The sequence below is a fragment of the Delphinapterus leucas genome, unplaced genomic scaffold, assembly GCF_059928025.1.
Source record: "Delphinapterus leucas isolate spDelLeu-1000000601 "Yukka" unplaced genomic scaffold, BTC_Dleu_Yukka2 spDelLeu_asBTCV2_sq25, whole genome shotgun sequence".
Classification (NCBI taxonomy): Eukaryota; Metazoa; Chordata; class Mammalia; order Artiodactyla; family Monodontidae; genus Delphinapterus; species Delphinapterus leucas.
In genome coordinates, this window is record NW_028322234.1 from 805445 (window position 1) to 923661 (window position 118217).

At 49.3% G+C, this 118217-nt stretch overlaps 4 protein-coding genes, 2 non-coding genes and 2 pseudogenes across 26 annotated transcripts; 7 read left to right on the plus strand and 1 right to left on the minus strand.

Moving 5' to 3' along the window:
* Window positions 1-8442: 8442 nt before the first annotated feature.
* Window positions 8443-8514, plus strand: TRNAK-UUU (transfer RNA lysine (anticodon UUU)). The gene has a single exon. It is a non-coding gene; the product is annotated as a tRNA-Lys (tRNA).
* Window positions 8515-9798: 1284 nt separating this feature from the next.
* Window positions 9799-11280, plus strand: LOC149743999 (leucine-rich repeat-containing protein 75B pseudogene; annotated as a pseudogene).
* Window positions 11281-21988: 10708 nt separating this feature from the next.
* On the minus strand, window positions 21989-34938 carry LOC111169856 (small ribosomal subunit protein eS8 pseudogene; annotated as a pseudogene).
* A 10785-nt stretch (window positions 34939-45723) lies between these two features.
* LOC149744000 (protein FAM193B) lies at window positions 45724-77231 on the plus strand. 18 transcript variants are annotated; one of them, XM_089905076.1, is made up of 12 exons: window positions 46999-47112; window positions 47456-47573; window positions 52194-53718; window positions 59694-59799; window positions 60755-60986; window positions 62209-62596; window positions 65212-65413; window positions 66325-66564; window positions 72841-73864; window positions 74014-74089; window positions 74935-75032; window positions 76855-77231. In XM_089905076.1, exons 3-11 carry the CDS (start codon window positions 53705-53707, stop codon window positions 75029-75031), a joined length of 2379 nt encoding a protein of 792 aa, XP_089761202.1. In that variant the 5' UTR covers window positions 46999-47112; window positions 47456-47573; window positions 52194-53704; the 3' UTR covers window position 75032; window positions 76855-77231. The 18 variants fall into 18 exon arrangements, with proteins under 18 accessions (XP_089761215.1, XP_089761201.1, XP_089761196.1 ...); XM_089905081.1 differs by having other exon boundaries at window positions 52194-52254; window positions 59694-59936; XM_089905078.1 differs by having other exon boundaries at window positions 52199-53718.
* Window positions 77232-78122: 891 nt separating this feature from the next.
* On the plus strand, window positions 78123-85071 carry LOC149744001 (putative ATP-dependent RNA helicase DDX41). The gene is made up of 17 exons (XM_089905090.1): window positions 78123-79801; window positions 79889-79999; window positions 80276-80435; window positions 80516-80590; window positions 80719-80779; window positions 80905-81041; window positions 81473-81545; window positions 81648-81801; window positions 81879-82015; window positions 82855-83017; window positions 83179-83310; window positions 83588-83659; window positions 83764-83860; window positions 84000-84149; window positions 84234-84305; window positions 84422-84532; window positions 84712-85071. Exons 1-17 carry the CDS (start codon window positions 79775-79777, stop codon window positions 84846-84848), a joined length of 1869 nt encoding a protein of 622 aa, XP_089761216.1. The 5' UTR covers window positions 78123-79774; the 3' UTR covers window positions 84849-85071.
* A 1263-nt stretch (window positions 85072-86334) lies between these two features.
* On the plus strand, window positions 86335-91464 carry LOC111169851 (docking protein 3). The gene is made up of 5 exons (XM_022564411.3): window positions 86335-87151; window positions 88089-88394; window positions 90073-90172; window positions 90283-90455; window positions 90554-91464. The coding sequence occupies exons 1-5, from the start codon at window positions 87080-87082 to the stop codon at window positions 91250-91252; spliced, it is 1350 nt and encodes a 449-aa protein (XP_022420119.1). The 5' UTR covers window positions 86335-87079; the 3' UTR covers window positions 91253-91464.
* A 4909-nt stretch (window positions 91465-96373) lies between these two features.
* LOC111169836 (PDZ and LIM domain protein 7) lies at window positions 96374-112124 on the plus strand. 4 transcript variants are annotated; one of them, XM_022564364.3, is made up of 13 exons: window positions 96374-96437; window positions 97393-97498; window positions 101242-101393; window positions 101474-101504; window positions 101960-102078; window positions 102761-102897; window positions 103058-103094; window positions 104081-104142; window positions 104289-104526; window positions 105525-105705; window positions 111294-111414; window positions 111512-111627; window positions 111783-112124. In XM_022564364.3, the coding sequence occupies exons 2-13, from the start codon at window positions 97403-97405 to the stop codon at window positions 111867-111869; spliced, it is 1377 nt and encodes a 458-aa protein (XP_022420072.2). In that variant the 5' UTR covers window positions 96374-96437; window positions 97393-97402; the 3' UTR covers window positions 111870-112124. The 4 variants fall into 4 exon arrangements, with proteins under 4 accessions (XP_022420072.2, XP_022420073.1, XP_089761224.1 ...); XM_022564365.3 differs by lacking the exon at window positions 101960-102078 and adding an exon at window positions 102482-102498; XM_089905098.1 differs by lacking the exons at window positions 104081-104142; window positions 105525-105705.
* A 3941-nt stretch (window positions 112125-116065) lies between these two features.
* Window positions 116066-116189, plus strand: LOC115802282 (small nucleolar RNA SNORD97). Its single transcript, XR_004022711.1, has one exon. It is a non-coding gene; the product is annotated as a small nucleolar RNA SNORD97 (small nucleolar RNA).
* Window positions 116190-118217: the final 2028 nt, after the last annotated feature.

The following is a 118217-nucleotide window of genomic DNA, read 5'->3' on the forward strand; positions in this document are numbered from 1 at the left end:
AAATAGTGTGCGAATTATATCTCAATTTTTTTAAATTTAAGTTTATTTATTTTTTGGCTGTGTTGGGTCTTCGTTGCTGTCCATGGGCTTTCTCTAGTTGCCATGAGCGGGGGTTACTCTTTGTTGAGGTGTGTGGGTTTCTCATTGCGGTGGCTTCTCTTGTTGCGGAGCACGGGCTCCAGGTGCGCAGGCTTCAGTAGTTGTGGCATGTGGGTTCAGTAGTTGTGCCTTGTGGAATCTAGAGCACAGGCTCAGTAGTTGTGGTACACGGGCTTAGTTGCTCTGTGGCACGTGGGATCTTCCCGGACCAGGGCTCGAACTCGTGTCCCCTGCACTGGCAGGCGGATTCTTAACCACTGTGCCACCAGGGAAGTCCTATATCTCAATTTTTTAAAAAATGATTTAGATGAAAATAAAACAAAAAGATTCAAGTAACTCTTGCAAAACAGAAGAAACTTTGAGTCCACGGATTTAAAAGAGCATCACACCACATCCCAGAAAAGAGCTCTCACCCATCAGTCAGCACTGAGACATCACCTGCAAAGACACTGAATTTCAAAGATAAAGCAAAGCAACAATCTTGTGGCTTCCAGGCCAAAAAGAAACAAGCACACAAAAATCAAGCCACCTGCAAGGGGTAGATCAAGCTACCTTCAGAATCTCCAAAAAACTTTCAACATCAGCAGATAGCGCAGCAATGTCTGCAAAGTCACTGAGGAAAAAAATGTGACCCAAAAATGTCATGCCCAAATTTCACACAAGTATCAAGGCATCAGAGAGATGTTTTCAAAGTTTCAGAACTCATGAAGAGCCTGTTAGAATCTTGCCACTTGCAGTGTGATCTGCAGCATCAGCCTCACCTGGGAGATGTCAGTCAGACACTCAGACTTTCAGACCCCGTCCCAGACCTACTGAACCAGAGTCTTAAGATCTCCAGGTGAATCTTAAGAACATAAAAGTTGGAAAATCACTGTCCTAGAAGACAATTTTCAGCCAAAATGAACAGAAAAACTAGCAACAAAGTCAGTAGTGAGCACTGAATACATTCACATGTACAACTGAGCCAAAAATGACTGCAGCGACTTTGGTTCCAGGAAATAGACTTAGAAATAATCAAAGAAACTGTCTTCAGTAAAGTCAGTAAAGGAGAGGCAGAAATGGTGGAAGATAGTATAAATATGTTGATTTTCTCATCTTTCCCAGCAGAATAGTAACTAGATACTGTCATTAGCTAATAAGTAATAAAAATATATTTAAAGGTATAAGACAGGATGGAAATACCAAAAACATACTAAATGCTGAATGCAAGAGTCTGGAGGGCTCCTCACTGGGGAATCTGACCCCAAACAATTGGCCCACGTCATTACCCACTGTGAAGCTCCCAGTTGACAAGGCCCACCATGTTTTCAAAAAGTCCCCAGTTAGTATCTTAGGCCCCATTCTTAATCATGAGCAGGGAGCCAGGAATTGTTAGACATCTGAGAAAAATGTCGAACACATTTAAACAAAAGAGAAAAGAAGCAACCTGGAGGAAATAGACACTATGCAGGGAGAATATTTTATACATGGGTTAAAACTCTTCAAATTATACACCAAAAATAGTGAATACTACTGTATGTAAATTTTTAATTAAGATTTTTAAAAAACTATCATTGAAATCTTTAAAAAATTAAATATTCTTGGGACTTCCCTGGTGGCGCAGTGGTTAAGAATCCCCCTACCAATGCAGGGGACGTGGGTTCAAGCCCTCGTCCGGGAGGATCCCACATGCCAGGGGGCAACTGAGCCCGTGCACCGCAATTACTGAGCCTGCACTCTAGAGCCCGCGAGCCACAACTATTGAAACCCACACGTCTAGAGCCCGTGCTCCGCAACAAGAGAAGCCACCGCAATGAGAAGCCCTCGCACTGCAACGAAGAGTGGCCCCTTCTCACCGCAACTAGAGAAAGCCCGTGCACAGCAACGAAGACCCAATACAGCCAAAAATAACTAACTAAATAAAAATTTTTAAATGTCATGCTTAAAAAAATATATATCCTTAAAACAATAACAATGCTATTTTTTTTCTTGTTTTTGGCTGTACGCGGGCCTCTCACTGTTGTGACCTCTCCCGTTGCGGAGCACAGGCTTCGGACGCGCAGGCTCAGCGGCCATGGCTCACGGGCCCAGCCGCTCCGTGGCATGTGGGATCTTCCCGGACCAGGGCACGAACCCGTGTCCCATGCATCGGCAGGCAGACTCTCAACCACTGCGCCACCAGGGAAGACCAACAATGCTATTTTTTAAAAAAGAAAGGAGGATAGAAGGAAAAGAGGGAGAGAGGGATGGAGGGGAAAAGGAAGGAAGGAATGAAGATTCAGAAAAAGAAAAAAAGGTCTTGGAAATTCAAAATCTGAAAGCATAAATGGAAAATATGCAATGTAAAAGTTGGAAAATAATTTGAGGAACTCTCTCAATAAGGAGGGCAAAAAAAAAAAGGGCTGGGAAAGATGAGAAAAATGAGAGAAACTCCCCAGGAGCTCAACCATCTAAATGAGAAAATGGAGGGGAGAAGATAATCAATAACCACAAAAAAAAATAATAATTTTAGAAATATTGCCAGAACTGAAGATCTTGACTTGAAGGTTGGAAGAAAGCTTCAAAAACCTACAGACCCACACCAAGAAAAGTTACTGTGAAATTCCAGAACACTGGGGACAAATAGAAGATTCCAAAAACTTGAAAAGAGGAAAAAACCAAGTCACACACAAAAACATCAAGAATCACAATGGCTTTAGATTTAACAACAACAACTCTGGAGGGAAGAAGACAAAGGAGTAATCATTTCAAAATATTGAAAGAAAATTATTCCCATCCTAGAATTTCATATCCAAGGGGGAAGGTTGAATAAGGATATTTTCAGGCATGGAAAGTCTAAAAATTGACCTCCCAAGCATCTTTTCTTGAAAGGTTACTGCGATGTTCTCCACAAAAACAAAAGAGATAAACAAGAAAGGGGAAGAGATGGGTTAGAAGAACCAGAAGACCCAACATGGAAAGAAGTGATGAAAATCCCCAGGAGAACGTTGAAGGAGAATCGCTTGGTGCTGACTTTCATTGCACCATCTTTATAACCAGAAGACACACGGCCTACTGAGCCTGGTCCTGATTTTCATCTGTACCTGGTTATACAAGAAAAGTTCCTGCTCTGTTCCATGCCCTGCTGCCTGCATCAGCTGAGAACGCTCAGCCCACCACATAGAAATAGCCCCTTCCTCCTATCATAATGCTGCCAGATGTGCAGCACCTGGAAACTCCGGAACCCTGTGGGATTTCCCAACTGTGATGAGACCCTCCAAGACTCACTCACGATCTTGCCCACCACCTTCCCTGAGAGGGAAGTTCTGAGGTATGCCTCAGAACCTCTGTTCAGTGTATCCTCTGGAGCTTCATCTAACAGTGGCCATACTGCCCTTTCCTTACACAGATGGGTTTACTACTCGGGTTTTCAAAGCTATACAGTGCATTCTTTAGGAGTACATACATAGAAGTAAAACCACAAAGAAAAGCAAAGAAGACATACATAAGTGAGGCTAGTGGTTATCTGGGGGAGTTTAGGGACATTGAGTGGTTTGTGGGGGAGGGACAAATAGAAGATTAGTTATGGTTCTGGTAACAGTCTGTTTCCCAACCTGAGAGATGAGTATGCAGCTATTCACTTTATTATTTCGTCTTTCAACTGTAAATATACATTTTCTCTATGGATGTTATATTTCAGAATAAAGATTGTTTGATTTTTTACATACACGTATGCAGATATTCCATGCATATTTTTTTGTCCCAAAATTCTAACTGAAAAAAAAGTCACCTGGGTTTCCCTGGTGGCGCAGTGGTTGAGAATCTGCCTGCTAATGCAGGGGACACGGGTTCGAGCCCTGGTCTGGGAGGATCCCACGTGCTGCGGAGCAACTAGGCCTGTGAGCCACAACTACTGAGCCTGCACGTCTGGAGCCTGTGCTCCGCAACGAGAGGCCACGATAGTAAGGGGCCCGCGCAACACAATGAAGACTGGCCCCCACTTGCCACAACTAGAGAAAGCCCTCGCACAGAAACAAAGACCCAACACAGCAAAAATAAATAAATAAATTACTAAACTCCTACCCCCAACATCTTTAAAAAAAAAAAAGTCACCTGGCAGATGGTAGTTACTGTTTCTTTGCAAAATGTTATGCAAGTAAGCAAACAGACATCACTGTTAACTTTCAAATATAAGTGCCTGTCACAGTTGATGGGGAGATTGGAGCTCAAAAAGAATAAGAGCCCAAGCCTCTGGACGTTGAGTTTGCATTCCCTGGTGAAATGGCAGCAAGAAACTGGGCCAGGATCAATTCTACCACAACACCTCCCAATACAGATTGAGCCCTGTACTCTCATTCTACCTGCCAGCTAGACTCACAGCCCTCAGCTGCTCACCATAAACAATAGAAGAAAGTACACACCTCTCATTCAAAGCCACTCTCATCTCCACACTCAAACCTCATGGGGTTTCTCACTGTATTATTCAAAGAACATCAAATACACTTTCACACTTTGAACTTTTCACTGGTGATTCCCTCTGACTGCAGAGTTATCCCGCCACGCGCCCCCCCCCACCGCCCCCAGCATAACAAAGTCCTACACACCCTTGAAGGCTCACCTCAAAGTTCTCTCCCTTATAAAACCTTCCCAGAGCCTCTGGGCTCCCACACCACCGTGCGTCCCTAATGTCAGCCCCTATCACATTGCACTCAATGGCCTTGTCACTCTGTGCTCCCTTTTCTAGATCAGGAGCTCCTCAGCCAAGAACAGTAACTTTTTCTTCTAAATGTTTACCCATCACCAAGCTAAGCTGTGACATGGAGGGAGTGGTAACAAAGGCCTACTGAATGAATAAATGGCATTCTTTTGCAATGGGACAAACTGGAAACACACAGACACTCTATCATCTGAATGATCTTTTTAAATCAAAGAAAATCAAGTGGGAGCTAGAAGTAACTTCATGGGAGACCTAAGATCCCTGGTGAAGCCAGTTCTATAGATGAGCCAGGCCCAGGAAGTGTCAAACACTCCTTATGTGATGGTTCTAGGGCTATGGCTTCCTAAAGGGCAATATTATGTTGCCAGGAAGAATATTCTTTCCTCCAGGGAGACAGTTTTGTCATCTGCAAGAAAATTAACGCTTCCTTGGCAAGGCGAGCTTCCTTATCAGGTACATTACTAAAGAAAATAAGGTTTTCTTCACTGGTAGGGGAACAAACACCACACACACACACACACACACACACACACACACACACACAGTCCCATCTTAGAAAGCAATACATTTGAAGGCAGAAAAGAGGAACAGTACCACACCTGGGGTTTTAACCTCATCAGGTCATATTGTCAACAAAAAAATTAATCAATCAGTCAATCTAAGAAAAAAATGGAAAATTTAATTCAAGCTAAATTGACGATTATAATCCAGGAAAAACATATCAGAAAGCTCTGAGAACTATTCCTCCTGTTAGAAGTCAAGGCAGAATTATATAAGTTTTTTGAGACAGAGGGCTGTACATTAAATGACAGTTTACACAGTCCAGATCAAAGCATCATCGTGGCCCCTTACAAGATCAGGAAGGAATGTCATCTTTAAGGAGTTGTCTTGTTGATGCTAGGAGAATATTGTTCTTCACTGTTGAGCAGGTATTGCTGCCAATGGGGAAGCTTTGGTTGATGTATAATGCAGATACACAATGCACAGAGTAGGCCGAAGGGCAGATAAAATTTTTATGTTTAAATTTTTCTTGTCTTGCCATAAAATATGAATTTTATTTCACAATATCAAGTGTACCCTGAAAACCCATCCTGAGATCAAGCCAGCCCAAGTCCATGGAAGAAACCCACACTACTATGCAAAAGGTGCCAGAGAAAATTTGCAGCCACCAATCCCTGTGCTGTAGAGCTGATCCATTTTACTTGGACTGAAGTTGTAACATCTTAGGCATGGCAGTGTCACTGAGTGGACATCAGCAATTGGACACATGAGCTGTCTTAACATAGCATGACACACAGTTCACTCTGAAAACAAGTGGGATCAATCTGAAGAAGGGAACTTTCATTTGCTTAATTGGGTGTCCTCCCTTGCTAGGGGCCAAGTTGATGTGAAGGCAAGCAAGGGTCCCAGGAAGGTGAACACTTTGATGTAAATGCTGTAGGAGGAAGGAAGAATGATATTGTTCCCCATCCTGGGAGCAGAACTGAAGTATGGGAGAGGGGACTGGCTTTGGGCCAGGCCTTGTTTTGAGTCTCCTTCCTGAGATGGAGGACCTGATGCCAAGCTCCAAAAGGAGTTGATGTCTTGAGATCCAAAATGTCCCTTGTGGTCTGACAAGTCCTGAAGGAGGAATTCCTTCCGTGAGCCCTGCATAGCTGTGGCCTCCTGCTATTCCAGTAAGCTCCAAATGGCTGACTGGTAGACAGGCTGTCCCATTCTATCGGAAACTGAGAATCCTACATGTGTACGATGTGCAGGCTGACAGTGGGATAGGAAAAATCAAGGTGATCCACCAAAGAGATCTGACAGGTAAAGCCACCTCCAGCACATTCCAAGAAGACAGTTCGCCAAACAGAATCTGACTCCTCAAAGATCAGGGGAAGAGTGTGGAGGACCAACCAATAATGGAATAATGGAGCTGTTTGACACCTCACTCTGAAAGGTCTGTCAGGCCATATCCTTAGGTTGCAACCACTGTGCAATCCACCCAGGGAGATTCATGAAGTCATTCTTTTAACAAACATTTATGGGGCATATATCATGTGCCAGACACTTCTGGGCACTTGGGAAGGATCATGGAACCAAACAAAAATCCCTGTCCTCATGGGTTTACCTTCCAGTAGTACAAATAGACAATGAGCATAAAAAATAAATACATTACATGAGAGCTTGGAAGTGATAAGAAAGATTGAAAAATAAAAAGTAGACCAGAGTAAGGGCAACAAGAGTGCTAGAGGGTTGGCAGGGGTATGAGAAAGCAATTTTAAAAAAATTAAGTCTTGGATCCTTTAAACTGTTTCCTGGAATATTTTATTAACATTCTTCACTTTTATATAAACCATGAATATTATCTAAATTTGTGAGAAAGCAATTTCTAAATAGGGTGTGCCTCAGAACGAGGAAATGACTTTTGAACACATATTTGAAGGCAGTTGAAGGAGATCTCATTCCTTCAGTGAGGAACCTAGCATATTTCACACCTGGAATAGATAATATTTTAACACCCCTCTCCTCCATAAGAAAAATATTTTCAAGAACAATCATGATGAATAATTATGGTAGTTAGAAAAGAAATGCAGAAAGTGAAAACTTTCTTCTATTGAACTTTATATATATAATAAAGTTAATAAACAAATGTCACAGTACCCAAAAAGGGTGGAAAACCATGGTTTTTATATCTACCTAAAAAGTGATTTAACTGGAAGACAGTTTGCAGTATCTTACAGACACTAAATGTATTCTTACCATTTCATTCAGCAATGACGCTCCTTGGTGTTTACTGAAATAAGTTGAAAACTTATGTCCACACAGAAATTTACACATAGATGTTTATAGCAGCTTTATTCATAATAGCCCCAAATTTGGAAGAACATAAGATGTACTTTAATAGGCAAATGGGTAAATGAACTGTGATACTGTCATATAATGAAATATTATTCAGTAATAAAAAGAAATGAAAATGGGGACATTGCTATTGATAATCAACAAAAGAATTATGAGAATGCTATGAATAGTTGTACCAACAACTAGATAACCTAGATGAAATCTTAGAAACCAAAGATCTACCAAGACAGAATTACAAAGAAATAGAAAATCTGAATAGACTCATAACTAATAAAGAGATTGAATCAGTAATCAAAAATCTCCTGACAAATAAAGATGATAGGCCAGATGGCTTCACTGAAAACTTCTACTGAAAAATTCTACCAAACATTTAAAGAAGAACTAACACCAAAAAGTGAAGAAGAGGGATTACTTCCTAATGCGTAGAATGACAATATAAAGCCAAGACTGCCTTTATATCAAAGCCAGGCACAGATACTACAAGAAAAGAAAACTACAGACCAATATCCCTTATGAACATTAATGCAAAAGTTCTCAACATATACAGGCAGAACCAGAGATAAAGCAAGTTTGGTTCCAGACCACCACAATAAAGCAAATGTCACAATAAATGGAGTCACACAAATTTTTTGGTGTCTTGGTACATATAAAAGTTATGTTTATACTATCCTGTAGTCTATTAAGTATGCAATAGCATTATGTCTAAAAAAACATTGTACACAACTTAATTTTAAAATATGTCATTGCTAAACAATGCTAATCATCATCCAAGCCTTCAGCTGGTTGTAGTAGTAAAACATCAAAGATCACTCATCATCGGGAATTCCCTGGCGGTCCAGTGGTTAGGACTCAGGACTTTTACTTCTGGGGCCCAGGTTCAATCCCTGGTTGGGGAACTAAGATCCCACAAGCTGCGCAGAGCAGCCAGAAAAAAAAAACCAAAACCACTCCTATAGATCACCATAACAAATATAATAATAATGAAATTTTTGAAATATTGTGAGAATTACCAAAATGTGACACAGAGACATGAAGTGAGCAAATGCTGTTGGAAAAATGGGGCCAACAGACTTGCTTGATGTAGGGTTGCCACAAACCTTCTATTTGTAAAAAGCACAATATCTGCGAAGCACAATAAAACGAAGCACAGTAAAACGAGGTATGCCTATACTAGCAAACTGAATTCAGCTGCATATTAAAAGATTACACACGATGGCCAAGTGGGATTTATTCCTGGAATAAAGGATAGCTCAACATATGAAAATCAATCAATGTAGAACACATATTAATAAAATGAAGGGGAAAAACACATGATCATCTCAATTGTTGCAGAAAAAGCATTTGACAAAATTCAACACCCTCTCATGATAAAAACACTATAGAAACTAGGAATAGAAAGAAACTCTCTCAACATAATAAAAGTCATATATGAAAAACCCACAGCTAACATCCTATTCAGTGGTGAGAGACTTTTCCTCTAAGATGAGGAATAAGACAAGGATACCTGGTTTTGCCACTTCTATTCAACATATAATTGGAAGTTCTAACCAGAGCAGTCAATCAAGAAAAAGAAATAAAAGGCATCCCAATTGGGAAAGAGAAAGTAAAATTATCTCCATTCACAGATGACATTATACTATATGTAGAAAACTCCACACACACACCAAAGCGGGGAGTGGGGGGGACCTCTTAGAACTAATAAATGAAATCAGCAAAATTGCAAGGTATAAAATCAACACTAAAAAATTAGTTGCATCTCTATACACTAACAATGACCAACCGCAAAAGGAAATTAATAAACAATTCCATTTACAATAACATCAAAAAGAATAAAATACCTAGGAATTAGCTTATTCAAGGGGGTAAAAGATTTCCACACTGAAAACTACAAAACATTGCTGAAATAAATGAAAGAAAACATAGATAAATGGAGAGACAACCCGTGTTCATAGATTAGAAAACAGTATTAAGATTTCCACAATACTCAGTGATCTACATTTTTAACCCAATCTCCATCAAAATCCCAATGGCATTTTATGCACGGTAGAAAAATCCATCCTAAAGTTCATATGGAAGTTCAAGGGAACTTCCAAAAAGACAAAACAATTTTGAAAAAGAAGAACAAGTTGGAGGACTCACTCTTTCTGGTTTCAAAACTTACTACAGGCCGGCTCGGCGCCCGCCGCGCGGCGGCCATGGGGGCGCGGCTGGGCCGGCGGCCCGGGCCCGAAGCGGGCTCGGAGGCTGGGGCGGAGGCGGGGTGCGGGCCGGCGCCCTATGAGCGCCGGGTGCGCTGGCTCCGCGAGATCCAGTCGACGCTCCGCGAGCGGCGGCCGAAGCACCCCCGGCAGCTGCTGCGCCTCCTGCGCCAGGACCTGGGCCTCGAAGGGACCCTCCTCACAGACATCCTCTACAGGAATGTGGCCTTCCTCAATCTGGTGGACCCCATCTCCCACGACCTGCTTGTGAACCTGGCCCGGGACCTGCAGTGCCCCAAGTCGCGCTGCCCCCGCAGGACTGTGAGCTCTGGAAGTCCTCAGACAAGACCTGCCGGCAGCTCATCTACCACCTCACCCCTCACTCCAAGCGGCGGCAGGGGTCCAGCCTGCCCCGAAGGAAGACCCAGAGCTGCCTCAAGAGCAACCTCCAGAAGACTCTGCCGGCGGGGTAGACCGTGAACCTATCGGGGATACCACTGTCGGTGCGGGACGTGCAGCATATCATGCGCTACCTGGGCAGCCAGGGCGCCAGGCTGGCAGTGCTGGACCTGAGCTTCACGGGGCTGAGTGATGAGCTGCTGCACCGGCTGCTGCCCAGCCTCTGGACGCTGCCCCGCCTCACCCAGCTTCTGCTCAACAGCAACCGGCTGCCGCCCGTGAGCTCACTGAGGCGATCAAGGACACCACCAAGTTCCCGGTGCTGGCCCGGGTGGGCCTGGGCAACAACGTGGATGTGGCCTCCCTGTCCCAGCCCCTGCTGGTTGGCCTTAGCCGTAGGCTAAGCCAGCGCACCTCGCTGCCCACCATCTACGAGAGCCTGGACCCAGAGCCTGAGGGTGGCATGGCCGGGGCCACAGCCCTTGCCTCCACCTGGGGCTCTGCAGCTGCCGGGCCAGGGCCCGAGCCCCAGGCCTGCTGCACCAGGTGACCCGCCACCCGCCCTGGCTCCTGCTTCCTGACTGGCAACGCACCCGAGCACGTGGGAGGGGGTGATGGAGGCGGAGTTACCCCACAGGACCCAGATCCCGTGCGCAGAGGAGGATGGGCTCATTGGAGACTGGATGGTCGGTCCAGGCTGGAGTCTCAGCCTTCCCTCAGCAGGAGGGGCCCGGCACCTACTGTGAAGACCCCACAATAAAGGCTGATGCCACCTCCAAAAAGCAAAACAAAACAAAACAAAAAACACCTTACTACAAAGCTAAACAATGTGGTACTGGCATAAACACAGACATATAGACCAATGGAATAGAATAGAGAGCTCAGAAATAAACTCTTGCACATATGGTTAAATGAATTTCAGCTAGGGTGTCAAGACTATTCACTGGAGGAAAGATAGTCTTTAACAAATGGTGCTGGGAAAATTGGATATCCACATGCAAAAGAATAAAGTTGGACCCTTACCTTACACCATATACAAAAATTAACTCAAAATGGATCAAATCAAAGGCCCAAATATACAATCTAATACTGTAAAACTCCTAGAGGCATACATTGGGGAAAATCTTCATGACTTTGAATTTGGCAATGATTTCTTGGATGTGACAAGACAATAAAAGAAAAAATAGATAAATGAGACTATATGAAAATCAAAACTTCTGTACATCAAAAGACACAATCCACAGAGTGAAAAAGAAACTTATGGAATGGGATAAAATATTTACAAATCTATATAAAATATATAGAATATATATACTCCTACAATTTAACAACAAAAACCCAAATAATCCAATTTTTTAATAGGCAAAGGACTTGAACAGACATTTTTTCAGAGATGATATACAAATGGTGCACAAGCACATGAATAGATGCTCAACACACTAATAATTAGGAAAATGAAAATGAAAATCACAGTGATTCCAGTCTGGCATGTAGGGAGCTTAGAAATCAACACTCCATTCTAAGAATAAGAAAGAAAGAAAAAAACACTGGAATATCAGCAACTTTTCTTAGATCTGTCAAAGAAGCAAGGTCACAGGGCAAACCACAGCCCCCAAAATTGGAGAGACAGAAAAGTGGATACAAATAATCACAACTTACTGTAGCAGAAACCCACAAGCAGAAACCTCCTCAGGAACCAGTACCAGGGTAGGAAAGTCTGAACTGTAATTTACAAATTGCTAGTTGCTCAGTGTGGATAAGTCCGAAAATTAAAAACTCCAGAGGGGGCCCTCACTTCTGTGAATTTAATCCACAGGAGCTCAACCAGGTTAAGTGTCTATGAATCCCCCTGAATATCAGGGAAAATCTCCTTGGGCTCCCATCAGGGGGAGTGGAAAAGTAACCATTTTGACATATGCCAAAGCATTCTTTTCTTCTTAACAAGGCCTGCCCTCAAGAAAAACTATTTTACCAGAGCCTAACCTACTGAGATTTTATCAGTGTTTAACACTGGGAGAAGGAAAATACCTAACTTCAGTCATTGGGGGGGTGGGGGTGGGTGGGTACTAAGAGGCATTTGTAAACTTCACAGCCCAGGAGCACAGGCTCATTGAAAGACTGAGACCAAATCATAGGACTACAGAATGCTTCTCCTACTCTGACACCTTACCACCACATTCCTAAAAGACTATTCACCAGAGTTACTTTCACCCAGTACATTATGTCTGGTTTTCAACAACAAAAAAATTACAATGCATATTACAAGACAAAAAAATGCAATTTGAAGAGACAAAGCAAGCATCAGAACCAGAGTCAGATATGGCAGGGATGCTGGAATTATCAAATCATGAATTTAAAATAACTATGACTAATATGCTAAGAACTCTAACGGAAAAAGTAGATGACATAAGAGAACACATGCGTAAGGTAAGCAGACAGGTGGAAATTCTAAGAAAGAGTCAAAAGGAAATACTAGAGATCCAAAACGCTGTAGCAGAATGAAGAATCCCTTTGATGGGTCATTAGTAGACTGGACACAGCTGAGGAAAGAATCTCTGAGCTTGAGGATATGTCAATAGAAGCTTCCAAAACTGGAAAGAGAAGAGAGAAAAGACTGAAAAAAATGAAATAGACTATCCAAGAACTGTGGGATAACAACCAAAAGTATAATATAGGTGTAACAGGAATACCAGAAGGAAAAGAAAGACAGAAAAGAACAGAAGTAATATTTCAAACATTAATGAATGAGAATTTCCCCCAAATTAATGTCAGACACCAAACCACAGATCCAGGAAGTTCAGAGAACAGCAAGCAGAATAAATGCTGAAAACAAAAACAAAAGAAACAAAAACTATACTTTGTTATATCATAATCAAACTGCAGAATATCAAAGATAAAGAAAAATCTTGAAAAAACTGGGGGAAGGGGGACTTCTTACCTATAGAGAAGCAAAGATAAGAATTATACCCAACTACTCCTCAGAAACTATGTAAGTGAGAAGAGAGTGAAGTGAAATATTTAACGTATTGAGAGAAAATAAACACCAACCTAGAATTCTATATTATATTTTCATAATTCTGTGAAACTATCCTTCAAAAATGAAGGATAAATAGAGACTTCCTCAAACAAACAAAACTTGAAGGAATTTGTGGACAGTAGACCTGCCTTGCAAGAAATGTTAATTGGAACTTCCCTGGCGGTCCAGTAGTTAAGACTACGTGTTTCCATTGTAGGGGACATGGGTTCCATCCCTGGTCAGGGAACTAAGATCTCACACAGCCAAAAACAAACAAAAAAGAGTTAATAGAAGTTCTTCAGAAAGAGGGAAAGCAACATAGGTCAGAAACTTGGATCTACATAAAGAGATCTCCATTAGAGAAGAAATAAGTGAAGGTAAAATGAAAACCTTAAATTTTTTGTTCTTAATTGATTTAATAGATAACAGTTCATTCAAGATAATAAAGCAACAAGATACTCAATGATTATAGCTTAGAGATAAGTTAACTGAATGATAGCAGTGATACAGGGATAGGAAAGAGGAATTAGAAATATTTTGTTGTTATAAGATACTTGCACTACCCATGAAGTGATATGGTATTGTTTCTTTGTTTTTTGTTTTTTTTAGTCATCAACATTAAGTATGATACTTTTATTGTGCCTAGGTTTAATATAAGCTAAATAAAATCTTGTTATATCTGTTACAAATTTGGCAGCAAGGAATATAACTCAATGTGAAGAAACTTTATTTTAATTTTTAAATTTTATTTTATTTATTATTTTATACAGCAGGTTCTTATTAGTCATCAGTTTTGTTTTGTTTTGTTTTGTTTTTGCGGTACGCGGGCCTCTCACTGTTGTGGCCTCTCCCGTTGCGGAGCACAGGCTCGAGACGTGCAGGCTCAGCAGCCATGGCTCACGGGCCCAGCCGCTCCGCGGCACGTGGGATCTTCCCGGACCAGGGCACGAACCGATGTCCCCTGCATCAGCAGGCGGACTCTTCAACCACTGCGCCACCAGGGAAGCCCTAGTCATCAGTTTTATACACATCAGTGTATACACGTCAATCCCAATCGCACAATTGATCACACCACCACCCCAAACCGCCCCCCCCGCCGCTTTCCCCCCTTGGTGTCCATACGTTTGTTCTCTACATCTGTGTCTCAGTTTCTGCCCTGCAAACTGGTTCATCTGTACCATTTTTCTAGTTTCCACATATACACGTTAATATACGATATTTGTTTTTCTCTTTCTGACTTACTTCACTCTGTATGACAGTCTCTAGATCCATCCACGTCTCAACAAATGACCCAGTTTCGTTCCTTTTTATGGCTAATATTCTATTGTATATATGTACCATGTCTTCTTTATCCATTCGTCTGTCAATGGGCATTTAGGCTGCTTCCATGACCTGGCTATTGTAAATAGTGCTGCAATGAACATTAGGGTGCATGTGTCTTTTTGAATTATGGTTTTCTCTGGGTATATGCCCAGTAGTGGGATTGCTGGATCATATGGTAATTCTATTTTTAGTTTTTTAAGGAACCTCCATACTGTTCTCCATAGTGGCTGTATCAATTTACATTCCCACCAACAGTACAAAAGGGTTTCCTTTTCTCCACACCCTCTTCAGCATTTGTTGTTTGTAGACTTTCTGATGATGCCCATTCTAACTGGTGTGAGGTGATACCTCACTCTAGTTTTGATTTGCATTTCTCTAATAATTAGTGATGTTGAGCAGCTTCTCATGTGCTTCTTGGCCGTCTGTATGTTTTCTTTGGAGAAATGTCTATTTAGGTCTTCTGCCCATTTTTGGATTCAGTTGTTTGTTTTTTTAATATTGAGCTGCATTGGGGCTTCCCTGGTGGCGCAGTGGTTGAGAGTCTGCCTGCTGATGCAGGGGACACGGGTTTGTGCCCTGGTCCAGGAAGATCCCACATGCCACGGAGCGGCTGGGCCCGTGAGCCATGGACGCTGAGCCGGCGTGTCCGGAGCCTGTGCTCCGCAATGGGAGAGGCCACAACAGTGAGAGGCCCACGTACCATAAAAAACAAACAAATAAACAAACAAAAAATATTGAGCTGCATGAGCTCTTCAAATATTTTGGAGATTAATCCTTTGTCCACTGATTCATTTGCAAATATTTTCTCCCATTCTGAGGGTTGTCTTTTCGTCTTGTTTATGGTTTCCTTTGCTGTGCAAAAGCTTTGAAGTTTCATTAGGTCCCAGTTGTTTATTTTTGTTTTTATTTCCATTATTCTAGGAGGTGGATCAAAAAAGATCTTGCTGTGATTTATGTCAAAGAGTGTTCTTCCTATGTTTTCCTCTAAGAGTTTTATAGTGTCCGGTCTTACATTTCGGTCTCTAATCCATTTTGAGTTTATTTTTGTATATGGTGTTAGGGAGTGTTATAATTTCATTCTTTTACATGTAGCTGTCCAGTTTTCCCAGCACCACTTATTGAAGAGACTGTCTTTTCTCCATTGTGTATCCTTGCCTCCTTTGTCATAGATTAGTTGACCATAGGTGCGTGGGTTTATCTCTGGGCTTTCTATCTTGTTCCATTAATCTGTGTTTCTGTTTTTGTGCCAGTACCATATTGTCTTGATTACTGTAGCTTTGTAGTATAGTCTGAAGTCAGGGAGGCTGATTCCTCCAGCTCCGTTTTTTTCCCTCAAGACTGCTTTGGCTATTCGGGGTCTTTTTTATCTCCATACAAATTTTAAGCTTTTTTGTTCTAGTCCCATAAAAAATGCCATTGGTAATTTGATAGGGATTGCATTGAATCTGTAGATTGCTTTGGGTAGTATAGTCATTTTCACAATATTGATTCTTCCAATCCAAGAATATGGTATATCTCTCCATCTGTTGATATCATTTTTAATTTCTTTCATCAGTGTCTTATAGTTTTCTGCATACAGGCCTTTTTTTTCCCTAGGTAGGTTTATTCCTAGGTATTTTATTCTTTTTGTTGCAATGGTAAATGGAAGTGTTTCCTTAATTTCTCTTTCAGATTTTTCATCATTAGTGTATAGAAATGCAAGAGATTTCTGTGCATTAATTTTCTATCCTGCAACTTTACCAATTTCATTGATTAGCTCTAGTCATTTTCTGGTGGCATCTTTAGGCTTCTCTATGTATAGTATCATGTCATCTGCAAACAGTGACAGTTTTACTTCTTCTTTTCCAATTTGTATTCCTTTTATTTATTTTTCTTCTCTGATTGCCACGGCTAGGACTTCCAAAACTATGTTGAATAAGAGTGGTGTGAGGGGACATCCATGTCTTGTTCCTGATCTTAGAGGAAGTGCTTTCAGTTTTTCACCATTGAGAATGTTTGCTGTGGGTTGTCATATATGGTCTTTATTATGTTGAGGTAGGTTCCCTCTATGCACAGTTTCTGGAGAGTTTTTATCATAAATGGGTGTTGAGTTTTTTCAAAAGCTTTTTCTGGGCTTCCCTGGTAGCGCAGTGGTTGAGAGTCTGCCTGCCAATGCAGGGGACACGGGTTCGTGCCCTGGTCCAGGAAGATCCCACATGCTGCAGAGAGGCTGGGCCCGTGAGCCATGGCCGCTGAGCCTGCGCGTCCGGACCCTGTGCTCCGCAATGAGAGAGGCCACAACAGTGAGAGGCCCGCATAACGCAAAAAAAAAAAAAAAAAAAAAAAAAAAAAAAGCTTTTTCTGCATCTATTGAGATGATCATATGGTTTTTCTTCTTCAATTTGTTAATATGGTGTATCACATTGATTGATTTGTGTATATTGAAGAATCCTTGCATCCCTGGGATAAATCCCACTTATTCATGGTGTGTGATTCTTTTAATGTGTTGTTGGATTCTGTTTGCTAGTATTTTGTTGAGGATTTTTGCATCTATATTCATCAGTGATATCGGTCTGTAATTTTCTTTTTTTGTAGTATCTTTATCTGCTTTAGGTATCAGGGTGATGGTGGCCTCATAGAATGAGTTTCGGAGTGTTTCTTCCTCTGCAATTTTTTGGAAGAGTGTGAGAAGGATGGGTGTTAGCTCTTCTCTAAATGCTTGATAGAATTCACCTGTGAAGCCATCTGGTCCTGGACTTCTGTTTGTTGGAAGATTTTTAATCACAGTTTCAATTTCATTACTTGTGATTTGTCTGCTCATATTTTCTATTTCTTCCTGGTTCAGTCTTGGAAGGTTATATCTTTCTAAGAATTTGTCCATTTCTTCCAGGTTGTCTATTTTATTGGCATAGAGTTGAATGTAGTAGTCTCTTAGGATGCTTTGTATTTCTGTGGTGTCTGTTGTAACTTGCCCTTTTTCATTTCTAATTTTATTGATTTAAGTCCTTTCCCTCTTTTTCTTGATGCGTCTGGCTAATGGTTTATTAATTTTGTTTATCTTCTCAAAGAACCAGCTTTTAGTTTTATTCATCTTTGCTATTGTTTTCTTTGTTTCTATTTCATTTATTTCTGCTCTGATCTTTATGATTTCTTTCCTTCTGCTAACTTTGGGTTTTGATTGTTCTTCTTTCTCTAGTTCCTTTAGGTGTAAGGTTAGATTGTTTATTTGAGATTTTTCTTGTTTCTTGAGGTAGGCTTGTATAGCTATAAACTTCCCTCTTAGAACTGCTTTTGCTGCATCCCATAGGTTTTGGATCGTCGTGTTTTCATTGTCATTTGTCTCTAGGTATTTTTTTATTTCCTCTTTGATTTCTTCAGTGATCTCTTGGTTATTTACTAACATATTGTTTAGCCTCCATGTGTTTGTGTTTTTTACATTTTTTTCCCTTTAATTCATTTCTAATCTCATAGCATTGTGGTCAGAAAAGATGCTTGATATGATTTCAATTTTCTTAAATTTACTGAGGCTTGATTTGTGACCGAAGATGTGATCTATCCTGGAGAATGTTCCGTGCACACTTGAGAAGAAAGTGTAATCTGCTATTTTGGGATGGAATATCTTATAAATATCAATTAAATCTATCTGGTGTTTTGTGTCATTTAAAGCTTCTGTTTCCTTATTTATTTTCATTTTGGATGATCTGTCCATTGGTGTAAGTGAGCTGTTAAAGTCCCCCAGTATTATTGTGTTACTGTCAATTTCCTGTTTTATAGCTGTTAGCAGTTGCCTTATGTATTGAGGTGCTCCTATGTTGGGTGCATATATATTTATAATTGTTATATCTTCTTCTTAGATTGATCCCTTGATCATTATGTAGTGCCCTTCCTTGTCTCTCTCTTTTTTTTTAAAGAGTATACCTTGGCTTCAGTAGGTGATTGTGATTATGTGCTACAATATAACTATGTTTATTCTTTTTTTAATGATATTTAATTAATTTATTTATTTTAGGCTGTGTTGGGTCTTTGTTGCTGCGTGTGGGCTTTCTCTAGTTGCAGCGAGCGAGGGCCACTTCCCGTTGCAGTGCGCGGGCCTCTCATTGCCGTGGGCTCTCCTGTTGCAGAGCATGGGCTCTAGGCGTGCAGACTTCAGTAGTCGTGGCATGTGGGCTCAGTATTTGTGGCTCGCGGGCTCCAGAGCGCAGGCTCACCAGTTGTGACGCAGGAGCCTAGTTGCTCTGCAGTATGTGGGATCTTCCCAGACCAGGGCTCGAAACCGTGTCCGCTGCATTGGCAGGCAGATTCCCAACCACTGCGCCACCAAGGAAGCCCCTTCCTTGTCTCTTGTAACAGTCTTTATTTTAATGTCTATTTTATCTGATATGAGTATTGCCACTCCAGCTTTCTTTTGATTTCCATTTGCATGGAATATCTTTTTCCATCCCCTCACTTTCAGTCTGTATGTGTCCCTAGGCCTGAAGTGGGTCTCTTGTAGACAGCATATATATGGGTCTTGTTTTTGTATCCATTCAGCAAGCCTGTGTCTTTTGGTTGGAGCATATAATCCATTCACGTTTAAGGTAATTATCGATACGTATGTTCCTATGACCATTTTCTTAATTGTTTGGGGTTTGTTTTTGTAGGTCTTTTTCTTCTCTTGTGTTTCCCACTTAGAGAAGTTCCTTTAGCATTTGTTGTAGAGCTGGTTTGGTGGTGCTGAATTCTCTTAGTTTTTGCTTGTCTGTAAAGCTTTTGATTTCTCCATCAAATCTGAAGGAGATCCTTGCCGGGTAGAGTAATCTTGGTTGTAGGTTCTTCCCTTTCATCACTTTAAGTATATCATGACACTCCCTTCTGGCTTGTAGGGTTTCTGCTGAGAAATAACCTGTTAACCTTACGGTAGTTCCCTTGTAAGTTATTTGTTGTTTTTCCCTTGCTGCTTTCAATAATTTTTCTTTGTCTTTAATTTTTGCCAATTTGATTACTATGTGTATTGGTGTGTTTCTCCTTGGGTTTATCCTGTATGGGACTCTCTGCACTCCCTGGACTTTGGTGGCTATTTCCTTTCCCATGTTAGGGAAGTTTTCGACTATAATCTCTTCAAATATTTTCTTGGGTCCTTGCTCTCTCTCTTCTCCTTCTGGGACCCCTGTAATGCAAATGCTTTTGTGTTTAATGTGTTTAAGACCCAGAGGTCTCTTAGGCTGTCTTCATTTCTTTTCATTCTTTTTTCTTTATTCTGTTCCGCTGCAGTGAATTCCACCATTCTGTCTTCCAGGCCACTTATCCGTTCTTCTGCCTCAGTTATTCTGCTATTGATGCCTTCTAGTGTAGTTTTCACTTCAGTTATTGTATTGTTCATCTCTGTTTGTTCTTTAATTCTTCTAGGTCTTTGTTAAACATTTCTTGTGTCTTCTCCATCTTTGCCTCCATTCTTTTTCCGAGGTCCTGGATCATCTTCACTATCATTATTCTGAATTCTTTTTCTGGAAGGTTGCCTATCTCCATTTCATTTAGTTGTTTTTCTGGGGTTTTATCTTGTTCCTTCATCTGGTACGTAGCCTTTTCATCTTGCCTATCTTTCTGTGAATGTGGTTTTTGTTCCACAGGCTGCAGGATTGTAGTTCTTCTTGCTTCTGCTGTCTGCCCTCTCTTGTTGATGAGGCTATGTACGAGGCTTGTGCAAGTTTCCTGATGGGAGGGACTGGTGGTGGGTAGAGCTGACTATTGCTCTGGTGGGCAGAGCTCAGTAAAACTTTAATTCACTTGACTGCTGATGGGTGGAGCTGGGTTCCCTCCCTGTTGGTTGTTTTGCCTGAGGCAACCCAACACTGGAGACTACCTGGGCTCTTTGGTGGGGCTAATTGAGGACTCTGGGAGGGCTCACGCCAAGGAGTTCTTCCCAGAACTTCTGCTGCCAGTGTCCTTGTCCCCATGGTGAGCCACAGCCACCCCCCACCTCAGCAGGAGGCCCTCCAACACTAGCAGGTAGGTCTGGTTCAGTCTCCCCTGGGGTCACTGCTCCTTCCGCTGGGTCCCGATGCACACACTACTTTGTGTGTGACCTCTAAGAATGGAATCTCTGTTTCCCCCAGTCCTTTCAAAGTCCTGTAATCAAATCCCACTAACCTTCAAAGTCTGATTCTCTAGGAATTCCTCCTCCCATTGCCAGACCCCCAGGTTTGGAAGCCTGGCGTGGGGCTCAGAGCGTTCACCCCACTGGGTGGACTTCTGTGGTATAAGTGTTCTCCAGTCTGTGAGTCACCCACCCAGCAGTTATGGGATTTGATTTCACTGTGATTGTGCCCCTCCTACCATCTCACTGTGGCTTCTCCTTTGTCTTTGGATGTCGGGTATCTTTTTTGGTGAGTTCCAGTGTCTTCCTGTCGATGATTGTCCAGCAGCTAGTTGTGATTCTGGTGTTCTCACAAGAGGGAGTGACAGCACGTCCTTCTACTCCATCATCTTGGTTCAGGGCCAGGGAAATGGAGAAACCAGCTCTTCTCACCACTTTTCAGCCATTTTCACTCACTGCATGTGTAGAAAATGAAATAGTTTTCAGCACCCTGTGGTAAATGGATGAGGATGCTTGCTGCTGAAGACCAGTGGCCCAGGGGTTCTGGCTGCCTCAGGCTCGACTTCGCCATGGGTGAGAGCTAAGGAGATCAGGATCTCATTAGTCCATAAGCCCTTTGTGGCTGACTGCTGGAGAAACTCAATGTGAGGAAACTTTTAAGGAAAGAAAATGCAAATGAGATAAGAGCTTTGGGTGAACTTTTTAGGAATAATTATGTTTTAGGAATGTCCATCTAAAAATAATCTCTCCAGGGATTTCCCTGGTGGTCCAGTGGTTAAGACTCCACACTTCCACTGCAGTGGTCACAGGCTCGATCCCTGGGTCTGGGAACTAAGATCCTTCATGCCGCATGGGGTTGAAGCTTAAAAAAAAAAAAATCTCTCCAGATATTCAACAACATGAAAATTTAGAGTTGTGCTAAATTAAGTTAAATGATGGAAGTTTATTAAATAACTAGGTCGTTTCCAAATAAAATAAGATACTGAAACATTAATTACTGAACACTGGCTTCCTTTTACAGAGAAACAAAAGGTTTAGAACTATTAATAAATGTTTGATGGGCTTCCCTGGTGACCCAGTGGTTAAGAATCTGCTTGCCAATGAAGGGGACATGGGTACGAGCCCTGGTCCGGGAAGATCCCACATGCCGTAGAGCAACTAAGCCTGTGCACCACAACTACAGAGCCCACGTGCCTAGAGCCCATGCTCTGCAACAAGAGAAGCCACCACAATGAGAAGCCCTGCATTGCAATGAAGAGTAGCCCCCACTCATTGCAACTAGAGAAAGCTCACGCACAGCAACAAAGACCCAGCGCAGCCAAAAATAAATAAGTAAATTTATTTTTTAAAAAACTCTCAGCAAACTAGAATAGAGAGGAAATTTCTCATCTTGATAAAGACGATCTACAAAAAAACCTACAGCTAACATCATACCTAGTGGTGAGAAACTCGAGGATTTCCCGCTAAGATCAGAAATGAGGCAAGGATGTCCCCTCTCACCGCTGTTTTTCAACATCATACTGAAAGCCTAGCTAATATGATAAGACAAGAAAAGGAAATAAAAATATTCAGATTGAGAAGGAAGAAATAAAACTTTCTGTGATCAAACAGTTTGGGGTTTTTTTTTAGAACAATAAACACCTTTATTACATGAGCTAAGATAGGAGGGAAGAGAATTTATTTGCCTTTCCGGGCCTTGATTTTCCTCAATAGAACTCCAGCTCCTTTCCCTCTAGAACATAACCATCTGCTCTGCCACACTGTCCTGGTCTTGAAGCAATGCATGCAAGAAACTTGCCCTGCTGGAAATGCTCCTCTAGAAGACTGCTGATTTGGGCATTCTTTTTCCTTTCATCATATTTCTTCTGAATTTCTTTTTTGAACGTTTTTTGTTTAAAATCACTTCCTCTTCAAGAGTCAGCCTGGCCCCCTTCTTGTGGCCCAGTGTATAGTGAGACTCGTACCACTGTTGGTACGTGTGCTGTCAATGAGCACGACGCAGTTCTTCACCAGGGTCTTAGTATGGACCAGTTCATTGTTGGATGCATTATAGACAACATCAATGATCCTTGTCTTGCGTGTACAACACTCTGAGCCCCAGGAGAAGTTCCCAACATCCAGCCTCAAGGCCCAGTACTTCTTTTCACCTCCTCACACACAGACTGTGTGTATGCGGCGGGGGGCCACTCCTGGTGTTGGCAACGGGGTGTCCCAGCTCATACTTCCACTTCTTGTGGTAGGGCTTTCTCTTGCCCCCAGTCTTGCAGCGCTTGTGCCAGTTGTCCTGAGAAATGCCTCCGTGTGGAAGTGGGGTCAGGAGCCTGAGCCAGGGAGCCCGGGGCCAGCCCACCAGCCCAGCACCCTGCCTCACGCTCAGCTCTCCAAGGTTGGCTCCCCCATGATCAAACAAACTTTGATCATCTATGTAGAAAATCTGAAAGAATCAACATTAAAAAAAAAAAAAAAAAAACTCCTGGAACTAATAAGTGATCCTGGTTGCAAGATACAAGTTTGCAGGACACAAGATGGATATTCAAAAGTCAACTGTTTTCTTACAATGAAAAAGTGGAATTTGAAATTAAAAATATAATATCATAGTGGAATCTAAAATATGGCACAAATAAACTTATCTATGAAACAGAAACAGATTCACAGACATAGAGAATAGACTTGTGGTTGCCAAGGGGAGAGGGGTGTGGGGGAGGGAGGGAGTGGAAGTTCCAGGTTAGCAGCTACAAACTAGTATTTATAGAATGGATAAACAACAAAGTCTTACTTTATAGCACAGAGCACTATATTCAATATCCTGTGATAAACCATAATGAAAAAGAATATAAAAAAGAATGTATTTATATGTATAACTGAATCACTTTGCCGTACAGCAGAAATTAACACGACATTGTAAATCAACTATAGTTCGATGAAAAGAAAAGAAAAAATCTAGTATCATTTACATTAGCACCCCCAAAAATGAAATAGGTATGAATCTAACAAAATATGTACGAGATTTATATGAGAAAAATCTACAAAACTCTGATGAAAGAAATCAAAGAAGAACTAAATAAATGGAAAGATATTCCATATTCATGGGTAGGAAGACACAATACTGTCACAATGTCAGTTCTTCCAAACTGGATTGTGATTCAACACAATCCCAATAAAAATCCCAACAAATTAATTTATGGACTTTAATAAACTGATTCTAAAGTTTCTATGGAAGGGTAAAAGACCCTGTTTGCACCTTGATTTGTCTGCTGAAAATGTGAACTAGTAAAAATGAAGTAACTGGAAAAAAAATAGCCAACACAATATTGAAGGAAGAGAATAAAGTTAGAGGATTAACACTACCCAACTTCAAGATTTACTACAAAGCTACAGTCATCAAGACAGTGTGGTATTGGTGGAAGAATAGACAAATAGAGTAACAGAAGAGAGTAGAAAGCCTAGAAATAGACCCACATAACTGTAGTCAACTGATCTTTGACAAAGGAGCAAAGACAATACAATGGAGAAAAGAGTCTTTTCAACAAATGGTGCTGGAACAGCTGGACATCATATGCAAAATAAATGAATCTAGGGACTTCCTTGGTGGTGCAGTGGTTAAGAATCCACCTGCCAGTGCAGGGGACACAGGTTCGATACCTGGTCCAGGAAGATCCCACATGCTGCGGAGCAACTAAGCCCGTGCGCCACAACTACTGAGTCTGTGCTCTAGACCCCGTGAGCCACAACTACTGAGCCCATGCGCCACAACAACTGAAGCCCATGCACCTAGGGCCCATGCTCCACATCAAGAGAAGCCACCACAATGAGAAGCCCACGCACTGCAACGAAGAGTAACCCCCGCTTGCTGCAACTAGAGAAAGTCTGCACACAGGAACGAAGACCCAACGCAACCAAAAGTAAAATTAGATTTTAAAAAAATGAATCTAGACACAGACTTTACACCCTCCACAAAAATTTACTCAAAATGGGGGGGCTTCCCTGGTGGCGCAGTGGTTGAAGTGTCCGCCTGCCGATGCAGGGGACACGGGTTCGTGCCCTGGTCCGGGAAGATCCCACATGCCGTGGAGCGGCTGGGCCCATGAGCTATGGCCGCTGAGCCTGAGCGTCCGGAGCCTGTGCTCCGCAACGGGAGAGGCCACAACAGTGAGAGGCCCGCGTACTGCAAAAAAAAAAAAAAATTTACTCAAAATGGATCGCAGACCTAAATGTAAAACAACAAAGCTATAAAACTCCTAGAGGGTAACACAGGAGACAAACTAGATGACCTTGGATATGGCAATGACTTATAAGAGACAACACTAAAGTCATGATCCATGAAATAAATAATAGATAATAATTTCATTTTAATTAATATTAAAAACCTCTGCTCTGCAAAAGACACTGTCAGAATGGAAAGACAGGCCACAGACAGGGAGAGAATATTTGCAAAAGACATATTGATAAAGGATTGTTATCCAAAATATACAAAGAATTCTTAAAAGTCAACAACAGAAAACTAACAATCCAACTTAAAAATGGGCCAAAGACCTGAATAGACAATTTGCCAAAGAAGATATACAGATGGTAAACACACATATGAAAAGATGTTCCACATCATGTCATAGGGAAATGCAAATTAAAGCAACAATGAGATACCACTACACACCTATTAGATTGGCCAAAATCCAGAACACTGACAACACCAAATGCTGGTGAGGATGTAGAGCAACAGGAGTTCTCATTCATTGGTGAAAATTCAAAATGATGCAGTCACTTTGGAAGACTGGCAGCTTCTTACGAAACTAAACATACTCTTAGCATATAATTCAGCAATCATGCTCTTTAGTATTTACACAAATGAGTTGAAAACTTATGTCCACACAAAAACATGCACATGAATGTTTATAGCAGACTTATTCATAATTACCAAAACTTGGAAGCAATCAAGATGTCCTTCAGTAGGTGAATGAATAAAAAAAACTGCGGTATATCTAAACTATGGAATATTATTCAGCACTAAAAAAAAGAACTATCAAGCCGTGAAAAGACATGGAGGATCCTTAAAAGTATATTACTAAGAGACTTCCCTGGTGGTCCAGTGGGTAAGACTCCGCGCTCCCAACGCAGAGGGCCTGGGTTCAATCCATGGTTGGGGAACTAGATCCCATGTGCATGCCGCAACCATGATCCCGCATGCCGCAACTAAGACCCAGAGCAACCAAAATAAATAAATAAAATTTTTTTTCTAAAAGTGTATTACTAAGTGAAAGAAGCCAATCTTAAAAGGCTGCATACTGTATTATTCTTTAGGGGAGGAAAACTTTTCCTTTCTTCCCTTCTAGGTTTCGTGGCTGGTTTAATAATTAGACGTAAGACATTAACAGGAGAAAAATTTAATTTGTACATGTGAGTGCTTGAAGGAATGTGAGACTCAGAGAAGTTACCAAAGCAGGCTGCTTCTTAACCTTTTAGACAAAGAAACAATTACTTGTGAAGATTTGACAAAACAAGGGGGTTTGGACTTGGGGTAGCAAATTAATGAAAAGAAACAAAATTTGTTTATAGAGCCTTCTCAGCCTTGAATTCCCTATCCCTGACAATAAGGATGATTTCTTGGGGTGGCCTAATCTGCTCTCCAATTCCAACTATATGACATTCTAAAAAAGGCAAAACTATGGAAACAGTAAAAAGATTAGTGGCTACAGGGGTTAAGAGGGGAGGGTAGGAGGGATGAATAGGCTGAGCATAGAGGATATTCAGGGCAGTGAAATTATTCTGTATGATAATATAATGATGGATACATGTCATTCTACATTTATCAAAACCCATACAATGTACAACACCAAGAATGAACACTAATGAAACTATAGACTTTGGGTGATAATTATGTAAGATTCATCGATTGTCACAAATGTACCACTTTGGTGCAGAATGTTGAAAGTGGATGAGGCTGCTCTGTGTGGGGACACAGGGTTTACAGGAACTCGGTGCATTTTCTGCTCAATTTTGGTGTGAACCTAAAACTCCTCTAAAAAATAAAGTCTGTTTAAAAGGAAAAAAACCCATAATGAGACATCATCTCACACCCACTAGAATGGCTACTATCAAAACAAAACAAAACAGAAAACAAGTGTTGACAAGGATGTGGAGAAATTAGAACTCTTGTGCATTGTTGGTGGGAATGTAAAACAGCACAACACTATGGAAAATGGTATGGCAGCTCCTCAAAAACTAAAAATAGAATTACCGTATTGATTTGGCAATCCTACTGCTGTATATCAAAAATAATTGAAAGCAGAATCTCAAAGAGATATTTGCATACCCATGTTCAAAATAGCAGCATTATTCACTATAGCCAAGGGGTGGAAGTAACACAAGTGTTCATTGAATGGATGGATAAATAAAATACAATGTATACATACCATGGAATATTATTCAGCCTTAAAAAAGGAAGGAAATCATATCACATGCTACAACATGGGTGAAGCTTAAAGACATTGTGCTAAGTGAAATAAGCCAGTCGCAAAAAGACAAATACTGTGTGATGCCACTTGTGTGAGATATCTAGAGTAGTCAAATTCATAGGCGCAGAAAGTAGAATGGTAGTTGCCAGGGGCTGGTGGGGAGGAGAAAATGGGGAGTTACTGTTTAATGGGTATAGCGCTTCAGTTTTGCAAGGTGAAAAATTCTAGAGATCAGTTGCACAGCAATGTGAATATACTGTACTTCACACTACTAAACAGTACACTTAAAAATCATCAAGAGGGACTTCCCTGGTGGTCCAGTGGTAAAGAATCTGCCTTACAATGCAGGGGACGCAGCTTCGATCCCTGGTCAGGGAACTAAGATCCCACATGCCGCTGGGCAGCGAAGCCCACGTGCCACGACCACTGAGCTTGTGCGCCTCAACTAGAAAGCCTGCGGGCCGCAAACTACAGAGTCCACACACCCTGGAGCCTGCGTGCCACAACTAGGGAAGAGAAAACCCACACGCCACAACTAAAGAGAAGCCCGCGCACCAAAACGAAATGCCCATGTGCTGCAACTAAGTCCTGACGCAGCCAAAAATAATAAATTAAATAAATAAATCTTTTTTAAAAAAATCATTAAGATGGGGAATTCCCTGGCAGTCCTATGGTTAGGACTCCACGCTTTCACTGCTGAAGGCGTGGGTTCAATTCCTGGTGGGGGAACTAAGATCTCACAGCTGCACGGCATGGCCAAAAAAAATAAAAAATAAAATAAAATGATATATTTTAAAAAATCATTAAGATGGTAAATTTTATGTTTTTTTATCATGACTAAAAACTAAATAAAGTAAAATTTTAATAACGTAAATTAAAGAAGCTAATTATTTTTTAGTGGATCAAAGACCTAAATATAAGAGCTAAAAACATAAAACTCTTAGAACAAAACATTGGGGAAAAGCTTCACAACTTTGGATTTGGCAATGATTTCTTGATGTGACACCAAAAGCACAGTCAGCAAAGGAAAAACTATATAAATAGAACTACTTGAAAATTAAAAAATTTTTTTTCATCAATAGACAAAATCAACAGAGTAAAGAGGCAAGTCATGGAATGGGAGAAAATATTTTAAAATTATATATATCTGATAATGGATTAACATCCAGAATATATAAGGAACTCCTACAAATCAATGACAAAAAAACAAACAACCTGATTTTTAAATATACAAAGAACTTGAATATACATTTCTCCAAAGAAGATATACAAATGGCCAATAAGCGGAGAAATTGGAACTATTGTGCTTTGCTGGTGGGAATGTATGCAACTGCTGTGGAAAATGGTATGGCAGTTCTTCAAAAAATTAAATGTAGAATTACCGTTATGACCCAACAATTCTGCTTCTGGGTATATACACAAAAGAAATGAAAGCAGGGACTTGAGCAGATATTTGTACACCAATGTTCATAGCAGCATTACTCACAATAGCCAAAAGGTGGAAAAAACCCAAATGTCCATCAGTGGATGAATGAATATACAAACTGTAGCATATACATACAATGGAATATTATTCGGCCTCAAAAACAAGAAAATTCTGACATTCACTGCAACATGGATGAACCTTGACGACATTATGCTCAGTGAAATAAACCAGACACAAAAGGACAAATATTGTATAATTCCACTTACATGAGGTACCTAGAATAGCCAAATTCATAGAGACAGAAGGAGGACAATGATTCCCAGGGGCTGGGGGAAGGGGAGAATGATGAGTTAGTGTTTAATGGGTACAGAGTTTCAGTTTGGGATGAAGAAAAGTTCTGGAGATGGATGGTGGTGATGATTGCACAACAATGTGAATGTACTAAGTACCACGAAACTGTACACTTAAAAATGGTTACGGTGGTAAAATTTTATGTTATATATATTTTACCACAATAAAAAAAGACATCCAACATTATAATTTCATTTAGTGACATAAAACTATATACAGGTTATGGAAACAGTGGTAACTTACGTACCTCATAAAATGAATCCGGAAATTTAGAAAGTTTAAATCATGAGAAATTTAACCCTGGTCATGTACAAACCAGAATATTGTGTTGACATTATTTTTATATGGTAAACTACTTTTCCAAGACTCTCAACCATGCCCAAAGCTCTTTTATCTTGGAATTAAAGCTTCTTCTTATCTTTTAGCAAAGGCTATTATGCACATAGACTTTCGAGTGTCTACACACATAAAAAACACAGTTGAATAACTTTGTTTTAGACAACTTTTACATTTATTTGGACTAGATAGTTCTAGAGTGTGCACATAACAATCGAATGTCTTGTTTTGTTTTCCGTTTTAATGGTAATCTTTAAGTTTACTGAGAGCATAAGAGAGAGGAACAGAAAAAGTGAGAAGCAGCTGGCTTTAGACCAATCTGAAATCGTTATTTTAAAAGATTACTTATGTTTCCTCTGCAAGGGAAGGGAAGAACTTTAGAAACAGAAAAACAGAAGAAACCACATTACAGCTGGTTTAGAGAGTAACTTGGGCCTTTGACTAATTTCTCAAGCCTTACAATTAGAAAGCCCACATTTACTAATCCCCGAGGTATGGAAATGGAGGCATGGAGTTCATCCTACATTAAATAAAATGATCTCTCTTTTCAACAAACAAGACAATCTCTTCATGAGAGTTTGTTTTTTGCTTGAAGGTGTCTCTTAAATGAACAATCTTTTCAATGTCAAAAGCCCCCCAAAGTGGGCTTCCCTGGTGGCGCAGTGGTTGAGAGTCGGCCTGCCGATGCAGGCGGCACGGGTTCGTGCCCCGGTCCGGGAAGATCCCACATGCCGCGGAGCGGCTGGGCCCGTGAGCCATGGCAGCTGAGCCTGCGCGTCCTGAGCCTGTGCTCCGCAACGGGAGAGGCCACAACAGTGAGAGGCCCGCGTACCACAAAAAATAAATAAATAAATAAAATAAAATTAAAAATTTTTAAAAAGCCCCCCAAAGTGGCTACTGCAATTCCAAATTGTCACTGGTGAAATTGGAGCAGTCAGAAAACTAAGTACAAGTTGGTGGTGTTGTGGTTAGAAAGCATGCAGCAGGTAAGTGTTTGACCAGGAAGAAGCCCTTTTTTAAAAGAGCCCATGGAACCGAATGGTCCATAAAGGATGGTTCATGTGTAACTTTATTTCTCTGAAGCTTGGCCAAAGGCCAATCAATCAGCACCCATCAGAGCCAGATACAACCTCCTAATTCTAGGCAAACTAAGCTAAACAAAATAGTTCTCAGGGATACAAGGACAAGATCAAGGAGGAAATCTTTACAAGGTTTTGAAATGATGACCCAAGACAAAGAATGTCCAACTAGAGAATGAACTTATCAGGGTTATGCCCATCTCTCCCATAGAATATTCATTCTCAAGAAGCAGCAAATGCTGGAGAGGATGTGGAGAAAAGGAAACCCTTGTGCATTGTTGGTGGGAATGTAAGTTGGTTCACCCACTACAGAAAACATCATGGAGGTTCCTCAGAAAATTAAAAATAGAACTACCATATGATCCAGCAATCCCACTTCTAGGTATTCATCCGAAGCAAACAAGATCACTATCTTAAAAAGATATCTGCACCCCCATGTTTATTGCAGCATTATTTACAGTAAATCCAGGACATGGTAACAAACAAACACACACACACACACACACACACACACACACACACACACACACACACACACAGAGGAGCATTTTTCAGCCATAAAAAAGAAGGAGATCCTGCCAATAGTGACAACATGGGTGGACCTAGGGGACATTATGCTAAGTGAAATAAGTCAGACAGAGAAGACAAATACCATATTATCTCATTTACATGTGGATTCTAAAAAAGCAAACAAACTCATAAATACAGAGAACAGATTCGTGGCTGCCAGAGGCGGCAGGATAGGAGTGGCAAAATGAGTGAAGGTGGTAAAAGGGCATAAACTTCCTGTTACAAGATAAATAAGCTCTGGGGATGTAATGTACAACAATGAGGACTATAGTTAATAATACTGTATTGTATATTTGAAAGTTGCTAAAAGAGTAGATCTTAAAGTTCTCTTCACAAGAAAAACATTATGTAACTATATGTGGTGATGGATGTTTATTAAATTTATCCTGGTGTGTGATGATCATTTCTCAATATATACATATTTCAAATCATTATGTTGTACACCTAAAACTAATACAATGTTGGGACTTCCCTGGTGGCACAGTGGATAAGACTCCACGCTCCCAGTGCAGGGAGCCCGGGTTCAATCTCTGGTCAGGGAACTAGATCCCACATGCATGCCGCAACTAAGAGTTCACATGCCACAACTAAGGAGCCCACATGCTAAAACTAAGGAGCCAGCAAGCCACAACTAAGGAGCCCGCCTGCCGCAACTAAGACCTGGTGCAACCAAATAAATAAATATTAAAAAAAAAAACTAATATGATGTTATATGTCAATTACATCTCAATTAAAAAAACACAGTTTTCATCTTATAAAAAAACGCTCAAGACACTGGGCAGGCAGATAGACCATAGAACAAGTGTTAGAAGGCTAGAAACAAGTAACCAAAACAACCTCAAGAGGCCTTATTCCTGGAAAAAAAAAACAAAAAAACTCAGTGCTGAGGGATTTCAACAAAACATCAGATCTCAGTTCAGCATGAGCTTGTCTCCTGACCATGGACACCTCAAATAGGTAGAGACTGGGAGGAGTATCAGATGCACACAGTATTACTGATTCAAGGGTCCTGGTCCAAGGTTGGGAGGGCTTCTGCTGAATCTTGGTGAACCTCCAATTCTGTCAACATCCCCCAGCCAAAGACCAGCAAGAGCTCACCCGCAACTGAACAAGTGGGGTTTGTTTTTCATTTCAGCAAAGTTGGATGCACATCACAGGGGAAACCTGAGGCAACTCAGCAAGAGGGTGTTGGAAAGAATTTGTTATGGGATTAGGGCTCCTGTAGGCATTTTGGAGGAGGGTTCAAGGCAGTGGGTTTTCCTCTGGATTGGATGCTGTCAAGAAGTGGGGGTAATTTTACGACCAGAGGATGAATAATAAATCCTATCTGTAAGGCAAGAGGAATGAATGAAGGCTAAAGGTGTGATTGGTAAAGAAGCAGCCCTCGTACGTGCCAGGACCAGAGGATGCCTGGTCATTCTGGGAGGTTGGGACAATGGTCAAGTTTTTGTCTGTGGTCAGACCTGATTATTGAGTGGAATCCTTTTCCTTGATCCATCACAGTCACATAGTGACCTCATCTAATGTTGAGGTCCTATGAAATTGGTCATGTTCAACGGAACACCAAGGCCTACTTGTGAGTGCCAGGCCAGCCCTAGATGTCAGGGGCGGTCTTCCTCTTTCTTGTAGTCTGATGTAGTAATATCATATGTAAATAAATGTCTAGTTATTACTATGACTAGTTAGTAAATTAACTGATAAATGAACTTGAATAAACCCAAAATCTCTGTTGTACGATTCCACTTATAGCAGTCAAATTCATAGAGACAGAAAGTAGAATGGTGGTTCCCAATGGCTAGGGGGAGAGGGAAGGGGGAGGTTATTGTTTAGTGAGTACAGAGTTTCAGTTTTGCAAGATGAACAGAGTTCTGGAGATGGATAATGGTGATGGTTGCACAACACTATGAACGTACTTTATGCCACTGAACTGTACACTTTAAAATGGTCTAAATGGTAAATTGTGTTATTTATATTTTGCCACAATTTTAAATATAAAATAAATAAAAACATCTACAAAAGGTTTGAGGCAACTACTAAATCGTACCACTGATGAAATATTTTATCTTCTTGATTCATTTTTTAGTAAAAAAAATTAACAATTTAAAACAACTATCAGTTGTAATGATATGGGTCAAACTTAATAAAATACTTCATATATGAATGAAAATCTAACAAGGTTATTACACCTCACAGTTTGCATTTTTTCCTCTCTCACTGTTTTACATGTTAAACAGAAATAAATGTGGTCACATGTAGAATGACAGAAATGAAGTAACTCAAATTCTATTTCTCTGTCTTTAAAATCATTAGGCTATCGGGACTTTCCTGGTGGCGCAGTGATTAAGAATCCGCCTGCCAATGCAGGGGACACGGGTTGGAGCTGTGGGCTGGGAAGATCCCACATGCCGTGGAGCAGCTAAGCCTGTGCGCTACAACTACTGAGCCTGCGCCCTACAGCCCGCGAGGCACAACTACTGATCCCATGCACAAGCTCTGTGAAGGGTTATTTTGTATGCGGAAATCTTCAGCCCTGGAGGACCAGGCTAGAAGTACAAGACATCTCTACCACAAGGTGACCTCCAAGAAAGGACTTTTGGAGGGAGGTCATCACCCATGTAACTAACTGCGAAGGTTTACCTGCAGAGGAGAAAATAGCCAGGTTAGTTTCCTCCCATCTCCCCAAGTGATGTCCCTCTTCTGGGATAGGAAATGAGGGTAGGCTTTGGAATAGAGGAAAGGAAGTGTCCTCCCAAATTTAAGGCTACCAGTGTGGTCCAGCCCAACATCAGAGAGTCTCTGGAGGCTCTAAAGCAGCAGAACTGCTTCTTTCTTTGAGAAGATGGCCAGGGTGAGCCAGAACCTGAACCTTCCATCACTTTCTCTCTCCTGGAGCCACTGATGGTGGCAGAAGTGGTAACTGGCAGACCGATGGGAGCAGAGCCCCAGCTTCCTAAGGACACTCCAGCTGCACCACAACAGGGTACCCCACCCCTGCTGGACCTCTGGCTACACAGTGGGGCTTGGCAGCAACAGTAGCCAGAGAAAATGGGGTGCTTCTGGAGATGCCCCAAGCTTTCTGGGGTCCTATCCAATAAACATCTGCACCCCAAACTAGCCAGGGCAACTGAGTTGCAGACCTACCACAGGAAGAGGACATCCTTGGGAATGTGAGTAGGGCCCCAAGCCAACTAATAGGAATATTAAAAGACATGTAACTTTTGTTTTTTGATGAGGGGGAATCCAAGCTGTTCCTGTCAGCATGATATCATCCATGCAGTAGACCAACATGATGTCCTGTAGGTCAAGGTTGCTGTGCACTGACTTGCCTAGAGCCAGAGAACCCCAACCCCTAAGGTTTATTCACTCATCATTGGCCGCAGGCCTTCAAGGCTCACTCACTGCAGTGTTCTTCTTTCTCCTAGCTCTGAAAATGCCCCTTCCTTCTTTTCTAGCTGAACAATGTATCTAAATTTTGTGTAATATTTTATGCTGAGAGTGGGGGGACCTCTCCTCCTCCCGCATGTCTTGGCAACACAAGTATGTCTGAGACAGCATCCCTGTGGTAGTCAGCATCCCAGACAGTCCCTAATGATTTTTCTTTACAGGTATCCATGGTCCTATGTGGTCCCCTCTCACACTGAATGGTGTTGACCTATGTAACCAATAGGATGCTGCAGAAATGACAACATGTGGCTTCTAAGGCTGAGTCATAAAGGCATTATGCTTCCACCTTGCTCTCTTGATTCTCTCACTTGAGGGAAGCCAGCCACCAGTGCACGAGGACACTCCAGTCCCCCTGTGGAGAGGCCCTTGTGGTGAGGGACTGAGGCCTCCTGCCAATAGCCATGTGAGTGAACCACCTTGGGAAGAGATCCTCCAGTCCCACCAAGCCTTCAGATGATGCAGCCTTGAGTAACATCTTGACTTTGTGAGAGACCCTGAGCCAGAACCACCCACCTAAGCTGCTCCCAAATTCCTGACCCACAGAAACTAAGGAATATATGTCTATTTTTGTTTTAAGCTACTAAGTTTTGGTATAATTTGTTGCTAAAACAGTCCCCCTCCCCAGTTTACTACTCTTCAAGAAGCCACCTCCTCACCTTCGTCCAGAACGCCCCCATCCCCATAATGGCATTCTGGACGTGAGCAGTGCAAGATCCCCACTGCCCACAGACTTGGGTCCCTGGGTGTGGGCTCCAAGCCCATTGGAGTTCACGTCCTTTGCAGACTACTAGAGCTTTCATCTCCTGGCCCCACTTAAAACCAAGAGATATCAGTGGGACTGGGAAGTGGGGGAGTGGGGTGTCACCAGCAGACTCCCCATCCATACTCTGCCATGACTATATATTCTCAGGGTATACGTGAGACCCTTCCTAATTTCCAGTGATACAGAAGAATTTTTCCTATTACTTCTGTTTGACTATTTTGGGGAAAACTGGAAAAGGAAAGCACAGATCTGGAATGCTATTTTGGAATGGGAAATTACTAAAACCCTGGGTTACAACATTATAATACTTACTAGAAAAGTCACTCTAAGGTGGCAGGGGGCCCAAGGGGACAAAACTGGAGTCAGAGTGCCCTGTGATGGAGCTAATATTGGCCAATGAGCAGTGATGATCTCATTGTTATGATGCCCTCATAGTTATTGTCATGATAAATCATTGTATTAGGTGAATTCTGACAGCATGGGCTCCATTAGATATCAGAGTGACCTGAGATGCTCTGGCCTTTAACTCTCTCTTGGCCAGGGCCTTGTTTGGGAGCTCTTGTTTATGAACACCCTACTGTATGTGCCAGGCACTGTGCTGAAAAGTGGCAGAATATGCCATCCCAAATATGCCACTTTGGCATAAGAATTATTGAGCTAAAGGCTCTTGAAGAAATAGCAGTTACGTGAAGGGTACTCTGACCTCCGCTTTTCTTCCTGAAGACAGGAGACAAAATTTGTGAAAGATGCTCTCTCTGTACCAGGAGGAAAGATTCTTATCATCAGAGATGGGAAGTCGAGACCAAGAGAAATCTGCACAAACAGACCGTATTAAAATAACTCATCTTTAGTCTCCCCATTTTTTCTTTTTTGGCCACGCCACACGGCATGCAGGATCTTAGTTTCCCAACCAGGGATCAAACCCTTGCCCCCTGCAGTGGAAGTGTGGGGTCTTAACCACTTGACTGTGAGGGAAGTCCCTCCCCATGTATTTTAGTTACTTTTCCACAATTGTCTCTCTTTGTCCAGCCTACTATATAAACACTTAGGCCTGGCCACTTCTCTGGATCTTTGTTTTTCCTGTGGGGGCTCCCATGTAAAGATCTATATGCTTTTCTTCTTTTAAACTGTCCCATGTCAATTTAATTCTTGGAACCAGCCAGAGATTCTAAGAGGACAGAGGTTAAGTTTTGCCTCCCTACTGTGCCAAGGTCTCCATTTATGTCTCACAGTCCCGTGAGATACTGCTTTCATCCCCATTCTCTAGATGGTGAGACTGAGACCCAAAGCAATCGAGGACATTCCTAAGGTCACATAGCCATAAAGTGGTAGAGCTTAGATGGACATCTGAGTCTATCTGAATCCCCAGCTTTTCTACCACAATGTACAGAGGAATGAGTCACAGATGGCTTCCAAGAAGAAGAGACACTGGCCTGGCCCCAGCCCTTGAATAATCAGAACAAGTTTATTAAACCCTGGAGGGGTAAGGGAGAGAATGCAGTGTTGAGCGCATCAAGGTTGTATGATAGGGCTGAAACCCAGGGTTCAAGGGAGAGAGTGGTGGGGAGTGAGGCTGCTGCACACAAAGGCCAGCTCTTGAAGGGCCCTAAGTACCAAGCCTTAACCTGGAACTTATCCTGTGTGTCTGGGGGGCCTCCTGGTTGTCCAAAGTGGGGGGTGACATGGTCAGATTTGGTGTTTGAAGACTATCTGGGGACAGCATGGAGGCTAGATTGGGACAGCAGTTCTCAACATCAGTGTGCATCAGAATCATTCTGGGCTCCCTGTAAAAAACATCTGGAACCACACTCAAAAGTCTGATTCAGGGACTTCCCTCATGGCACAGTGGTTGAGAATCCGCCTGCCAATGCAGGGGACACGGGCTCGATCCCTGCTCCAGGAAGATGCCACATGCTGCGGAGCAACTAAGCTCGTGCGCCACAACTACTGACCTGTGCTCTAGAGCCCGTGAGCCACAACTACAGAGCCCGCGTGGCACAACTACTGAAGCCCACCCGCCTAGAGCCCATGCTCTGCAACAAGAGAAGCCACCGCAATGAGAAGCCGGCACACCACAAGGAAGAGTAGCCCCTGCTCGCTGCAACTAGAGAAAGCCTGTGCGCAGCAATGAAGACCCGACACAGCCAAAAATAAATAAATAAATAAATAAATAAATAAATCTGATTCAGCAGGGCTGGAGAGGGGCCCAGGGTCTGCATTTTAACAAGTTTTCCGAGGGATTCTGATGCAGGTGGTCACATGAAGAAACACTAGTAATCCAGAGGGAGAAAAGCAAGGAAACTAAGAAAAAGGTTGTTGCCAGAGACAAATGATAAGTCCTTGAGCCTCAACTGTGGCAAGGAAAATGGAAACAGCCTAACTACTATGGCAGGATAGTATCTTTATAATGTTACCACTTTTTTTCCCCTAGTAATTCACTCCGACCCTGTTTCAAATAGCTAGTCCATTCTGTGCTCATTGCTCCTCATGGGTGGAATGTGACAGGGCAGAAAATAAGAGTCTTTTCGGTGTGATACGTTGGACTTGTTTCAAATAACACAGGAGTTGGAATGGGGGGGAGAAGGTAAAATTTATAGATAAATCAAGATTGGCCATGAGTTGATTATTGTGGAAGCTGGGTGATGACTGCAAGGGGACTCATTATAGAATTCTGTCTACATTTGTCTATGTTTTAAATTTTTATTTTAAAAAGATTTTTCTCTTTTTTTGTGCGGTACGCGGGCCTCTCACTGTTGTGGCCTCTCCCGTTGCGGAGCACAGGCTCCGGATGCGCAGGCTCAGCGGCCATGGCTCATGGGCCCAGCCGCTCCGCGGCATGTGGGATCCTCCCGGACCGGGGCACGAACCCGTGTCCCCTACATCGGCAGGCGGACTGTCAACCACTGCACCACCAGGGAAGCCCTAAAAAGATTTTTTTAAGTATTTCTGGATTTGGTTTCAACAAGGACTCAGGGCAAAGGAGAGAAGTGTCAGCCACAGCTGAAAAGTTTTTTTTTTTAATTAATTTATTTATATTTGACTGCATTGGGTCTTCGTTTCTGTGCGCAGGCTTTTCTCTAGTTGCGGTGAGCGGGAAATACTCTTTGTTGTGGTGCGTGGGTTTCTCATGGTGGTGGCTTCTCTTGTTGCGGAGCATGGGCTCTAGGCACACGGGCTCAGTAGTTGTGGCTCGCAGGCTCTAGAGCTCAGGCTCAGTAGTTGTGGCGCATGGGCTTAGTTGCTCCGCAGCATGTGGAATCTTCCCGGACCAGGGATCGAACCCATGTCCCCTGCATTGGCAGGAGGATTCTTAACCACTGCACCACCAGGGAAGTCCCTGAAAAGTTTTAAGAAACTTCATGAGGGGGAGGGGAGGGGAGGGGAGGGGAGGGGAGGGGAGGGGAGGGGAGGGGAGGGGGGGAGGGGAGGGGAGGGGGGGAGGGGAGGGGGGGAGGGGAGGGGGGAGGGGGAGGGGAGGGGAGGGGAGGGGAGGGGAGGGGAGGGGAGGAAGAATTGGCCCAGGGTGAAGAGGTTCCACTGACAGGAAACTTCTGCTCTTGGGAGAGAGAACTCATCTGATTAGTGTACTTGTGTACTTGGGAAGAACATGGTACATGCTCTGCTCAGTTCTGCCCTTCTTCCTCTTAGGATATGCCACATCCACCACCCCTCCAGGGGCTCTGGAAGGGAGGTCCACCCATTCTAGCACTGCCATGACTGGGGGCTGGGGGTTCAGTTGCCCACATTGAGCAAATGCTCTGCCCTGGTCTTTGTCAGTAATATGGTAATATTCAGCCTCCACCTGCCTCTCCTTTGCTTCATTTTCCAGTATGTAGAGAACTCTAGTCAAGAAGACAGTGCCATTGGGACTTCCCTGGTGGTGCAGTGGTTAAGACTCCACACTCCCAATGCAGAGGGCCCGGGTTCGACCCCTGGTCAGAGAACTAGATCCCACATGCATGCCACAACTAAGGAGCCTGTCTGCTGCAATTAAGGAGCCCATGTGCCACAACTAAGAGGCCTGCAAGTCGCAACTAAGGAGCCCGCCTGCCACAACTAAGACCCGGTGCAACCAAATAAATAAATAAATACATATTTTTTAAAAAAGAAGTAGACAGTGTTATCTACTGGGGCTTCCTCCAGATACTCCAAAAGGAGGACTTCAGGGGTCTGGAGAAATGGAAGTGTTACCGAGTCCAAGCTCACTCTGCTCGCCACATGACAGAAGACAGGCCAATAAATCAGGAGACAAGGTGTTGAGGCAAGGAGTACAACTTTATTCGGAAAGCCGGCAGACTGAGAAGGTGGCCAACTAAATTCTCCAAAAAACCATCTTATCGGGGTTTGGATGCCCATTTCTTTTACAGAACGAGGTAGGGGTGCGGGGGTGGGGTGGGGCTGGGGGAGGAGATGAGGAAGTAAAGTAAAAACGCTATACGTTTTGTAAATATCCCCTGGAATGGCCAGCCTCAGGGAGGGGATGTGTTAATTTCTTCTTACTTGCAGCCATCCACAGGTGGACAGGGTGAGGATGCTTCCCTGAACAAAGGCACTTTAGTTTAGCATTCAGGTAGAGGGGCAGGGTTCCCCGAGGCATTATTAGGCCATTATGTATAGACAGTATCCTTTTAGTGAACAAAAGCAGTGGAAAGCAAAGATTAAAGTAAAAGAAACAGATCCAACATGTAGTCAGATTTGGCTCTCCCCTGTCACAGAAGTAAAGAAGAGGAGGATGGAGGGAAGCGATGAGAGCACAGAGAGAGGCCAGAGGAAAAGCAAAGAATCCAAGAATAGAGGGGAAGGTTGCCTGGGGAAACAGCAAAACCGGGCATGGAGATGGCTCTGGGGCACATCTAGGCAAAAAGAACCTTAGGTAACCTCACCAAGATTCTCATGAGGCAGGAAGAGAGCTGGGGTCTCTAGTAGACATGTGAGTGAGAACTGCCAGTTCTCAGCAGCAGCCACTGGGGACAAATGACATCTCCATGAATGCCTGTGTGGATGGATGACCTTGAGAACTAGATACACCTGCACACACACACACTCACTCTCACTCTCTCTCTCACACACACATACACACACACTCACAGTTGAGTACTAGATAAGACTCCAGGGCCTTAAACACAACCCCAGGGAAAGGGTAAAACCCTCAGTTAGCTGTATGAGGCCCATGGTGCCCAACCTCACCTGTGCAGATGGGACACTATGCTGATCTGGTAATCTGGTTTGCATCACCCTTATAGTTTCCCCTTCCCTCCTCACCACTCAAGCAGTTAGTTCTGTAACTGTTGCCTTGCAGTAGGAGTAAGGTAGATCACAGAGTGGAAGGCAGGAGAACTTGCAAACCATCCTGGATGCTGTGTTTCAAAAGCCCAAGCTCTTACAGACTTGACAGTCAAGGCCAGTGGCCTTCAAACTTTTGCTTCATGCCCCCAAAAAACAGTTTTAAAAACTACACACCCTCTCATTCAGGACCAGCTACATAAACTGGAGTGCCTGGTACAAAATGAGAATGTGAGCCCCTTGTTCAAGCATTATTAAGAATTACAAAGGACTTCCCTGGCGGTCCAGTGGTTAAGACTCTGCGCTTCCACTGCAGGGGGCACAGGGTCGATCCTCCATGCTGCACAGCATGGCCAAAAAAAAGAGAGAGAGAGAGAATTTCAAGAAGGTGATGGCAGAAAGTTAAGCCAAGCTCAGAGCCCTTCTGAATAAGGGACCCTGAGTGGCTGTGCAGGTTGTACATCCATGAAGCTGGCCCTGCTCTCACACATTTTAAGGTTAGCATATTAAAAAAATATATAAATGTAAGCAGTGGCAAAAGATGTGATTTTAGTACCTTGCATACATGCTTTAAAAATATTTTCTTCCAGTTCTCAGAGCAGTATAATAAGTTAATTAAATGTATGAGAAAGGTCTGTCATGACTATTCGTCAATATTGAATGGATAAACAAACTGTGGTACTTCCATACAATGGAATACCACTCGGTACTAAGAAGGAATGAGCTATGGATACACACTACAAAATGGATAAATTGCAAAGTAATTATGCTGAGGGAAAGAAGTCAGGCAAAACAGAGTGCATACTGTATGAAAATATAGAACATTCATAGAGACAGAAAGCTGATCAGTGTTTGCCTGGGGAGAGGGGAAGGAGTGGGAAGGAAAGATTACAGTCAGGTGGAGCCATGTGGCTGAAATCTCCCCAACAGAATGTGAGTGAAAGTGATGTATAGTCATTACTAGGTATTGCTCATAAAAACAGCCCAGGCAACCCTCGCTCTATCTTTACCATCCTCTCGTTGAATGGAGAGAACCTGGATGAGGGCGGAGCCACAAGACAGAGAGGGAGTGGACCCCTGAATGACTGCATGAAGCAAAGTCCCCTTCATCCAGCATTGAATTGTGACATGAACAAGAACTAAACTATTATGGTATTAACCCCCTGACATGTCGGGGTCAGTTGTTACAGCAGTTAGCCAACCCTGACTAATACAGAGCCCAATGTAATCTCCCTGCCACGAGATAGCTGGCTGTTTCCCTCAAAGTAAGGCTCCACCTGGGGGCTCAGGCTGGTTCCCTGAGGCTTGCAAATTGGGTTCAGCACAAAGAGTAGGCCAGCCGTGGGAGGGAGCAGTCCGTAATACTGGGCCAGTTTTCTCATAAACCCACGGAGCAAGTCCTGAGATGGCTAGGGAAGGAGACTGCCTGATAGCCACAGAAGGAGCCAAACTGCCCACCAGGCTCTTAAGAAGTTCTTCTGTAGTGAGACCCTTCGGTGAATGTTCATCTGGCACACTAATAACCCTATGCTCTGAAGCCATTCTGGGCAGTCTATCCACATTTATCTCCCTCAAAACTTCTTGTCACTAAGCCTTCAGTCTGGTTCCTTCCAAGTCCCTGACCAACAGACTAAACCATTATCCAACGGCTAGGAATCAGTGCATCTTTACTTTGGGGCCTCTGGGCACACTTCCCTTTTCCAGGTCCCTCAGGCCTTCTCGGAGGAAGACTGGAAGACCCCAACAATCCATTTCCGGCTGGAGCCAACATCATGTGCAAAGCCGTTTATAAACAGGGCTTTAGATTATTCTTCCTTAGTCAACCCATCACAAACAACTCTCCAGGAGACCATGAACATCAGTAGGAGAGGAATGTAAACAACTTGCTCAGGCAACCTACTTGTGCTTTTAGGGCCTGCTGGACTGAGGCCATATATGTCACTTCTTCTTCATGATGGAGTACTGCTGGCCACCCCTAATTCTATGACTAGGTAGATCAGATAACATGGTAGCTCAGGTCACGTGGTCACCTGCTATGCCATGGTCAGGCATCCAATTTCCACACACCCGGGAAGCAAGCCAGGAGATGTTTCTCAGAAGGAAAACAACTGCTGAACAAGGTCATAACTTTGTTCCAAAAGCCAATGCCTGAATATAAGGGCCAAAGGCAGAACTACCTACTTTGCAGCCTGATCCAGTAAGAAAACCTTCTCTCCTTGTATGGTCCCCCTTCAAGTTGATAGCTTTCAAGTGACCCAGTAATAGGTAAAAATAATATACCTAAATATGGTATATTTTATAACCAAGTAAAGAAGCCCACCAAGTACAGTACTGCTTTCTTAGTGGTCAGGAGTGTGATGTTCAGCAGCTTGTCATTTATTTGGTGCAGAATATCAAAACACACCCCAGAACCCTAGATAGTTCACTGAGTAGATAGGCCACTATATATTCGTGGGATTTATTATCTGCTCTCTGGCACACACATCATGCTTACCAAATCATCTAGGGTATCTGCTACTTCCTGTTCTCAAGGTCCTTCAGGATATTGTCATCAGCATCACAGTAGATTAGCCTGATATCCACTGAAATGGTGATTTGGTCAAAAATTCCGATAAACTGAGTATGTCCAGAGAGTGACATACCCCTGAAGCAAGACAGTAAAGGTCTACTGTTGCCCCTGCCAGAGGAACACAAACTTTTCCTGAGGTTTGGTATAGAATAAATAGCATTGACTAGGGTCTTCCCTGGTGGTCCAGTGGTTAAGACTCCATGCTCCCAATGCAGGGTGCCCAGGTTCAATCCCTGGTCAGGGAACTAGATCCCACATGCTGCAACAAAGATCCCACGTGCCGCAGCTAAGACCTGGCATAGCCAAATAAACAAATAAATATATTTTTTACAAAAAGCATTGATCAGGGCTTCCCTGGTGGAGCAGTGGTTGAGAGTCCGCCTGCTGATGCAGGGGACACGGGTTCGTGCCCCGGTCCGGGAAGATGCCACATGCCGCGGAGCAGCTGGGCCTGTGAGCCATGGCCGCTGAGCCTGCGCGTCCGGAGCCTGTGCTCCGCAACGGGAGAGGCCACAACAGTGAGAGGCCCGCGTACCGTAAAAAAAAAAAAAAAAAAAGCATTGATCAGACCTATAATTGTGGGCCAACAATTGCACTGGCGTATCAGAATGAGTTTATCATAATGCTCGGTGATGATTTAAGACCATTTATCTTCTCTGGTTTTGTTTTTTTGGGTTTTTTTACTATTGCTTTTATAAATTTATTTATTTTATTTATTTATTTTTGGCTGCATTGGGTCTTCGTTGCAGCACGCAAGCTTTCTCTAGTTGCGGCTAGCAGGGGCTACTCTTTGTTGCGGTGCACAGGCTTCTCATTGCAGTGTCTTCTCTTGCTGCGGAGCACGGGCTCTAGGCTCAAGGGCTTCAGTAGTTGTTGCACGCGGGCACAGTAGTTGTGGCTTGTGGGCTCTAGAGCACAGGCTCAGTAGTTGTGGTGCATGGGCTTAGTTGCTCCACAGCATGTGGGATCTTCCCGGACCAGGGCTCAAACCTGTGTCCCCTGCATTGGCAGGTGGATTCTTAACCACTGTGCCACCAGGGAAGACCTATCTTCTCTGTTGATGTATGAATGGATAAAGGAAATGTGATATAGACAGATAGATAGATGGATAGATAGATAGATAGATAGATCTTCTCTGTTGATGTATGAATGGATAAAGAAAATGTGATATAGATGGATATCTGTATATGTGTATATGTATATAAAAGAATATATAAATATCTACAATATATATAGGAATATATATGAGGAATATACAAAAAGTATATATATATAAAATATAAATGAATATTATTCAGCCTTAAAAAAGAAGGAAATCCTGCCATTTGCAACAACATGGATGAAACTAGAGGACATTTTAAGTGAAACAAGCCAGTCGCAAAAAGATAAATATTGCATGATCTCACTTATATGTGGAATATTAAAAAAAAAAAAAGGTAAACTCATAATAACAGAGAGTAGAATAGTGGCTACCAGAGGCTGGGGTGTAGGGAAAAGGGGGAGGTTTTCTTAAGTAGAATGGTGGTTGCAAAGGGCTGAAGGGACAGGAGAATGGGGAGTTATTATTTAATGAGTACAGAGTTTCAGTTTTACAAGAAGAAAAGTGTTCTGGAGATAGATGGTGGTGATGGTTGCACAACAATATGAATGTACTTAATACCAATGAACTGTACACTTAGAAATGGTTAAGACAATAAGTTTTATGTTACTCAAATTTTACCACCAAGAAAATAAATGAATGGGAAAAAATACCATCTATCCTCTATTCTGGACAAACTGAAGAGGTAATGTTGATATAGTGGGAATCACCCTGAATCTTTCAAATCTTTGATGGTGGTGTTAATCCCTGTAATGAGATGAAGTATTATTTTTTCATTTGGCAGTTAGGGAGAGCTCCAGGGCCTTCCATTTAGCCCTTCCTCTCAAAATAGTCCTTGCTCCCTTGGGTTGGGCCAATGTCAGAATTCTGCCCTTGTCGATGGATCAACAGCAACTCTACATATAACCACCGTATGGTTTCAGGACACCACTGGCCCTGGCATGAGACAAGTTGCACTCAAAACTATTTTTAAAAATTTGTACTATACGCATGTCATATATTCAAAAAAGAAAGGGAGGGAAAATATCCCAGTTTTAACAATTAAATACATAATCATTACATTTTTAAAATGTTCCTTTGTGTACCACTCAAAATCCTCTCGCACACATACCACTTTTTTGGAAACACTGACCTAGTACATGCCCCAGTCATCTCATCTTTATCACACTTGTAATTGTGTATTTAAGGGTCCACTCTCCCCACCAGACTGAGACGGTGAGTCTCGCTGTCCCAAGCACCAAACGCTGGACTCCCCGTGGACCATACACTGAAAATACGAATCTAGACAATCCCTTTGTCCCTTTCAGCTCAGGCTGTCCACGAGCCCATGAGTTCTGGCTGGCTGATGTTGAGCAACCATTTCGCCTTTTGCAGCCTCGGTTTTCTCCGCTGCAAAATGGGAACTACTGTATCTGCCACTCAGTGTAGGTACAAGGAGTCAGGTCATGGCTGTGAGAGTAGCGTAGCACTACAGAAATTACGAATTCACTCATCCATTTAACAGTTATTAAGCGCCCAGGGCCGTGCAGCACGATTACTACAGAGCACACCCACCCCTCGCGCAGGTCTCATCCCTTGGATCCTGGGATGGGGAGGGCGTTTCCTCACCAGGTTCACTCTTCCGCGGAACTCCGGGTGGTGACCTTACTCAAAATGGCGCAGGCAGCCTCGGGGGCTAGTGCGGCGGCGCGGACTCCGCGTGCCCTCTGACCTGCTGGCAGCGACAGAGGGGGAGCCGGGCGCCGCCATATTGGCTGTTGTCCTGCGAGGGGAGCGGTGGCTGCGGCGGCGGAGGTGGAGGCGGCGGCGCGAGTGAAGCGAGGGAGCGGCGCGAGCAGCAGCATGACTCGGAGGCGGAGCAGGCCGAGTGGCGGCGCGGGCCGGCGCGAGCGGGCGCGGGCCGCGGGGCCGCAGAAGCCGCAGGCGCCGGAGCCCCCGCCGCCGCCGAGCCTGGAAGCAGGAGCGGGTGCAGGGACCCCGGAGGCGCCGGCGGAGCTCTACCGCGACGGCCCCAGGGAGGAGGACGACCCCCATCTGGCTCCCGGTCCCCAGGTAGGAGCGAGCGAGGCAAGTCTGGCTGCCCGGGCTCTTTTACCTCCCCGGAGCGGGGCCGGGACGGGTTTGGGGATGGACCATTCTCCCCCGGCTGGGGCCAGAGCCTTACCCCCTGGGCCAGGGCTGAGGCTTTCTCCCCCAAGGCGGGAGTGGAGTCTGGATCCTTTGGTCCAAAGCCGAGGCACGGCACGTCCGGTTCTCCTGAGACCAGGCTTCCTGCCCTCTCCCGCCGCCTCCGGGAAACGTTCTGGTCGCACACCCACACTGGGACCGCGCACCAATCTTGAGGCTGCTACAGCTTAGGTCTGTGCCCTTTACCTCCCCTGGGCCCACCTGCTTCCCCACCCACCCACAGGCCACCTCGGGGCGCTGGGGCCTGGAAGGCTGCAGCCTCTTCTCTTTCCCCCCCGGGAGCGGCTCCACCCCTTCCCCTCGCTGCCCCCTCAGCAGCTGTGCCCCCAGCATATGTCTCCCGGGGCCTCCCTCCTCTCCTTGCCCAGCGGAGCAGTTGCAGCAGACAGCCAGGCTGCCCAGAAGACTATTTGGTGGGTCTCCTGCACCGAGGTGGAAACCCAGAAAAGCCTGCTCTTTCTCCCTTGTATACCCCCGACCTACAAGGCGGCCCACCCAGACCCTCAAATCCCTGGGTTTGGCGAATCTTGCTGAGAGTGAGCAGTAGAAGGACTCTCCAAAGCTTCCAGTTTGCCACCTGGGAGAAGGTCACTTTCATTTGAGCAAAGGAGATAATAGGAGGTACCCTGCCGGTGTTCACTGCGAAGCTGGGGTGGCATGAGCCACAGTTGCTCTGGGAGGGTTATGGCACCTGGGGCTGGGTGGCTCGCCCTAAGCTTGCTCTGACAAAAGAGTTTTGAGTTGGTTTTTTGGATGAGCCTGCCAAGGAAGGCAGGCTCCTGCAGGAGTCTTGGAGGGTCGGATGCAGCGCCGGATGAGGATGAGGCGTGGCAGAAGATGCGTTTGGCTCTGCAGACACTGCATCGGGCAGCAGGGGACTCTGGGAGGCTGGTGCAGCCAGAAGGCATGGCTCTTGACAGCTTTCTAGTAGAATCTCTGGAATTGTGCATGTGAGTGGGGATGCTGTTTGGGGTACCATTCCCAGAAAGCCTTCCCTAACCTCCCCAGTTGCGTGAGGTGCCCCCTCTGTCCCACAGCCCCCTGTGCTCCCCTCTGGTAGCACTCCCCATTCTACAATGAGATAGTCTGTTGATGTGTCTGTGCCCTCCCCCCCCCCGAACTTTGAACTCTACCAGGGCACAGATCATGCCATCTATCCCTGGTCCTCCACACCTAGCCCTGGGCCTTGCTGACACAGAGTAGGAATAACTAGGTGAATGAGAGAGATTGAATCCGTTGAGAACCTGTACTTATTGTAACCCAGTTTTGATACTGGTCTCCTTTGTGTCTCAGATCACAATCAGATTTTTAATTAATGAAGATGTCACCACTTACTGAGTGTCAGAAGCCCCACCTTCATCCCCACCCTTACTCTGGGCTGAGACTGGTTCCAAAGGATTTGACTCCTCAGGTTGGACCCCACCCTTGCCTGGTCTGACGTCCCACCCTGAAGCTGCTTTCCCCTCTAGCCTTCTCTTTCCCTTCTCTGGGCCCCCTGGGAGTGCTGTTCTCCAGAAGGGGATAGTGGGGGAGGAGAGAACCAGGGAGCTGTTGTCTTCTCTCTTTCCCATTCAGGGTCCCCTGCCACTTAACCAGTCTATAGTATTCATGGCCAGAAAGTTTGGTTGATGGCTTAACCATTTAGTTTTTATATAGGACACAACTTTAACATGTAGGTTCCTACCTACTGCACTGCTTGACCTGCCAATTCATTCATTTATTCATACTAGGCACTTTACATACCTTCCCACCACCCGTGTTCTCTCAGCATTTAGCACAAATGTGATGAGTTAGCTATTGGTGTAATTATTGGTCTGCTTTTGCTATGTAGACTCTGAGAGTGCAGGAACCAAGTCAGTCACCATTGTACCCCTATGCCTGGTGGTTAACAAATTTTAATGAATGAACTGAAGGATATAAATACTATTAACCCCGTTTTTCAGATGAAGAAACAGAAACTCAGAGAAACTAAATATTTGCCCAAATAACTCCTACTATAGGTGCCCCCACTACCACCAAAAACAGGACACTCTGTGTACTGTGGGGTATTTAACAAGACATTTTTTTACTCTAGCCACAATAGGTGAAACAAACTGACAAACTCTCCTCTGATTGTGCCCCATTTTTGTTGGGGAAGGGGGTTCTGTGTGCCAGAAGCAGGCCTTTGTGCCTTGGTGAAAAGCACCTGCTGAAAGAATTGGGATCAGTCATTGCTCTACCCACAGGCATACCTTTGGTGAGGATCACTGGCTCCCACCACCACTTAGAACCCTATCTTAAATACTTAGAGTGGGTAAGTAAGGTGAAATTCAGTGTCATATGCCAAACCGAAGCCAAAGATGGCAAATGAGATCACTTTCAGTCCACATACAGGTTTAAATGCCTCAAGTCACATGTAGTTTTGTTTCTGTTTTTGTTTTGATTTGAGCCAGTATTTTTAAAAATCAAAGGTTTCCCACAAAACTGGATTTGTGCCATCTCTTAAAATCTGGTGCTCCTGGGCCCACATTTCCAGGAGGCAGTAATCTGCAGTCTCTGAGAAGTGTCTGCCCTCTTTATCATATGAAGGACACCTGATCTGTGCCAGGCCCTGGACCAGCTGGAAATGCAGAAGTGAATCAGCCGTGGTCCCTCCTCACAAGGGGCTCATTTGGTCTAGAGACCAAATGAGTTTGGTTTATAGTATGCGGTAAGGCTAGAAGATCATTACTTCCTCTGAGTTAAGGCTCATAGGCCACTGGTTGCATCCAGTTTCCTTTGCTCATTTTCATAACCTGTACACATTTAAATGCAGGACTTTGAGCTTAATTGGAATCCCAAAAGTCCTTACTTCTAATTGATTAGGCCACTAAACTACATTGATACATTCACTAAAAACCCAAATCCTCATTTATTTCACAAGAAGACTAAAACAGTTACAGCCTTCTTAGCAAAGAAAAAAAAAACCCAACTTACAAAGCAGTTGGAGGAGGCAGTGAGACATAGTATTTAATGTTGCAGACTTGGGGTGAGCTTCCTGCTCATTCTCTTAGCTTTGTTGCTGTGGGCATGTTTCTTGCCTTCTTTAAGCCTTTTCCAGAGCTTCACCAGAGAATGTGGAGCAACCCACATAGCACCTAGTGCTTCTCACGCCAGAGCTAGAATTGGACGTGACGTGTGGCAGGGAGCCATTTGGCCATCCAAAGCCTGAGTGTTCTCACCTGCCAGCTCTGCTGGCTGTCTCTAGTTCTCTTGGACCACTCAGCTTGTAGTCCAGGTGCACACTCAGTAAACCCCCAGGAGACTTGCTAGACTGTAAACTGGCATTTGGTGGGGGTTGAGCTCATCCTGCCCTTCCCATTTCTCATCTCTACAGCATCACCTGGGACTTTGCCCAGCCTAGTTTAAAGGAACTCTAGAGACCTGGCTCCCCCACTGCTCAGAGTTAAACCTGCTCCCTCATGGGACTGGAGCAGATGATCAGCCAGTATCTTTATTAAAATCATCTCATTATGTTTAATCCACTCAGCAAGTATTAACGATCTCTGTGCCAAGGCCTTTATTCGGGGCACACAGATGAATGAGATAATCCCTATACCCTGAGACTTCCCCCTTAAAATCACTGCCCACCCAGCCATTTTCATTGCAGATAGGAAGAAATGGTACTGAGGAGAGATCCTTGTCTCCTCTGGTTCTTGTAAGCCAGTAGAGATTCACTATGTAGAAATGCCAAAAGTCTTTTGAAGATGAAGACTTACCTACTAAGATTTTAAAATTTTAAATTTCCGGACTTCCCTGGTTGGTCCAGCGGTTAAGATTCCGAGCTTCCAATGCAGGGAGCATGGGTTCAATTCCTGGTCAGGGAACTAAGATCCCACATGCCATGTGGTACAGCGCAAAAAAAAATAATGATTAAAATTTTAAATTTCCTTAAAATGTCCCAGAGCTATAAGCTTAATAAATGATATCAGATGTACTATTAAGGTCCTAACACCTTTACTTACTAAACCTAGAATTTTTGAGAGCATGGGTTATGTTTTAATTCATTTCTGGTGTATTTATTACGCATGGTCCTTATGTGTTCAATGAATGGCTGTTAAACTAAATTATAATAAAAGAGATGTTAGGTTTCTAGCACTTTTTTCTTATCTGCCCCCACTGCTAGGCCAGGCTGGCAGTCATTCATTCAGGCACATTGCACACACACCATGCCCAGCCTTCCTCTCACCTGACCTGGCGTTCATTTATTCTACCAACACTAATGGACACCTGATCTGTGCCAGGCCCTGGGCTAGCTGGGAATGCAGAAGTGAATCAGACATGATCCCTGCCCACAGGGGCTCATGGTCTAAAGAACATACATATAACAATTGCAGTTAGGCTAGAAGAGCATCGCTTCCTCTGAGTTGAGTCAAATCCTAGATCCTAGTACATGCCTTTAGAAGTATTTCAGCCTTTTAGTTTTTTTTTCATGTATAAAATGACAGTGATGCTGGGCTCACACTAGGGTTCAGCAAGTACTGCATGTCAAGCACTGAGCACAAGTGGTAGCTGTGATTATTATAGATGCTTTGTTCTGAGGATGCACAGACGTGATAGCCTAGAAAAAGCTTCTCAGAGCTGAGGCTTCAAGGTCAAGTAGAAGGTCCTCCAGAGAAGGTGAGAGAAAGTGTCTAACCAAAGCAAACAGCATAGACAAAGACCCAGAGGCCAGAACTGCCCCGCTTATGGAGAGTGGTGAGAGGTCTGGCTGGAGAGTTTAGCAGGTTCTTGAAAACCAAGAGGTTTGGGCTTTATCCTGTAGGCAATGAGGAATCAATGAAAGGTTTTAAGTAGGAAAGTGAATGTGATGTGCTTCATTAAATTCTCTCTGATAGCATGGAAGTAATTCTCAGTGGGAGAGGCAGCTGTGATTGCTTGATTCTACCTCTACCTCTCCCTCACCCCAGCCTAACTAATAATCAGATCCCTTGTGCTTTGCTGGACCATATCCCAGACCTAGAGTCTTTAGGTCTGAAGCCCAGCATCTATTGTTATTAAATTGCCCCAGGTGATTCTGATGTGTGGCTGGGTCTGGGAATTGCTGAACTGAGGGTGCCATGAGGATCTTTGCGGAGGCCTAGGCTATTCTTTAAAGAATGGGGCTTCCTGGGGGAGGAGAGGGCTTTTCCATAAGCAGGAGAAGAAACAGCCTTAGTTTTTTTTTAAAAAAACAAACTTTTCCTAGTTCTCCAGTTGTTGCCCATATTCTCCAACTGCTAATCTTTCTTTGTGTATGGAAACACGTGCTGCCACCTCTACTGAATGATTGGGATGCACTGATTCATGAGACACAGGCCCTGCCCTTGAAAAGCTGTCTTCTTTGGAGAAGACAGATTTTAATAATCATGATACACGTGATAAACTCTCTACAAGAGACATGTAAAAAAGTGTTAGGGCATCCCAGAGCAAAGCACAGTTTATTTTGCCTGTGGACTTAGGAGAATGTAACACCCAAATTGAGCCTAAAAAGGAAGAGGCAGAGGGAACAGTGTGAGTGAAGATGTGAGTGCTTATGTATTGGAGAAAGGGAATGGATATTGTGGGAAGGAGTGGTTAATGGTTCTTCGTGGCAGAATATGCAGAGCAGAGAAGGACTGAGGAGAGGCATGCTTGTGTCCCGGGAAAGGCCCAGTGTTTGCACCCTTCAGTTCTGTGCCCATGTTCTCACCCTCATCCTTCAGACGCTAGGTGGATGAACATGGTGCAGTCCTATAGGCCACCTGTCCTTTATTTCCTACCCAAGGCTCTTAGCTATCCAGATCCCTTTGTGGTTTCCCCCTCCATTCTGAAGTGAATAGATATAGGGAAACTAAGGCAGAAAGAAGGGCCCGGAAATATTGGAGGTTCTTATTAGGAAGTTGCAGCCAGAGAATGTGGGCTGGGTGGGAGGGGGGGGCGGGGGTCAAAGAGACCTTGAAGGTCACCTGTCTAGTCTTCTGTCCTGTGCTTCAAGTAATAACTTTGGATTGGGCAAGTCTCACTTAGTAAGTTTCCCTGTCATTTCTTCCAGGACAGAAGAGGAAAGAAACTAACGGGTATTGAGCACCTACTGTGTGCCAGGCCCAGGCCAGGTACTTTATATAATTTATTTCCTTCTGTCCTCACCACTCTGTGAAGTATGGTTTTATTCTCATTTCATAAATGAGGAAATTGAGGCTCAAAGAAATTCAGTAATAATCCAAGATCATACTGAAAATGGCAGAACTGGGATTTGAACTCACAACAGTCTGTCTCCAAAGTTCATACTCTTCCACCCATGAGAACTCTGTGTTGCCATTACAGAGTAGTCGGTAATAAGGTTTGCCTAGGGTTCCAGGTAAATAAGCAGCAGCTTAGGCCTTCCTGTGGCTGATTACACCCAGGAGGCAGGTTTGACAGATGAACTAGCCTTGGCGGGTAGAGGGCCCCTGGGGTCAGAAAGACTCACTGCCCTATCCTTGACTCAGCTTGTACAACCGAAGAGAATTCTCCACAAAATGGCTTTATGTTGTGAAACTATTGTCCTACCTCTTGGAAGGACCTGAGCCAACAGCCTGAGTGGGAGTTCGGGTGAAAGCTCCAGGGCACTGAGGTTGTATCAGCTCCCTAAGAATTAACTACACCTCTGATGGCCAGCAGTAGAATGGTCTGAGATTCTTACCCATTAGTGGCCTGGAGTGACGCAGCCATGCCTTTTCAACATGGTATGTCGGGAAAGGGGCTGGTTTGGCTGTGTTTTAGTTTCTATCCTTTGTGTAGAGCAGCTGAGACATGAGCCAGATGGGCTTTAAGGATTCGTTCATTTATTCAATGAATGCCTACTATGTGCCAGACCCAAGCCAAGCCTAGTTCCTGGACACACTTAAATGGCCGCAGTCTACTCCCTGCCCCCAAAGAGCTCCCATTCTACCAGGATTTGGAGTAGGCAGAAGATATGTCTATGGCACAATGTGATAGGTGCTATACTGAAATAATTCTACTCAGCCTGGTCCAGCAAAAGCTTCAGCGACCTTTGACCAAGATTTTAGGGGATAAGTAGGAATTTCCTGAGGAGTAAAGCTGAGGTGCTGGGGTTTGAAGGGACAAGGTGTATATGAGGAACAGTATGAATAGAACCTATGGTTCTCAGGTGTTAAGCGTGGAAATGGAGTATGGAGAGGTCAGCTGGGGCCAAGTTATAAATGCCAGAGGCCAAAGGGTGCCCTGGTAGCGAGCTCCACCAGAAAGGAGCCTAGAGCTCAAAGAGAGACCAAGGTAGGAAAGAGGAGGTAAAGGAAAGAGATCCTCAAACTGGATAGGTATGTGAGAAGGCACATAATAAGCTTATATTAAGTAGAGAAGCCCAATGTCCTAATCAGTTTTTAACTTATGTATTATTTTGTTTATTATAATTGTTATTTTAATGTGTTCCTGCCTGATTCTCCAAAATGAATATGAGGCATCCTGGGAGTTTGGGAGCATTGACAACCCCGTGCATGAACCTGCCTGGTTTACGCATGTGTTCTTAAGGCAGGAACTCTATGGTTCACAGCACCTAGCACAATGGTTGGCACCAGGTAGGGGCCCTGAGAATGTTTGTTGAATGAGGGAATGAATGGGTGAACGGAAGAGTGAGTGGTAATGACTGGGCTGATAAGTTTTTCTAGGCTGGGGATTAATCATTTTCTCTGCTTTTGGAAGGGAATTTTAACTGTTGTCCTCTGCCTGCCTCAGTGACAAGGAGGCTTTTGGAGTTGGGTGACTTGAGAGTAGAGTGCTCTGCTGGGCCACTTCAGAATAGAATTTGGAAACTGTTGCAGGGCTGCTGGTTAGATACAGCATGTGTCTTGGGGGAATCCTCTCAAACATACACAAACTCTTGGGAGTAAAAAGAATCCATGAAAGGAATGAGAGCAGGTTTGGTTCTGGAAATTAGATCCAGCTTTCAAGAGCAGTCCTTGACAGCCATCTGGCCTAGTGACACATAATTCCCAGGTTGTGGCCAGAAAGTCTGAAGTGCAAAATTTACTCATGCCCCCAAAGAGCTATCCAGATACGCCATGAACTGCTATATGGTTGTTAATAATCACTGTTGCTTATAGTGCACTCACTGGGTGACAGGCACTGTTAGATGCTTTACATCAGCAGTTCTCAAAGGGTTTGGTCTTGGGACCCTTTTACATTACTAAAAAATTTTGAGGACCCGAAAGAGCTTTTGTTGGTTAAACTATTGATATTTACCAATTAAGTATTAAAACTGAGAAAGTTTAAAAATATTTAGTTACTAATTCATTGCAGAATAACAATATTAAACCTATCACATTAACATAAATAACAACTTCTAAATTAAAAATAATAATTTTCCAAACAAATTAGAAAAGTGGTCTTGTTTTCACTTTTGCAAATTTATGTCTGCCTTAATAGAAAGAAGTTAGATTCTCATATATGCCTCTGTATTCAGTCTGTTGCAATACATTATTTTGATTGAAGTATGTTAAAAAAAAAATTCAACCTCACACAGATACATAGTTGGAAAGAGAAAAGTATTTTGATAGCCTGTGCAGACGATTGTTGGTATTCTTCTTTGCAATATGGAATCTGAGACCATATCAATAAAGTCTTTATACTCATTTACATTAAAATCTGTTGGTTCAAAAAAAAAAAAAATCTGTTGGTTCACCTAACACTTTGAGTGGACTTTATACCAGTGCATGATTCTGTAACATTATGCTTTGATCATTTGGAAAGTAGGTTCACTGAGTTATGTAGATCTTCCAAATGTTTTCCTGTTTCATTTTATAATATCAAAAGATAACATTTGTTAATATCACCATCAGTTTCATCATAAAGTCTTTAAGTATTGGGAAGCTGTCAAGCTCATTGTTGTGGATACAACTTTTCCAAAATTCTAATTTTCTCCTGAAACTTGAATTTTATCATTGACCATAAATACAGAGTTGTTTTCCTTGAAGTGACAGGCTCGTTTTGGTCATTTTTTGAGAAAATGTCTGCCAATAACCCAGGTTTGAATAACCATACTTTGTCAGTCATTCTTTGAAGTAAAAATGGTGTTCCATGAAACAACTGTCTTCCCCTTTCTTTGATTTTATCTCTTTTTTCACAGGAAAACTAGAATGTCTTAGCATAATGCTTCTCAGACAAAGAAGAAAAGTCTTGGGTCTGGTCAGGTGAGGGAGCAGGCACTGGTTTTAATGGCTGCACATGCCAGCCTCCTGGGCTGAGAGTGGCCACAGTCTAGGCTTCCCCTGGCTCATTGACTGCTCTGGGGTTGTGCGTGCTACAACACTGATACCCTGTGTGAGTAACCCCACACTGTCCAGAGATTTGGGGTTTGCTCAGAGAATGAAGCAGAATTATCTTGGAGCTTTTTTGAGCAGATCCCAAATCTAGAGAACCACTAGAACCTTTCCTTTTTCTCCTCCGTGTTTTACCTAAGGCTAGACTAGAATCTGGAGAGGCTCTGAATTTAAACTGAGGTAAGAAGTAATAGTTAGCTGTTGCCCAGGGTTTCTGGATTTAAGAATCAGTTCCATCAGCCTTTGTGATGAAGAAACATGGTTGGAATTTTCATTCATTCGATAAACATTTATTGATTATGTTATTCATGTGGGAATACTGTGCCAGGTGCTAAAAAGTACAGCTTGAGAACAGCTAGTTGAAAGCCTGAATTGACTACAGAGGATAAGAAGTCATGATTGCCAGGAATTTGGAAAATGGCAGGAGATTGCAGTCAAAGGGAACTGTGAACCAAGAGCTTTTCTCTGCCAAAGCAAAAATTTGAAAAATCTGGTAGTATTAACTGTGTATGATATCTCCAGGGATTGGAATTCAAACAACCCTCTGGCAATTAAAGTAGAGATGAAAATGTCAGAGGGAAAAGTCCCCAGGCTCCACTGGGAGTTTTACCCAGGGGCAGGCACCAAAGATTAGAGTTAAGACAGCTCTGAGGGTGGCCCCCAGAACTACCTGGGCCTAGAAAGAAAGAATCTAGTATACCAAACTCAAGACAGTGGATAAGCTAGTTTCCAGTGTAGACTTATTAAGAACAGACCAGCCAAGGGGCATAGATAATAGATTGAATACCTCCTGTATGGATCCCTTGAGCTAAGTGCTTTGCATCTCTAATGTCACTTAATCCTCTGGGCAACCTTATGCAATGTAGGTGGTATATCCCTGCTTCAGATTGTACTTAATTAGCTTTCCAGGCCCTGTGTTTCTTCCTTTAACCAGAAAGACAGCCTGCCCTGTAAATTCACTTCCATTGATGGCTATTCTTATTTATCATGTGTACCATTTTGGCTCTAGGGAAAGTCATGTTATTTCCATGAATGTGGAATCTCATTGTAATCCCCAAGGAATGCAATCTTCCACTCTTCCACACTTGAGATTGTAACCATTTGGGTGGAGGTCCAGGGTGGGGAGATGGCCTTTTTCTGTGGGAAACAGTAATTTCAAGCAATGTCTCACCAAACTGCCTGCCAGCTGTATTGCCATGGGGACACTTAACAAATCTGATTTAGCCACTATGTGCCGAGCTGAGCCTGTGCCCTGTGCTGTACTGTGAGGGATCCAGACAAGAATCAGATCTGGTACTTGCCTTCTAAGAGCACAATCCAGTAGAAGGGACAGATAAATAAGTTAAGTGGAAGGCACAGATGTTGTAACAAAGGCACAATGTGCTGTGGGGATATGGGAAGGAGAGGTGAATTATAAGAGGGAATCTCTAGGAAAGCTTGGGTGAGATTGGATCTAAGCTGGGCCTTATTTAAGCCTTGCCCTTCTACTTAGTGGTAAATGTGGGGAGGAAGGGGGTTTTAGGCAGAGGATCCTCTTTAGCAAAGGCATGACATAAGAGTACAGGGAGTATTTGGGGAAGTTAAGGAATGACTTCATGGAGTGAGGACAGATTAAGATGCCTAAAAATCACCTTCAGTTCATCGCATGTGAGAGACTCTTGCATTCTCTTAAAATACAGTGATTGTATATTCTATATTTTCAATCGTAATCCTGATTTTAAATAGTTTCCCATTGCCCCCATCATGTTCATAATTAGTGCCATATGTTGAACAACATATATGCCTGGCACTAGGTGCTTTATCACAATGCTCACAGCCAACTCTGCAAGTCAGGACTTAATCCCATTTTATAGATGGAGAGACGTAGAATAAGTAGAACTTGCCCAGCATTATACAGCTGGTAAGTGATGGAGGCCCAGGATTAATGCCAAAGTGAGTGTTGTTTCTACTACACCCCAGCACGTCCCACAAATACTTTGGCACTAAGTACAGTCACATTGATTACATATTTAATTTATAAGAATTCTGTTTTCACTTTTAAAAGAAAACAGAAAAAATCACTTATTACACCTTGTCATTTACATTATACATTTGAATTCTTGGTTGTACTTACAAAACCATATATACTGTACCTTACAGGCCATATAAAAAATTTCGAGAATAATTTTACTCATACAAGATTTTCATCTTATGTAATAACTATAGAACCTAACACTGAAATGAAATGAAACTCCATTGTAGTAAAATTACACGTCCTGGTGTTTGCCTTAAAAATATGGTTACTTTTCTATTTCTCACAGGGAAAGGGACTTGGGCCTTGACCTCATCTCCTCCTCCTGGAGTTACTGTGGCATTTTGTAGCTATGGAAAGGCTTCCCTTGCCATAACTTATCTGAACACCATCCTTCTCCATCAGCCTTCCACTCTTTCCATGAGATACTCATCACCAATGGGTTCTAGAAGCCTATATTCTTTTGCAATTGCCATTAAGCAGCCGACTTGCTCACTGAAATGTCCCCTTGGCACAGACTGTTTAGGCAGCATCTCACATGAGTTCCATATGTAAGATTCCTTCCTTTCTCTCTCTCTCTGGTACTCTTTTCCAAGGTCCTTGTACTTCCGTAAATGTTTCAGTATGCTCCTGGTACTACTGTTTGATTCCTTTCTTTTTCTAGAAACCAGGGACCCAAGTCAGTGTAATTGTAACATTACAGATTTAAGGATACCCTGATGCCAACTTATTGTGAGAAGGTGATTTTATTCGAAAAAGATGATGCCATTTATTTTATTGGTAGGATGAAAATAATACTCTTATTAATTCCTTTGCTTAGGCCTCTGCAAATACCTGTTACCTAGTGGTGGGTAAGTTTGGAAGGTATATCAGCTAACTACTGTGTGTAACAAACCACCCCAAAGCTTAGTGGCTTAAAACAATACTATTTATTATTTGTCATGAGTCTCTGGGTTGACTGGGTGTTTCTGCTGATCGCGGCCTACTTGGCTGATCTCAGCTGTGCTCACTCGTGTATCTGATCTGCTGGCCAATCAGCTGGGAAGACTCAGTTTTCCCCACATGTCTCTCACATCCCTCCAGCAGCTAGCCTGGTCATGCTTACATGGCATGACGGGTGCGAGAGCGAGCAAGCCCAGCCATGCAAGGAGGCAAGTAGAAATGCATACACACTTTTCAAGCTTATGCTGGCAGCATATTTGCTAACATCCCGTTGGCTGAAGAAAGTGACATGACTGTCAGAGTGAGAACGGACTATAGTACAAAGTTGCAGAATATAGGAAAGCCATTAATTGGGGTCATTAGACACAATCAGTCTCCCAGTCAGTACCCCTCAATGTGACAGAAAACCTATAGACTTATATTTCTAGGTGAAGTTTGTCCTAGAAGGGAAAAACAAAATCCAAATAATAATTACCGTGTACTGGGACCATGCTATCGGCACGCACAGGGCTAGGCACTTTCCCTATCTAGGCACGAACCCTCACAACAACTCTGCAAGGTAGGTAGGAAATCAGAGCTCAGGAAGTTCAATAACTTGCTCAAGGTCACCCAGCTAATTTGTGGTCAGGGAAGGATTAGAATGTGTGTCAGTCTGACCCCCGAAGCCCAGGGTTTTTTCACCATACCTCACTGCCTCTCAGAAGCACCAGGGTTTGCCCTACCCTCCAACTCAGTTTTCAACTGAGTTGATAACTCTTTGGTTCCTCCAAAATGCTGCTGTGATCCTAATGGAATTGTGCAGCTCTTCAGGAACCCTACATGTTCCCCCAAACTGCATTAACTGAAACATTTTTTCTTTCAGGTGGGGATTGGTCTATAGACTTCACAGACACCCAAGGTTTGTGGCGTCTCCCAGACATGCCAGAGAAGGAAGGGCCATCTTCTCATTAACCTTCAAGATTTGGGGACATTGGGGCATTAGGGCATTTGAGCATGAGCTTTGGAGTCAGCCTCACTAGGGTTCAAATCCTAGTTCAACCACTCACTAACTCTATAACCTTGGGCAACTTATTTAACTTCTTGAAGTTTGTTTCTTCTTTTAAAAAAAAGAGAAGAATGATAACACCTAGTTTGCAGAGCTGTTACAAGGACTAAAATTTGGTAAATAAAGTGCCTAACCCAGTGCCTGGCACGTAATAAGTGATGTCATTAGTATTGTTAATATTATTTCTAAGCAGAGCCCTTCCCCTTCTGGGAAACCCTGTTTCTGTCTGTTGGACAGGTTCCCCCCACCTCCAGCCAGTCTGTGCAGACTTGCTGCCTGCTGTGTCACCGGGAACGCAAAGGCTGGGAAGAAGGCCCTTCCCAAAATGGACTGGTGTTGCAGGGTGAGAAGCTGCCCCCTGACTTCATGCCAAAGCTCGTCAAGAATCTCCTAGGCGAGATGCCTCTATGGGTCTGCCAGAGTTGCCGAAAGAGCATGGAGGAAGATGAAAGGCAGACAGGTCGAGAACATGCAGTGGCGGTAGGTAACCGCTGAGAAGGGGTCCCTGAATGCAGGAGCGCTGCCTGCCCAAAGAAGTCAGGCTGCTGAGCCGTTGCTGCCTTGTCCTCTCAGGTGGCTCTCCTCAGGCAGCACCTATGCCCAAGTGCCAAGAGGCTGCTGGGCTGCATCCACACAGCATTAGCAGCTTGGGTTCACATTTGGGGGAAGAAAAGAGAGGTTTCAGGCAGCCCACCAGCCCCTGAGGACAGTGCACAGTGTGAGGGCCGGCTCAGATGTACTGGTAGATTGAGATCCTGACCCTTCCCTGTGACTGTGCTGCCTTCAGCTCTCTGGCAGCTCAAAAGCCAACCAATATGATATGGAGGGCAAAGGTCAGTTTGAGGGTCTGCAGTATGCCTCCATTAGAAGGCTTCCAAGATGCCTAGAAGCTGTCCAAGTGCTATCTCCTGAATCACAGAGGTCCGACTCCTCGTTTCTTATTCCCCCCAGCCCCTCTGTTTTACCCAGAATCAGTTCAGCTTCAGGACTCCTAATTTAAAGACTGTTCCTCTCCTTGCCAGCTCTCAGGACTCCCTAAAGGCCCACAGTTAACAGGCAGTCTCTGCCATTACCAGAATCTCTCTCATCATATCCACATACGTCACTGGGAGCACCACAGCCCCTCTTGGCAAAGGCCTGGCCCGCATTTGCCCTTGAACCTTTAGTTGTGGGAACTGTGCTTTGGCCATGGCATGGGGGTCTGGAGGAGGAGGTGTCCCTGGGGAAGCTGAGGCAGCAGAGGGTTAGCTCTGATGTTTCCTCTTTTACCATGAGCCTTTTTCTTCCCCCTTCCCCAGATCTCCTTGTCACACACATCCTGCGAATCTCAGTCTTGTGGGGGTGACTCTCATTCCTCTTCGTCCTCCTCTTCATCGTCCTCATCCTCGTCGTCCTCCTGCCATGGGAACTCAGGGGACTGGGATCCCAGCTCGTTCCTGTCAGCACATAAGCTCTCGGGCCTCTGGAACTCCCCGCACTCCAGTGGGGCCATGCCAGGCAGCTCGCTCGGGAGTCCTCCTTCCATCCCTGGTGAGTCTCCAAGCTCGGAAGACAGCCAGGCCCCATAAGTGGAGAGAGCTCTGTTTTCCTAACTGCTTGTTCAAACAGATCAGTAAGATCGGTTATTAAACAAATATTAAATAAAATATTGAGCTGGCCGAAAAGTTCGTTTGGGTTTTTCCATAACATCTTATGGAAAAACCTGAACAAACTCTTTTGGCCAACCCAATAAGTAAAAGTGGAGCTGTTCTGGTGGAAGCCAAGCAGGGAATCTAGCCCTTGACTGTCTTGGTGGGAATCCTTTCCCCAGGACTGGCTCTGATAGCTGTTCCCATTGGATCCAAGAGGGGACCTGGTAAGCACTGGCTGAACAGAAAGTGAAGTCTGAAAGGGCCTTTAGGGAATTAGGAATCAGATCACCTGACTCCTGCAGCAGCCCAGAGGGCCTGGGTGCCTCCTTTTCTCCATCTAGGGGATGGGTGCTTTTATAAAAGCACTGCACTTCCATCCACAAGAGATAGGCAGTGTGAGCTGCCTTGATTATTAGCCAGTTTTGCAGCTGTGTAAGCCTTTTCTAGACCCTGAGATAACACTTAGTGACCCAAAGAAAAAATCTTGGGTTTTTGATGTACTGTGTAAATATGAATTACTGTCTGCTTCTAAATGGAGGACCTGAATTCTTCAAAGGGGTGCTGCCCCCAGAATTGTGAGTTGAGTAATGCATAATTCCAGTTATTTTGGTGCATAAGCCAGAGAGAGTCATCAAAGCCTTTTCCCACTTGTCCTCTGAAATCTGGGGCCACCCGGGAGTCTGGCATACCCTGGCTGCCTCAGTCCACATGGCCCAGAGGCAGAGCCTCAACCTGCTGCTCCACTGGCTTCTGTAGATCCTGCCCTGGGCCTGAGGAATGCCTGTTGACAGGCAGGTCCTAAAGAGGCACTGAGAGACAGAACATGTATCCCCTGTTTATGCCAGCAGAGGTGTTGTGGCCTTGCATGGGGCTGGCATTCCTGGTGCCTTCTCTCTCAGGCCTGGACTTCAGACTGTCCAGCTGCTGCCTAAAGAGAAATCTCTCCAGCCCAAGCTACTGCTGGGCTTTTCCGAAAGCTCACAAGTCCACCATGCTGAAAGGCTGTTCCCAGGCATGTTCCCTATGGTCACAGTAAGCAGGATGCTGCAGCAACGAGTCATTGGGCTTCCTTCCCAAGATCTGGGCTCCCACTGACACCTCTCTCCCCCATCCGCCCACAGGTGAGGTTTTCCCCATCTCGGAGCACCACCGGCACTCAGACCTCACTGCTCCACCTAACAGCCCCACCGGCCACCACCCCCAGCCAGCGCTGCTGATCCCATCTCACCCCGGATCTTTTGGCTCACCACCCCACCCGCACCTGCTGCCTACCACCCCGGCAGCACCTTTCCCTGCCCAGGTTTCAGAATGCCCTATTGCCATGGCTGCTGCCCCCCACACCCCAGGGCCATGTCAGAGCCCCCACCTTCCCTCCACTAGCATGCCGCTCCTGAAGATGCCTCCACCATTCTCGGGTTGCAGCCACCCCTGTAGTGGGCATTGCAGCGGGCACTGCAGCGGGCCCCTCCTCCCACCGCCCAGCTCTCAGCAGCTCACTAGCACTCACAGGTGAGTGGCGCAAAGAGCAAACTCCCTGACAGCTTGAACTTAAAGAGTTTTGGGAAACTTTGCAAAGGGTACCTTTGGGATAGAAATTAAAGGGTAGACTGTGTTTATGTTTTTTCCATAGTTCAATTATAAAAGAAATATGTGTTTATTATTTAAAAACTTGGAAAAATTTAGAAATGTATAAAATTCCTGGCAACCTAAACTTTAACACTGCAGTACATTTTTTCTTGATGTTCTTTTTTTTTTTTTATATTTATTTATGTATTTGGCTTCGCTGAGTCTTAGTTGCAGCATGCGAGATCTTTAGTTGTGGCATGCAGGGTCTTTAATTGCAGCATGCGAACTCTTAGTTGTGGCATGTGGGATCTAGTTCCCTGACCAGGATTCGAACCCAGGCCCCCTGCATTGGGAGTGCGGAGTCTTAGCTACTGGACCACTAGGGAAGTCCCGTGACGTTTCTATATATAAATAATATATATAAATAACAAAACGAGGTCCACATTCTATATATTTTTGTGTGTTTACTTTTTAACATTATACCATGATCATTTCCCCAGTTAAAATTCTTCAGAAAACTTTTCAGTGGCCATATAATGTCTAATTGTACAGCTCTAGCATAGTTTATCATTCCCCTATTCCTGGATATTTAGGCATTTCTAGTTTTTAACTGTTATAGACTAGGCTGTAATAAGCATCCTTGCACACAAATATGTTTGAGTCAGGAGTTCTGTCCTTAAGATAGATTCCTAGAAGTAACTCTTAAGTACTGAGAAAGTTTATATTAATATATATATGAAAGATACAATTTTTTGGAGAAGATAGATTTATCTTTTTATATTGTAAATCACATGTGTGTGATTTTTGGCCATGCCTGGTGGCATGTGGGATCTTAATTCCCTGACTAGGGATTGAACCCATGCCCCCTGTAGTGGAAGCTCGGGTCTTAAGCACAGGACTGCCAGGAAAGTCCTCTAAGCACCTTGATAATGATTCCTTCCCCGTGGAACCTCCCTCACCTTCTCCCATCTCAGAAGGTGAGAAAGGCACCAGAATATGGGGGTTGTCAGTTTTTATAGGGGTGGGTAATTTCATAGGCTAATGAGTGGGAGGAGTGTTCCAGCTCTTTTGGGAAGGGGCGGGGATTTCCAGGAATTGGGCCAGAGCCCACTTTTTGATCCTTTTGGTCCATCTTGGAACTGTTATGGTGCCTGTGGGTGTGTCATTTAGCTTGCTAAATGACAGTAAGCATATACAGAGGCTCAAGGTCTAGTGGAAGTTAACTTGTGTGCCATCTTGGACCCATTTGATTCTAATCAGTTTACGTCATGTCCTTGGGCTATGTCATTCTTTCAAAGGCTGTGCCCTGCCCCTTTCCCTCCTGTTTCATCCCCCCCCCACAAAGATTTTACTCCCACATTCTTATGGGAAGCAGAAGGGCGATGGTTGGTCCGTCTTCTGTAACTGCTTCAAGGCTGAGTAGGACTGTTGACCCACCCCTGCTCCTTGCCCCACCCTTCCTCCTGCCTCCTTTGGCCCTAGCCCTGGGGCACTCCTACTGCTGATGGCCAACCCAGGGCTCTGACTCTTCAGGCTCCAATTCTGGGACCTTGCAGGCCTGTCTCTTCCTTACCCTGGGAAAACAGTCTGTATTACAGGGTGCTTCCAGAAATCCTCAGGCAGAGCAGTGCAGTGAGAGAGCGTGAGCTGTGTACACAGACTGAGTCCTAGCTGATCCTTGGGCAAAGCAGTGAAGCACTCTGAGCCTCGGCCTCCTCCACTGCAATGTGGGGATGGCAGCACCTATTTTGCAGGATTTGGGGGATTGTTAGAAATAATATGCTGTATACAGTATCTGGCGCAAATAGTAGCTCTTAGAGTCTGTGGCCCACAAGGCACATTTGCTTTCTTAACTTCAAGGCCCCATGGCTAAGGCAGCTCTGTCCAGTGATTCAGACTCAATCATAAGGACCTTAGAGGGAATTCCCTGGTGGTCCAGTGGTTAGGACTCGGCACTTCCACTGCCAGGGTCCCAGGTTCAGCCCCTGGTCAGGGAACTAAGATCCCACAAGCCGCGTGGCATGGCCAAAAACAAACAAAATGGGGAAAAAGGGGCCTTAGTAAAAGGACATTGACCTCCTTTGGATGTTCCAGGGAGCCATCAGTCCACTAATCTGTTCAGACACATACTTACTGAGCACCTACTGTGTACAAGGTTGTTATGCTACACACTGGGGCCCAAAAATAGAAGCGGCATAGTCCCTATTCTTGAGGAATACACAATCTGATCTGAAAGAAAGATGGGTAAACAGACCATTGCTATAAAGCGTGATAGTAGGATAGAGGTATACCTGGCGTCCTCAGAGTCCAGGAGGCTCACATGGTAGGCGTGGGCAGGAGGCACAGGGAACCTTTCCAGAATAGCGCCATTGAGCTGGGCCCTGAGGGACAGAGAGAGTGTTTGCCCTGTTTTTGTGAGGTTCTGATTTGGCCTGACTGCCTTGGCTTTTGTGGGATGAAGCAGTTGAAGGTGATGGTGGGGATGCTTCCTGGGCTCCTTGTGGCCTGCTCCTGCCCTTCCCTTCCTCACCTTTGGGCCTGTCTTTCTTCCCCGTCAGCAGGGACCCTGGGTGCAAGGGGCACAAGTTTACCCATAGTGGCCTGACCTGCCAGCTACCCCAGCCCTGCGAGGCAGACGAGGGGCTGGGCGAGGAAGAGGACAGCAGCTCAGAGCGTAGCTCCTGCACCTCATCCTCCACCCACCAGAGAGATGGGAAGTTCTGTGACTGCTGCTACTGTGAGTTCTTCGGCCACAATGCGGTGAGTGAGCCCCGCCCAGGCCAGAGCGGGCTTGTGGCCAGCCGAGGGGAGCCAGAGGAGCACCCTGCTCTCCCCAAGGCCCCCTTGCTCATGGGGCTAATAATTGTGCTTGGACCCTGTGAGTCCTCCCACCAGCGTCCACTCGCTCGATCCTCACAGCACACTGGTGAGGTAGAGATTTCTCAACATTTTGCTGCCTTTGCTCTTCTCATGGTTTCTCTTAAGATTCGCTTTTGTTCCTTAGGCAAAAAGAAAGGAGGTGGCAGAGGAAAGCTATGATTCTGATGAGTATGTATACGTGTGTAATCACAGAGAAGTGAAGGCTTGTGCATGATGAAGGCAGAGTGGAAGCAAAGGCTCTCAGTCCCCAGTGTGAGAGCCAGCCGAGGGACAGGTAGTGAACACAGATGGTGCCAGGAAGGAGGCTCAGAGCAGAGTACATGCTGTCTCTGGGCGGGGAGAAAGCAGTTCAGAAGTCTCATAAGGTGAAGAGGGAAGGGCTGCTGGCTAAGGGAGAGCAGTTGAGGACAGAAGAAATGAAAGTAATTACATTGCTGGTCACCTTTGAGCTAGCGGTTGTTATCCTCATTTTAGAGATGACAAAATTGAGGCTCACAAAGGCTCAGTGAACCTGCCCAAGGTCATACAGCTTCTGAGTGACAAAGCCTGGGCTCAAACCTGCTTTCCTGGCTCCCAAGTTACTGTGCTCCCAACACTGCTGCGTACCGCTCACTCCTTCCACCCACCACTGCCTTGGCTCCGGGCCTGGCTGAGGGTGAAGCCATTTGGCCTTAGTGGCTGTGGTAGAAAGAACAGTTGTCTCGCTTCTCACCACGTTTGGTGCCGGCGGGTGGGAGTGCTACGGGCTTCACAGGCCCAGGGTGTAACGTCAGCACCTCCCCCTCCCCCAGCCACCCGCTGCCCCGACGAGTCGGAATTATACCGAGATCCGAGAGAAGCTCCGCTCAAGGCTGACCAGGCGGAAAGAGGAGCTGCCCATGAAGGGGGGCGCCCTGGGCGGGATCCCTGGGGAGCCCGCCGTGGACCACCGAGATGTGGATGAGCTGCTGGAATTCATCAACAGCACGGAGCCCAAAGTCCCCAACAGCGCCAGGGCCGCCAAGCGGGCCCGGCACAAACTGAAAAAGAAGGTGGGTGTGGCGGGAGCCCAGCTCTACCACCTCTTCTCCCCGAGGAATCCCTCGCCCCAACCCCCAGGACTTTTGGGGCATGAATGGTGCTGGCGGCTCTCTGCTCTGGGAAGGTCTGAATAAGTTTGGGAGGCATCAGGATGAGGGAGCCTGGGGGCCAGTGATTGGAGGAAAAACAAGTCATAGCGTCAGAAGCCGCTTGCTGGATTCCTCAAAGCCCAGGACTTGCTTCAGTCAGGTATTCATTCAGCAAACACTTCTGCAAATACTGGGAGCTAAAATATGATGCAGTTAAGTTCTCACCCTGGAGAAACTCAGTCCAGTGGAGAGACTGACACAAAACTGGACAAGCACGTTAGTGTGTGACAAGTGCTGGGATGAGGGAAACCCCCCGTCCTGCCTGGGCGTGCTGGAAATGGCTGTACAACGAGGCTGCCTTGGGAGCTGAGTTGTAGGGGGTGAGTACAGATTCATCAGGAGGGCCCTCCTGGCAGCAGGAATAGCACGTCCACAGCACCTTTGTGAAGCCAGAGCTCAAACCCAAGAGAGGTAGGAGAGATAGTGGAGGTGAAGGAAGGGCCTCTTGGGCTTTGACTTGATCCTACAGCTGCAGGGGGGTGGGGTGGTCGCTGGAGGGCTTTAATCACAGAATGCACTCGCCAGATCTGCATCCCAAGATTACGGTGTGACAGTATGGAAGGTAGCCTGGAGGGGTAATACTCCAGGCTGCAGAACCAAGAACCAGGGGAGGAATGATTGATAATGGGCCTGGAGCAAGAGAGATGGGTTTTTCAGAGGAGGCAGGTGATCTGATTGCAGGACAAGGAGATGATGGAGTTTGGGATTATCTCCCAGGTGTTTGCTAGGGTGACTGTCAGGATGGCGTACCTTTAATGAGCAAGGGTGGAATTGGCAGAAGACTGGGAATTCAGTTGGGACACAATTCAGTTGGTGACTCGGAGATTCTCATGAGACGTCCAAGTGGAGATGGAGGTGTGGGTCTGGGAGTTGCTGGCATGGGGATGTAATTGAAGCCATGGGAATGACCCAGCCTGAGGGCTGAGTGAGCTCCTCCCAGAAGGCTGAGGATAGAACCAGGGGAGCTATTCCTGGGCAACCCTCCTGCCAGGGAAGCACCACAGTTTGATGGCTCAACCCCTGCCACCTCATTACCTCTTGGCCTGCCTGCCCTCAGCTTTGTCTGCACAGTGCCACACTCAGGAGCTCAGCCGAAGAGAATGGGTTTGACAACTAGCTAGCTCCAGGTCCTGGGTGGTCAAACAGCCCTGGTGCTCTGGAAAGCAGCAATGATTCTCCATCTTTTTCCAAACCAAAGGACAAACCAGGACCCCATCTCTGCAGCCTGAAGTAGTAAGCCAAAGGGTCCCACCACTGCCTTCAGAAAATGGTCAGCATTTTCTGTCTCCTGGCCAGCATTGCCTGGCCAGAAGTGTGCAGTGGGCAGCAGTGGTCTCTTTGGCCTTTCCTGGCCTCCCAAGGCAGTGGTTCCTAGTCAGGTCCCAGCAAGTACGCTTCACAGTTCCCAGGCCTGGTGTGCTTTTCATAAATCGCTATGCCTGGATATCCTTTCTCCTTCATGTCTGCCCCCTCATTTTCCTTCTGAAAACCTCCTCCCAAGCCCAATTCACATGTTTCCTTCTTTGCAGTCTTCCCCAGGTAATATCTTCCGCTGTGCTACGGCTGCACCTCGCACGTCTCTCTAGTCTGCCTTTTATCATTCTCTACTCGTTCAGAAACTTCCTGCACAGCTACTGTCTGCCCTGCCCAGTCTAGAGGCCAAGATACAACACAGAAGCGGGTAGTTCTGATATCCTATAACTAGCGATCATGGTCATTATCTGTTTATACATCAACCTCCTCCCCGGTACCCCTCCTCCACCTCCCAGACTTAACTACAGTCCATCAAAAACACAGCTTCCACCAAGAACCATCCACCCACTACCCACCTGGGGAGACAGGTAAAGCTGGGTATTCTTTTGCTCCCTCATACAATTTCTGGACCATGACTCACTCTCTCTCTCTCTCATGTCCTAACCCTTGCTCCTTTGAAACCAACCCCTTGGCTGTGTCATCTGCAACCTCCCACCACCACTCCTCTTCATCCACTGAAGACTGTCTCCTGTCCTTCTTCCCTTACCTTGACCATCATTCATTCACTCTCCTACCAGTCCCCTTAGTTCCTTGCGCCGTTGCCCTTCCTTTACACCCGCTCAGAAAAACCAGCCCTGGGTTCGACCCCAGCCTGCCTCTCCCCTTCTACACCTTGAGGAAGGCACTGGATTGAATCTATCTGTGGCACCCAGGCCGAGTGGTCTCCCAAGTGCCTGAGCCCCCACTTTGCTGCTCTCTAGTCTTCTGGCTCCTCGTCACTTCCATTCTCCCCAGTCCCTTTGTCAGACCTCCATTCTGCTCCAACTGCCAGGCTCTCCCCACCCCCACCTTATTTTTTGGCAGATAACCTTACTTACTGTTTCAACAAGGATTAAAAGCCAAGTGGACAGGCACTCTTTCAGTGTCTTACCACCCCACCTGCAGACTTCCTTGTCTTGAGGGAAGAGTTAGCCCTTTTCCTACCTAAGGCCTGTGCAGTCCTTCCTGCCTCCTCAGTCTAACACCAGCTTCCTGCTGTGTGGCTCCAGCCTCTCTGGGCTGTTTCCCGTCAGCAGTTCACTGTGCCCAGTACTCTCTTTTTTGAAGGAAGACTGTCCTTTGAGCATACAACCTCACACTACCCCAGTCTCTTTCCTCTTCACAGAAAAACGTCATCTGCATTTACTCTGCAATTGTCAGCTCACTGCAAATTGTCTTCCACCTCCACTGCTCCACAGAGCCACCAATGAGTTCTTTGTTGCCAAATCATTCTCTCCTGTTCCATCTTCTTTTCCACTAGGCAACATCTCACACTTTGTTCTCCTTTTCAAACACTTTTCTTTGGCTCCTCTAACTTCAGCCAAGTGGGGGTGGGGAAAGGGCAATGGGGAGGCCACATTCTCCACATTTCTCACTTCTCTGCCCTCTGTCCTGTCTCCTTTGTGAGCGCCTCTTCCTCTGCCTGGCCCTCCCCCTTGAGGACAGGTCCCTGGGAAAGAGCCATCTAGATAGTGTTGCCTCCCAGGTCATTATGTCCACCTATTTCCTCCCTGCGCTTCATGGTGACATCTCCTGCTGCTGGGCACCTCCTCACACATGTCCTCCTGCAGGTACCCAAACTCAGCACATACCAAACTGAGCGTGTCATCTTTGTCCAAAGAGCCCGCTTTTCCTTCTCCGTTGTCTGTCTAGTTAACGGCACTACCATCCACCCAGTTGCCTGAACCAGAACCCCAGGTGCCATCTGGGAGGACTACATCATGGTGATGGAGAGCAGCGGGCCTTGGAATTGGACCCCAGTTTGAAACCTGGCTCTGCCATATTTGCTGTATGACCTTGGGCAAATCACTTAACTTCTAAGCCTCAGTTTCTTCCTCCATAAAATGAGAATAACCGTAGAACCTAATTCAAGGCTTTTGCAAGAATAAAATGGAGTGATGCACAGAAAGGTTGGGCAGAGTGAACGCTTGGTCAGTGTAGCTGCTGCAGCAGCAGTAGTGGTTGTTGATATTGATTTCATGACTCATTTCATTCTCTCTCCCCACCCGTAACCAAAAGTCCTGGCTGTGCTACCTCCCAAGTAGCTCACACCCTACTGCCACTGCTTAAAAAGCCTTCCGTGGCTGAACATTGCCATTAGGGTCAAATCCAGGCTCAAGCATGGCCTGCAGGGCTCTTGAGGATCCAGCCCCTGCTTAGCTTTCCAGCTTCATCTCTCAGTCTGCCCCTATCGCCTTCCTGCCCACTCCCCCCCACCAGAAGAAATCTGTGCTCCAGCTGTCCCTCTGAATGTTTGCATTCCCTAAATATTTCGCCTGTTCCCGTTTCCCAGCCTTTCTGTTTCCTTTTGTCTAGAAAGTGCTTGTCTCACACTTCCCAGGATAATCCTGTTCACCCTTCAGTGCTCAGTGAGATACTGCCTTCTCTGGCAACCACCTCCTGATGGCCCAGTCTGGGTTCCCAGAGCACTCTGTGCTTTTTTCCCTGTACCTCTTGTCACTGGCACTCAGAATTAAACAGCCTGTTTGCATGTCCGTCTCCCCTGGCAGATTCAAGTCAGTGAGCAGAGACTGTCTCACACATGACTGAATTCCCAGTGCCTCATAGAATCACAAGTCAAAAAATGATTGTCAAAGGATATTGAAAAACATAAGAACTTCTGAAGATCACCCCTGGGTGAGCTTTCCCAACTCTGTCTCTTAATTAGCATGTAATCTAGGGCCAGTTCCTTATTCTTTCCAAAGATGAGTTTCCTCATCTGTAAATTGAGGATAACGACACAGCAAGGGCAGTTGTGAGGATTAAGTGAGACAGCATGGGGAAGTACCAGGCTCATGGTACATAGCAGAAAATGCGTGGTTCTGTGCTTTCTCCTTCTCTCACTACCAAATTATATATGATTCCACGTCACTCCCTCTATACCAGTAGTTTTCAGTCTTTTGTAGAGCAGCAAAACTCTTTTCTGCAATTGAAATCTTCCATGGAACCTCAATTCCTAACAAATAAAAGCAAAGCTGTTCTGGTGCAGAGGAGGAGCAGAGTGAAGGGCCTTCCAGTTCTTTGTCCATCCCAATGGCCTCAGAGCTGTGTAGCATTGAACTCCACGGCACACAGCTGCTCTAGACTGTTTCTCTTCCTCACCTGAGTGCCACATTGCCAAGGTACAGCCTTATTAGTGCCCAGGGAAAGGGGCACACACCCACTCAGGTGTCCTCATAATGACCCTCTGATGTATATAGGTTGGCAGTTTTTCTCCCAAATTTGCAAATGGAGATTTTAAGGTTCAGGGAGAATAAGTGATTTGTCCAAGGTCCCACAGTTGTGGTCCTAGTCAGCTGTGGAGCTAGTATTTTAAGAGAATAAATGACCCTGGGGCACAGGGTCACCTGTTAAGTTGACATTGAGGTGGCCGCAAGACCTCTTTTCTCGCTTTACTCATCCTGTTTCTCCCTCTCCATTCCCAAATCAGCCTGAAATAGGTGAAATCATCTGGCTCCTAGCACACGACTACCACTTTGTTCCCGTTGGCTTTTTTTTTTTTTTTGCGGCCTTTTGCGGCCTCTCACTGTTGTGGCCTCTCCCGTTGCGGAGCACAGGCTCCGGACGCGCAGGCTCAGCGGCCATGGCTCACGGGCCCAGCCGCTCCGCGACAAGTGGGATCTTCCCGGACCAGGACACGAACCCGTGTCCCCTGCATCGGCAGGCGGACTCTCAACCACTGCGCCACCAGGGAAGCCCCCCGTTGGCTTTTGACAACTGTCTCCCATCTCCCTCTAAAGGCCTCCTTAGCCTGCTGGTGCCTTGAGGTTAGGCAGAGGGGTGAGCTGACTCAGCCCACAGACATGTTTTCGCTCTCCAGATCTGACTCTGTCAATGCTGAATGGCAGGGTCCAGCCTTCCTCAGCCTCCTGGTCCTCACCTGGGCAAAGGGGCTGCTTTTACATCTTGCTGTGGGGGCCCCATGTAGCTGTCTGTTGTATGCCACTGGGCATGCTTTAGGCATGGCCTTGATTGCCCGAGGCCAACTAAGCACTGAGTGGCCTTCCTGTGGGAACTTGGCCCTCTCCAATAGCCTCCCTTATGTGACATCAGGAGGGCACACACATTCCCGGCCACCCAGAGCAGTCTGCTCTACCATGGTAGTCTCACAACCCCACATCTTCCTTCTTGAAAGACCTACCTGATGTCATGGCTTCTTTTCCCCTACCACCTGCAGAATTGGAGAGAATGCCTCTGTAGCAGCCATCTTCCTTAATGCATCCCCACGTTGGTCTTCACTCCAGAATTACTGTCCCCATTTTGCAGATGAGTCCACTGAGGCTCAGCAAGTGAGTGAGTTGTTTAAGCTTATGCCTGGGAGGCAGATCCTATCCCTTTTGAGTCCTAGCCGCCTTCGCTTTTTTAGGCCCTAGAACTGCTCCTGGGGCCCTGGATGAACAAGATGTAAAAACCCTATCCTCTGTGGGTATAACTGCCTCCATCCCCAGGATATGTACCTATCTGATTGCATTTCATCCTCATTACTGCAGGGTGAGCAGGCCAGGATTGCCAGGCCCTGCCTCTAGCCAGTTAGTGGCAAAGCTGGGCCAGAGGCAGACATGTCAGGTGTCGCATTGTGCCTGGCAGCTGCCAAGGCCCTGCGGAAACTGCCTCTTGTATTGGCAGGAAAAGGAGAAGGCCCAGTTGGCAGCAGAAGCTCTAAAGCAGGCAAATCGTAGTGTTTCTGGAAGCCGGGAGCTGAGGCCTACCAGGGAGAGGCTCTTGGAGTGGCCCAATCAGGAGCTGGATCGGGTCAACAGCTTTCTGAGCAGCCGTCTACAGGAGATCAAGAACACTGTCAAGGACTCCATCTGCGCCAGCTTCAGTGTGTGTGAGCTCAGCATGAACAGCAGTGTCTTCACTAAAGAGGGGGCTGCTGAGCCAGAGCCTCAGAGTCTAGCCCCCTCAAACCTCAATGGCTCCTCAGAGCAACGGCCTGACATTAACCTTGACCTGTCCCCTTTGACTTTGGGCTCCCCTCAGAACCATATGTTACATGCTCCAGGCGAGCCAGCCCCACCATGGGCAGAAATGAGAAGTCTCCACCCACCATGGACAGAGGTGAGGGGCCCCCCTCCTGGTATCATCCCAGAGAATGGGCTAGTGAGGAGACTCAACACCGTGCCCAACCTGTCCCGGGTGATCTGGGTCAAGACACCCAAGCCAGGTAACCCTAGCTCTGAGGAGCTAAGTGTAAAGGAGGTCCCTTGTTGCAAGCAGGAGCTGCCTGAGCCTGTGGCCTCAGGTGGCAAGCCACGGAAGGGCAAGAGACAGGGTAGTCAGGCCAAGAAGAGCAAGGTGAGCCCAGCTCCCCAGTCCCCAGCCTGCCTTGAGACTCCCAGTGCCAAGAGCCAGACCCCCAGCCCCAAGCAGCCAAGCAAGGCCCCAGAGCCTCCCAGAGTGGACAGCTGTGCCGAGGCTGGAAAAGGGAGCCAGGGGACCCGACCAGGACCAGGCTGGGCTAGCAGCCCCAAAGCTGACAAGGAGAAGGGCAGCTCCTGGCAAAATTGGCCAGGTGAAGCCAAGGCACAGCCTCTGGAGCAGGAGTCTGTGCAGCCCCCAGGCCCAGCAAGGCCACAGAGCTTGCCACAGGGCAAGGCCCGCAGCCGCCGGAGCCGCAACAAGCAGGAGAAGTCAGCCTCCTCCTTGGGTGAGTGCACCAGGAACTGAGTGGCTGACCCCCGACCCAGCCAGGCCATGGGGTGGAGGGCAGTCCTCACATGTGAGCAGCATTGCCCCAAAAGCATGACCCAGACGCCTGGCTGTGAGCACTGAGCCCTCCTGGCTGTGTCTTCCTAGACGATGTGTTCCTGCCCAAGGACATGGATGGGGTGGAGATGGATGAGACTGACCGGGAGGTGGAGTATTTCAAGAGGTAGGTATGAGGCTGCCTGCTCTCCCGCTCACGGTGGACTCCAGGGCCCCCCCTGACACACACACACACTCAAGCCTCAGAAAGGCCTCACCCTCAGCCATGTGCCCTTGGAGGGAGAGCTTGTCCAGCCCCTCCTGGCTCTCTCCCACCAGCCTATCTGCTGGGACACAGGTAGCCAGGATGATTTGGCAGGACAGGTCATCTGGGAAGGTGCAAGGGACAGGGAGCAGGAGGCATGTCAGACCCCAAGAACAAGGGCTTTCTCCAGTTTTATTCACCTGCACTTCCTCTGCTCTGCCTGGGATGAGTTTGGGGGGCAGAGGCAAATCAAACACAGTCCGTCTAGGTGGGGAGAGAGAGCCATAAACATACAATCCAGTGATAAGTGCTGTCCGAGGAGTAAGGGCATGGGGCTAGGGCCTAGGAATGGCCAAGCTGAGAGGTGGGGTGGCCAGGGCAGCCCTCCCAAAAGTGGTAACCAGGCTGAAACGTGAGGAATAGGAATGAGTGGGCCAAGTAAAATGAAAACAGTTTGAGGGCAGAAGAAACACATTATCCTTGAAGGAACAGAAGGCATCTCAGTATAGCTAGAGTAAAATACAGGGTGAGGAGGGAGGCTGTATCCTAAGGCATTGTCACTCTCTTTACACATTGTCCCCTGGGCCTGTGGGCATCTCATCCAGGAAGCCCCATACTGCTAGACCCCAACACCTGGGAGCCAGAGGGGTTGTGCAGAGCTGACCTGGTTTCTTTAGTGACCATGATACACACGTCTAGAAGAGGGTCCAATGGAGAGAGGAGGGAACCTCTGATTGTGCTTCTCTGGCATCTCCCGAACCTAACAGGTTCTGTTTGGATTCTGCAAAGCAAACGCGTCAGAAAGTTGCCGTGAACTGGACCAACTTCAGCCTCAAGAAAACCACTCCCAGCACAGCTCAGTGAGGTATAGAGACCCCCTTCAAGTGTTGCATGCACCCCCTCTTCCCATGCTGTGCCACCTTTTGTGCCCCTGCCAGGCCATTTCATGCTCTGGGGCATAGAGAGTTGGACTAGGTGCTCGGCTGGCCACATCTCTTCTCCTGAGAGCCCTCCTGCTTGTGTTCCTGAAGGGCCCTTCCAGCCCTGCTATCTCCTGGGGTATCACTGCCAGGCTTCTACTTCCCTCACCAGCTGCCTCCCAAAGTGTCCAGGAGGCCATGGGCCTCAGAGGGCTGCCCCCATGCCCGACATTATCAGCCTGAGGGTTGAATCTCGTTTGCCTGGCCTGGCTTCTACACGCAGGCTACCAAGGTGCTTCCGAGTTGAAGCCATGCGAAAAGGACACAGCCCCAGGGGAACAGTGACAGGGCAGCCATGCTAGACCAAGGCCTTGGAAGTCATTTAGGCATAGAGGAATAGGTGGACCCTCTTCCCCAAACAGGACAGATTGCATGAGGAAATTGGTAGTGAAACCGCCTCCTGGAAGAAGAGCTTGGCCCCCACCTGGGCTCTGGCCTCCTCTCCCAGTCACCTGCAAGGGTCCTTTTGTCTGAAATATTGACATATCAGATGATGTTCCAGGCTGAAAACTGAGAAGGCAGTGGTGGGCAGGGAACCAAGGGCAAAAGAGATGGCTGTCTGGCAGGCCTTGGTCCTGGGCTTGGGGCTTAATGGCTGTGCAGTGCCATAGTTCACCCTAAGATGCATCCCTGGGGTCAGGCCTTTTCTGGCTGGCAACCACACAGCTGCCTTCAAGGCAACAGGAAGCTGGGGCAAGTGGGCTGAGCTCAGGGACCCCCCAGGAGGATGTCCTCACCTGTCCTCTTCCTCCTCTTTCCAGTGCCAGGGAAACAGACTTCTGGACCCTGGGCTGAGTCCCCGAGTCCTGTTTTGGGTGAGGATCCCCCCACCCTTGACACTGACCTCAGCTTCCCAGGGGCAGCCTTCGGGGCTGGGCTCCCTATGGCACCTTTGTACTACCCCAGAGTCAGGACTGTCCTCAAACTCACCTCATCCCCTCTGCTCTGTGGGCCTGGGCTTCCTGATCCTTTGCCAGACTGATACATCCATGCCTCCAGGAGCTTCTGCTAGGGCTGGGTTGCCCTCCTGCCTTTCTTCACTTCTACAAGAACCAGGAGCTACAAGGACCCCAGGCACCTTCATCTGTTGCCCTTCATGAGAGAAAACGGGTCACACCTCCCACAGCTCAATGCCCCTGTCATCTAAGAAACCTCATCCAGCCATAATCTTCTCCCACTTCCTCTTGGCTGATCTCTTTCTCAAGACAGGGGATGCTCCCCTCCAGTGAATGCTCTCCTCTGACCTTCTCCACCCTCCTCATAGCGTGATTGTGAGCCCCAAGTGCGTTAAGAAAGCAGTGCTGGCACAGACTCGGGACCCAGCCCGGGCCATGTACCTGGAGCCTGAGGCAGGAGTCTTGAGTGCATAGGTGGCCTCTTCACTGTCAACAGGAGCGCAATGCCAGAGGCTGGCCTCTTATTCCACCCTGGCCTACAGCAGAGCGTTGTGGGCTCCTCGAGTGTTGTCCACTTTCCTTGAGATTTAGGATGATGTTCACTGGGGTGGGGGCTCTGTCCCCCAACTGTGACTTAATTTTCATCCCCTGCTGGAGGTGATCGTCTGTTCAGTGTTTTCAGCCCAGGGGACAAAAATAGTAGGCAGCTGTTCCTGCCTCCATGGGCATCTGTGGAGACTCAGAGCCAGCATGGGGAGGCTAGGGTGGGAGCCATTGCTCACCATGTGGCCATGCTCTTCTGTTTTCTCAGCCCCTGCCAGATCAAGCTTCTTCAGGGTGTCCTGAGACCTTGACTGCCAGCTGAAGGTCTATACCTTTTCCTTCACATCGCCACCCACCTGCCCAAGACCCTCCTTGCCATCCCAGACCAACCAAAAGCTGAATAGATGCCGTGTGTGCTGGGGCCCCTCAGGACCTCTGCAGAACTGCTTCCTGGTGCTACGCAGCCTCCACATTCAGAGCCCGGGGGCTGGGCTGGCCTTTGAGTTTGGGGGCTGATGGTACTGCTGGCCCAACACTGCTTTCTTTGTGTTTGGTATTTTGTTTTTGTTTTACTTGTTTTTTCAATTCTTTTTGATACTGTGAAGATCTTTCCTGCCGAAAGATAAAGCAACATTTGGACACAGAGTTGGTATGTTGGTGGTTCGCTTGTCTGGGTGGGGAGTGAGGGTGAAGGATGTACTCAGAAGCATTGGAGTCCTTCTTAGTCATTAACCTTCTTGAGCATATGCTACCTGTCAACAGGTTGGCATCGTTTCTGCTTAATTCTCGAAGCAATGCTAAGTGGGACTGTTATTCCATTTTACAGATGTGGAAATTAAAGCTCAGACAAGAAGGTGACTCTACTGAGTTCAGTTTGACCAACTATGATTAGAGCATAGGCCTGTATGCCAGCAGCATCTGTGCCATTTCACCCATTGGGAGGACTCTGGTATGGAAACCCTGAGCAACCCCTTCCCCACACTGTCTTAGTTTCCCTCCCTCCAAGATGGGTGAGTTGGAGGGGTGCAACTTCATCTCTGTGCAGCTGATTTGAGAAGGTATCAGGGGAAGGCTTGAGGACTTTGTGAACTGTGCATCTATAGCCTGGACGACTGGAGTTGTCAGGGGAAGTTGATGGTAAATGGAGTTTTTATAAATTGGATTTGACTTTACAATGGGAATGGACGTGCAGCCTAAGTAGTTGAGAGGAGAGTAATGAACTATCTCATCCCCCCCTCCCCACCGTGGATCTGGTTTGTGAATTCAGATTTTAATAGTTTGCTAGAAATGCCTCACACACACTTTTGTTCCGAATCCTTGCCATTTTCCTACTGTAACCAACTCTTAGCCTGAGCTCAGTGTGTGGAGCGACAGTGGTAGTGGCGACGCAGTCACTAAGAGCCCTTTGTGGAGTGTTGGGAGCAGAATCGGAAACCAGTCTCTCCTTCCTCCCAGGTTGAACACATATATTCTCTCTCTCTCTCTCTGTCTCTGTCTCTCTCTCTGTCTCCCTCTCTGTCTCTCCCCCCCCCCCCCCCCAGTACAAGCGCTTCCTCTTCCAAAGAGGTAAAACAGCATTAACCATGGGCTCACAGTTCCTGGTCCCTTGGCCAATCCCCAAGGAAGTGTGGACGCTTCTGTGAAACTTTTCTCTGTGTATTTATTACCTGTGCTCCTCTCTCCCTTCAGCTCTTACACTAGGCTCCTGCCTTGCAGTTGAATTCTCACAACTATCTAAAATTCTGCTTCATCATTTCAAAGTTGCAGGTCTGATCAAGCAGCCACTTTACATACAGAGAAAGAAGACTTTTGAGAATGGCACTGAGGGCCCTCTGAGCCCGGCCCCTGCCTCTGGCACACTCTCTCCACACCTGATGACCTCAGTCTCCAGCTAGGCCTGGCACCCTCAGGGCTTCTGACTTTCGCTCACTTGTTTCCCTCTTCCCAGTTAACACTTTGTTCATGAATTCCACCATAACTTTCACATCCCTTTCTTTCAACTGAGAAGCCACTTTTACTGTGAGAATCAAGTTTGCCCTGCGTTTATGCTAATTCCAAAAGTGGTACCTTTTGTGTCTTAGAGATTTCTTAATCTCAAGACCAGTTATCTATGTTTGTCTCCTCACCTAATCTGTAAGGTCCTCACAAGCCAGGTTTGTGTCTTGTTCATCTTTTATCTGCTTCGACACTACGCACAATGCCCAGCACATACTCATGTTTAATATGTGAAGGAAAAAAACAGCACTGACCCATCACTCCTCTTTAAAAGTTCCCAGTGAAGTTGAAATCACCCTGACAGTCTCGGCCCTGCATGCTCTGGGTCTACCTCAAAGCCTTAGCTCTGACTACCCAACCCCACATGGGCCACGTGATCACTTTGTTCCCTGGGAACTTGCACATGGCCAGAACTTCACTCCTGCTAGACCCTCTATCAGGAAGCCTCTCCCTCTCTTGCATTCCCAGCTCTGAGATTCCACACTTCCTTGTAACTTCAGATGCAGGTCTCCTCGAAGCCTTCTCTGGTTCCCCAGTCACTCTCTGAGCTGTGTTACAGCATTTACATTAAATAATCTTTTACATACATATACAGGCCCTCAGTTAAAACCCACCGTCATCATTTTGTTTAGCCCTCACCACTCTGAACATAGGTGTCTCACACAGATGAGAACACCAGTCTGAGCGGCAGCGTGTGTTGAGTCACTTTCTCTTCAAGCCCCGCCCTGCCCTCCTTGGCCCGCTCCGGTTAATGGGGGCGGGATCCCAGCTGGCTGGGTCCCACCGCTCCCCGGCCAGGAGAGGGCGCAGTGTCCGCCGGCGGGGGCGTGCCGGGTGACGTCACGCCCCGGGCGAGGCTGGGGACCCAGCGCATCGCCGTCTTCGGGATCAGCAGTCCCCACGACTCAACCCGACTCGGTTTGCGCCTTCAGCGCGTGCTCCAAGTCCTCCAGCGTCCCACAACGCCTTGCCTGACGCTTTCGCCCTCAGACCTGGCAACAGCTGCGTAGCCGCCCACAAGGGGCGGAGACGCCACACCGCAAGACAGGGGCTCAGGAGAAAGTTTGTCCCTCTGCGCGATCCGGCACTTAGAGGTCGTTGCTAGGCGCCGACGTCCGCTTCTTCACATCTGATTGGATCTCATCATAGGCGAGGCGGGGGTTTTACCGCGGTGCGCATGCGTGCAGCAGAGGATGGAGGAATCGGAACCCGAGCGGAAGGTGGGAGCCAGGCGGGGGTCCGCGCGGGTGGCGAGCGATCGTGAAGTGGGGGGTGGGGGTCCGGGGCTGACTCGTGTGTATCTGCAGCGGGCTCGCACCGACGAGGCGACTGCCACAGGAAGCCGCTCCGAGGCAGACGATGAGGACGACGAGGACTACGTGCCGTACGTGCCGTTGCGACAGCGCCGGCAACTGCTGGTGAGGGCCCCGGCTCGAGGGTGGAACGAGGGTAGGAGATGGGGGTTTGGTGGTGGGATGGGGGGTGGTCCCCGGTCTGCGGAGTGAGGTGTCAGTACACGGGAGCGTGGTCCCCAGGCAAACGAGGAACTGGCGACCTGATCTGAGGAGTGGGGCAGCTGTGCGCCTCGGGGCACAGAACCCTGTCCCAAAAGCCAGGATCCTGACTCAGGCCCCTGGGCCCAATGCCCCACTGTGCGTTGGGCTCGGCTCTGAGGGGCGCTGGTGGAACCTCAGCTCCAGAAGCTGCTGCAGCGAAGACGCAAGGGAGCTGCGGAAGAGGAGCAGCAGGACAGCGGCAGCGAGGCGCGGGGAGATGAGGACGACATCCCATTGGGCCCTCAGTCCAACGTCAGCCTCCTGGATCAGCACCAGCACCTCAAAGAGAAGGCTGAAGGTGGACTGGGCAGCAGGCGGGAGGCTCAGCTTTGTGCACTGCTTTGGTGTCTCTCTGACACCTTCTGCTTGTTTGGTCAGCCCGCAAGGAGTCTGCCAAAGAGAAGCAACTGAAGGAAGAGGAGAAGATCCTGGAGAGTGTGGCTGAGGGTCGAGGTATGGCTGTAGCTAGGGCAGAGAGGAGGTGGACTGAGCCTCCTCCCCCAGTCCTAGGCATGTTATATTTCAAAGGGCCTGGCCTCTGGGAAGTAGGAACCAGCCCTGAGCCACATCTCTTTCCTCAGCCTTGATGTCAGTGAAGGAGATGGCTAAGGGAATCACGTATGACGATCCAATCAAAACTAGGTATGTCTTTTCAGTCTGGAAAGTCAGTCACTCTTACTTCAGACAGTATGTGGCGGAGACTGGCGGGAACACCCCAAAGCCAGTTGTGCCCAGGGGCTCTCTTGACTCTTGCCACCCACCCACAGTTGGACACCACCCCGTTACGTCCTGAGCATGTCTGAAGAGCGGCATGAGCGTGTACGGAAGAAGTACCACATCTTGGTGGAAGGAGATGGTATCCCACCACCCATCAAGAGCTTCAAGGAAATGAAATTTCCTGCAGGTGCCTGGGAGCTGGGAGCAACACCACAATTTGATAGGGAAATATCTGCAAGGTTGCAGCCTAGCCCTCACCAAGCCCAGCAACTGCAGCATTGGGTCTAGTCAGTGGGGATGAGGGATTTGAGAAGGAGAGATTTGTCTTTATTCTCCTTTTTCAGTTGTTGCAACTGTTCATATTTACCAATTTCTGTCATTAGGGAGCTTTGGTGGGCAAGTGATGACGGCCTTAAACAGACCTGGGTGTGAATCCTGCCTCTGCTTAACCTAGAGGCCTTGGACAAGTCTGTGTGTTTGTTTTTCTTTCTTTTTTTTTTTTCTGGGTCTTAGTTTCATCATTTGTAACGTGAAGGACGTAGTGCCAACTTTTTGGCTTTGGGGGCTTGTTGAAGTACCTATGAGACACAAGGATGATGCCAGTGTTGTTTTCTGTAGCCATCCTGAGAGGCCTGAAGAAGAAGGGCATCCACCACCCAACACCCATTCAGATCCAGGGAATTCCCACCATGTGAGTGTGAACCTGGTGGCCCTGGGGAGGAGTGGTTGCTAGATGAGAAGCAGTCCCTGTATTCCACTGAACCTGACCCTCAGGCCTCTCTTCTCTCACCAGTCTGTCTGGCCGTGACATGATAGGCATAGCCTTCACGGGTTCAGGCAAGACACTGGTGTTCACTTTGCCGGTCATCATGTTCTGCCTGGAGCAAGAGAAGAGGTTACCTTTCTCTAAGCGTGAAGGGCCCTATGGACTCATTATCTGCCCCTCGGTAAGATAGCCTGGCCTGGAGGGCAGGGTGCAGATGGGGCCACCTTCTGGTGCCAGCCACTGCCCCTGTACCTGCAGCGGGAGCTGGCCCGGCAAACCCACGGCATCCTGGAGTATTACTGCCGCCTGCTGCAGGAGGACAGCTCTCCACTCCTGCGCTGTGCTCTCTGCATCGGGGGCATGTCCGTCAAAGAGCAGATGGAGACCATCCGACAGTGAGTATAGGCACCCCCGCCCCAAGGGCTTCCCCAAAGTCCCTACCTAGACAAGCTAAAGGACCCTTTGCTTTAGCCACTCGACAGATCCTTGCGGAGGCCTCTCATGGGCTCAGCCCTCAATGAGCCCCTGTCTAATGGGGAGGTTGGTTGGGGTGGGACAGAGGGATGTGGTGAGGTACTGTGGGAACACAGCAGATGGAATGGGGGCATCTGGGAGGTCAAAGAGTCGGAGCATTCCAGGCAGAAGGCAAAGAGGTGGGGGCCCCGGGGTGTCCAGGAAGGTCAGGGTTGTTCAGTGTGACCCACTGAGGAGGCTGAGGCTCTGGGGCATGGCTGGACCTGTGCCCTTTCTACACAGTGCAGTTCCCAACAGACATCACTAGATGTCCAGGGTTACAGACAGACCAAACCCAGTTCCTGTTTCATAGGCATTGCTAGTCAGGGAGGTTGCAGACATGGAAAAGATGAGTTCATTGTACTACGAAAGTGAGCCTTTGAGGTCTACAAAGGGAGCTGTGGGAGCACAGGCTGAGCCCTATCTGAAGATTTAGGACCGTCCTCCTGGGGGCAAGAGGAGTGACCTGGGGGAAGGGTGTGTGGGGCCGAGGTGACCACATGGCTTGGGTAGAGCAGTGGAACAGAGTGGTGGTCGAGAAGGTTGCAGCGCTCTCCAGGAGAGCCTTGTGCCGTCCATAGAGCAAGGTGGTGGCAGTGACAAGGAGCGTCAGGTGAGGAGAGATAGGAAAGAGGCTGGAGGGCAGAACAAGGTGGAGTGCCAGCCTCTAGGTAGGGCTTAGCAGGTGGCCCTGCTGTCAGTGTCCCTCCTTGGTCCCCAGTGGTGTGCACATGATGGTGGCCACCCCTGGGCGCCTCATGGATCTGCTACAGAAGAAGATGGTCAGCCTGGATATCTGTCGCTACCTGGCCCTGGACGAGGCTGACCGCATGATCGACATGGGTTTCGAGGGTGACATCCGTACCATCTTCTCCTACTTCAAGGTGCCCTTCCCCACCTGACCGGGACGATCCTGCCACCTTCCCCCTACACACCACATTCAACTCTGGAGGGCCCTAAGGCCCTGTGCTGCCCATCCACTGTCCCAGCCCCTCAGGCTCCCCAGGCCCCACGTGCCCTCAGCCCCAGCCTTTTTCTTTCTCAGGGCCAGCGACAGACTCTACTCTTTAGTGCCACCATGCCTAAGAAGATTCAGAACTTTGCCAAGAGCGCCCTGGTAAAGCCTGTCACGATCAATGTGGGGCGTGCCGGGGCTGCCAGCCTGGATGTCATCCAGGTGGGCAAGCACTCCTGATGGGCAGTCTCACCTGTGAGGGCTGGATCTGGCGAGGCTCCCTTAGTTGATCGGAGCCGGGTGGGGGGCCACCTTGTGGGCACTAGGGGTTTCATTCACAGCCACAGCCCTTAGCAGGAAGCCTTTTCATGGTACCCAGCCCTTGGCAAGAGGCTCTCTGGTCACCTCCTAGCCGGGACTGGGGGCCCATCCTCTGTGGCAGGGCCATGGCTGGTGAGCCTGTTCTCAGGACCACCTAACCTGATCCTGGTGGTGGCAGGAAGTGGAATATGTGAAGGAGGAAGCCAAGATGGTGTACCTGCTTGAGTGCCTGCAGAAGACACCGCCGCCCGTGAGTGCTGCCAGCCAGGCTAGCCCAGGGGCAGCATGCTGGCGGAAGGTTGCGGGGGCGCCCAGGAGTCAGCCCCTGTGACTGGAGTTAGCTTTCCTGGACAGGTGCTCATCTTTGCGGAGAAGAAAGCAGATGTGGACGCCATCCATGAGTACCTGCTCCTCAAGGGGGTCGAGGCTGTGGCCATCCATGGGGGCAAAGGTTAGCGTGGCACGTGCATAGGCATGGACCCCGCTGCCATAGCAGCCCCTCATCTTATCCCTTCCCCTACCTGGCCGGCTTGCCGCTACTCCCCAGACTCTTGCTGTCGCTCTAATAGCTCCTGCCTGACCCTTCCCAGACCAAGAGGAACGGACCAAGGCCATCGAGGCATTCCGGGAGGGCAAGAAGGATGTCCTAGTGGCCACAGACGTAGCCTCCAAGGGCTTGGACTTCCCTGCCATCCAGCACGTCATCAATTATGACATGCCTGAGGAGATCGAGAACTATGGTGGGCTGTTCGGGGGGCTGGGGTTGTGGCCTAGGCCCCAGCCCCTGGGCAGTGGGCCAGATGCTCTGTTCCCTCTCTCTGCAGTGCACCGTATCGGCCGCACTGGGCGCTCAGGAAACACAGGCATTGCCACCACCTTCATCAACAAGGCCTGTGGTGAGTCTGCCACCAGGGCCACCTTTGGCTGTCCCCCGGGTCCTCCACCTATGACCAGCCAGGTCCTGGGTACAGGGCCCAGGGCTGGACCTGATGGTTCCCCGCCACCCCCACAGATGAGTCGGTGCTGATGGATCTCAAAGCCCTGCTGCTGGAGGCCAAGCAGAAGGTTCCACCCGTGCTGCAAGTACTGCACTGCGGGGACGAGTCCATGCTGGACATTGGAGGTGACACGGGGTGGGAGACACTAGTCCAATGGGGGCGTGACGGGAACACCACGGAACAAGTCCATTCTGCCCCTCAGTGGTCTGGGGGTCTGATGGGGGCCCAGGGTCTGGGGCACAGAGCCTGGCCCCATCACCATGCTGACCCTCCTCCCCCACCCACCGCTACCCCATTCCCCCAGGAGAGCGTGGCTGTGCCTTCTGTGGGGGCCTGGGCCATCGGATCACCGACTGCCCCAAACTCGAGGCTATGCAGACGAAGCAGGTTAGCAACATCGGCCGCAAGGACTACCTGGCCCACAGCTCCATGGACTTCTGAGCTGGCTGTCATCCCTCTTTCTCTCCAAGGGGCCTCCGTCCCTGGGGCTCCAGCCACTTCCCACACACCCCTGCCCCGTGGGCAAGAAGCCAGCATCCTCGGCCCAGCTGGCCTGGGTTGGGCCAGGCTGGACCTGGCTGCCTGTTCCCTGTGCCCCCCAGAATTACTATTTTTGCTCCTCTTTACCCCAGCTGCCATTAAAACACCAGACTTTTTGGTCTCAGTCTCTGTGTTTTGCCTTCTCTGCCCTGTGCTTCCTGGGCAGGCCTCACCCTCTGACCTCCAGAGCCCCTCTCAGGTAGGGCCTTGGCATCTCCCACCACTACTGCCACACCTGCTGGTACTCAGTTGTGGAAGGAGCTGCCTACCCAGGTTCCCCTCTGGGGGCTTAGGGTATTTCCTCTAGTCTACCTGGATTTATGACTCAGAGAAGAACCACATTGATGGACCAAGGGGAAATGGTTGGTTGGGTCTACTGGTCTTTCTGGTTGGCTGTTATAATCTCCAGCCCTGCCCCAGCCTCCCTCTTCCTGTCACTGTGTAAAGGTCCTGGGGCTTCTCCTTAGGCCCTTTAGGAGGAGACTTCCTGCCTCAGGCCCCTTGCCCACACAGGCTCCCAGTAGGGAACCCTGTGCTCTGTTTGCCAAGGGGGCAGCAGATGCCACAGGACTGCCACTCAGGCCACAAGCACCCACTGACCCAGCTCTGTGCCCAGGTATCTGCTGGGCTCAGGACACAAATGAGCCAGGCAGATGCCCTCTGAGGAGTTCACAGGTGAGTGGGACAGACAGATCAGCCATGAATAAATGTGGGCAGTGGTCACGGGACTGCTGGCAAATGGGCCAGGATTTCAGCATCTTGCAAGGGGTAGACAGAAAAAGCATTGGTGATAGCTCCTCTGTCCAGGCACTTCATGTGCAAAGCCACATGCTTATCCCAGCAGGACAGCAGTTGCTCAAGCCATGTTTGTCACTTGGTGTGTGGCCTAGGGCAAGTTACTTAATGTTTCTGAGCCTTGATTTCCTCATCGCTGAAATGGCAATGAGAATGCAAAGGACATGGTGTCTGAGGCTGCCAGAGCTCAGGGCTGCTTGGGCCACAGTGGGCACAAAGCCAGGTGAATGAGGCCCTTGGAAAAGATTTCCTGCCCGAGAAGCTACACACCCCACATGTGACCCCCAAACAGTATTCAGCCTGTTTACACATTCCTTCCCAGAGGTGGCACTGAATAAATGAAATGAGGCTGTCCTCAGGATTCAGATTCATATGCAGAGCTCCCATACTGGCCTCCAGGAAGACAAGACTGAAACAGGACTCTAGCAAGAAGCAGAGCTTAAAAAGCCTGTGAGCTCTCCAGGGAACCCGCTGGGGGCGTGCCACCCACGCTCACGTGGCTGGGGCCGTGCCATGAGGGTGGGGCCTTTGTGCTTTCAGACAGCGTGGGGTGGTCTGGGGAGGCCTCCCAGAGGAAGAAGTCCCAGAGCCCTGAGCAGCACGGTGAGAGGTGCCCTGAAGGGGCCAGGCTGGGGGAGGTGGAGGCCAGAATACCCAGCACCCTGAATGCTGGGCCAAGGAGTCCAAGCTAAACCTCAGGGCACTGGGAGCCAGGAAGCATTTAGGGAGGGGAGAGACAGGTTGGTTTGGGGTTAGAGAGGGCCCGGTGGGCCCAGGTGGGGATGTGGTTCAAAGGGGAGATGCCAAAGCTGGCAATGGATAGGGACTGTGAAGATGGAGAGGAGCAAGTGAACATTAGAACTATTTCCAGAATAAAGACAAGCAGACCAACCAGGACTCCAAGGGGGAAAACAAGGAATTTGCCAGTCTGGCTAGAGAAAGGTCCTGGGGTAGGGACCAGGCTGTGGGAATGGCAGGCCCCAGGGTACACAACAGCCCCAGGATGGGGGAGGGGTAGGAGCTCCTGATTCAGGAGCCAGCCTGCGGTCAGAGGCTCACACCCAGCTGACCCAGGCAGGCACGGGTCATCTGCCCTCAGGTGGTCCAAGGCCCCTGCCTGGCACTAGTGGGTACCTTGGGCCAGCTGGAACCCCAAGGAAGAAATATGTGATACCCTTCACCCCCATCCTAGCTCCTTTTCCGAAGACAGGGCTCCCCTCCCCCAACCCTGCAGCTGCCTCTCTGGACAGAGGGAGGGGGAAGTGGCCAGAAGGGGAAGTGTGAGGAGTTCCCCTCCGGCCCGTCACCAGTCTCCTCAGGCCCTCGGAGCAGCGGCCATGGCCATGGAGCCTCTGGAGACACCCATCAAGGACGGCATCCTCTACCAGCAGCACATCAAGTTTGGCAAGGTGGGGACCCTGGCTGCCAGGCAGCTGCCTAGGACAGATGGTGGGCCTCTGCCCCAGCCTTGGACAGCCCACCAGAACCTGGGAGAATGGGGGTAGGAGTCCAGGTGGGGAATCCAACCCAGGTGCGGGGAAGTGGAACAGAGCCCCATTCTCAGCCTGAGCAGGTCGAGACCCTGCCTCATTTACAGATGGGAAGCCAAGAGCAGGGAGCCAAGAATGGAACCCTTGGGGCAGGGCAGAGCTGTGAGGCTGGTTAATCCAACTGCCTTCCATCCCATCTACTAGTGGCACTGTGGCCCCTCGAGAGGGCTAGAGGCTGAGCTGGAGGAGCCCCCAAAAGTGGAGCTCCATCCTGCAGAAGAGGGCTCAGCTCCTCCCAGCCCTGTCCTGGGGTAGCAGGCCCTGCACACCCACAGCTCAGCTGCAGCTGCTGCCCAGGCAGATAAACTGTCTGTTTCCTTTGCTCGACGCTATTTGCATGTTTCCTTCCTTGCCATCATGAGACTGAGGCCTCCCTCCCGCCCCAGCCCTTGTTCCGTGGCCCAATTGACCTTTTCTTTACAGGGGGTGGGTGCACCAACAAAGCAGTAGCGTCAGGTGGTCTGCTCTGGCCACTAGATACTTTACAGACATTGCCCAGTAGAAGCCCCAGCCCCGTGTTCTCATAATCTTTTGAGAGACGAGGATCCTAGTGCTTATGGGGGGGTCACAGTTAGGAAAGCGTGGGGTGGATTTGAAGCTAGGGCTGACCGACTCCAAGCACAGACGCTTCCTGCTGCCGGGCTGGCTCTGGCAAGGCATCCTCTGTGGCCTGAAGAGCTGCGAGGCAGAGGCCAGCCTAGGTGGCCAGGAGTGTTTGCTAAGTGGCTTGTGCTAGGCTGAGCTGCAGGGAGAACTGCCACCCGAGGGTCATCTCCCCCATCTTCATCTCCTGCAGAAGTCCTGGAGGAAGGTATGGGGTCTACTGTATGCAGGAGGCCCATCAGGCGTGGCACGGCTAGAGAGCTGGGAGGTCCGGGATGGTGGCCTGGGGCCAACAGGTGACAGGTCTGTGGGGCCTGGCCGGCGAGGAGAGCGGCGGGTCATCCGCCTGGCTGACTGCGTATCCGTGCTGCCGGCTGACGGTGAGAGCTGCCCGCGGGACACTGGTGCCTTCCTGCTCACCACCACGGAGCGAAGCCACCTGCTGGCCGCACAGCACCGCCAGTCTTGGATGGCCCCCATTTGCCAGCTGGCCTTCCCGGTGAGCACAGAGTGGGCGGGTAAGGCATCCAGGGGCCAGCCGGGGAGACCAGTTCACTCACACCTTGTTCATCTCCATGCTCATTCACATCTCATCACTCAGCAAGCACCTGCCAAGCACCTAGAAGCCTGGGAAACAGCCCAGAAGCCCACAGAACAAATCTCAGATGGCTATGCATGCTATGGAGAAAATGAGAGGCTGGGTGGGAGCAGGAGTGAGTAGGGGGATGTTAGGATGGTCCAGGAAGGCTTCTCAGGAGAGGAGAGTGCGCCTGAATCCTTGAGGAAAAATAACCCACCAGGCAAAGATCTGAGGAAAGAGTGTCCTAAACACAGGTCTGAGGAGTCCCCTGAACTAAAGGAGCAGCATGGGCAAGGGCCCAGGGAAAAGCTTGATGTTCAAGCAGCAGAAAGGCCAGTGTGGCTGGAAGGTAAGGAGTGAGAGGGGGCCCAGGAAGAGGCAACAGTGGAGAGTCCGGTGGGAGCCAGCTGAAACTGCCTTGGGCCACATGTGGAGTTTGGGATTTTATTCTGAGTGTGAGGAGAAGCCTTTGGGGGAGTTGGACACAGAAGCTGAGAGTTTTAAAGCTTTACAGGATCCGTGATGGACCAAAAGGAAATGAGTGGCGGTTCCTCAAAAACTAAACATAGAGTTAACATATGACCCAGCAATTCTCCTAGGTGTATACCCAAGAGAACTGAAACAGGTGTTAAAACAAAACTTGTACGAGAATCTTTAGAGCAGCATTGTTCACAATAGCCCAAAGATGCAAACAACGCGAATGTCCATCAACTGATGAATGGATAAACCAAATGCAGTCTATCCATACAACAGAACATTACTTGGCCATAAAAAGGAATGAAGCACTGATACATGCTACAACATGGATGGACCTTGAAAACACGCTAAGTCAGAGAAGCTAGACACTAAGGGCCACACATTGTATGATTCCATTAATGTGAAATACAGAAGAGACAAATCCATAGTGACAGAAAGCAGCTTAGGGGTTGCCAGGGAATGGGGAGAGGGGGGAATGGGAAGTGACAGTTAATGGGTACGGGGCTTCCATTTGGAATGATGATAAAATTCTGAATCATACACTTTAAAATGGTTAAAATGGTAAATTTTATGTTGTATATTTTACCACAATTCTTATAATTAAAAAAAAAAAAAGGAAATAAACAGGAGCAAGGAGACCAGTGGAAAGCCATTGCATTTGACCCTGGCCATGGTACCATGGGCCAAGGTGGTCATGATGGAGAGCTCAGGGTCAGAGCCCAAAGGACATGGTGGGAGATGGGGAAAGAGGCCAGAGATGGGAGGAACAAGTGGCCATTCACCCGTGGGTCCCACCCTTGAAGCTCCCACCCCTTTACTGCTCCAAGCTGTCAGGGACACACACAGGCCGGCCCAGTCGCTGGCCAACCTCAAGGGCAATGGACAGCCTCATTTGTGCCCTCTGCTGTATAGCACTCAGCACCCTCAAGGGGGAGCCGGTGGGGATTGCAGGTGGGGAAATAGGCTCAGAAGGGTGTCCAGGGTCTTGCAGTGTGTCAGGGGCAGAACTGGGACTGGCACTCAAGTCTCTGGGTGCCCTTGCTTGTCATGAACCCCAGAGAAAGGATGTGGGAAGAGGAGTGGATGGGACACTAACCTCTGACCTTGTCCCATTCCCCAGGGCACAGGGGAGAGCTCCCAAGGATCAGGGGAAGCAGAGGCTCCCAAGAAGGGCCTGGTCCAGATGGAGGAGAACTCCATCTACTCCTCCTGGCAGGAAGGTGAGTCGGGGAGGTACAGGGGCAGCCTCAGCCCTAGCACAAACAGGGCTGGGATCTTTCCGGGACGCCCGGGGGCTGTGCTTGTGGCCCTCACGGTGCCGTGCCTGCAGTGGGCGAGTTTCCAGTGGTGGTACAGAGGACGGAGGCAGCCGCCCGCTGCCAGCTGAAGGGGCCCTACCTCCTGCTGCTGGGCCAGGACTCCATCCAGCTGAACGAGCCCGCTAGCCCCCAGGCGCTCTACACCTGGCCCTACCGATTCCTGCGCAAGTTCGGCTCCGACAAGGTGAGGTGCTGGGCGGCCGCCCCACTGGTCCCGCAGGGAAGGGTAGCGGTTGGCGGGCGGCCCCTCAGCCGCTGACTCCCCGTGCCGCCCGTGCCCAGGGCGTGTTCTCCTTTGAAGCCGGCCGCCGCTGCGACTCGGGCGAGGGCCTCTTCGCCTTCATCAGCCCCCGCTCCCGCGACCTATGCGGGGCCGTAGCCGCCGCCATCGCCCGCCAGCGGGAGCGGCTCCCGGAGACGGCGGGGCCCCAGCCCTGCCCCCTGCCGCGGGCCACCTCCCTGCCCTCGCTGGAGCCTCCGGGGGAGCTGCGGGAGGTGCCCCCGGGGCCCGAGGCGCCCGGCTCCTGGAGGGCGCGCGCGGCCGAGGCCGGGCCCCAGAGCCTGCCCCCTCTGCTGGGCCCCGCAGCCCCGGACGAGCCGGCGCCCGCGCTCTACGCGTCGGTGTGCAAGCGGGCCAGCCGGCTTCCGGACGCCGCCGAGCACCTGTACGAGAACCTGTGCGTGCTGGACGCCGGCCCAGCGCCCGACGTCGGCTGTCCGGAGCAGGAGGGCCCGGGCGGCCGCAGCCCCCTGGCCAGCCGCATCTACCACAATAGCCAGGACCTGGGCTGGCCCGGCGCGGCCCATGACAGCCGCCTGGAGGCCCAGTACCGGCGGCTGCTGGAGCTGGAGCTGGCCGACAACGGCGACGAGGCCGGGGCCTCCGCCCGCGCCGGCGCCCACTTGGGCTTCAAGGCCAAGCTGGTGACGCTGCTGAGCCGCGAGCGCAGGAAGGGACCGGCTCCCTGCGACAGGCCCTGACCGAGTATCGTGGCGGCCGGAGGAGAGGAAGGCTCTCTCCCTGGGACAAGAGGGCGGGGGAACAATGGACATCTGCAGACACACCCCCACACTCACTGTAGCCTGGAGGGACAAGGCAGACAGCCTGGGGAGGACCCCTCAGGCGCCCTGCCGGCCCCCAGTGTATAGTGTACAGATTTGCTGGTAATAAAGCCTTTTAGTTCTCCTCTCCATCCCACCTTGCGGCCCACAGTCCATACCTCCTCCCTACGGCTCCTTGCAGTGGCTTGCCCGGGTCCACACACACCCTCAAACACAGGCATTGCAGCAAACGCCAGTGCCCTGTGCTGGGTTCCAGGGACACACATGACCTGGGCCCGACCTCTGCCACCAGTAGGCTCAAGTCTTCTGGAGCAGGAGGGTGAGATGCAGGTAATTACGGCTCCACGTGGTCCTGTTCAGCAGAAATAACTCCGACAGTAGGGCAGAGGGAGAAATAAGGCTTGCTGATGGGAGAGGTGCCCCCTGAATTGAGTGTGAAGGGCAGGCAGGGCTTCACCAGGCTGGCAGTGAGCCCTGGAGCTTTCCAGGATGAAGGTGGGCATGGTGGGTGCAGAGAGCAAGGGAAGACCATGGACCCGGAGGGCTCCAAGGGGCTGAGGGAGAGTTGGTCGCACATGAGAGACCTCACCATCCTACAATGAGCTTGGTCTTATCCTCAGTAGAGGGACATAGTCAGCCAGGCAAGCAGTGTGGAGGCTGATTTTGAGGGACCAGAAAGCCTGGGCTGGGGAGGAGTTGGGGGCCGGGGGGAGACGGGCAGGTGGAAGGGAGTTCAAATGTGCGCACACCCAAAACACTCCCCACTGAGACTCAAAAATGCACAGACACTTCTGTGGAGCCCCTGGCCTCAGTCTTCCTCACCTGTCAAGGATAAAGATCAAATTGCATACCAAGCATACATTCATTCGAGTTTGATCAGGTGCCTACTCTGTGCCAGGCACTGAGGTCACGGCCATGTTCATTACAGCCACAGTCCTGTTCTCAAGGAGTCCTCACTCCAGAGGGAAATAAGGAGTCTCTTGAAGACTTTAGTGCCTGCCTTACTGTCCTCCCCTTGTTGCTGTTCCTGTCACCAACGCTGGGCCACCATGCACTCAAGGATCGTGCCCCCAAAGATCCAGCCTCCTGGCCCCTTGACCTCAACTCCACCTCAGCTGCTCACACCCTTGGTACATCCCAAGCCTCATCTTTATGACAGTGACACTCCATTGTCACTTCACAATGATACAGTCTTTTTTTTTTTTTAATACATTTATTTATTTTATTTTTGGCTGCGTTGGGTCTTCATTGCTGCACACGCAGGCTTTCTCTAGTTGCAGCGAGCAGGGGCTACTCATTGTGGTGACTTCTCTTGTAGCGGAGCATGAGCTCTAGGCGCGTAGGCTCCAGTAGTTGTGGCACATGGCTCAGTAGTTGTAGCTCTAGGGCTCTAGAGCACAGGCTCAGTAGTTGTGGTACACGGGCTTAGTTGCTCCGCAGCATGTGGGATCTTCCCAGACCAGGGCTCAAACCTGTGTCCCCTGCATTGGCAGGCAGATTCTTAACCACTCTGCCACCAGGGAAGCCCATTTATATTCATTTTTATTTATTTATTTTTTTGCGGTACGCGGGCCTCTCACTGTTGTCACCTCTCCCGTTGCGGAGCACAGGCTCCAGATGTGCAGGCCCAGCGGCCATGGCTCACGGGTCCAACCACTCCGCGGCATGTGGGATCCTCCCAGACTGGGGCACGAACCCGTGTCCCCTGCATCGGCAGGCGGACTCTCAACCACTGCGCCACCAGGGAAGCCCTATATTCATTTTTAAATTGAAGTATAGTTGACTTACAATGTTTCAAATGTACAGCAAAGTGATTCAGTTACATATATACATTCTTTTTCAAATTATTTTCTATTATAGGTTATTACAAGATATTGAATATAGTTTCCTGTTTTATACAGTAGATTCTTTTTGTTTTGGCATACTTTTTAATTACAAATCTAAACCTTTTTGTTTCATGGCTATTTTTGTGAGGTTCCAACCAGACTGTGGAAGAGAAAGTCTTTGGAAACATCTAGGGAACTGGCCCTGGAGCTGCAGGTGTCCTGACCACCAGGGGGCACTGTGTCCTAGCCCAAGGCCTGTTTCTACCCAGGGGCTGTCTGTGCAGGGAGCTCTTAGTGGCACCATCTAGGTCTGAGCCCTGCAGGGACCCAAGGAATGGGATCCCAGGGCCCTCTCTGTTGGAGGACTGCCCGGGGCCCCAGGCTGCCACTTCTTCCTTTGCTCATTTGCTGTTTCACTTTCTCAGTCCTTCCTTCATCTGTTCATTCATATCCACTGTGTGCAGGCACTGGGGAGATGCTGAACAAGACAGACAAGCCCGTGCTCTCATAGGAATGACTTTCTAATGGGGACAAAGGGCAATGAAGAAACAAACACTTAATATAATGTCAAATGGTGGTAAGTGCTATAGGGAAAAATAAAGCAGGATAAGGGACTAGTGCATTATGCAGGTGAGGTGTCAGGGGGCTGCTGTTTTAGATAGGACAATCAAGGAAGGAGGAGGCAACATCTGAGCAGAGACCTGAACACAATGAGACAGGCTGTTGTTTAGATATCTGGGAGAAGGTGTTTCAAGCAGGAGTCACAAGTGCAAAGGCCCTGAGGCAAGAATACATTTGCTGTGTTGGAGGATTAGTGAGGAGGCCAGAGTGGCTAGAGTGGAGTGAGCGAGGAGGAGAGTGATGGGGGGTGGACCCAGTTTATCAGTGTCATGTATGTCTGAAAGACTTTAGTTTTAAGCACAATGCCAGCCCCCTGGAATGCTAAAAGCTGTGGGTGATGTGGTGTGATTTCTGCTTTAAAAATACCACTTTGGGGACTTCCCTGGTGGTCCAGTGGTAAAGAATCCACCTTACAATGCAGGGGACGCGGGCTTGATCCCTGGTCAGGGAACTGGGATCCCACATACCGCGGAGCAACTAGGCCCGTGTGCCACAACTACTGAGCTCGTGCGCCTCAGCTAGAGAGCCTGTGTGCCACAAATTACAGAGCCCACACGCCCTGGAGCCTCTGCACCACAACTAGAGAGAAGCCCGCGCACTGCAACTAAAGACCCTGCATGCCTCAATGAAGATCCTGCGTGCCGCAACTAAGACCCGATGCAGCCAAAAATAAATAAAATAAATGAATAAAATAATAAACACATCTTTTAAGAAAATAAATAAAAATAAAAATACCACTTTGGCTGCTGCATGGAGAAGACTCTGGACTGGGTAAGGGTAGAAGCAGGGAGCTCTATCAGGAGACTGTTAAGATGTCCAGGCATGAGACAAGTGTCAGGGACAACCATGGAAGCCAGGTGTGGAACAGATTCTGAAGGTGGAATTTGCAGAATCTGATGTATGACACAGAAGATAAAGGAAGGAAAACCATAATTTTTACTGGACCAGGCAGATGAATAGTATTGCGGGGGTTTTTTGTTTTGTTTTTTGTTTTGTTTAACCGAGGTGAGTTAGGAGTTAGGGAGCTGGGGAAATTGCAAGTTTAAATTGGGACATGATGATTTGAGATACCTAGTAGATATCCAAGGTTTGACAAGCTGTTGGATACTAGAGTCTGGGGCTCTTGGGGGAAGGCCAGAGCTGGACAGGTAAGTTGGGAGTCTTTGGCATGTGGGTGTTATTGATAGCCACAGAACAGGATGGGGTCCCAGAGAGTGAATGTAGAGAGGAAACATCTGATGGCCACTTTGGGAAGTAAATGAGACGCTGCCAAAGGAGGTGGAGAAGGAGCAGTCAGTGGGGCAGGAGGAAGGCATGAAGCCATGGGGAAGAGGGAGTGCACCTGGACCAGAGTTGCTCCTAGACAGGGTAAGAGAAAAGCTGAGAAACCACCATTGATTTGATAACCTGGAAATCATTATAGACCTTTTGAAGAAGAAATTAATTCAGAGGACTGGTGGGGACAAGAGCCTGACTGGAGTGGGTTCAAGAGAGAACGGGAGGAAAGCAAGGGTGGCAGGGCGATAGACAACTCAGAGGAATTTTACTCTCAAGGGGAGTAGAATAAAAGAGAGATAGCTGGAGAGGGATGTGGGATCAAGAGAGAATTTCTTTAAAGATGAGAACGCTTACATCGGTTTCTGTAGTGAGGGGGCGATGCAGAAGATGATGGTGGAGGGGGGAGAATAGCATGGGCCATGCCCTAAAAGGAGTTGAGAGGTGAACGCCTATTCGTCCACCCACACACTTCGGTCCCTGCTCAATTTCCCCCGCCGCCTGCGCTTAGCTGCGGGGGCTGAGCACTGGGGCAAAGTGGGGACGCTGACACCACCATTGGAGGCGCTGCACGCTCTGGAGCGGGATACCAGGACACAACCCATCGCGACAGTCAGCGCTGAGCCGTGGTTGCAGGGCCACAGGCTGCTGACTGCCGGGGGTCGGGGATAGGAGTAAGGGCAGGGCCCACAGGTCAGGATCGGGGCCGAGCCAAGGGCCCTTCCACGTCCGTCCGCTGCCATTATTTTCTGCCTTCGGTGGAGTGTTCTGCAAACTTAACTTCAAGCTCCCCTGTGTCCTCCTCCACTAACCCCACCTCGAGGCACCCCCCCCCCCACAACTCTCTACCAAATCCGTCCGATTTAGAAATTCTGGAGCCGCCAATGGCTGTGCCTTACGCCAAACTGTGCCTGTCTTCACGGCGGCCCTGAGAGGCGAGTATTATTGTCCCATTTTTCCGAGTTGGAAACTAAGGTTCAGAGATGACTGAGGTCCAGATCTGTCTGGTTTCCAAGGCGGCTTTCCTTTCATTCCTCCAACGGGAGGCGCAAGGGGCCAGGAGAACGGCGGGTCGGGCTCCGGGGCAAGGAAGGTGTCCAGCAGCCCAGTCCCCGCCCAGGCCCCGTCCAAGCCCCGAGGGCCGTGTCTTACAGCTCAAAGCGAGATGGGACTTCGTGATTCGGCGGAGCGGAAGGATTGGGTGGGGCTTCCCACCGCCCGAGAGGCCGTGACTCTGACAGGGGCGTGGTATCTGGCTCCGCCCCCTTACGCGGGCTCAAAGCGGACGACGGCCACGGGGGCGGGGTCAGAACTCGGGCGGCGGATCCCAACGCTGCTCTTTGGAGATCGCCGGCGAGCAGCGCCCCGGCGGGGCCGGGCAGGTACATGCGACAGCGCGGGGCGTCTCGGGCAGGACCAGGCGGGGAGCAGAGGCCTACTGGGGACCACAGGGGGTACTGGGGGTCTTAGCCAGCTCTGCGCTTCCTCCGGTGGGCCGGAGCCCCTACCCCCGCCCCCGCCTTCCTGCGGCAAAGCCGGCTGCGGCGGGGCTGATTGGCGCCTGCGCCGCTCCCTACTCCCCGGACTCGGCCAGTGCATGGGGCCCGGGCGGGAGAAACTGAGTCACGTCTGGATGGTAGCAGGCCTGTGTGGGAGGCACCACCCCCACTGAGCTCCACGATGAATCCCCTTCCTTGGCCACGCTTTGGAGTCCCAGCCCCCACCAGCCTCCGCAGGGGCCGCGCCCCCTCGCAGTCCCCCCCTAGCGCCCAGGGGTCCCGCCCTGGCTCCCAGCAGCTTCGACTGGGCCTGGAATGGCTAGGACCCGCTCCAGCCGCCTCCCTCCCCACCCCTCCCCCTCGCGTCCGAAGCCCCTGTGTGCTCCCTCCGCTGGCTCTCCGCACAGTGTCAGCTTACATGCCTTATATAGTCCGAGCAGGCTCGAGTCGAGGCCTGCCTGCCGGGACCTGGGGGCGGGGGAGAGGAGCGCCGGCCCCGGACTGGCCTTGCCGTCCAGTCCGAGGCTCAAGGTTGGCTTGGGAGGAGGCCGTGCCAAATTAGCCCTGCGATCCACTCCTGGATGAGAGGAACCTCAAGACTGGATGCGGGCTCCCCTCACCCTCCCAGTTCCTTAGGGAAGGGGGGTTGCCCCTGTCTTTCTAAAGTGAGGTCTGCCAGCTAGTAGCCCAGCCAAACCTAACAAGGTGCCCGCCTACCCTCCCCCTGGGTGTGCTCAGCGTCTGCCCGTGCCTGCCTGGCACTAGTCCGAGGCTGGTGTCCTGTGATGGGCCTGCCTGTGCACCCACTATGCATCACTCACCTTTTCTCTCCTCTCAGGAGCGGCACCATGGATTCCTTCAAGGTGGTGCTAGAGGGGCCAGCACCTTGGGGCTTCCGGCTGCAGGGGGGCAAGGACTTCAATGTGCCCCTCTCCATCTCCCGGGTGAGCCTAGGTTGAGACAGGGGCTCCTTCAGGAATCTTTGGGTACTCAGATCTCCAGTGAGTGATGGGAGGAGTCTGAGCAGGAGTGAGCTGAGGCCAGTAGGCCAGGAGGTGTCCAGGTCCAGAGATGTGGGCTCCTGCCACAAGGACTCCCAACTAGGCAGATACTAGGAAAGGAGCTCCCACACTTCCACAGCACTGCACTGTATCTGATGCCAGTCCACGAAGCTCCTGGGGCCACCTTCGAGGCTCAGGGAGATGCCATTTCTGGAGGAGGGGAGCCTCAGGTCTCCAGGAAGGGTCTAAGTTGCTTCAGGGAGCAATGCTTGGAGCTGGACCCCAGGCAGGGCACTCTGACTGCAGGATCTCACTTCATCCTCATTGCCACCCAAGGAATAGCAACTGTCATCCTGTTTATCCAGTTGAGATAACTTGGAGAGGTGAAGGGGCTCCTTCAGCGATTCCATGGCAAAGCAGGGATTGGAATTCAGGCACAGGGATGGCCTGCAGTTTTTGTGGGTGGGTGGGTTGACTCTCCCCAGCCTATGTGAGGACCTTTATCCCAGCCACTGGTCCCATTCAGGATGCAGTGGCCTTTGACCCCAAGCAGGGGTTGGGACCGGGCTCTAGGGCTGTGACTTCAGTTCCCAAGAGCCTGTTCTGATGGGGGTGGAGCTGAGGGCTGGCTCCTCCCTACGGCAGGGGGATTGCCTTATAAGCCCAAGAATGCAGTCCCATGCTGGGATGGCCAACTGGTGGCTGGAGTCTGCAGAGCTGGAAAAAAGCTGGCCTAGGCCTGGACCCCTGAACCCCATGAGTGGGCCCCTCAGCTGATCACCACCAGGCTGTGGCTCCAGCTGTGGGGTCAGTTGTGGGACATAGAACAAACTGCCCGCACTGAGAGCACGAGGCCAGCCCTTGGGTTGGTGTCTCTGACTGTGGCCTGGGGGTCAGGAGGGGGTGGGGACTTCCTGTCACCATATCCGCTTGTCCAGAGAGGCCCACCCAGGCTCCTGGTGGGCAGGCAGCTATTGGCAGGAAGCCCAGGGCAAGCACAGCCTGGAGGGGGCCAGAGGGCCCAGCTAGAGGGGGCCCCAAGGCAGAGTCTGTCAGAGTTGGGCTTGGTGGCCAGGGCAGGCAGGCAGTCACTGTTCCCAGGGACCCTTCCACAGGGTTCCCTGGAAGCTGCCCTACCAGCAAGGTAGCCAAGGGCAGTGGTGTCCCTACCACATACACCTATCCCACACCCAGTTCTCAAGCCTTGCCAGCCCTGGAAACCTACCCTATACTCCCCTCCCTGGGAAAGTGCTGGCCAGTGTGGCTGGGGCCTTGGCTGACCTCTGAGCCTCAGTTTCTTCATTGGTGGGGATGGGCAACAAAGTAGCCTAAGGGGTGGACTTTCAGATGTGGCCTGTTGGGGGCACTCTGAGCCCAGGCTCCCTTGTCAGCAGCCCCAGCATGTGGGTGGGGCCACTAGCCGAGCCCATCCCTGGATTTGGACCTAGGCCCTGGTGGGTGGGTGTGTGGGGTGGTCTTTTCTGAGCTGGGCTGGCACCCTTTCTCTCCCCTGACCCCAGCATGGAGGGGGGCAGGGAGGGGCTAGGGCTGGCTGTAGGCCCGGGCCTGGGAGATGAGGTAATGTCTGGGACTTGGGGGTTGGGCTGCTCAGTGGAGCCCTCAGGCTGACTCACCCCCTACTCCATGCAGTGTCCAGCCCCCTGGCTTTTTCCCTCCTTGGTCCCTTGGGCCCTCTTGCTTCTCTCTCCAGACACACCCCGCCCCCCCTGCCCCCCCCTTCTGCTTCTGTCTCCACCTCTCTGATCACTCCCCTATCCCTCCTGTGCTTCCTATCCTCCTCACTCGAGAGAAGGAAGTAGTCCCCAGCTCCCCAGCTCCTCTCTGGGAGCCAACTGCTCCTGCTCAACCTGAGACCCCCACCTCAGGCTTAGCCCACACCTCCCAGGAGCCAGCCAGTGTGGGTAGGGAGTGGCCAGACCAGGTTTCCCGTCTACTGACTCACCACGACCTTGAGTAAGTCACTTCCTTGCAAGGGCGTCACTTCCCCATGCCCATTATAAGGGGTTGGATTGGAATAGAGGTAAGTAGGGGATCCAAGCCCTAAACCCAGCTAGGAGGTCAGGGGGTCTTTCCAGCCAGAGGGCTGACCCCTGAGTTGGGCCCCAGCTCTCAGCAGAGATGGCCTGGTAGGGTGGGGCCTTAGGGTCAGGGTCCTGGCCTTGCCTCTTGAGTTGCTAGCTGGGTAACTTGAAGCAAGTTACTTAACCTCTCTGTTTTTCCATGTGTAAAATAGGTATATTCCCAGACTCTACTCCACAGGGTTGTTGAAGGATTCAGTGTGTGGCAGTACTAGGTACTCAATAAGCGTAAGCTGCTATTACCATTTAGCAGGTGAAGAAAGGGCCACCCAGCTGTCTTACCCTTCTAACTTCCCAAGCATGAAATAGAGCCATCAAACCCAGTTCTCCCTTCTTGCCCTAGTGCCATTAGTCTCTGCATCTGGTCCCTCTGCCATCTCTCTGGAACCCCTTACCTCCTCTCTCTGCCTCAACTGAGTCTGAGCATCAGCCTACCTGATGAGCCTCATGGGGCCACAGGCAGCCTGTACCCCTCAAATCTCACTGTGAATTTGCCTCCCAGCACTTCCCCACAAACCTGCTCAATGCCAGGCCCCTTGCCAGATGGCCAGGCAGCCCTGTGGGCTTAGACTTATGAACAGCAGTGCCACTCCCGCCTGTGTTGCTGCCACTAGGCTAGAGGGCTGGGAGGGCCCAGTGGGGTTCTTCAGGGTCACCTCTATCTGGACCCTGGCAAATAACCCCCCCTTGGCCTTAAAACTGCTGTTGGTTCCTCCCAATCTCAAGGCCAAATCCTGGTTCCTTCCAGCATTTGAGGCCTTCGTAAATAGCTGGACTCTCTCACACCATAGGCAGCCCATCCCACTCTCCTTTCGCCAAAGCCCACCACTTCCCAGAAGTCATCCTGATGGTTTCAGCTCATGCTGGCGGTGACCATTCTTTCCAGCCTAGTATTGCTTCTCATTTGCCATGGGAACCAGGGATTCACAACTCAGAGCCTGAAGGATTGGGAGCAGAGGGTGATGTGGCAGTTGAGGGCTTGGGGGTGACATCCGTATTTATTTACAACCTGTGAAGCCCCAGCTGACATTTTGGACCCCATTCAGTCACACTGATCACCAGGAACCTAGAGGTGGTGGGGCCTATTCCTGGTGCTCAAAGTGTTCCGGTAGATCCCTGATGATGGCCCCAGGACAGGGTGCTAGGAATGTAAGAGGTCAATGAGAGCACCCAGCAGTGCTCAGGGAGGTACATGCCACACGCACAAGCCAGAGGGCATGTCTGGTGGGTGGAATGGCCTGGGCGAGAGGCCAGCAGGGGCCTCAAAAGGCTGCGGCTGGAGCTGAGAAGCTTGGCTTTTAGCCTGAAGGTGGCTGCTTGTTGATGTCAGCAGTTTCTGGACTGTGGGGAGGGTCCCCGGAGGTGAACGAATAAATAAGCAGGGTGATTGGGGCGATGGTGAGGCTCAGGTGAGCCCCACCCCCTTCCAGATGGCTTTAGTATGCAGCAGCTGCCCAGAAATATGTTGAATGAAGAGGCCTCTGGGTTCTGCAAGTGGGGCAGCTAAGGAAAGGCAGGGGTGGCTGCTGTTGGCCTGAGTTTGGCCTGCAGAGCCTTGGGCCTCCACGATCCTCTGTCTCTCCATAGCTCACTCCTGGAGGTAAAGCTGCGCAGGCCGGCGTGGCCGTGGGCGACTGGGTGCTGAGTATCGATGGTGAGAATGCGGGGGGCCTCACACACATCGAAGCCCAGAACAAGATCCGTGCCTGTGGGGAGCGCCTCAGCCTGGGTCTCAGCAGGTATGCGGGCGCTGAGCAGGCCTGGCAGGTGGGCATGCCATTGGGGCTGCCCATCAACACCCCTTTCCCTTCTCTTTTAGGGCCCAGCCGCCTCAGAGCAAACCGCAGAAGGTATGTGAGGGGCTTGGGACATCTGGGTGGCAGGCGGGGTGGGATTGGACGTCCGGGCTGACCTGCCCTCCCTTGTGCAGCCTTGGTACCCCCATCCCTGGCCGGGAGTAGAGGGTGGAGGCCAGAGCTGGGGAGTCTGGGGACTGGGAGTTGGGCTGGGGGCTGCCGCACGGTCAGGGTACCACGCGTATCTGCCTGTCTGTCCGTCTGCCTGTCTGCCTCCCGCCGGCCTGTGCTGCAAGCTGCTCTAGTACGCCCTCGCCCTCGGGCCGCGTGGGCTGAGATCATCGCTCCCAAATGGGCCCCTTGAAACCCGAGTCGCCCCTTCCCCGTAGCCTCAGGCCAGATGTGTGGGGGTGGGGCTGGAGCGCCGCAGTCCTCTCCGAGCCAGAGGGGCACCCCACTCTAGCCAGGTCCCCGCCCCTGCCCGCCCTGCCCGCTCTGTCTCCGCCCAGGCCCTGGCCCCAGCCGCGGGCCCCCCGCGGTACACCTTTGCACCCAGCGCCTCCCTCAACAAGACGGCCCGGCCCTTCGGGGCCCCCCAGCCCGCTGACAGCGCCCCGCAGCAGAATGGGTACGTCCACCCTGCCCGCCCACATCCCTCCTGCCCGCCCACCGCCCACGCCGTCTGTCCACAACCCCACGCCCGCCCGCTGCCCGCTGCTGCTCAGTCTGCGCTGCGCCCCAGCCCGGCCGGAACCGTGCGGCAGCGACCCCTGGCGGCCAGGGCGGGGACTGCAGGCACAGGGCCCCACCGAGGGTGTGGCTCCTGCCTGGGCACTGTCCTCCTGGAGGCTCTGAACGAGGCAGCGCCCCCTCGCTGGTGGCCTGGGGTTGGGGTTTAGTGTCGGGCTGTCTGAGCCCTAGACGCTCAGTGCAGCCTTGCCTCAAGCTATTCTGACCCCTTGCCGTCTTTCTTCCTCCCCTTGTCTATTTCTTTGTCCCTTTACCTGTCCATGTGTCTATTTCCTTCACAGGTGCAGACCCCTGACAAGTCAGTGAGCCCCCTCTGCCTGTCCCTCTCTTTCTTCCTTTTGGCACTCTGGGTGGTGGCCCCTCCCCACCCTGGCTGCCCTACTCTCACCTTGACTGCCCTCCTCCCCTCTCACTTACCTATCCAACCTGCCACCCAGCAGGGCCCTGGCCTTGCCCTTCCCCACTCTGCCATCACCATAGCCCACATGTACCAAATCTGGGGAGGGGCTGCCCCCACTGCCCACCCCAGCACGAGGTTCTGAGCCACACCCTCCCTGCAGACAGCCGCTCCGACCGCTGGTCCCAGATGCCAGCAAGCAGCGGCTCATGGAGGACACGGAGGACTGGCGGCCGAGGCCTGGGACAGGCCAGTCCCGTTCCTTCCGCATTCTCGCCCACCTCACGGGCACCGAGTTCAGTAAGTGCCATCCCAGGGCAGGGCAGACTCTCTTCCTGGCCCCCGACCCGGGCCTGGGCTTGGCTGGAGCCTGCTCCGGCACCCTGTGACCCTCTGCAGGGCTCAGGGCTGGGGTGGCCTTCTGTCTGCTCTTGGTCAATGCCTGCCTCTGCCCTCTCAGTGCAAGACCCGGATGAGGAGCATCTGAAGAAATCAAGGTAACAGGACGAGCTCCAGCCCCTCTTTCTCACTTCCTGCCTCTCCCATTCCACCCACCATCCTGTGTCTGCTCCTGGCCATCCCTAGCCAGGCTTCTCCATTCTCCTTCCTTTCTTCAGTCCTTCCTCCCTTCCTCCCTTCCTCCCTTCCTCCCTTCCTCCCTTCCTCCCTTCCATCTCTCCTTCCTTCCACTTTCTCCTCCTTCTCTCTCTGCCCCTCAGGGAAAAGTATGTCCTGGAGCTGCAGAGCCCACGCTACACCCGCCTCCGGGACTGGCACCACCAGCGCTCTGCCCACGTGCTCAACGTGCAGTCGTAGCCTGGCCCTCGCCGGCCGGCTGCCCTCTCTGCCTCTCTCTTTCTGTTCCTCCTCCCAGGCACCACCCCCCCACCCTTGGTGCCTCCAGCTTCTGCCTACCTCACCCCTGCCTATCCTGCCCCTGGACTGAGCCTCCTACTGGCCTGGCCTCGGCTGCCCTCCTGGCACAGGGCCCGGCTCCATCTGACACTGTCTTCACTCTTTGCCCTATGGTACTGCCGTCTGCCAGGTCTGTGCTGGCTTAGGCATGAAAATAAACATGCTCGGCCCTGCTTTTTCTGCCTCTGTCTTCTATCTTTGTAGGCTTGGTTTGCATTTGGGGTAAGGGGGTGTTAGATGGATAAGATCCAGTATGGGCCCTGCCAGTTTGGGTCTCAGTGGGTGGGGGTACCCAGAAAAGGGGGCCCTGCCATCAGAAGGAGACCCAAGAGTTGCCCCAGAAGTGAGAGCCTTGCTCCACCTCCCAGCCCTGTGCCACAGACCAGCCAGCTGGAACCTGGCTAGGAGAAGCTGCCCTACCCATCCCTACCCCACTGGGACCTGGAGTCCAACCCAGCAGCTCTCATGCACCCACGCATCTCCCATGGGGCCAGCAGGACCAAGGTTGGGGGGTGGAGCCATGCCAGGAGCCTTAGCCGTGCAGGGCCTTGAATGGCAGATCTTACAGCCAGGTGCCCAGGACAGAAGCCCCAGCCCCAGCTTCAGCTACACCCCAGGAACCCTGGCCTGGTGAGAGAGAGTGGGCTCGGGCCTGGGGAAGGGGGGGTAGCCTCCAGAGGCATGGGGGTGGGCCCCTCCAAGCTGCCCCGGGGTCTCCCCACGGTCCTGTGGCGTCCCTGGGCACCCCCCTGGAGTCACTTTCCTGGCCTTGGCAGGCCCTACCAACCCCAGCCCTACCAGCCGCCCGCCCTGGGCTGTGGACCCTGCGTTCGCCGAGCGCTACGCCCCGGACAAGACCAGCACGGTGCTGACCCGGCACACCCAGCCAGCCACACCCACGCCCATGCAGAACCGCACCTCCATTGTGCAGGCTGCCGCTGGAGGGGGCCCTGGAGGCGGCGGTGGCAGCAATGGCAAGACTCCCGTGTGCCACCAGTGCCACAAGGTCATCCGGTGGGTGGCCCTGTTCCTTTCCTACCGTGGTCTTTCCTGACCTCAAGTCCAGCCCTGGTGTCTTTCTGATCTCTGCTCCCCCATCTATCTCCCCACTCATCTCAGCCGCCCCTGCGGGAGGATGAGGATTCGGTTCCCTATTGGAGTGAGGGTAGGGACCTGGGCTGGTTCCTCAGGTTCTGAATCCCGCACTCCTTACCCGCAGCCCACCCGTCATTAGCCTCTGTTCAGCATTTGCCCTGGTGAAATGGAGGAAGTGCCAATGACACAGCCAAGCTGCAGCCCTAGACTCGCTGCTCTCTGGGCAAGGAAGGGCCTCCCCTTCCCAGTCCCTCTGCCTCTCTCCTTCCTGCTCACTCGGTCTCTCTCCGCTAAGCCCCTGAAGTCCCTCCCTCTCTGCACTGCTCCCCGGGGCCCAGCAGAGTCACACAGCCCCCCAGAATCAGTGTGACAGTGTGCCTTCGTAGTTCTCATCCCAGGCCCTGCACTGCTCTAGATTCCTGTCAGCTCTTAGGCTCTGTGAAGCACCCCCTCCTTCAGACATCCCCATTTCTCTGGGACCTGCAGGGCCCTCCCCAGGCCAGATGGAACAGGCAAGCAGGACAGGGTGGGCACCAGGCTCAGCTCAAGTGCCCACTGGTCTTCAGGGCTCACGGGCACTCCAGGCCTCCTGCCCCCCCCCCCCAGGGCACCAATTCCCTGGGTTCAACTTATTAGGCCCAAATCAGCAGCTCTCACCCAGTGTAACCTTCCTCCTTTTCCAACACTGCCCCTCTCCCTCATCTCCTGTCATCAAAACAGTGCAGCTTTGTCTCTCTTGCTGTGTGACCTTGGGCAAGTCACCTCCCAAGCCTGTTTCTCCCCTATTTGGAGATGGAGAGAATGAACTTTCCCTTCAAGGCTTCATAGTAGGTGTTGGGTAAACCCCGTGGGGTTCTGGCCAGGAACCCCGACTTCGTTTGCATCCATTCCTGCTCATTGCCCTTGCCTCCCGCCAGGGGCCGCTACCTGGTGGCGCTGGGCCACGCGTACCACCCCGAGGAGTTTGTGTGCAGTCAGTGTGGGAAGGTCCTGGAAGAGGGTGGCTTCTTCGAGGAAAAGGGCGCCATCTTCTGCCCGCCCTGCTATGACGTGCGCTATGCACCCAGCTGTGCCAAATGCAAGAAGAAGATCACTGGCGTGAGTGGGGCTGGCGGGTGGCTGGGAAGGCAAGTCTGACCCTTGAGTGTTGAGGAGCGTTGTTGAGCAACTCCTGAGCCTGGGAGCTCTCCCTGCAGGAGCCTATTGGAACCTTACCAGCCTAACAGTCGGGCTGCTATATTGACCTTACTTTTCATTAATCAGGATCCTCTTAACAAATGACCTAAATCCTACTCAAAAGGGCTCAAGCAAGAGAGTGTTGGCACAAATAATCAGAAAGGCTGAGGGGTGCTAACTTCAGGCCCAGCTGAATGCGTATCCCGGGGTCATCAGGAGTCTTTCTACTACTTGCCTCTGGTTTCATCTTTGTTGGCTTAGTTCCCAGCATGCTTTTCCCTAGAAAGCGGCAAAGATGGTGTCACAGTGGCTCCAGGGTTACATCTCCCCAGGTTAGCACCACAAAGTGAAAGAGAGCATCTCTGTGCCAGTTGATGTATAAAGAGTCCCAGTGCTGATGCCCATCTCTGAACCAAGCCCCATGACTCTAATTGGCCAGGCCTGGGTGACACCCCCTCCTGGAGTGGGGTCTGGTGGCCTTGCCTGAACCACAGGACTGGTTCCTTGAAAATAAAACCAGGATGACATTACCCAAAGAAGGGAGGTAAGTGCTAGTCAGGCCAAAACAAGAGATGGCTGCTGTGTGGGGATTGCATTCAGCTTCGGTAATAGAAAACCCCACTGCAGAGGTTGAAACAGAAGGAGTAATTACTTCAATCACAAGAATTCCAGGGGTGGAATAGCAGCTCAAGGATGCCTTTAGGCTTTTCCTCTTTTTAAGTTCCAAAACCCTTAGCATGTAGATCTTTGTCCTCAAGTGTATTGTATCATGGTTGGGGCAGATGCTTTCTCTTAATGAGGTTTTGCCTTTTGACTCTGGAAGAAAAACCAGGAACTTGAATCTGTATCTCAGTTGTTGGAGTTGTTATCCTGTGAGCACCTGGACCATGGGGGAAGCTGGCAAATCCAGTATTTTAGCTTCTGTCCTCTGTAAGGGAGAAAGGCAAAAGAGAAGGGGGTTGTGACAGGCTTTTGGGAGGCTAATGCACTGTGTCTGCCGCCCCTAGTACATATGAAAACGGAAACTCTGAAAGATGACTTGATGGGCTTGAAGGACACAGGACTATTGATTTGCAAAGCCAGAAATTTAGGCTCAAAAACTTGTGATTCAAAATCCTGTTCTTCTCGCTGAGGCTAAATATGCAGCATAGCCTGGCCTGGTCTCCTGCAGGGCAACCTAGCTACCACCCAGAGCTGGGCTTGGGACTTGAGTCAGCACATGTCATGGGTTAAGAGTGATGCACTGTCTACCTTCTCCCATTCGTTCTCTTTACTGAGTGTGGGCAGTATGCCCCACGCTAGGGACACCTCGTGAAGAGACAGGCGTGGCCCTGCCCCCAGGAGCTCACACAGAGGGAGGGGACTCTGAGGGTGTCAGGGGCTCAGCAGCCTGAGGAAAGGGGAGCATAACAGGCAGGGTAACAAGTTGAGGGGGTTTTCAGTTGTACCTGTATGGAAACTGAAGCCCAGAGAGAGGCAGAAATTGCCCAAGGCTGCAGAGGATGAGGGCCGAGCCAGAGCAGCCCCAGGCACTGCTGACTTTCAGCTTGGGCTCTTCTTGCCGCTCATGCTTCTCCCCATTTCTGGATTCATAGGCAGAGCTTCCAGATGTGGCTAGAGAGCTCTGTAGTGATGGTCATGTTAGTGACGATTACCTTGACCGCAAGTGATAGAAAAAATAATGGCGGCTATTACTCACCTAAGAAAGTCCAGAGGTGGGCAATCTGGGACTTGTAGGCAGATCCAGGCTCCTGGATCTTGTTTCTCGGACATTCTCAACATTGGCTTACTTACCACTCGTAGTCCAAGATGCCGCTTGAGCTTCAGGCAAAATTTCCACGTTCCAACCAGCAGGATGTTGGAATGAGAAGAAGGCTCTTGGGAGCCATCTTTAGAAGATGCTGCCACCCAACCCTTCCGCTTCCATCCCATTGCCCAGAACTCAATCGCATGACCACACTGAGCTGCAAGGGAGGCTGAGAAATATAGTCTGGTATAGATATGTGCCCAGCAAAAAATGGGGGTTCCATCAGTAGACTGGAAGGGAAGAAAGGATATTATCACAGTCTTGTGTTGTGGGTCATTTACTATGTGTAGGCATCCAGCTAATCGTACTACGAAGTCAGTTTGATTATTCTCATCTTACAGATGAGGAAATTTTGCCCAAGATCACAGTAATTTCTCCACCAGTCTAGGCCATACCCTGTTGGACTGTTCTAGCAGAACGGGTTGGATCCCAGGACCTTTCTTAAGCTGGCATCTGGGTTTGTTTCCCACAGATCAAGGCCCTTCTGTTCGCTGATGGCCCTGCCTGTGTTGCACGGCACTCTTGTCCCTCCCTGCCCCAGTTTTGGGTGGGCAGCGTTATCACCCAGGCCACAGATGAGGAGGCAAGGCTCACAGAGCCTGACTGGCTCCTGGGTCCTAGAGTAAGCCCAGAGTAAGGTGGCAAGCCCTGCTCCTGCCCTAGCCCAGGCCAGTGGTTCCACAGTGTGGCCCAAGGGCCCTCAGCTTCCCCTCTTGCAGGGGCTCCAGGGCCTGACAGACCCCAGGAAGCTCCTACCTCACCCTCCCATGGGGCAGGAAGCTAACCTTCCCATTTACCACGCGCTTTGGGCTCTGCCTGTGCCTGGTGCTTGGGACTATGCCTGCTCTCGGAGCTCAGAGTGGAGCATGGGGAGAGAAACACAGGACAATCACGTTGTTTCAGCAGAGTTGGAGGGGACACATTAGAGGGGACCTGTCCCCTGGTCTGGGGACCCTCTGGAACACTATGCTCTCAAGGCTCACCACTCACCACCAGCCCCCCTCAGTCTGTGCTCCAGCCACATGGGCTTCTCCATTTTGCCAGTGTGCTGTTCCGTTCACCACAGGACCTTTGCACAGGCTGTCCTCTGCTAGGAATACTCTTTAGCACTCTCTTTACCTCATTTCTTCTCATCCGGGACTCAAAAAGCACTTCCTCAGGGGTACTTTCCCTGATACCCACCCTCCCCACCAGCCCAGGCTCCCCACTGTTTGCTCACTACCTTCCAGTCCTGTTGTCCCATCTCTTCCCCAGGGTGCACTTCATGGGTTGGGACCAGGGCTGTTTTGCTCACACATTATGCTGTGCCCAATATATAGGAAGTGGTCAATTAACACTTGAAGGAGTGGATGGAAGTGGCCTCTAAGCTGAACTTAAAACATGAGTAGGAATTAGCTTGGAGAAGGATCAGGGGAAAGTGCTCCAAGAGGAGGGAAGAGCTGTGTCACAAGGCAACACCCAGGGAGGGTGTGAGATGAGGCGGAAGAGGGGGGCAGGGGCCGTGTTAGAAGTTCAGAGCTGGGGACTTCTGAGGTCAGGTGTGCCTGGCAAGCTTCCCTGGGGCAGGGGGAGACAGCTAGAGGAGGAGAACTGAGCTGCTGGCCCTGGGTCAGCATGGTGGGATGGGAGAGGCAGATAGATTTAGGAAGCTTTGGGCATGAGATAGGGAACACTGGCTCACGGGTTCTTCTGGATACTGGCAGAGACCTGCCTCCCTGCCCATGCTCCCCCTGGGCCCAGCTCTGGGCTCCCCATGCTCCTGCCAAGACCCTGTTCTGTGGGCTCACAGCCAAGTTCCTTCCCCCAACCCTTTGTCTTTTCCTTGCAAAGAGGCAACACCAGGCAGTGGGAAGGGCCAGCTTTGTAGCGAGCCAGACTTGGGCTCAAAACACATTTCCACCGTCTATTGGCTGTATGACCTGGGGCAAGTCACTTTCTCTGGGGCTCACTAAAATGGGGGTGGCAGTAACTTCCTGGCCAGGGTGGTTGAGAGGTATATGTGAGATGTGACAATTTTTTTTTTTTTTTTTGGCCACTCCACACAGCTTGTGGGATTTTAGTTCCCCGACCAGGGATCGAACCTGGGCCCTCAGCAGTGAGAGCATGGAGTCCTAACCACTGGACTGCCAGGGAATTCCTGTGACAGATTTTATAGAGGTCACACGGGCCAGCTGAGAGTTAGGTGCTTCCCACACTTATGTCTTGTCTTACTTGGTCCACACTTCATTTTTAAATTAAAGGCCAACGTTGAAAAACTGGATTTGACTTTAACACCTAGATTTCCACCTGAGCCTTCCAGGCGTTCCTGAATGAAGTGGTCAGCACCACCCCCGCAGGGAGAACAGGTGCTCTCCCACAGCACAGTCCCCACCTGGCCTTGGCAGGCACTGGGTCTGGGACCCCTGGCTTTAGATGTGGGACCATCTTTACAACACCCCTGCAAAGCTGGGATTAGGCTCTCAGTTCAAAAGGGAAGGAGCCAAATGTAAAGAGAAGGTAAAGCTGTTGGGCAAGCCACACAGCTAAGGTCTGGCTGAACTCAAAGATCTGATCCCCCCTCCGGGCTCCACATTGCCTTCTGCCTGCTCCGGATAGGAATGCTGCTGCCCTGGTTGGCCCGGGGGTCCCAGCCCCAGGGAGAGCTCAGCCCACCAGCAGCCTCTGCTTTGGCAGGCCTCCATTGGAGCAGGTTAACTCAACTCACGAGCACTTGTGATGCATACCCATGGACCAGGCACTGTTGGGATATACCTACTAACAGGACAGTTGGTATTTCATGCCCTCCTGGACCTTACACTGGATCAGGAAGAAGAGGGGGGTGGGGAGCAGACAATAAGCAATGACAAAATAGGTAAATTACCTGGTAGTATGTTATGGAAAAAAGGAAAGCGCTATTGGGAGTGTGGCTTTGGGAAGGCGGGTTGGCCTATGAACTGGTGGTGTCAGAGTGGGCCTCATGGAGAAGGTGACCTTTGAGCAGAAACTTGAAGGAGGTGAGGGGTGGGCCTTGCAGGTATCTGATGCAGAGCAGTCCAGGTAGAGGGGACAGCTGGTGTGAAGCCCCAAGACGGTGTGCCTGGTGTGTCAACCAGGGATGAGAGGCCATATGAGGAGAGCAGAGGGACAGAGGCCAGACTTGCTGGCCTCTGGGCCCTTCCCAGGGCTTTGGCTTTTGCTCAGAGAAATGTGGACTAGGCAGGAATTGGGGCAGAGAAGGATGTGGCCTGGCACAGGTTGATATCAGGCTGTAAGGGCAGAGGGAGGAGCACAGAAGCCAGTTTCATGCAGTCATCCAGGTCAGAGGTGCCCAAGGCTCACATCTCACATCAGGGAGGCTGTGAGAAGTGCTCAGAATCTGGACGCATCTTGAAGGTGGACCCAGCAGGATTTCCTGGTGGACCTGAAGTGAGGTGTGGGAGAAAGCAGGGAATTTGGTCCACGCGGATGGAGTTGCCATCAACTGAGATGGAGACAGCTGTGGGAATGCGAGAGGTATGGGGTGCAGAGATTGGGAGCTGAGCTTTAGACGTGGCGTGGTGGACAGCCACGGGGAGACCTCAGGGTTGGAGAAAGAAAGTAGCAGCAATGCGTGTGCAGACGTAACATTTACCCTGAAAGAAAGAGGACCCAAGCCTGCTTTCCTGTGTCCCCGGCTCTGGAGAGGAGGGTGCTGAGCTGCCAAGTGACTGTCGCTTCCTCCCAGGAGATCATGCACGCCCTGAAGATGACCTGGCACGTGCATTGCTTCACCTGTGCGGCCTGCAAGACACCCATTCGGAATAGGGCTTTCTATATGGAGGAGGGCGCCCCCTACTGCGAGCGAGGTATCGGGTGGAACAGGCAAGGAGGCGGGGCTGGGTGAGGGGGCGGGGCGCGGGCAGGGGAGAACCCAGGGGCCCCTTCCTCTCTGTGTGTCTCCAGACTATGAGAAGATGTTTGGCACAAAATGTCGAGGCTGTGACTTCAAGATCGATGCCGGGGACCGCTTCCTGGAGGCGCTGGGCTTCAGCTGGCACGATACATGCTTCGTGTGCGCGGTGAGTGCCCCTCCTCCGACTCAGGCCCCGCCCCCAGAGCCCTGTGTTCTTCACCAGCCTCCCTCCCACCCCTGCCTCTGGGATTCCTAAGAGGTTGGGAAGGGGCCTCTCTTGCCACCTCCAACCCCATGTAACTGGACCTTGGCTGTTCCCAGATATGTCAGATCAACCTGGAAGGAAAGACTTTCTACTCCAAGAAGGACAAGCCCCTTTGCAAGAGCCACGCCTTCTCCCACGTGTGAGCCCCTCCCACCCACTGCTGCCACCCTGCCCTGTCCAGCTGGAGGGGTTGCTGGTTCTGGAGTCATCGCCCCAGATTTCTGGGTAGGGCCAGCAAAAGTTGCCCAACCCCGACTCTTGGCCTGAGCCTGCAGTTCCCCGAGCCCCTGCCCACCCGCTTCACCTCCCCCCACTCCCTCCACCACCTCCGCACACTGGTGCTGGCCTCACCGGCCCCTCTTCACGTCCAGTGCCACAATAAACCTATATCCAGCTGTGTCCAGCGTGCACTTCCCCCTACGCATCAAGAAAGGTGGGATCTGAGGCACGTAGCAGGGTGGAGATTACGTTTTCCAGGGCTTACTGTCCTGGTGGTCCTGTGATGGGGACACGGAGGACGCTCAGTCAGCAGGAGGAGGCAAAGGGGAATCGCATGTGCTGGGCCCAGCACCTGCAGAAGTGGGGGGCACCTGGGCTGGCCTGGCGTGGAGGTCAGAGAAGAGGAGTTGAGGGGCAACCTCAGGGATGGGACATGGAAAACAGTACACCAGAGTGAGGGCCTAGAGGGACCGCTGCCATCTGTATGCTACAGGCAAAGAAGGTGGGGCTGGAGAGGGCAGCCCTCCGGTCCTGGGAAGCCACAAGTGCCAGGACAAGGAGCCAGGACTGCTTCCTGAGGGCAAGGTGGCGGTGGGGAGATCAGGGCACAGAAGTGTTCAGATCTGTGTTGTAGAAAAAGCCCCGAGAGCCGTGAGTGTGGTGGACAGAAGGAGAGAGACTGGGAGGAGGGGCAGGACTCAGGGGAAGAGAAGAGCAACAAGCCAAAAGGCAGAGATGGGATCCAGTGACAGGTCCCAGGGAGCCCAGAGTGGAGACCTGGGATGAGAGGTGAGGAGAGGAAGGAAGGCAGGTTTGCTAGACATCTGGAGTATACCAGCCATTCCTCACATCATCTTACATGATCCTCCCAGCAACACTGTGAGGTGCCTGCAGTTATTCTCATTTTATAGATGAAAGCTTAGGAGACCTGACCAAAGTCGCACAGATGCTGAGCCATGAGCCAGACTAGAAGACAGGCACGAAGCTGGCTGCACTGCCCTGGGACTGGCCGGCACTGAGTGCCATGCTCCAGGGAGGATCCTTCGGAAGCTTACTTCTGTATGCTACCTCAAAACCTGGAGGCTATGGTGGTGGCCCCATCTTTCCCTGGGGTCTCTTGCTTCCCACTGGTGCCCTCCACTACCCCAGGGGGACTGTCATTTCTCCTGTTCCAAGTTTGGACTGGAGAAGGACTGAGGAGAGGCCCCAAACTAGGCCAAGACAATTCAGTGCGCCCATGGCCACCTGTCCTCCAGGGCTCCCTTGGCATGAGGAACCTCAGCACATCTAAAGTTGTTGGCATTCTCAACAGATGCTTGGGCCTGTCCTCTTTAAGAGAAGAGAAGGGCCTCTCTGTTGTGTTCTCTCGAGGACCCCTGGAGCATGAGTGCAGGGCTTCCTGTTACTGGATTGGCCAAAAAGTTCATTCGGGTTTTTCCAATTTCATGATGTCTTGCCAGAGCCTAGAACAGTGCCTAGCACACGGTGGATGCCCAGTGAATGTTTGTTGAATGATTGAATGAGGTGCCTATGGGACATTTAGGAGACCAATTCAGGGAGCAGCAGAATATTCAAGTCTAGATTCACCTTGGATTCAATTTGGGAGTGAGTTTGGGGTAGTTATCACAGATACTTGTCTTTGATGCCCAGAGAGGGGCCCAGGCAGGTCACAACAGGAGTAAGGCAGGTAGGATGTCATTTTCTTTCAACATAGTTATCCCTGGCTTATTTTTTTTAAGAATTTCTTGTTGCCTTTTTAAAAATATTTATTTTATTTATTTATTTTGGCTGCGTCGGGTCTTTAGTTGAGACATGCGGGGTCTTCATTGAGGCATGCGGGATCTTTCATTGCGGCATGGGCTCTTCGTTGTGGCGCACGGGCTTCTCTCTAGTTGTGGCGTGCAGGTTTTCTCTCTCTAGTTGTGGCATGCGGGCTCCAGGGCGCGTGGGCTCTGTAGTTTGCGGCACACGGGCTCTCTCGTTGAGGCACGTGAGCTCAGTAGTTGTGGCACTCAGACTTAGTTGCCCCGTGGCATGTGGGATTTTAGTTCCCTGACCAGGGATCAAACCCATGTCCCCTGCATTAGAAGGCGGATTCTTTACCACTGGACCACCAGGGAAGTCCCTGGACATCCTTGGCATATTAAATGCAGAGTATCTTTCACTTCCACAAAGAAATATACTCCCTCCCACTTCTCTTGAACCATGAAGCTCTCTCAGTCCATCCTTGGTTTCCATGGAGAGGGGTGGATGGTGAGTGCTGCTGGAAGCCGTCTGTGGGGGGCCTTCTGGGGGCAGCCGTGTGGGAATGCTGAGCTGTAGCCAGATCTGCCAGTTTACCAACAGCGTCCAGAGATTCAGACTTCTATGTGAAATTTGGTTTTTCAATGTTGGCAACTAAGTTAGATTTTTTTTAAATCCTATAAAAAAAAAATAAACGTGGACCAAATCCAGTGTGAGGATGGCCAGGGCCGCAGCATAGAGAAGACATGAGACATGGGGGAGTAGCAACATCACAGCACAGGGCAGAGAAAGCAGAAGCAGCTGCCAGAAGTGGAGGACCACAGCCTCTGGAGGGAGGGAGCTTGAGGCAGCGAAGCCCAGGCGGGCCAGGAGTGTTTCCAGAAGTCGCCAAGAGTGTCAGCCAGGCAGGTAAGGCCGAGGAGTCCCCATGGCCTTTTGCAACAGGGTGAAGTTTGCCAGATCAGTTTAGCAGAGAGCTGGGGCCGATGCCAGGGTTGGAAGATCAAGGGGGAGGGTGTAGAGAGTGTGTAGATGAGAGTGTAGACGGCTGTCTTAAGAGGCTTGGCTGTGGTGGGCCCAGAGGACCACTAGCAGTCGTGGTCAGCTGAGTAGCCAAGAGGGGTGGAGGAGGCAGCTTGGAGGCTCCTGCCAAGGGAAGGTGGTTGAAGAAATTGGAGGGCAGATGTAAAGGGAGAGTAGAGCAAAGAGCAGAGAGCTGGGGACTGAACCTCAGGAAAGCAGAGCTGGTCTGGATGGAAGTAAAAACAAGCATGGGGACCTGCTCTGAACAGCCACCTCTCTCTCTGCCGGAACCACAGAGCAATCTCTTAGATGTCATTTAATCATCAAAACATGCTTAAGAGAGATATCATTAAAGATGTTCAGATGAGGGACCTGAACATCTGAGGGACTTTTCCCTCAGAGAGGGAAAGTGACCTGTCCAGAGCCACCCAGCCTGAATGGCCCGGGTCTGCTGCTCCATGGATCAAAGGCCAAGGTGCTCCCCCATGGCACCTCCAAGCACCCGCCCTCCCCAACACAGAACTGCAGGGATCACGGTGTTCTCAAGCTTGGGTGTGAGGCTATGCAGGTGGAGGCCAAGGGTACTGGGAAATGTCTTTGTACAGGGCATGGGAGGCCATTAGCACCCTTGGAGAGTGCAGTCCCCCCAGCCGAGGGGGCAGAGCCCTTGGCGGGGGGCTGAGTGGGCAACTGGAGAGACAGCAGGCCAGGGAGGGGCATTTTCCAGCTCTGAGCAGCTTGAGCTCATTGGAAGTCAGCAGGGAGACAGGCGGTGGAGTACAGGGTACACAGGCAGGAACTGATGATTCTGGTGCTGCCTTCTTGGTGCTGGGCCCCACCTGGGCCTTGGAACACTCACAGGGTACACAGGGTCCTGCTATAGGAAGGCAGCTGAGGCTACGGGCTAAAGGCCCCTGCCCCACGGCACACAGGGGGCAGCAGCCAGGGCTGGGAATCGAACCTGAGTTGGCCTGAGTTCAAAGCCAAACCTGAGAGTGGAGGAAGGGCTCCTCCCCAACTGGGACCTAAAGTGGGGCAGGGTAGGGCACGTGGGGGCGACCCTAGGGTTCCAGGAGCTATGGTGGGGCAAGAAGAAGCTTGCTGGGAGCCTGCGGAGAACTCAGGAGGCTGGGGTCAGCCCTGGGAGATTGTGCAGTGGGGTCACTACAGAGTGGCCAGGGAGAGTCCCAAGACCAGCCTAGGTTCTCCCACTCAGGGCCCGGGAGCAGTAGAAGGTCAACTCAGCTTTCACCCATGTCCCTTGCCACTGACAAAAATGACTACTACTTGGAGACTAGGTCAACTAGGAAGGACCCTCAGCTGCATTTCAAACTAGTTTAAGCAAAAACAGGGATAGCCCAATGATTATAAAGAGACACGTTATTAAGAGGACTCAATGCTGGAATTCTTTACCTTCTTTCTCTCTTTTCTGTACTTCTATGTTCGCCTGTCAAAGAAAAAAAAAAAAAACAGGGATAATCTGTTTCATTTAACTTAAAAGGTTAATGGCTTCAGACATAGCAGGATCCAGTACCCATGGATGTATATCAGGAGTCTCTGAGCCCCCGGGTCGCTGTCCGCACCCCCCACCCCCAGATCTCCCCCCACCTCCATTTCTCAGTTCTGCTTTTCTCAGTGCTGGCTTTATTCTCAGGCAACTCTCCCCATTATTAGCAAAGACGCCCCTCAGCCAGCTCCAGGCCCACATCCAGTGGGGCCAGCTCAGGGCTGGCTCCCATTGGACTGACTTGGGTCATGTGTCCATTCCTGAAGCAGTCACTGGTTCTGACCCACTGGCCTGAATCACATGCTCCCCTCTGGAGCCTGCAGTGGAAAATCAACTGGAAGATGGGCAGGGATGCCTGACCATGGACATCCACTGCACTGGGCAGACATCCTGCTCTCCACGCCTAGGATCCCTGCCCCCTGACTCCTTCCCTAGACCCCACAGCTGTAGCCTCAGGAGCTACTACCAAATTCCAGGCCAGCCCCTGGATGCAAAAATGGGGGTGCTAGAAGGGGAAGCAGGGAGGGTGTGTGCTATGCTGAAATGATGCAGGACAGACTGGGGTTCCCATACAGATTTTGCCACTCACCAGCTGTGTATTACAGGGCAAGTAACTGCCCCTTTCTGAACCTTGGTTTTCCCAGCTGTGAAATAGTAATAATGGCCAACGTGTCAATAGCACCTACTATGTGCAGTTGCCATTTTAAGCATTTTCTAGATACTTTTAAAAAATCCTCAAACAGGGTCTTCCCTGGTGGCGCAGTGGTTGAGAATCCACCTGCCAATGCAGGGGACATGGGTTCGAGCCCCGGTCTGGGACAATCCCACATGCCACGGAGCAACTAAGCCCATGCTCCACAACTACTGAATCTGTGCTCTAGAGCCCGTGAGCCACAACTACTGAGCCTGTGTGCCACAACTACTGAAGCTCGCACGCCTAGAGCCCGTGCTCCACAATGAGAGAAGCCACCGCAATGAGAAGCCCGCGCACTGCAACAAAGAGTAGCCCCCCCCCACCGCAACTAGAGAAAGCCCATGCGCAGCAACAAAGACCCAGCACATCCAAAAATAAATAAATAAAATAAACAAATTAAAAAAGAAAACTCCTCAAACAGACCCTATGAGGTGGGTACCATCATTATCATCCCCATTTTATAGTGAGACAAGAAAGGCCAAGCAGAGTCTAAAGTCACACGGTAGTCTGTGCGGCTCAGGAGCAGAGCTAAGTGGTGAAAGTGGCTGGCCCCATGCCAGGGGCAAGACCTGGAAAGTGCTGGGAGCATTGTAATGATGAGGGGGCAAATTCTGAAGGTGTGCTTGGTAGGAACTTGCAGAGGGAGGGTGAGGGCAGAGAAGGCTCCACCAGCTGGTGCTGAAAAAGTCCTGAAACCTACATGTCAGCCTTGAAGCCTTCTCTGAGAGGTGTGGGGGAGTGCAGAGCAGGAAGGTGGGCGTGGGAGGGCGGGGCTGCAAGGAGGAAGGGGAAGGGGTTCTTGCTTCCTAAGCCTTCATCCAGTCATATCTTATCCTCACAACATGTTGTCAAAGAGGAAACTCAGAGAGGGAAAGCATTTTCCTCAAGGTCACACAGCAAGTGACCAGCTTCTGGATCTGAATCCTCCCTCTTTCTTGGCTTTTCCACTCTGGGGACCCAGAAGCCATTGGACTAGGCTCCCAGTGCTGAGGGGGGGAGGGGCAGAGAGGAGCTGGAGATCTAGGAGTGGGAGAGACTTGAAGGGTGATCAGTGCTGGGAGTGGTAGACATGAAAGCCTGGTGGGAGGGCCTCCAAGGAGGCACCCAGCACCCACCCACCAAAGCTGAGTGTGTGGGTTTCAGGGGCAGCAGGTAGCTGATGGGAGGCAGATTTGCAGAAGAGGTAGTGATCATTGGTCACCCTGCTCCCACCGGTTGAGGAAACTGAGGACTACAACAGGGCCACTGAACTTGGCAATTTAGTGGTCTCTGGCGACCTTGGCCAGAGCAGTGCCAGGGAAATGC

Coding starts and splice junctions, on each gene's coding strand:
- LOC149744000 (XM_089905089.1), top strand. CDS start 45,818: ATGACTCGGAGGCGGAGCAGGCCGAGTGGCGGCGCGGGCCGGCGCGAG. Junction 60,987..61,986: donor GAGTCCTCCTTCCATCCCTG/GTGAGTCTCCAA, acceptor CTTCTCTCTCAG/GCCTGGACTTCAGACTGTCC. Junction 62,089..62,208: donor CAAGTCCACCATGCTGAAAG/GCTGTTCCCAGG, acceptor ATCCGCCCACAG/GTGAGGTTTTCCCCATCTCG.
- LOC149744001 (XM_089905090.1), top strand. CDS start 79,775: ATGGAGGAATCGGAACCCGAGCGGAAG. Junction 79,802..79,888: donor AATCGGAACCCGAGCGGAAG/GTGGGAGCCAGG, acceptor GTGTATCTGCAG/CGGGCTCGCACCGACGAGGC. Junction 80,000..80,275: donor GACAGCGCCGGCAACTGCTG/GTGAGGGCCCCG, acceptor GTGGAACCTCAG/CTCCAGAAGCTGCTGCAGCG.
- LOC111169851 (XM_022564411.3), top strand. CDS start 87,080: ATGGCCATGGAGCCTCTGGAGACACCCATCAAGGACGGCATCCTCTAC. Junction 87,152..88,088: donor AGCACATCAAGTTTGGCAAG/GTGGGGACCCTG, acceptor CATCTCCTGCAG/AAGTCCTGGAGGAAGGTATG. Junction 90,456..90,553: donor GCAAGTTCGGCTCCGACAAG/GTGAGGTGCTGG, acceptor GCCCGTGCCCAG/GGCGTGTTCTCCTTTGAAGC.
- LOC111169836 (XM_022564364.3), top strand. CDS start 97,403: ATGGATTCCTTCAAGGTGGTGCTAGAGGGGCCAGCACCTTGGGGCTTC. Junction 97,499..101,241: donor TGCCCCTCTCCATCTCCCGG/GTGAGCCTAGGT, acceptor GTCTCTCCATAG/CTCACTCCTGGAGGTAAAGC. Junction 101,394..101,473: donor CTCAGCCTGGGTCTCAGCAG/GTATGCGGGCGC, acceptor CTTCTCTTTTAG/GGCCCAGCCGCCTCAGAGCA.